General features: G+C 47.1%; 1 protein-coding gene, 1 long non-coding RNA gene and 2 pseudogenes across 2 annotated transcripts; 2 read left to right on the forward strand and 2 right to left on the reverse strand.

Annotated features, from left to right (window-relative positions):
* Window positions 1-6878: 6878 nt before the first annotated feature.
* SLC15A5 (solute carrier family 15 member 5) lies at window positions 6879-121413 on the forward strand. Its single transcript, XM_083179525.1, has 9 exons — window positions 6879-6897; window positions 7447-7669; window positions 30025-30194; window positions 39317-39537; window positions 51244-51430; window positions 60283-60471; window positions 86487-86618; window positions 90767-90875; window positions 121069-121413. The coding sequence occupies exons 1-9, from the start codon at window positions 6879-6881 to the stop codon at window positions 121211-121213; spliced, it is 1395 nt and encodes a 464-aa protein (XP_083035651.1). The 3' UTR covers window positions 121214-121413.
* Window positions 55302-55420, reverse strand: LOC146076161 (5S ribosomal RNA; annotated as a pseudogene).
* LOC146076175 (5S ribosomal RNA) lies at window positions 57441-57559 on the forward strand (annotated as a pseudogene).
* On the reverse strand, window positions 64199-65395 carry LOC146073537 (uncharacterized). The gene is made up of 2 exons (XR_014473284.1): window positions 65314-65395; window positions 64199-64376 (listed from the first exon to the last, which is right to left on the reverse strand). It is a non-coding gene; the product is annotated as an uncharacterized LOC146073537 (long non-coding RNA).
* Window positions 121414-121896: the final 483 nt, after the last annotated feature.

The raw sequence follows: 121896 nt of genomic DNA on the forward strand, positions 1-121896 counted from the left end.
CAAATGCTGGCAGTAACCGCCAGGGGTCGCAAATATTATTACCAGTTATTATATAGCGCGCACATATTCCGCAGCGCTGTACAGAGAATTTTATTACCAGTAATTATATAGCACACACATATTCCGCAGCGATGTACAGAGAATATTATTACCAGTTATTATATAGCGCACACATATTCCGCAGTGCTGTAGAGAGACTATTATTACCAGTTATTATATAGAGCACACATATTCCACAGCGCTGTACAGAGAATATTATTACCAGTTATTATATAGCGCACACATATTCCACAGCACTGTACAGAGACTATTATTACCAGTTATTATATAGCGCACACATATACAGCAGCGCTGTACAGAGATTATTATCACCAGTTATTATATAGCGCACACATATTCCGCAGTGCTGTACAGAGAATATTATTACCAGTTATTATATAGCACACACATATTCCGCAGCGCTGTACAGAGAATATTATTACCAGTTATTATATAGCGCACACATATTCCGCAGCGCTGTACAGAGAATATTATTACCAGTTATTATATAGTGCACACATATTCCGCAGCGCTGTACAGAGACTATTATTACCAGTTATTATATAGCGCACACATATCCCGCAGCGCTGTACAGAGACTATTATTACCAGTTATTATATAGCGCACACATATTCCACAGCGCTGTACAGAGACTATTATTACCAGTTATTATATAGTGCACACATATTCCACAGCGCTGTACAGAGAATATTATTACCAGTTATTTATATAGTGCACACATATTCCGCAGCGCTGTACAGAGACTATTACCAGTTATTATATAGCGCACACATATTCCGCAGCGCTGTACAGAGACTATTATTACCAGTTATTATATAGCACACACATATTCCACAGCGCTGTACAGAGACTATTATTACCAGTTATTATATAGCGCACACATATTCCGCAGCGCTGTACAGAGACTATTATTACCAGTTATTATATAGCGCACACATATTCCGCAGCGCTGTACAGAGACTATTATTACCAGTTATTATATAGCGCACACATATTCTGCAGCGCTGTACAGAGACTATTATTACCAGTTATTATATAGCGCATACATATTCCACAGCGCTGTACAGAGACTATTATCACCAGTTATTATATAGTGCACACATATTCCACAGCGCTGTACAGAGATTATTATTACCAGTTATTATATAGTGCATACATATTCCACAGCGCTGTACAGAGACTATTATCACCAGTTATTATATAGTGCACACATATTCCACAGCGCTGTACAGAGATTATTATTACCAGTTATTATATAGTGCACACATATTCCGCAGCGCTGTACAGAGACTATTATTACCAGTTATTATATAGCACACACATATTCCACAGCGCTGTACAGAGACTATTATTACCAGTTATTATATAGCGCACACATATTCCGCAGCGCTGTACAGAGACTATTATTACCAGTTATTATATAGCGCACACATATTCCGCAGCGCTGTACAGAGACTATTATTACCAGTTATTATATAGCGCACACATATTCCACAGCGCTGTACAGAGACTATTATTACCAGTTATTATATAGCGCACACATATTCTGCAGCGCTGTACAGAGACTATTATTCCCAGTTATTATATAGCGCACACATATTCTGCAGCGCTGTACAGAGACTATTATTACCAGTTATTATATAGCGCACACATATTCTGCAGCGCTGTACAGAGACTATTATTACCAGTTATTATATAGCGCATACATATTCCACAGCGCTGTACAGAGACTATTATCACCAGTTATTATATAGTGCACACATATTCCACAGCGCTGTACAGAGATTATTATTACCAGTTATTATATAGTGCACACATATTCCACATTACTGTACAGAGATTATTATTACCAGTTATTATATAGCGCACACATATTCCACAGCGCTGTACAGAGAATATTATTACCAGTTATTATATAGCGCACACATATTCCGCAGTGCTGTACAGAGGATATTATTACCAGTTATTATATAGCCCACACATATTCCACAGCGCTGTACAGAGAATATTATTACCAGTTATTATATAGCGCACACATATTCCGCAGCGCTGTACAGAGAATATTATTACCAGTTATTATATAGCGCACACATATCCCGCAGCGCTGTACAGAGAATATTATTACCAGTTATTATATAGCGTACACATATTCCGCAGCGCTGTACAGAGAATATTATTACCAGTTATTATATAGCGCACACATATCCCGCAGCGCTGTACAGAGAATATTATTACCAGTTATTATATAGCGTACACATATTCCGCAGCGCTGTACAGAGAATATTATTACCAGTTATTATATAGCGCACACATATTCCACAGCACTGTACAGAGAATATTATTACCAGTTATTATATAGCGCACACATATTCCACAACGATGTACAGATAATATTATTACTAGTTATTTATATAGCGCACACATATTCCGCAGCGCTGTACAGAGATTATTATTACCAGTTATTATATAGCGCACACATATTCCACAGCACTGTACAGAGAATATTATTACCAGTTATTATATAGCGCACACATATTTCGCAGCGCTGTACAGAGACTATTATTACCAGTTATTATATAGCGCACATATTCCGCAGCGCTGTACAGAGACTATTATTACCAGTTATTATATAGTGCACACATATTCCGCAGCGCTGTACAGATACTATTATTACCAGTTATTATATAGCGCACACATATTCCGCAGCGCTGTACAGATACTATTATTACCAGTTATTATATAGCGCACACATATTCCGCAGCGCTGTACAGAGACTATTATTACCAGTTATTATATAGTGCACACATATTCCGCAGCGCTGTACAGAGACTATTATTACCAGTTATTATATAGCGCACACATATTCCGCAGCGCTGTACAGAGATTATTATTACCAGTTATTATTTAGCACACACATATTCCGCAGCGCTGTACAGAGAATATTATTACCAGTTATTATATAGCGCACACATATTCCGCAGCGCTGTACAGAGACTATTATTACCAGTTATTATATAGCGCACACATATTCCGCAGTGCTGTACAGAGACTATTATTACCAGTTATTATATAGCGCACACATATTCCGCAGCGCTGTACAGAGACTATTATTACCAGTTATTATATAGTGCACACATATTCCGCAGCGCTGTACAGAGACTATTATTACCAGTTATTATATAGTGCACACATATTCCGCAGCGCTGTACAGAGACTATTATTACCAGTTATTATATAGCGCACACATATTCCGCAGCGCTGTACAGAGAATATTATTACCAGTTATTATATAGCGCACACATATTCCGCAGCGCTGTACAGAGACTATTATTACCAGTTATTATATAGTGCACACATATTCCGCAGCGCTGTACAGAGACTATTATTACCAGTTATTATATAGTGCACACATATTCCGCAGCGCTTTACAGAGAAAATTTGTCCATTCACATCAGCCCCTGCCCCAGTGGAGCTTACACTCTATATTCCCTTCCACATGTACACAAACACACAGGAAACTGGAGTACCCAGATGAAACCCATGCAAGTACAGGTAGAATATACAGACTCCACACAGTTAGGACCATGGTGGGAATCGAAATCATGAGGCAGTAATGCTAACCATTGCACCATCCGTACTACCCTATGATGGGATGTATGTGGAAGGGATAAGTATGCATGGCGTTGATGGGTATTTGTGGCAGTAATAGGTACATGTGGCAGTGATGGATATATGGCAGTAATGGGGTATATGTGGCAGTGATGGATATGTGGCAGTAATGGGGTACATGTGACTTTGATGGTACATGTGTCGGTGGTGGTGGATGTGGTATACATGACAGTTATGGGGTATATGTGGCAGTTATGGGTATACATGGCAGTGATAGTGTATATGTGGCAGGAATGTGGTATACATGGCAGAAATGTTGTATACATGGCAGTGATGGGTATACGTGGAAGTGATGGTGTATATGTGGCAGGGATTCGGCATGAAAAGCCGGCGGTCGGGATCCCGGCGTTCAAAATCCCCACGCCGGAATCCCGACAAGGAGGGGACGTGGATCGTCCCCCCTTGCGGGCTCGCTGCGCTCGCCACACAGCGGGTCCGGTGCCTCGCTGCGCTTGGCACACTAATTTATTCTTCCTCCGAGGGTGTCGTGGACACCCACGGGGGGAGAAAGTGTCGGGATTTCTGCGTTCGGGATTCCGGCGTCGGGATTTAAACTGCATCCCTGTGGCAGGAATGTGGTATACATGGCAGTGATGGTGTATATGTGGCAGGAATGTGGTATACATGGCAGTGATGTTGTATACATGGCAGTGATGGGTATACGTGGCAGCGATGGTGTATATGTGACAGGAATGTGGTATATATGGCTGTGATGGTGTATATATGGCAGTAATGGGGTACATGTGGCACTGATGGAGTGGCACTGATGGTGGATATGTGGCAGGAATGTGGTATACATGGCAGTAAATTTGTATACATGGCAGTGATGGGTATACGTGGCAGCGATGGTGTATATGTGACAGGAATGTGGTATATATGGCTGTGATGGTGTATATATGGCAGTAATGGGGTACATGTGGCACTGATGGAGTGGCACTGATGGTGGATATGTGGCAGGAATGTGGTATACATGGCAGTAATGTGGAATACATGGCAGTGATAATGTATACGTGGCAATGATGGTGGATATGTGGCAGGAATGTGGTATACATGGCAAAGATGGGTATACGTGGCAGCGATGGTGTATATGTGGCCGGAATGTGGTATACATGGAAGTAATGTTGTATATGTGGCACTGATGGTGGATATGTGGCAGTAATGTGGAATACATGGCAGTGATAAGGTATATGTGGCAATGATGGTGGATATGTGGCAGGAATGTGGTATACATGGCAGTGATGGGGTATACGTGGCAATGATAGTGGATATGGGGCAGTAATGGAGTATATTTGGCAGTGATGGTGGATATATGGTATATGTGACAGTGAAGGTGTATATGTGGCAGTGATGGTGGATATGTGTCAGTGATGGTGGATATGTGGCAGGAATGTGGTATACATGCCAGTGATGGGGTACATGTGGCACTAATGGAGTATATTTGGCAGTGATGGGGGATAAATGGTATATGTGACAGTGAAGGGGTATATGTGGCAGTCATGAGGGTTTATGTGGCAGTGGTTGTTATATGTGGCCGTGGTGAGTGTATGTGGCAGTGATGGTGGATATGTGGCAGTGATAGAGGATATGTGGCAGGAATGTTGTATATGTAGCAGTGATGTGGTATATGTGGCTTTGATGAGTACATGTGGCAATGATGGGTGTATTTGTGGCAGTGGCTGGTATACATGGCAGTGATGGGGTATGTGTGGCTGTGGTGGGTACATTGCAGTGGCTGGTATACATGGCAGTGATGGGGTATATGTGGCTGTGGTGGGTACATGGCAGTGGCTGGTATACATGGCAGTGATGTGGTATAAGTGGCTGTTGTGGGTACATGGCAGTGGCTGGTATACATGGCAGTGATGGGGGTATACGTGACAATGGTATTTATATGTGGCAGTGGCTGGTATACGTGGCAGTGATGCGGTATATGTGGCTGTGTTGGGTACATGGCAGTGGCTGGTATACGTGGTAATGGTGAGTATGTGTGGCAGTGGCTGGTATACATGGCAGTGATGGGGTATATGTGGCTGTGGTGGGTACATGGTAGTGGCTGGTATACGTGGCAATGGTGAGTATATGTGGCAGTGGCTGGTATACGATGCAGTGATGGGGTATACGTGGCTGTGGTGGGTACATGGTAGTGGCTGGTATATGTGGTAGTGATGGGTATACGTGGCAATTGTGAGTATATGTGGCAGTGGCTGGTATACGTGGCAGTGATGGGTATACGTGGCAATTGTGAGTATATGTGGCAGTGGCTGGTATACGTGGCAGTGATGGGGTATATGTGACTGTGGTGGGTACATGGCAGTGGCTGGTATACATGGCAATAGTGAGTATATGTGGCAGTGGCTGGTATACGATGCAGTGATGGGGTATACGTGGCTGTGGTGGGTACATGGCAGTTGCTTGTATACGTTGCTGTGGTGGGTACATGGCAGTGGCTGGTATATGTGGCAGTGATAGAGGATATGTGGCAGGAATGTTGTATATGTGGCAGTGATGTGGTATATGTGGCTTTGATGAGTACATGTGGCAATGATGGGTGTATTTGTGGCAGTGGCTGGTATACATGGCAGTGATGGGGTATGTGTGGCTGTGGTGGGTACATGGCAGTGGCTGGTATACGTGGCAGTGATGGGGGTATACATGGCAATGGTATTTATATGTGGCAGTGGCTGGTATACGTGGCAGTGATGCGGTATATGTGGCTATGTTGGGTACATGGCAGTGGCTGGTATACGTGGTAATGGTGAGTATGTGTGGCAGTGGCTGGTATACATGGCAGTGATGGGGTATATGTGGCTGTGGTGGGTACATGGCAGTAGCTGGTATACGTGGCAATGGTGAGTATATGTGTCAGTAGCTGGTATACGATGCAGTGATGGGGTATACGTGGCTGTGGTGGGTACAAGGTAGTGGCTGGTATATGTGGTAGTGATGGGTATACGTGGCAATGGTGAGTATATGTGGAAGTGGCTCGTATACGTGGCAGTGATGGGTATACGTGGCAATTGTGAGTATATGTGGCAGTGGCTGGTATACGATGCAGTGATGGGGTATACGTGGCTGTGGTGGGTACATGGCAGTGGCTTGTATACGTTGCTGTGGTGGGTACATGGCAGTGGCTGGTATATGTGGTAGTGATGGATATACGTGGCAATGGTGAGTATATGTGGCAGTGACTGGTATACGTGGCAGTGATGGGGTATATGTGGCTGTGGTGGGTACATGGCAGTGGCTGGTATACGTGACAGTGATGGGGGTATACTTGGCAATGGTGAGTATATGTGGCAGTGGCTGGTATACATGGCAGTGATGGGGTATATGTGGCTGTGGTGGGTACATGGCAGTGGCTGATATACGTGGCAGTGATGGGGTATATGTGGCTGTGGTGGGTACATGGCAGTGGCTGATATACGTGGCAGTGATGGGGTATATGTGGCTGTGGTGGGTACATGGCAGTGGCTGGTATACATGGCAGTGATGAGGTATACGTGGCAATGGTGAGTATATGTGGCTGGTATACATGGCAGTGATGGGGTATATGTGGCTGTGGTGGGTACATGGCAGTGGCTGATATACGTGGCAGTGATGGGGTATATGTGGCTGTGGTGGGTACATGGCAGTGGCTGATATACGTGGCAGTGATGGGGTATACGTGACAGCGTGGCTTTGTTACATTTTTTGTTTGTTTCTTCCTTTTGTCGGCAGGAACTGTGATGCTCCCAGTAGTTGCTTTTCCATTTGAAGACTTCTACATAGACACTCACCACATCAGCCACACGCTGGCACCGACCAAGCAAACGCTGCTGTTCTACGCAGGCTTATTAATGGCGTCCATCGGCACTGGAGGAATCCGAGCCATCGTCTGCCCACTCAGAGCATATGGGCTTCAGAGCTACAGACAGAAAGAGCTCATGTCCTTCTTCCACTGGTCAGTGCAAAAATGTTATTTCCATAATGGGGGGAGTCCTGGGTAAGGGTGAAGAATGAAGGAATCATCGCAATCATCGCACACCTGTAATACACATTTCCGCGAGGCCGTCCTGCGATGAAATCCTGCTACTTTTCCATACAAGCACACCATTTGCAAGGTGATTAATAGGAAGTAGGTGTCGGGAGTGCGAAGTGTGACGACACAGCCGACGTGTCGCACAGTGTTAGACGACTGCGGTTTCTTTCTTTCATAGCCCTGGTCCTCCTCATGGACTCCACTTAATTATAATATGTTATTAGTTATATTCTGTATAATATTATATGGTATAGCTATATTTTACCTGTTATATTTGGAATATGTACTTTATTTGATTATACTGTGCTTAATGCAATTGTTAATATGATTAAGTCTAGGCCAGAGGGCTATTTACTATAGGTTAAGTTGCCCATTGTTCTAAGTCCCCCGACTATCAGATGTGATTAACATAAGTAGGAACCAGGGCCGGTGCTAGGGTGTCCTCATACATTTTTGCGCCCTTTCACAGCTAGGCTGCGGGCGGCGTGCAGTGACAGTGAGGGCGCCAGTGGTGTAACTATAAATGTTTTGTTTGTTTGTTGTTGCCCCCCCCCCCCCCCCCCACCCCTTCCCAATGGCATTTTGGTAATTTTTATAAAGTGTTTGTGAATATAAACAATACATTAACTTTTTCACAGCTGGATAAAAGTTTGATTTAACCATCAAAGTTTCTGGTGTGCAGATCTCTATTTCCATTTATTTGGGAAACCCATGTGTTTCAGAAACAGTCCCAGTCCAACTGGAGTATATTCCTCCTCACTGAAAACACTTCGGCCGATTCCATGCCCAGCTGCTCTGTTCCCAATGTGCCTGAATCCAGCAGGTCAAAGGTACATCTAGAAAAAAGTCAGAACGGGCGTTCCATCGTGCGTAAATGTATTTACAATATAACGTTTTTTATTCAGCATAAAACAGAAGACAGATTTATTGAATCACGTACCGAGGTTGGCGGCTCAAATCACCGCAAGCATATAGCATGTGTCAACGACGTCCGTGTGACAAAACGCTTTTGGGGCGTGACTGGCGTCGTGACTGGCAAATGAGTGCCCGCGAGTACGGAGTGAAACCGGCTCCCAACGAGTAGGTCCTGTGCACCATTGGCACATGCTGTATGCTTGCGGTGATTTGAGCCGCCAACCTCGGTACGTGATTCAATCCACCTGTCCTCTGTTTTATGCTGAATAACATAAACATATACACACACACACACACAGACACATACACACAGACACATATACACACACACACATACACACACAGACACACACACACACACACACACAGACACATATACACACACACACAGACACATATACACACACACACAGACACATATACACACACACAGACACACATATACACACACACACACACACAGACACAGACACATACACACACACACAGACACACACACACACAGACACAGACACATACACACACACACACAGACACATATACACTCACACACACAGACACATACACACACACACAGACACACATACACACACACACACATACACACACACATACACATACACACACACACACACACACACATATATTTATTGGAAATATATTTCTTATACTGCTATTAAAAAAAACTCACCTGACCTCAGGCTCTAACAATATATATATATATATAATATATACGGACGTGGGGGCGGCGGCACTCGGAAATAAAACACAGCAGGCAATTTGTTCCTGACGTTTCGAGACCTCTAGGTCCCTTTATCAAAGGTGCATGTGAGAACAATACATACATAAAAAACACTTACTTATATACCCTGTGTCCGTGCGCATCCCGAGGTGACGTCATCCAATCAGCTGGGTGCAGCAAGGCACGCAGGGAATCACGTGATCCCACGTAACAGAGCACCGTAGTCATGACAACAAAGGCACACTGAATGACAACAACAAAAATATTCGTTAGTGCAAGTTAAAAAGCAGACCTGTTAGGCAACAGATAACACAAAGAATAACAACAAGGCATGGAGACAATCTGAGGCAATACTAATGTTTGAGACACCCTGGAGAGTAGGCTCATCCAACGGGTAATGGCACATAAAATAAACCATTGCCAACCTAGCAAAAACCAATGCATATAAGGGATGTAACTCAAACATTAGATAAATGACAAACGTGCAAAAATAAGGAAGTGACACCAAAACATACTGTTATAGAAAATGGGAAAGACCCAAATTTTCATTAAGACCGCGCGGAGATAGGGTGTCCAAATAAAAGATCCACCTACTCTCCGCACGTAGCAAGGCAGTGGACCTGTCACCCCCCCCTGGGCAGCGGGGGCACATGGTCGATGATTCGATAACGTAAAGACGTTAGTGGGTGTCTAGCCTCAATGAAGTGTCGGGCGACTGGAAAATCACTATGACCTGCTGCAAGTCCAATTTTTATGTTGGACCTATGGGCGGCCACGCGTTCTTTAAACGCCCGGTCCGTTTTGCCAATGTAATGGCGTCCACAGGGACAGCTAATCATGTAAACAACATATTTGGTATTGCAGCTGACCCTATGTCTGATTTTAAATTTCTTCCCTGAAAAGGGATGGAAGAAGGAATCCCCCGGCACCATGTAGCTGCAAGTGGTGCATCCACTACAGCGAAAGCAACCCACCTTCGGTATGCCCAGAAAAGTGGGGGGCTTGGGTGTGGGGAATCTTATATCATTTTTGACCAGATGGTCTTTTAGATTTTTGCCTCTTTTAAATGCATGCATGATGCGTTTGTTGTTAAGCGAGGGAAGTTGGGGATCTGTATTGACTATAGGCCAATGTTTCTTAGCAATCTGACACTGTTGTTTACTTTTGTCATGGAAAGCATTTACCCAGATGACTCTGTCACTTACATCATTGTTTTTAGCAGAGTTAAGAGCTTGCTCTCTACTCATAGTGAGAACTCTATTTTTAGCATGTAAGAGGTCTGAGCGGCAAAATCCTTTGGCTTCAAATTTGATGACCATCTGGTCAAGTGAAGTTTCCAGATCTGAGGTAGTGCTAGATATACGACGCACCCTCAGCATCTGGGAGAAGGGGAGGCCCTTCTTCAAAGGGATGGGGTGATGGCTGCTGGCATGCAATATGTTGTTCCTATCGGTAGACTTGGTATATAAAGATGTCTCAATCGCTCCATTAAGTAGTTTGATGTTAACATCCAAATAATGTACACATGTTTTGTCAATTTTAAACATAAATTTCACAGGAGAGTCTGTCATATTATGCATATTAATGAGACTCTCTAGTCCCTCTATTGCTCCCGCCCAGACCACCAGTAGGTCGTCTATGTACCGAAGATACAATAGAACTGACCCACTGATGGCCCGGTTTTCAATAAAAAGTAACTTGTCAATGGTGAGCATGAAGGCGTTGGCGAACGATGGGGCCACTGAGGACCCCATCGCACACCCCTTCAGCTGCAGGAAAAATTTACCATTGAAGGTAAAATAATTCCGCTTTAATGTGAGCGATAAATGCTGCATAAAAAATGGGATATCGGGACCTGTGTAACAGGGGTTGTCTGTAATAAGCCTCAATGTAGCCTCCAAACCAAGATCATGCGGAATGCATGTGTAAAGGCTACATACATCGATGGTGCCTAAGGCACAATCGGCAGGTAGTGTGCCCAAACAAGATAATTTTTGAATTAGCGCATTTGTATCCTTGAGATACGAGGGCATACCCTGTACACATGGTTGCATGAAAAAGTCAAGATACACAGACACAGAGTGATATAATGAGCCCCGGGCAGAGATGATAGGTCTGCCCGGGGGGTTATTCAAACTCTTGTGCACCTTCGGCAAAAGATACAGAAGGGGCACAATTGGGAAAGGAGTACGCAGAGAGTCACATGTGGATGCAGTAATTGTATTAGAGATAACAGCATTATCGAGAAGCTTGTCCAATTCGGTTTTGTAAGTCCCAGTAGGGTCACCCTGTAAAGGACTGTAAACTTCCAAGTCACTCAATTGGCGATTTGCCTCTTGCACATAATCAGATGTATTAAGGATGACAGTTGAGCCCCCTTTGTCCGCAGGGCGGATAGATATAGACGTGTCCTCACTCAGAGCTTTGAGAGCCCTCCATTCCAGGGGTGAAAAGTTGGAGAGGCTTCTCTGCTGGGTTGTATGGAGCGCAGCTGTTTCACTCTCTAACATGCGTCCAAACGTCTTGATGGATGGATTTAGGGAAAAAGGCTCAGTCTGGAGGGCACCTGATTTATTGCTGACTCCCTAGGTGGGAGAAGTACCGCTGCAACCGGTGTAGAGTGCCGTCCCAGGACAGTCTATATATATATATATATATATATATATATACACATATATATATAGGAGAAGCAGTGGTGGAAAGTGAAAAGGTGGATGGAGAAGGAAGGGATGCAGTGATGGAGGGGGGGAGTGATAAGTACAGAAAAGGGGGAGAGTGAGAAGGAAAGAGAGAGATGAGTGAGACCGGGAGAGAGAGAAGTGAGAAATAGTGAGAGAGGGGGGGGGGGGGGGGGTGAGAGGGTGGAGAGAGGGGGGGGGGTGAGAGGGTGGAGAGAGGGGGGTGAGAGGGTGGAGAGAGAGGGGGAAAAGGGTGGCGTTATGGACAGAGAGTAGGGGTAGTGTGAGAGCGGGGTAGAGGGCTGAGAGAGGGGAGTAAATGTGAGAGAGAGAGGGGGAGTGAGTGTGAGAGAGGGTGGTGGGAGGAGAGATTAGAGAGAGTAGAGAGGGATGAAAGAGAAAGGATGAGAGGGGGAGAGAGAGAGAGAGAAAGAAAGGGCTGAGAAAGAGGGGGTGGGTGTGAGAGAGGGAGAAGAGAGAGAGGCGAGAGAAAGGGGGAGAGTGTGAGAGAGCAGGAAGCAAGAGAGGGGTGAGAGGGGGGTGAGAAAATTTGTGAGAGAGGGAGAGTGAGTGAGAGGGGGAGAAGAGATACTGTGATTGGGTGAGAGGGAGAGAAGAGAGGAATGAGAGAGAGGGGGACTGAGTGTGATAAAGAGGGAGAGGAGAGAGAGATGTTGAGGGGGAAATGAGTGTAAAGGCCCATACACGTTGGGCAACTTTGAGCTGAAAGTCGCTCAAAACAGCCTGATTGAGCGGCTTTCAGCTCAAAGCCGCCCAGTGTGTATGGCCCGGCGATGAGCGCTGCCGCATCATCACCGGGAAAGCCGCACATCTGCTAGTAATACCAGCAGATGAGCGGCGTTGAGGAAGGCTTTGCATAGCGCTGCACTATGCAAAGCCGTCCTCCCCCCTCCGTCTGCGCCAGGCAGGGGGAACGGCGCTTAGTGTGTATGCACTGTATGTGGGCGTACCATAGCAGTCAGCCGGCAGGGTGACTATGGTCAGATACCGCAAACTGACTGTAGACGCTTTCCCCCGGCTTTATAGCAGTTTGCCGTATCTGTCCCTGCCGGCTGACTGTAGACGCTTTCCCCCGGCTTTATAGCAGTTTGCCGTATCTGTCCCTGCCGGCTGACTGTAGACGCTTTCCCCCGGCTTTATAGCAGTTTGCCGTATCTGTCCCTGCCGGCTGACTGTAGACGCTCTCTCTGAAATTAGAGGTGGGATACAGAAATGCTGGGAGGTTCTGCGCTCACCCTATCTAGTGTGCATATTGTATATATGATGGATAGGTATATCTGATAGATGGTGAGGCCGTGTATATGCTGAAATCAAGTTTAATGATCCTAAAGTGCAAATTAATTACAATACATAATGTGACATATACAGTGACATACACATGAATCACAGTCTGTGAATGCATGCAATACTACGAATGCTATGTATGGATCTGCCAATAAAGGTAGAGGTGATCCTAGTCATTAACTGAAAGTCCATATGATGTCTATATATATAGAGCCGGCAATTGTGAAACAGAGAGAACAGGGGCGCAGTTCTGTGGGTGGTCTGAGTGCCGCGTCCCGCTGCTTAGACAGATGTGAAGTCTTCAGGCACCTCTTTAGAGCATTGGAGGTCAGTGGTTTTCGGAGGAGAGGAGAAGGGTGCAAGTGGATGTGCCAGTGGCACTGAGATCCCACAGCAAAGAGCAGTGACCGCGGATGAGCGCTCATCCGCGGTCACTGCTTTCTGCACACTCGGATGCGGGACCATTTGTAGACAACAAGTAGATAGACAGCCATTAGGTCGACACCATTAGTTCGACAACTCAATAGGTCGACATGCTTTTAGGTCGACATACCATTAGGTCGACATGTCATTAGGTCGACATACCATAAGGTCGACATGTCATGAGGTCGACATGTCATTAGGTCGACTGCCATTAGGTCGACAGTGTCTAGGTCGACAGTCAAAAGGTTGACATGGTTTTTTTCACAGTTTTTTGTCCGAAATGTCGACACAGTCGACATGGACACAGTTTGAAGTGAACTGCAGCCCCTCGCATCGCTCGCTTCGCTCGCAATGCGTCGGGCACAGTGCCTCGCTACGCTCAGCACACTATTTTATTCTCCCACCACACCCTAGTGGATGGTAGGGCATGAAATACCGCCTGTCGGCACATGTCGCCTCAAAAAACAGTGAAAAGAACCATGTCGACCGTTTGACTGTCGACCTAGACACTGTCGACCTAATGGCAGTGTCGACCTAATGACATGTCGACCTAATGACATGTCGACCTAATGGTATGTCGACACAATGACATGTCGACCTAATGGTATGTCGACCTAAAAGCATGTCGACCTATTGAGTTGTTGAACTAATGGTGTCGACCTAATGGCTGTCTATCTACTTGTTGTCTACAAATAGTCCGGATACCTGCACACTCAGACCACCCGCTGGCACATCCACTTGCACCCTTCTCTTCTCCTCCGAAAACCACTGACCACCAATGCTCTAAAGAGGTGCCTGGAGACTTCACATCTGTCTGAGCAGCGGGACGCCGCACTCATGGGGAAGGGCACTGTGTGAGCTGGTATCCCAAGCCAGGAGACACAGAATTACTGCCAGCTTGTAATAGCAAGAGAACACAAGCATCGGTAATCATATACTACTGTGGGGACTTAGGGGTTTATTCTAGTTCATTCTTTCTGACAAAATCCTTCTTAGATGGACAAAACCATGTGCACTGCAGGGGGGGCAGATGTAACATGTGCAGAGAGAATTAGATTTGGTGAGTTATTTTGTTTCTGTGCAGGGAAAATACTGACTGCATGATTTTACACTGCAATATAGATCTCACTTTGAAGAAAAACCCCGCCCAAATCTAATTCTCTCTGCACAAGTTACATCTGCCCCACCTGCAGTGCACATGGTTTTGTCCATCTAAGAAGGATTTTGTCAGAAAGAATGAACTAGAATAACCCCCTTAGTAAGTAAGATCCCTTCCTGGCTGGTAATTGTGACTGTTGTAGTGCACTGTGTGTATATACTTACAATAAAGGGCTTTTGCCATGTTCCTAAACTGTTTACCTGAGTAATCAGAGAATCCATATCATCACAAATGGTGGCAAGCAGTGGGATCACTCAGGCCCAGTGTACCCTGGGTAAGGTTGTGAGAGGTGTCAGCGGAGGACACCTAAGAGCCTTGTAAACAGTTTGGCACACAGTAGCCAGGTATCTTGCTGAAAAGTCATTGTGAGGAATGTCACAGTACGTATGGACTGCCAGCAGTATGGAGGCAGGAACAGAAGCCTACAAAAGCCTGAACAAGCGTGCCCTACAGGTAATCTGCCGAGCAAGAGGCATTAAGCGGAAGGCAATAGATGTAAAGGATCCCTAATTGCAAAATTGGTGCTATGGGATCAAGAAGACCCCTATTATGATGATGAGGAGTCGGACGAGGAGGAATACATGACGGAATGGTTGAGACCTGCAACTGTCTAGAGGCGCTGCGAGATGATGCAACGCCTGATGATCGGATGCGGGTAATACAAGAGGTCCTGGGCTTACCAGACAACACTTACACAGTGCAAACTGCTGCACCAGCAGCTACCATTCTACAGACCCCCCTTGCCCATCGGAAGGTACCTCAGGGAAGGTGCCAGCAACGCAACATGGCATTTGGAGTTTCCTATGGAGGAGATTCGCAAGGCCAGCGACTGGGTCAGAGGATGGAGAGCTCGAGCAGTCGGTTGATGGAATCTACTCTAAGGTGTCATGAACAGACCATGAAGCGGGATGTGTTGGACCCCCACAGGAGACAGGGATGTCTGGGTCCTACAGTACAGATAAGTGCAGAGAATGCTTCCCTGCACTACCCTGTACAAGGAATATCTGAGGAGCAGACGAGTTGTGCATCTGCCATGCCCTTGGCTATACCGAATATAGTCACTGCCAGTGGGACCAGTGGACCAACTGGAGAGGACGAACTGGGAAGAGTTGGTTTCCGAGTGTGAGCTGCGAGGTATCGTTTGCCAACAGTTAGCACAGGATGAAATAATTCTTTACCTCATCCACAATCAAGAGAATCCCCTCCATGCTTTCAGTCAGTACAGGAGCTGGATGCTGCTCCAGGGATACCAGAGGGAGACACAGGAACAGCTGGAGTGTCTGGAGGAGTACTTTGGTCTTGCGTCGGAAGAAGCAATGGACCAGGGGGTGTTTGATACTCCAGAGTGGCTAGACCAGTGCTACCAGGTGAATGTGGAAATGCAACGCCTGAAGCAGCTTCTCCAACCTTTGCGGTTAGCAGCTGTCCAGTGGGCTTTACTGGGGGAGATTACTGAAACTGAGAAGACGGTGGGAGCTATCATTCAGACACCCCATGAGGATATGAACTACGCCTTCCCATTTGTAGATGTAGAAGATGAGGAAATGGTGAATGAATGCCAGTACCAAGAAGAGGTCAGTGCCATAGGTACCAAGGAGTCTGTAAGGGTTGGGGTCTTACCCCTGCAGGTGAAGTCTAGTCTACCAGTGACACTCCAATTAGCTGCCCAGTGTGCTATGCTGGTGGAGGTTGTCATTGATCAGGGGGATGTCCAAGGGCGCTGCCGGTGACCGCTTCTCATCCCAGTGGAAGAAGTAGCAGCACCGGAACACACTGAGGCTTTGAAAGATAATGGAGACTCACAAATCCAGGTGGGTGTCAGGAGGAGGAGGTTAGTTAGCTTTGGACCTGGGATGCTGAAAGGCTCCATACACATGTAAGAGGTCAGCCCAAAAACTACCAGACCCACAAGAGAATCCAGCTGGTCATTGTTATGACAGGGCTAAGACTGTTGGATTTAGGAGGGCACCACTGCTTTTAGCAAGCTTAATCTAATCAGGACACAGGGCTAGAAAGTAGGGAGAGAAATGTGAGGACACAGCCGGCACCTCGTGTCGCATAGTGGTAGTGTGGGGCGGTGGTAGGATAGAGTGTGTAGTGTGGGGGCAGTGGTAGGATAGAGTGTGAGGTGTGTAGTGTGGGGCAGTGGTAGAATAGAGCGTGAGATGTGTAGTGTGGGGTGGTGTTAGTATAGAGTGTGAGGTGGGTAGTGTGGGGCGGTGGTAGAATAGAGCGTGAAGGTGTGTAGTGTGGGGAGCGGTGGTAGGATAGAGCGTGAGGTGTGTAGGGGGGGCGGTGGTAGGATAGAGTGTGAGGTGTGTAGTGTGGGGTGGTGGTATGATAGAGTGTGAGGTGTGTAGTGTGGGGCGGTGGTAGGATAGAGCGTGAGGTGTGTAGTGTGGGGCAGTGGTATGATAGAGTGTAAGGTGTGTAGGGGGGGCAGTGGTAGGATAGAGCGTGAGGTGTGTAGTGTGAGGGCAGTGGTAGGATAGAGCGTGAGGTGTGTGGGGGGGGGGTGGTGGTATGATAGAGCGTGAGGTGTTTGGGGGGGGCAGTGGTAGGATAGAGCGTGAGGTGTGTAGTGTGGGGGCGGTGGTAGGATAGAGCGTGAGGTGTGTAGTGTGGGGGCAGTGGTAGGATAGAGCGTGAGGTGTGTAGTGTGGGGCAGTGGTAGGATAGAGCGTGAGGTGTGTAGGGGGGACGTGGTAGGATAGAGCGTGAGGTGTGTAGTGTGGGGCAGTGGTAGGATAGAGTGTGAGGTGTGTAGTGTGGGGCGGTGGTAGGATAGAGCGTGAGGTGTGTAGTGTGGGGGCAGTGGTAGGATAGAGCGTGAGGTGTGTAGTGTGGGGGCGGTGGTAGGATAGAGCGTGAGGTGTGTAGTGTAGGGGCAGTGGTAGGATAGAGCGTGAGGTGTGTAGTGTGGGGCAGTGGTAGGATAGAGCGTGAGGTGTGTAGGGGGGACGTGGTAGGATAGAGCGTGAGGTGTGTAGTGTGGGGGCAGTGGTAGGATAGTGTGTGAGGTGTGTAGTGTGGGGCGGTGGTAGGATAGAGCGTGAGGTGTGTAGTGTGGGGCAGTCGTAGGATAGAGCGTGAGGCATGTAGTGTGGGGCGGTGGTATGATAGAGTGTGAGGTGTGTAGTGTGAGGCGGTGGTAGGATAGAGTGTGAGGTGTGTAGTGTGAGGCGGTGGTAGGATAGAGTGTGAGGTGTGTAGTGTGGGGCAGTGGTATGATAGAGTGTAAGGTGTGTAGTGTGAGGCGGTGGTAGGATAGAGCATGAGGTGTGTGGTGTGGGGCAGTGGTAGGATAGAGTGTGAGGTGTGTAGTGTGGGGCAGTGGTAGGATAGAGCGTGAGGTGTGTAGTGTGGGGCAGTGGTAGGATAGTGTGTGAGGTGTGTAGTGTGGGGCAGTGGTAGGATAGTGTGTGAGGTGTGTAGGGGGGGCGGTGGTATTATAGAGTGTGAGGTGTGTAGTGTGGGGCAGTGGTAGGATAGAGCGTGAGGTGTGTAGTGTGGGGGCAGTGGTAGGATAGAGAGTGAGGTGTGTAGTGTGGGGCAGTGGTAGGATAGAGCGTGAGGTGTGTAGTGTGGGGCAGTGGTAGGATAGTGTGTGAGGTGTGTAGGGGGGGCGGTGGTATGATAGAGTGTGAGGTGTGTAGTGTGGGGCAGTGGTAGGATAGAGCGTGAGGTGTGTAGTGTGGGGCAGTGGTAGGATAGAGTGTGAGGTGTGTAGTGTGGGGCGGTGGTAGGATAGTGTGTGAGGTGTGTAGTGTGGGGGCAGTGGTAGGATAGAGTGTGAGGTGTGTAGTGTGGGGGCAGTGGTAGAATAGAGTGTGAGGTGTGTAAGGGGGGGCGGTGGTAGGATAGAGTGTGAGGTGTGTAGTGTGGGGGCAGTGGTAGGATAGAGCGTGAGGTGTGTAGTGTGGGGGCAGTGGTAGGATAGAGCGTGAGGTGTGTAGTGTGGGGCAGTGGTAGGATAGAGCGTGAGGTGTGTAGTGTGGGGCAGTGGTAGGATAGTGTGTGAGGTGTGTAGTGTGGGGCAGTGGTAGGATAGAGCGTGAGGTGTGTAGGGGGGGGCGGTGGTATGATAGAGTGTGAGGTGTGTAGTGTGGGGCAGTGGTAGGATAGAGCGTTAGGTGTGTAGTGTGGGGGCAGTGGTAGGATAGAGAGTGAGGTGTGTAGTGTAGGGGCAGTGGTAGAATAGAGCGTGAGGTGTGTAGTGTGGGGCAGTGGTAGGATAGAGCGTGAGGTGTGTAGGGGGGGGCGTAGTAGGATAGAGCGTGAGGTGTGTAGTGTGGGGGCAGTGGTAGGATAGTGTGTGTAGTGTGGGGTGGTGGTATGATAGTGTGAGGTGTGTAGTGTGGGGGCAGTGGTAGGATAGAGCGTGAGGCGTGTAGTGTGGGGCAGTGGTAGGATAGAGCGTGAGGTGTGTAGTGTGGGGCGGTGGTATGATAGAGCGTGAGGTGTGTAGTGTGGGGCTGTTGTGAATGATGGTGTAGTAGAATGTGTAGAGCATGAGGTGTGTAGTGTGGGGCAGTTGTGAATGATGGTGTAGTAGAGTGTGTAGAGAATAAGGTGTGCAGTATAAGGCAGTTGTGAATGATGGTGTAGTAGCATAGGCGTGCGCAGGGGGGGTGCCGGGGGTGCACAGGCACCTCCTAATGACAGGACCTTGCTGCACGATTGCAGCAAGGTCCTACATCACAGAATATCATTTTTTTTTCCTGGAGCCGGCTGCCTGTAGGGGGAGCTGAAGTGCACAGACAGCTGAAGCCGGCTGCCTGTAGGGGGAGCTGAAGTGCACAGACAGCTGAAGCCGGCTGCCTGTAGGGGGAGCTGAAGTGCACAGACAGCTGAAGCCGGCTGCCTGTAGGGGGAGCTGAAGCACACAGACAGCTCCTCTCAGGCCTTACTGAAACAGTGCTGGACGAGTGGCCGGGTGAGGAGTGAGGAGAGGACTTCCTGGTGTTTGAATGTGCTGCAGGTGAGCTGGAACAGGGGGATTGTATGTTATATGAGGCTATGACTTTGTTCTAGAGGGGAAGGGGGAAGGTATATTGGTCTTTAATAATGCTGGCTGCTTTTTTGTTATGTCATAAAGGTGTGTGTTTATCAGCTTGTTGTAAGTATACTGTGTGTGTGCATAGGGGGGCTGTGTATATGTGTACTACGTGTGTGGGAGGGGACTCTGTGTACTGCGTGTGTATGTGGGTGTGCAAAGGCTGTGCATATGTATACTATGTGTGGGGGGGCTCTGTATGTATGTATGTATGTGTGTATACTATGGGCCTTATTCAGATGCACTCGGCTGCATGGGGGGGGGGGGGGGGCGGAGATGGGCGGGGGGCGCCGGGCTGCCCCATTACCATATGGGAACGCTGGGCGTTCTCATGGTAATGAGGCAGTGACGCGGGTGTGTGGGCCGGGTAGTTGACATCACCGGATGTCAGCTGCCCGCCCAGATCCACGCCAGCGTGCACGCAAATGTAAGTGACTCAAAAGTCACATATATAGGCGTGCAGGCTAAACATCATTCGATGGTCGGTGACCATCGAATTATGTGGGCGGACACCCGAGCAATGCGAATGGATGTTTATGCAAAACATCCATTCGCTGCTGTGCGGGTGAAGCCGCACTTTGCTGGGGCGACGGGGGGGGGGGCGTTCGCCGGGCGGGGTTTGATGGACTCGCAAGGCTGCGAATTCGCAGCCTTGCGAATCAACCTGAATAACCCCCAGTGTGTGGGGGCGGGCATTTGCCCCTGGGTACTTGGGGTACAAGTGTGGTGCACCCTACTAATAAAACGGGCTACGCACGCCTATGTGTAGTAGTGTGTAGAGAATAAGGTGTGTAGTGTGGGGGCAGTGGTAGGATAGTGTGTGAGGTGTGTAGTGTGGGGGCGGTGGTATGATAGTGTGAGGTGTGTAGTGTGGGGGCAGTGGTAGGATAGTGTGTGAGGTGTGTAGTGTGGGGGCAGTGGTAGGATAGAGTGTGAGGTGTGTAGTGTGGGGGCAGTGGTAGAATAGAGTGTGAGGTGTGTAAGGGGGGGCGGTGGTAGGATAGAGTGTGAGGTGTGTAGTGTGGGGGCAGTGGTAGGATAGAGCGTGAGGTGTGTAGTGTGGGGGCAGTGGTAGGATAGAGTGTGAGGTGTGTAGTGTGGGGCAGTGGTAGGATAGAGCGTGAGGTGTGTAGTGTGGGGCAGTGGTAGGATAGAGTGTGAGGTGTGTAGTGTGGGGCAGTGGTAGGATAGTGTGTGAGGTGTGTAGTGTGGGGCAGTGGTAGGATAGAGCGTGAGGTGTGTAGGGGGGGGCGGTGGTATGATAGAGTGTGAGGTGTGTAGTGTGGGGCAGTGGTAGGATAGAGCGTTAGGTGTGTAGTGTGAGGCGGTGGTAGGATAGAGTGTGAGGTGTGTAGTGTGAGGCGGTGGTAGGATAGAGCGTGAGGTGTGTAGTGTGAGGCGGTGGTATGAAAGAGCGTGAGGTGTGTAGTGTGGGGGCAGTGGTAGGATAGAGTGTGAGGTGTGTAGTGTGGGGCAGTGGTAGGATAGAGTGTGAGGTGTGTAGTGTGGGGCAGTGGTAGAATAGAGCGTGAGGTGTGTAGTGTGGGGCAGTGGTATGATAGAGTGTGAGGTGTGTAGTGTGGGGCAGTGGTAGGATAGAGTGTGAGGTGTGTAGTGTGGGGCAGTGGTAGGATAGTGCGTGAGGTGTGTAGTGTGAGGCGGTGGTAGGATAGAGTGTGAGGTGTGTAGTGTGAGGCAGTGGTAGGATAGAGTGTGAGGTGTGTAGTGTGAGGCGGTGGTAGGATAGAGCGTGAGGTGTGTAGTGTGAGGCGGTGGTAGGATAGAGCGTGAGGTGTGTAGTGTGAGGCGGTGGTATGAAAGAGCGTGAGGTGTGTAGTGTGGGGGCAGTGGTAGGATAGAGTGTGAGGTGTGTAGTGTGGGGCAGTGGTAGGATAGAGTGTGAGGTGTGTAGTGTGGGGCAGTGGTAGAATAGAGCGTGAGGTGTGTAGTGTGGGGCAGTGGTATGATAGAGTGTGAGGTGTGTAGTGTGGGGCAGTGGTAGGATAGAGTGTGAGGTGTGTAGTGTGGGGCAGTGGTAGGATAGTGCGTGAGGTGTGTAGTGTGAGGCGGTGGTAGGATAGAGTGTGAGGTGTGTAGTGTGAGGCAGTGGTAGGATAGAGTGTGAGGTGTGTAGTGTGAGGCGGTGGTAGGATAGAGCGTGAGGTGTGTAGGGGGGGGCGGTGGTAGGATAGAGCATGAGGTGTGTAGTGTGAGGCGGTGGTAGGATAGAGTGTGAGGTGTGTAGTGTGGGGCAGTGGTAGGATAGAGCGTGAGGTGTGTAGTGTGGGGCAGTGGTAGGATAGTGTGTGAGGTGTGTAGGGGGGGCGGTGGTATGATAGAGTGTGAGGTGTGTAGTGTGGGGCAGTGGTAGGATAGAGCGTGAGGTGTGTAGTGTGAGGCAGTGGTAGGATAGAGTGTGAGGTGTGTAGTGTGAGGCGGTGGTAGGATAGAGTGTGAGGTGTGTAGTGTGGGGCGGTGGTAGGATAGAGCGTGAGGTGTGTAGTGTGGGGCGGTGGTAGGATAGAGCGTGAGGTGTGTAGTGTGGGGCAGTGGTAGGATAGAGCGTGAGGTGTGTAGTGTGGGGCAGTGGTAGGATAGAGCGTGAGGTGTGTAGTGTGGGGCAGTGGTAGGATAGAGCGTGAGGTGTGTAGTGTGGGGCAGTGGTAGGATAGAGTGTGAGGTGTGTAGTGTGAGGCGGTGGTAGGATAGAGCGTGAGGTGTGTAGGGGGGGGCGGTGGTAGGATAGAGCATGAGGTGTGTAGTGTGAGGCGGTGGTAGGATAGAGCGTGAGGTGTGTAGTGTGGGGCAGTGGTAGGATAGAGCGTGAGGTGTGTAGGGGGGGCGGTGGTATGATAGAGCGTGAGGTGTGTAGTGTGGGGCTTTTGTGAATGATGGTGTAGTAGAATGTGTAGAGAATGAGGTGTGTAGTGTGGGGCAGTTGTGAATGATGGTGTAGTAGAGTGTGTAGAGAATAAGGTGTGCAGTGTAAGGCAGTTGTGAATGATGGTGTAGTATGGGGTAGTTGTGTTTGATGTTGTAGTATGGGGTAGTTGTGTCTGATGGTGTAGTATGGGGTAGTTGTGTCTGATGGTGTAGTATGGGGTAGTTGTGTCTGATGGTGTAGTATGGGGTAGTTGTGAATGATGGTGTAGTGTGGGGTAGTTGTGTCTGATGGTGAAGTGTGGGGTAGCTGTGTCTGATGGTGTAGTGTGGGGTAGTTGTGTCTGATGGTGTAGTGTGGGGTAGTTGTGTCTGATGGTGTAGTATGGGGTAGTTGTGTCTGATGGTGTAGTATGGGGTAGTTGTGAATGATGGTGTAGTGTGGGGTAGTTGTGTCTGATGGTGTAGTATGGGGTAGTTGTGAATGATGGTGTAGTATGAGGTAGTTGTGTCTGATGGTGTAGTATGGGGTAGTTGTGTCTGATGGTGTAGTGTGGGGTAGTTGTGAATGATGGTGTAGTGTGGGGTAGTTGTGTCTGATGGTGTAGTATGGGGTAGTTGTGAATGATGGTGTAGTGTGGGGTAGTTGTGTCTGATGGTGTAGTATGGGGTAGTTGTGTCTGATGGTGTAGTATGGGGTAGTTGTGAATGATGGTGTAGTGTGGGGTAGTTGTGTCTGATGGTGTAGTATGGGGTAGTTGTGAATGATGGTGTAGTATGAGGTAGTTGTGTCTGATGGTGTAGTATGGGGTAGTTGTGTCTGATGGTGTAGTATGGGGTAGTTGTGAATGATGGTGTAGTATGGGGTAGTTGTGAATGATGGTGTAGTATGGGGTAGTTGTGTTTGATGGTGTAGTGTGGGGTAGTTGTGTCTGATGTTGTAGTGTGGGGAAGTTGTGTACATTATAATTGGTTCCTCATGATGCTGGTGATACAGATGGAGCGCCTCAGCCAGTGCCGGGGCACACGCTGGCACGTCCTAGTTACAGTGCGGGGTGGGACACAAAGCCTGCCCATCTCCGCTTCAGGGAGATGGGCAGAGTTAGGGGGGGAGCGGGACGGCATCGGGAACCAGCGACGAAGCGGCGGGGATCTGGGGGCACCTCCAATGAAGAGTATCCGGCGACAGCCCCTGCAAAGATAAAATGCGCTCTATCTGTATATTGGGGGAAACTTACTAAAATACATATGGCTATGAATGCCCGTATTCGTAGCCATTCGTACCCGTATACCGTAAATGTGTATTTCAGTATATGGGTATTGGTATTCTTTTCCCAGGTGTATTCTGGAATTACAATGCATACGCCATCGTAAGACTACCAATAGGAATCAGTCTTCATTTGAATGGTGAATACAAAATTACTAACTGGCCGTATTTAATATACGGCCAGTATGTGACCGTCACATTAGTCAGATCCGTCATAGCTGTCAGACCCGCCACATCAGTCAGATCCCTGTCAGATCCGTCACATCAGTCAGATCCGTCACATCAGTCAGACCCGTCACATCAGTCAGACCCATCATAGCTGTCAGACCCGTCACATCAGTCAGACCCATCACATCAGTCAGACCCGCCACATCTGTCAGACCCGCCACATCTGTCAGACCCGCCACATCTGTCAGACCCGTCACATCAGTCAGACCCGCCACATCAGTCAGATCCCTGTCAGATCCGTCACTTCTGTCAGACCCCTCACTTCTGTCAGACCCGTAATATCAGTCAGATCCGTCACATCAGTCAGATCTCTGTCAGACCCGTCACATTAGTCAGACCCGTCACATTAGTCAGACCCGTCACATTAGTCAGACCCGTCACATTAGTCAGACCCGGCACATTAGTCAGACCCGTCATAGCAGTCAGATCCGTCTGATCCGTCATATCAGTCAGACCCGCCACATCAGTCAGATTCGGCACATCTGTCAGACCCGGCACATCTGTCAGATCCATCAGTGGAACGCACTCCCTTGCTCCATTAGACTCTCCCCAACCTTGCAAAGCTTCAAACAGGCACTGAAAACTCACCTTTTCATCAAAGCGTACCCTTCCACTGCATAAACCAGCTGGTTCTCTGACCCCTTGCCTGTTTACATCCTGCTATCTAACCACCACCCCCTCGCTTGCACCTCTTGTAATCTGTCTGTCTCCCCTTTCTACTAGATTGTAAGCTCCTCCAAGCAGGGCCCTCTTCCCTCCTGTTGTCAAAGCCCACTTCTCTTCACATGTCACTCACAGCTCTCCTATACTCCAACACTCAGTGACCATCTTTGTCCGCATACTCATCTCCATCATTGGCCTCAAGCCTCTAGTTGTATGTTGATTGAGTCCTCACTACTTATATCCAAGCTGTAATGTGTATTGAACTGTGGCGCTCTTTATTTGTACTGTATTCTTGTTATTTGTTCAATGTTATGCCAAGCTTTGTCTCCCTGTATTGTTCCTTTGTACGGCGCTGCGAAACACTTGTGGCGCCTTATAAATAAAATTATAATAATAATAATCCATTACATCAGTGAGACCCTTCATATTAGTCAGATCCATCAGAATCCTGTCAGATCTGTCACATTAGTCAGACCCGTCACATCAGTCAGACCCTTCATATTAGTCAGATCCATCAGAATCCTGTCAGACCCGTCACATTAGTCAGACCCGTCACATTAGTCAGACCCGTCACATTAGTCAGACCCGTCACATTAGTCAGACCCGTCACATTAGTCAGACCCGTCACATTAGTCAGACCCGTCACATTAGTCAGACCCCTCACATTAGTCAGACCCCTCACATTAGTCAGACCCCTCACATTAGTCAGACCCGTCATATTAGTCAGATCCATCAGAATCCTGTCAGACCAGGCACATCAGTCGGACCCGGCACATCAGTCAGACCCTTCATATTAGTCAGATCTGTCAGATTCCTGTCAGATCGTCACATTAGTCAGATATCAGTCAGATCCGTCAGACCCGTCACATCAGTCAGACCCTTCATATTAGTCAGATCCGTCAGAATCCTGTCAGGCCCGTCCCATCAGTCAGACCCGTCACATCAGTCAGTCCCGTCACATCAGTCAGATCCGTCGCATCAGTCAGATCCGTCACATCAGTCAGATCCGTCACATCAGTCATACCCGTCGCATCAGTCATACCCGTCGCATCAGTCAGACCCGTCGCATCAGTCAGACCCGTCGCATCAGTCAGACCCGTCGCATCAGTCAGACCCGTCGCATCAGTCAGACCCGTCGCATCAGTCAGACCCGTCGCATCAGTCAGACCCGTCGCATCAGTCAGATCTGTCACATTAGTCAGACCCGTCACATTAGTCAGATCCCTGTCACATCAGTCAGATCCCTGTCACATCAGTCATATCCCTGTCACATCAGTCAGATCCCTGTCACATCAGTCAGATCCCTGTCACATCAGTCAGATCCCTGTCACATCAGTCAGACCCGTCACATCAGTCAGATCCCTCACATCAGTCAGACCCGTCATATTAGTCAGATCCGTCAGAATCCTGTCAGACCCGTCACATTAGTCAGACCCGTCACATTAGTCAGATCCGTCACATTAGTCAGACCCGTCACATCAGTCAGATCCCTGTCACATCAGTCAGATCCCTGTCACATCAGTCAGATCCCTGTCACATCAGTCAGATCCCTGTCACATCAGTCAGATCCCTGTCACATCAGTCAGACCCGTCATATCAGTCAGATCCCTCACATCAGTCAGACCCGTCATATTAGTCAGATCCGTCAGACCCGTCACATTAGTCAGACCCGTCACATTAGTCAGACCCGTCACATTAATCAGACCCGTCACATTAGTCAGACCCGTCACATCAGTCAGACCCGTCACATCAGTCAGACCCGTCACATTAGTCAGACCCGTCACATTAGTCAGACCCGTCACATTAGTCAGACCCGTCACATTAGTCAGACCCGTCACATTAGTCAGACCCCTCACATTAGTCAGACCCCTCACATTAGTCAGACCCGTCATATTAGTCAGATCCATCAGAATCCTGTCGGACCCGGCACATCAGTCAGACCCTTCATATTAGTCAGATCTGTCAGATTCCTGTCAGATCGTCACATTAGTCAGATATCAGTCAGATCCGTCAGACCCGTCACATCAGTCAGACCCTTCATATTAGTCAGATCCGTCAGAATCCTGTCAGGCCCGTCCCATCAGTCAGTCCCGTCACATCAGTCAGTCCCGTCACATCAGTCAGTCCCGTCACATCAGTCAGTCCAGTCACATCAGTCAGATCCGTCGCATCAGTCAGATCCGTCACATCAGTCAGATCCGTCGCATCAGTCAGACCCGTCGCATCAGTCAGACCCGTCGCATCAGTCAGACCCGTCGCATCAGTCAGACCCGTCGCATCAGTCAGACCCGTCGCATCAGTCAGACCCGTCGCATCAGTCAGACCCGTCGCATCAGTCAGACCCGTCGCATCAGTCAGATCTGTCAGAATCCTGTCAGATCTGTCACATTAGTCAGACCCCTGTCACATCAGTCAGATCCCTGTCACATCAGTCAGATCCCTGTCACATCAGTCAGATCCCTGTCACATCAGTCAGATCCCTGTCACATCAGTCAGATCCCTGTCACATCAGTCAGATCCCTGTCACATCAGTCAGATCAGTCAGATCCCTGTCACATCAGTCAGATCCCTGTCACATCAGTCAGATCCCTGTCACATCAGTCAGATCCCTGTCACATCAGTCAGATCCCTGTCACATCAGTCAGACCCGTCACATCAGTCAGATCCCTCACATCAGTCAGACCCGTCATATCTGTCAGACCCGTCACATTAGTCAGACCCGTCACATTAGTCAGATCCGTCACATTAGTCAGACCCGTCACATCAGTCAGATCCCTGTCACATCAGTCAGATCCCTGTCACATCAGTCAGATCCCTGTCACATCAGTCAGATCCCTGTCACATCAGTCAGATCCCTGTCACATCAGTCAGATCCCTGTCACATCAGTCAGATCCCTGTCACATCAGTCAGATCCCTGTCACATCAGTCAGACCCGTCACATCAGTCAGATCCCTCACATCAGTCAGACCCGTCATATTAGTCAGATCCGCCAGACCCGTCACATTAGTCAGACCCGTCACATTAGTCAGACCCGTCACATTAGTCAGACCCGTCACATTAATCAGACCCGTCACATTAGTCAGACCCGTCACATCAGTCAGACCCGTCATATTAGTCAGATCCATCAGAATCCTGTCAGACCAGGCACATCAGTCAGACCCGGCACATCAGTCAGACCCTTCATATTAGTCAGATCTGTCAGATTCCTGTCACATCAGTCAGTCCAGTCACATCAGTCAGACCCGCCACATCAGTCAGACCCGCCACATCAGTCAGACCCGCCACATCAGTCAGACCCGCCACATCAGTCAGACCCGTCACATCAGTCAGACCCGTCACATCAGTCAGACCCGTCACATCAGTCAGACCCGTCACATCAGTCAGACCCTTCACATCAGTCAGACCCGTCACATCAGTCAGACCCGTCACATCAGTCAGACCCGTCACATCAGTCAGATCCGTCATATCTGTCAGACCCGTCACATCAGTCAGACCTGTCCTATCAGTCAGACCCTTCATATTAGTCAGATCCATCAGATTCCTGTCAGATCTGTCACATTAATCAGTCCCGTCACATCAGTCAAAACCTTCATATTAGTCAGATCTGTCAGATCGTCACGTTAGTCAGCTATCAGTCAGATCCTTCATATCAGTCAGACCCGTCACATCAGTCAGACCCGTCACATCAGTCAGATATCAGTCAGATCCGTCATATCTGTCAGACCCGTCACATCAGTCAGACCCGCCAAATCAGTCAGATCCCTGTCAGATCAGTCAGACCCATCATATCAGTCAGATCTGTCACATCAGTCACATCCGTCAGACCCGTCAGATCTGTCAGACCCTTCACATCAGTCAGATCGTCATATCTGTCAGACCCGTCACATCAGTCCGATCCCTGTCAGATCCATCACATCAGTCAGATCTGTCACATCAGTCAGATCTGTCACATCAGTCAGATCTGTCACATCAGTCAGATCTGTCACATCAGTCACATCCATCAGACCCGTCACATCTGTCAGATACGTCACATCTATCAGACCCGTCATGTCTGTCAGATCCGTCACATCAGTCAGATCTGTCATTTCAGTCAGATCTGTCATATCTGTAAGATCCGTGCAGGACAGGCTTTATAGTCGTGGGAGGGGGACCCCATGCCTCATTTTTTTTTAATATGTGTTTTTGCATGTGTTTATTTTCTTTTTTTTTTTTCTTTTTACATGGGGCAGCATTGCATGGATCTGACTTATCCGTGTGATGCTGCCACTTTGTACATATTTGCATAGGCGTGCGCAGCCCATTTAATTAGGGGGTGCACCTTCAAAGGAGTGTGTCTAGCACCACCTATTGGGCGTGTCTAGCATTGCCCATTGGGTGTGTCTAACACTGCCAATCATGCATGTTTACCATCATCTATTGGTACTCGGTAAAATATAAAATGTCTCTCAGCCAGAACATAATTTCCAGCCTATTTCAGTTTTAATATTCTTATTACTCTGTGTAACAGTACATGCATATAAAGTAAAAAAAAAAAATATGGATGATGCAGGTATGTAGTGATATGACAACGGTCTAGTACAATTAACAATGCAAAACACACAATTGATTGATGGGCACTAACTTTAACGGAATACAGGTCTAAAAAGCAAAATACTTTGGTAAAAGGTATTGCTGGTATTGCTAGCGGCAGGGAGTTGTTCATAAGGGTGGGCACAGCATTTGGGGGTGCCTGTGCACCCCTAACACTCAATGTGCGCACGCCTATGCATATTTGGCGCATATACGAATGGATAAGATTGGCTACAACATTTGGTGAATATGGCAGGTTTGTAAATTTGCCTTATTTATGATTCGTATTTGCTCGCAAAATATGGCCGATGTTGGTCGTATCCATTCATACCCGGGATCGTCTGTATTTAGGAAGCTTAGTAAATTTCCCCCATCATTTCTTTCTCCTCAGGTTCTATTGGCTGGTTAATATGAACTGTCTGGTTGTGTTTGTGGGGATCTCCTACATACAACAGTCTGTGGCGAAGAACTTGGGGTTCCTGATTCCGTTTATGTCAGTAGTTCTGGCTCTGATTACCATTCACATGGTACGTAATGATCTACTCTACAACCCAGCCAGAGGTAAGATCTCATCGCAGTTACCCACCTTGTACCATAACCCTGTGCCCATACCCTGTTACCCTCAACTGTGCCCTGTGCTCGTACCCTGTTACCCTCAACTGTGCCCTGTACATACTAATGTGATGCCCAGCACAGTCCTCTCCCTCTGCCATACCCCATACCATGTTACTTTCTACCATGCCCTGTGCCCATACCGTTACCCTCAACTGTACCCTGTTACCTGCTACTGTGCCCTCTACATACTAATGTGATGCCCAGCACAGTCCTCTCCCTCTGCCATACCCCATACCATGTTACCTTTTACCATGCCCTGTGCCCATACCCTGTTACCCTCAACTGTGCCCTGTGCTCGTACCCTGTTACCCTCAACTGTGCCCTGTACATACTAATGTGATGCCCAGGACAGTCCTCTCCCTCTGCCATACCCCATACCATGTTACCTTTTACCATGCCCTGTGCCCATACCCTGTTACCCTCTACCTTGCCCTGTGCCCGTACCCTGTTACCCTCAACTGTGCCCTGTACATACTAATGTGATGCCCAGCACAGTCCTCCCCCTCTGCCATACCATGTTACCTTTTACCATGCCCTGTGCCCATACCCTGTTATCCTCAACTGTGCCCTGTGCTCGTACCCTGTTACCCTCAACTGTGCCCTGTACATACTAATGTGATGCCCAGGACAGTCCTCTCCCTCTGCCATACCCCATACCATGTTACCTTTTACCATGCCCTGTGCCCATACCCTGTTACCCTCTACCTTGCCCTGTGCCCGTACCCTTTTACCCTCAACTGTGCCCTGTACATACTAATGTGATGCCCAGCACAGTCCTCCCCCTCTGCCATACCCCATACCATGTTACGTTCTACCATGCCCTGTGCCCATACCCTGTTACCCTCAATTGTGCCATGTTCTCGTACCCTGTTACCTGCTACTGTGCCCTGTACATACTAATGTGATGCCCAGCACAGTCCTCCCCCTCTGCCATACCCCATACCATGTTACGTTCTACAATATCATGTGCCCATACCCTGTTATCCTCAACTGTGCCCTGTGCTCGTACCCTGTAACCTGCTACTGTGCCCTGTACATACTAATGTGATGCCCAGCACAGTCCTCTCCCTCTGCCATACCCCATACCATGTTACCTTCTACCATGCCATGTGCCCATACCCTGTTACCCTCAACTGTGCCCTGTGCTCGTACCCTGTTACCCTCAACTGTGCCCTGTACATACTAATGTGATGCCCAGCACAGTTCTCCCCCTCTGCCATACCCCATACCATGTTACCTTCTACCATGCCCTGTGCCCATACCCTGTTATCCTCAACTGTGCCCTGTGCTCGTACCCTGTAACCTGCTACTGTGCCCTCTACATACTAATGTGATGCCCAGCACAGTCCTCTGCTCTACCATACCCTGCGCCCATACCGCTACCCTGTACCATAACCTTTGCCCATACACTGTTACCCTCAACTGTGCCCTCTGCCCATACCCTGTTATCCTCAACTGTGCCATGTGCTCGTACCCTGTTACCTGCTACTGTGCCCTGTACATACTAATGTGATGCCCAGCACAGTCCTCTCCCTCTGCCATACCCCATACCATGTTACGTTCTACAATATCATGTGCCCATACCCTGTTACCCTCTACCTTGCCCTGTGCTCGTACCCTGTTACCCTCAACTGTGCCCTGTGCCTGTACCCTGTTACCTGCTACTGTGCCCTCTACATACTAATGTGATGCCCAGCACAGTCCTCTGCTCTACCATACCCTGCGCCCATACCGCTACCCTGTACCATAACCTTTGCCCATACACTGTTACCCTCAACTGTGCCCTGTGCTCGTACCCTGTTACCCTCAACTGTGCCCTGTGCCTGTACCCTGTTACCTGCTACTGTGCCCTCTACATACTAATGTGATGCCCAGCACAGTCCTCTGCTCTACCATACCCTGTGCCCATACCGCTACCCTGTACCATCACCTTTGCCCATACACTGTTACCCTCAACTGTGCCCTGTGCTCGTACCCTGTTACCCTGCTCCTGTGCCCTGTACTTACTAATGTGATGCCCAGCACAGTCCTCTCCCTCTGCCAAACCCCATACCATGTTACCTTCTACCATGCCCTGTGCCCATACCCTGTTACCCTCTACCGTTCCCTGTACATACTAATGTGATGCCCAGCACAGACCTCTGCTCTACCATACCCTGTGCCCATACCATTACCCTGTTACCCTCTACCATACCCTTTGCCCATACACTGTTACCCTCTACCATTGCCCTGTGCCCATACCCTGTTACCTGCTACTGTGTACATATTGATGTGATGCCCAGCACAGTCCTCTCCCTCTGCCATACTCCATACCATGTTACCCTCTACCATGCTCTGTGCCCATACCCTGTTACCCTCAACTGTGCCCTGTGCCTGTACCCTGTTACCTGCTACTGTGCCCTGTACATACTAATGTGATGCTCAGCACAGTCCTCTGCTCTACCATACCCTGTGCCCATACCGTTACCCTGTACCACAACCTTTGCCTATACACTGTTACCCTCTACCATTGCCCTGTGCCCATACCCTTAATGTGATGCCCAGCACAGTCCTCTACCTCTGCCATACTCCATACCATGTTACCTTCTACCATGCCCTCTGCCCATATCCTCTACTGTGCCCTGTACATACTGATGTGATACCAAGCACAGTTCTCTCCCTCTGCCATATATTGTTACCCTCTACCTGCAATATATGTGAAAAAATATATAAAGACTACCTTAATACAAAGTATTGAAGAAAAAACGGAGGCCCTTTGGGTGACCATAGAAACAGGGGAGAAGGCGATTCTTCGTATAGGGGTGATCTACAGACCACCAGGTCAGGAAGAGGAACTAGACAAGAGCTTATTGCAGGACATCAATAAAATGGCATTAAAAGTAGAGGTGATAATCATGGGAGACTTTAATCTACCTGATGTAAACTGGGAGCTGCCTGTTGCAAGTTTCACCAGAAGTAGGGACATGCTGAATTCCTTGCAAGGAGCATCCCTCCAGCAATTGGTGAGGGAGCCCACTCGTAAGGACGCAATATTAGACTTAATACTTACAAATGGTGACAGAATATCTGACATAAATGTGGGTGAAAATCTGGGATCCAGTGACCATCAAGCAGTATGGTTCAAAATAAAGACAGAGACTGACTCATCGCACACAAAAACAAAGGTGTTAGATTTTACGGAAGGCTGATTTTGTAGAGATGGGAAACTCTGTAAGGGATTCTTTGGCAGAGTGGAAGAACTTGGAAGGAGTGCAGGATAAGTGGGAAAAATTAAAAAGTGCAATTCTAAAAGCAACAGAACTTTGTGTCAAAAGAGTTAGGAAAAACACAAGAAAAAGAAAGCCATTGTGGTTTGCAAAAGAAGTAGCAAGTATTGTGAAAGCAAAAAAGTTGGCCTTTAAGAAATTTAAACAGACGCAGAAGAATGAGGACAAAGAGGTGTATCTTGTTAGACAGAAGGAGGCTAAGAAGGTAATCAGATGTGCAAAAGCACAGGCTGAAGAGAAAAGGGCCCTGTCAGTGGGTAAAGGAGGGGAAACTTTTTTTAGGTATATAAGTGAAAGGAGAAAAACAAAAAGTGGAATAATTAGACTGAAGACAGAGAGTGGAAGTTTTCTTGAGGGGGACAATGTAATAGCAGATAATATTAATAATTATTTCTGCTCAGTATTCACTGCTGAAAGAGAGGGGAAGGGGCCACAGTTAAGTTGCAAGTATAGTCAGAAAACTGAGGGAGAGACAAGTACATTTACAGAGGAGAAAGTCCTCACAGAACTCTCAAAACTGAAAGTGGATAAATCAATGGGGCCAGATGGGATACGTCCAAGGATACTAAAAGAGCTTAAAGGGGAGCTGGTAAAACCAATAACAGAATTATTCAACCAGTCACTAGCTACTGGAGTAATCCCAGAGGACTGGAAAACAGCGAATGTAGTCCCACTGCACAAAAGTGGAAGCACGGAAGAGGTAAGCAACTATCGGCCAGTGAGCCTTACATAAGTAGTAGGGAAATTGATGGAAACACTCTTAAAACAAAGAGTTGTAGAATATCTCAAAACCAGCAATTTACAGGATCCAAAACAGCATGGGTTTACTGGGGGAAGATCATGTCAAACAAATCTTATTGACTTTTTTGACTGGGTGACTAAAGTAATAGATCAAGGTGGGGCTGTAGATGTAGCTTATCTAGATTTTAGTAAAGCTTTTGACACTGTCCCACATCGCAGACTGTTAAATAAACTTGAAAGCTTGGGATTGGATTCTAAGATAGTTGAATGGATAAGAGCGTGGTTGCAGGACAGAAAACAGAGACTTGTAGTAAACGGAGTACAGTCAAAGGAGGGAAAGGTTACAAGTGGAGTACCCCAGGGATCTGTACTTGGACCTTTGCTTTTTAATATCTTTATTGGTGATATTGCAAATGGAATTGAGGGTAAAATGTGCCTTTTTGCAGATGACACAAAGGTATGCAACAGGGTAGACACACCAGGAGGGGTAAAACAAATGATTGAGGATCTAGGCAGATTAGAGAAATGGTCAAGAGAATGGCAACTACAGTTTAATGCCAAAAAATGCAAAATCATGCACTTGGGTCTCAGAAATCCAAAGACTCAATATAGTATAAATGGCACTATAATGGAAACTACTGAGGAAGAGAGGGATCTAGGTGTCACTATTTCAGGGGACTTAAAAGCAGGTAGACAATGTAACAAAGCAATGAAGAAGGCAAGTCAGATGCTTGGTTGCATAGGGAGAGGTATCAGCAGTAGAAAGAAAGAAGTAATAATGCCACTGTATAGGTCATTGGTACGACCTCACCTTGAGTATTGTGTGCAGTTCTGGAGGCCATATCTCCAGAAGGATATAAATACATTAGAGACTGTACAAAGAAGAGCAACTAAAATGGTGCATGGCCTACATCACAAAACGTACCAGGAAAGACTAAAAGATCTTAATATGTATACTTTAGAGCAGAGAAGGGAAAGGGGGGACATGATATAAACTTTCAAATATATCAAGGGCTTTAACAAGGTACAGGTGGGAGACATTCTTCACAGGAAGAGGAGCAACAGAACACGAGGACATGCACTGAAACTAGAGGGAGGAAGATTCAGTTGAAATGTGAGGAAGAATTTTTTCACAGAAAGAGTAGTAGATAAGTGGAATAGCCTCCCAACAGAGGTGGTAGACGCAAATACAGTAGTACAACTTAAACATGCTTGGGATAAGCATATTGATATCCTTACAAAAAAATAAGGATCAAATATGGGTTGAGGTAACATGTTTAAAAAAAGGGGCAGACTAGATGGGCCAAGTGGTTCTTATCTGCCGTCAAATTCTATGTTTCTATGTTTACCTTGCCCTGTGCCCATACCCTTTTACCCTCTTCCATGCCCTGTACATTGTGATGTCCTGCCCAGCAAGTCCTCTTGCTCTACCATACCCTGTTACCCTCTACCATACCCTGTGCCCGTACTGTTACACTGTACCATAACCTTCGCCCATACACTGTTACCCTCTACCAAAACTTGTGCCCGTACCCTGTTACCCTCTATCATACCCTGTGCCTGTACCCTGTTCAAAACCTTGTGCCCATACCCTGTACCATACTCTGTGCCCATATTCTGTTACCCTGTAATATATGCTGTTACCTTATACCCCACCCTGTACCCGTACCCTGCGACCCTCAACCATGCCCAGTACATAGTAAGCTCCTGCTTAGCACAGTCCACTTTCTCTACCATACCTTGTGCCCATAAATTGTTACAATGTGCCATACCTTGTGCCCATACCATGTTACCCGGTACCATCCCATGTTACCCTGTGCCCATCCCATGCTACCCTGTGTTCATACCCTGTACCATAGGGGAGAGAGATTTGGATGAAATCTGCACACAAGTTAGTAAACCCAAAGTGTTGGGGGTAGTACCGCTATATTCATTGGGTTTTAGCGGGGGTGCTATCCTATCAACTAGATTAATGTAGTCAAGGAAAAGAGAGAGAGTAGTTGCGGAGGATGCACACCAAAAGAAGAGAGAGAGGTTTTTTCTGGAGTTTACTCCAATTTTATTCAAAAGTGGGGAATCCTATTAATCTTTAATAATGAATGGATTCAGGATTGCCCACTGTAATTTGCGAAATCAGGGAGAGGTTAAAAATGCCGAACATACAACATACAAATACATGACATATGTGAGAAAAATTGTTAGGAAATATGTGCTAAATAGATTTAAAATGTAGGTAGAAGGGGCTGATGGAAATGGTGCTGATTCTAGACTTGGGATATGGTTCACCAGGATATATTGCAGGAGATATGATTTTACAACCAGGTAGTCTGTCTCAGATATCTATGTGTCATTGGCTATATTGCTTGACTTGATATCTGGTAGATAAGCTATGCAATCCTTGCCGGACCCTTATAAGCACTAGTTGGTACTCTGCTGGTGTGTGGAATTATTAAGCTACATATACAGTTAATTTAGTTATTATAGATGGTGGTACATCTTTTGTATCTGCAATTCATAAAGGAGGGTGGTACAATTAAAGCGGAGAAGGCCGCCTAAGTGATATTTATGCCACTATGTCGTATATGTGGGCATGTACATGTCACACAGTTTTTATTCATTTGAATAATTTTCTGGATGTAATTGGTGTACCACAGTTTATTTTGAGTTAAATATGTCGCTTAAATTCCAGTTTATTTTTATTTTATGTATACAGTGTCAACTGCATACTTGGCATAAAGCCTAAGCACACCACAGATGATTTTATAACACAAATAGAGTGATGTGGCTGTGTTTATTGATACTTTTGTGGTTTAATTCTGACCCCTAGTGGTAAGAGGAAAGAAATCCTGTAAGCCAGCTAGTCTTTGTCAGATACAGACTGCTGGTTCAGCATATATAGTACCAATCTTATAGGTGCGGGTATAAGCACAAGTCTAGTTTATTTACAATTGATAGTACATTAAACCGCACCCATTTACAGCCCTCTATCTAACACTACAGACATTGGAACACGTGTTTCGCATATACAGCTTCTTCAAGCCAACCAATAGACTGTCTCTCCGTTGGTTTATTTATTTAAATGGCCCGCCAATCAATATTGGAGTAATAATCACATGGTTCTCTGAGAACCAATGTTTAATCGTTGGTCCGGCTATTGTTGCGGGTGAATTTCGCCCTTACTGTGGCGTCCCCGACGGTGACGTCATCACGCCGATCACGTGATCGGCGTGTCGCGTCATACGTCGTGTCACGCGGTCCGTCTGGACCAATCCTGCGGTACATGTGTTAAATCCGGAAATAACCTCTTTGGTGTGTTAGCCCTGTATTGAGCATATATAATAACACTCGAGTTATTATTGCTCTTAGGTCCATAATATACAATGTCAGTTCATCGGGATTAATTGGTGAGACTGATCGGATGTTATTCTTTTGATATATCTATTGTTGGGCCTCAGAGCTATGGGGTTGAGTGTTTTATCATTAATGCTCATTAAGTTATGCTTTATCCCCAGAAGCGGGGGCCCTGTACTGTGTATAGGTGATACTGAGGATATTCAATCTGGATGCATGCTCCCCTGGAATCAAGCCCTGTATTGGGCATATGTGATATCATTATAGGTTTATGGTACCCTGTTGTCCACTAAGTGTGTTGTGATATTATGGTATTATTGGTTGGGGCTGATCTCTTGATGCCCTGTTCTCATATTTTAATACACTGTATCTATAAGGGTGGTAGTTTTATTTGACACTTTGTAATTGATTGGGAATATATTTCTATTAAGAAGAATACTAAAAATGTAATTTTTTTTTTTTATTGAATACATTTTTTTTTTATTTTTGACAAAAGAGTGGTGTTGTTATTTCACGTGCCCTGTAGTGTTAAAATAGTGAATGGGTGACCAAACAAAAAATAAAACTTAAGAAAATGATTAGTGATGAATACGATGGTATGGTATGCGACGCGATATCGTACGATAGTGCACGATGGCATACAATTTTCAAATTGTATGCCATTGTACATGGCATACAATGCCTTACGATGCGATGCGATTAAACATTGTATAAGCACCCTAATGGGTGCTTACAATGTTAAATGCACCCCCACGCCACCCCCCCACTATAAATGTGAACCCGAAGCGTGGCGAGCGCAGCGGTATGCGTCCTACGACCTTTTCATACCCCCACTATCCACGTCGGCGTGGAGTTGAGAATAGAATAGTGTGGCGAGCGCAGCGAGCCACCGAGCCCGAAGCGTGGCGAGCGCAGCGAGCCCCGCGGATACCTGTGAAGCCCGCGAAGGGACGCGTTTACCTGTGAAGGTATCCGCGTCCCCTCGCTGCGCTCGCCACGCTTCAGGCTCGGTGGCTTGCTGCGCTCGCCACACTATTCTTTTCTCAACTCCACGCCGACGTGGATAGTGGGGGTATGAAAAGGTTGTAGGACGCGTACCGCTGCGCTCGCCACGCTTCGGGTTCACGTTTATAGTGAGGGGGGGGGGTGGCGTGGGGGTGCATTTAACATTGTAAGCACCCATTAGGGTGCTCAAAAGCACCCTTTAGGGTGCTTATACGATTTATTTTATCGTATAGGGGGTCAAAATCGCATCGCATGCCATCGGGTACATGGCATGCGATACGTTCATCGTACGATGGACATCGGTGGTGCCGCCAAAATACACAAGTATCTTAAATCTATTTAGCACATATTTCCTAACAATTTTTCTCACATATGTCATGTATTTGTATGTTGTATGTTCGTCATTTTTAACCTCTCCCTGATTTCGCAAATTACAGTGGGCAATCCTGAATCCATTCATTATATCCAGAAAAAACCTGACAAAAAGCCTTTCTTTCTTCTTTTGGTGTGCATCCGCCGCAACTACTCTCTCTCTTTTCCTTGAATACCCTGTACCATACCCAGTGCCATACCATTACCCTGTGCCCATACCCTGTTACCCAGTGCCTCTACCCTGTTACCCAGTGCCCATACCCTGTACCATACCCAGTGTTTTACCCTATACCATTTATCATTGAGCATGTGACTGACGCTTAGTGATTGCAGGTGGCTCTGTGCGGACGACCATTGGTGTGTATGTGAATGCTGCACAGATGTGTTGTATTCACTATCGTCATGTTGGGGGACATGTTTCCACCTGGCTGGATCGCGCAAAGGAATACAATGGAGGCCGCTACAGCGAGTCCCACGTGGAGAACACTAAGGCGTTGACAAAGCTTCTCCCATTGTGTATCCTACAAGTTCTGTACAGAATTTGCGCCACGCAGGTGAGTGAGGGGGCAAAGGGCAGAAAATCCTGCCAGGATGTAGGGAAGCTACAGGTGTCCACACACGGCGCAATGGGCATCGTTAGAACAAAACGCACCATGGGGTCATTTACTAAGATGTGTATTCTACCTCACATGTGATGTTGCTACGGGCAACCAATCAGATCCTGTCTACTATCTTCTAGAGGGTGCTACATAAATAAGAAGTAGATTCTGATTGGTTGCCTATAGCAACATCACATGTGAAGTAGAATACACATGTAAAGGTGCGTACACATGGGGCGATATATTGCTCAATGTCTCCAGAGATGGTCACTGATGATAAGAAACCTCAGCCGGCGGTGCCGCAGAGGGAATCAGCTGGTCGCAGGAGGGATTATAACTGGGCTGAAAACGGGAGCGCGTATAAATCGCCGGGGCACATTCCCATCACTCGCCAGCGACCATATTGCCAGCTATATCAGCCCATATCGCTGCCGTGTGTACATGGCTTTAGTAAATTTCCCCCCATGTGTGTGCACCTTAAGTGTCACTGTAACTATTGCACACAGCGCACTGGTTACAGGATGAGAACTCTGCCATGGTTCTATTTAGTCATCTCTGACACAAATGTACCAGGTTGCGGTCGCTATATTGTTAGTTGGATGTTTTGTGAGGCTGCGGTCGCTGTACTGTTGCATGTGTTGTGAGGTTGATGTTGGTGTACTGTAAGTTGCATGTGTTGTAATGTTGTGGTCGCTGTACTGTTAGTTGCATGTGTTGTGAGGTTGCGGTCACTGTACTGTTAGTTGCATGTGTTGTGAGGTTACGGTCGCTGTATTGTTATTAGTTGCATGTGTTGTGAGGTTGCGATTGCTGTTCTGTTAGTTGCATGTGTTGTGAGGTTGCGGTCACTGTACTGTTAGTTGCATGTGTTGTGAGGTTACGGTCGCTGTATTGTTATTAGTTGCATGTGTTGTGAGGTTGCGATTGCTGTTCTGTTAGTTGCATGTGTTGTGAGGTTGCGGTCACTATACTGTTGCATGTGTTGTGAGGTTGATGTCGGTGTACTGTTAGTTGCATGTGTTGTAATGTTGTGGTCGCTGTACCGTTAGTTGCATGTGTTGCGAGGTTGAGGTCGCTGTACTGTTGCATGTGTTGTAAGGTTGCAGTCGCTGTATGGTCCGTTGCATGTGTTGTGAGGTTGCGGTCACTGTACTGTTAGTTGCATGTGTTGTGAGGTTGCGGTCGCTGTACTGTTAGTTGCATGTGTTGTGAGGTTGCGGTTGCTTTTACTGTTGTATGTGTTGTGAGGTTGTGATTGCTGTACTGTTAGTTGCATGTGTTGTGAGGTTGCAGTCACTGTATTGTTAGTTGCATGTGCAGTGAGGTTGCGGTTGCTGTACTGTTAGTTGCATGTGTTGTGAGGTTGCAGTCACTGTATTGTTAGTAGCATGTGCAGTGAGGTTGCGGTTGCTGTACTGTTGCATGTGTTGTGCGGTCGCTGTATTGTTACTTGCATGTGTTGTGAGGTTGCAGCCGCTGTACTGTTAGTTGCATGTGTTGTGAGGTTGAGGTCACTGTATTGTTATTTGCATGTGTTGTGAGGTTGCAGTCGCTGTATTGTTAGTTGCATGTGTTGTGAGGTTGAGGTCGCTGTACTGTTAGTAGCATTTGTTGTGAGGTTGCGGTCGCTGTACTGTTAGTAGCATTTGTTCTGAGGCTGCGGTCGCTGTATTGTTAGTTGCATGTTTTGTGAGGTTGCAGTCGCTGTAGTAGTAGTACGTTTATTTATAGTTGCATGAGTAGTGTTAGTTGCATGTGTAGTGAGGTTGCGATTGCTGTACTGTTAGTTGCATGTGTTGTGAGGTTGCGGTCATTGTACTGTTGCAGGTGTTGTGAGGTTGGGATCGCTGTACTGTTGTATGTGTTGTGAGTATGCAGTCACTGTATTGTTAGTTGCATGTGTATTGAGGTTGCGATCGCTGTATTGTTAATTGCATGTGTTGTACGGTTGCAGTTGCTGTATTGTTAGTAGCATGTGTTGTGATGGTTGCGGTCGCTGTACTGTTAGTAGCATTTGTTGTGAGGTTGCGGTCGCTGTACTGTTAGTAGCATTTGTTCTGAGGCTGCGGTCGCTGTATTGTTAGTTGCATGTTTTGTGAGGTTGCGGTCGCTGTAGTAGTAGTACGTTTATTTATAGTTGCATGAGTAGTGTTAGTTGCATGTGTTGTGAGGTTGCGGTCATTGTACTGTTGCAGGTGTTGTGAGGTTGGGATCGCTGTACTGTTGTATTGGTTGCGGTCGCTGTAGTAGTAGTACGTTTATTTATAGTTGCATGAGTAGTGTTAGTTGCATGTGTTGTGAGGATGCAGTCACTGTATTGTTAGTTGCATGTGTATTGAGGTTGCGATCGCTGTATTGTTAATTGCATGTGTTGTAAGGTTGCAGTTGCTGTACTGTTAGTAGCATGTGTTGTGAGGTTGTGATCGCTGTATTGTTAGTAGCATGTGTTGTGAGGTTGCAGTCGCTGTATTGTTAGCATGTGTTGTGAGATTGCGGTCGCTGTATTGTTAGTAGCATGTGTTGTCAGGTTGCGGTCGCTGTACTGTTAGTTGCATGTGTTGTGCGGCTGCAGTCGCGGTATTGTTAGTAGCATGTTTTGTGAGGTTGCGGTCACTGTATTGCTAGTAGCATGTGTTGTGAGATTGCAGTCACTGTATTGTTAGTAGCATGTGTTGTGAGGTTGCAGTTGCTGTATTGTTAGCATGTGTTGTGAGGTTGCGGTCGCTGTATTGTTAGTAGCATGTGTTGTGAGGTTGTGGTCGCTGTATTGTTAGTAGTATGTTTTGTGAGGTTGCGGTTGCTGTATTGTTAGTAACATGTTTTGTGAGGTTGCGGTCGCGGTATTGTTAGTAGCATGTTTTATGAGGTCGCGGTATTGTTAGTAGCATGTTTTGTGAGGTTGCAGTCGCTGTATTGTTAGCATGTGTTGTGAGGTTGCGGTCGCTGTATTGTAAGTAGCATGTGTTGTGAGGTTGCGGTCGCTGTATTGTTAGTAGCATGTGTTGTGAGGTTGCAGTATTGTTAGTAGCATGTGTTGTGAGGTTGCAGTATTGTTAGTAGCATGTGTTGTGAGGTTGCGGTATTGTTAGTAGCATGTGTTGTGAGGTTGCGGTCGCTGTATTGTTAGTAGCATATGTTGTGCAGTTGCAGTCGCTGTATTGTTAGTAGCATGGGTACTTATGTAGTAACTGGGCTGCCGATTTTGAAATCGGGTCCATCGCATCGCATCGCACCCGACCAAATCGCATGCGATGCGATGCGATGCGATGCGATGGACCCGATTTTTCCATAGGATTCAATGTTAAAATGGACTGAGTCCATTTTAACATGGAATTCAATGGGAAAAAGGGGTCCTTTTCATACCCCTACTATCCAAGTGGGCATGGAGTTGGATATAAACCTGTGGCGAGCGTAGCGAGCCACCGAGCCCGAAGCGTGGCGAGCGTAGCGAGCCCCGCGAGGGGACACAGAATACCGTCCCCTCGCGGGGCTCGCTTCGCTCGCCACGCTTCAGGTTTATATCCAACTCCATGCCCACTTGGATAGTAGGGGTATGAAAAGGACCCCTTTTTCCCATTGAATTTCATGTTAAAATGGACTCAGTCCATTTTAACATTGAATCCTATGGAAAAATCGGGTCATCGCATCGCATCGCATCTGATTGTATGCCTTAACTTAAGGCATACAATCAAAAAATCGGCAGCCCAGATACTACATAAGTACCGTAGCATGTGTTGTGAGGTTGCAGTATTGTTAGTAGCATGTGTTGTGAGGTTGCAGTATTGTTAGTAGCATGTGTTGTGAGGTTGCGGTATTGTTAGTAGCATGTGTTGTGAGGTTGCGGTCGCTGTATTGTTAGTAGCATATATTGTGAGGTTGCAGTCGCTGTATTGTTAGCATGTGTTGTGAGGTTGCGGTCGCTGTATTGTTAGTAGCATGTGTTGTGAGGTTGCAGTATTGTTAGTAGCATATGTTGTGCGGTTGCGGTCGCTGTATTGTTAGTAGCATGTGTTGTGAGGTTGCAGTATTGTTAGTAGCATGTGTTGTGAGGTTGCAGTATTGTTAGTAGCATGTGTTGTGAGGTTGCGGTATTGTTAGTAGCATGTGTTGTGAGGTTGCGGTCGCTGTATTGTTAGTAGCATATGTTGTGCGGTTGCAGTCGCTGTATTGTTAGTAGCATGTGTTGTGAGGTTGCAGTATTGTTAGTAGCATGTGTTGTGAGGTTGCAGTATTGTTAGTAGCATGTGTTGTGAGGTTGCAGTATTGTTAGTAGCATGTGTTGTGAGGTCGCGGTATTGTTAGTAGCATGTGTTGTGAGGTTGCGGTCGCTGTATTGTTAGTAGCATATGTTGTGCAGTTGCAGTCGCTGTATTGTTAGTAGCATGTGTTGTGAGGTTGCAGTATTGTTAGTAGCATGTGTTGTGAGGTTGCAGTATTGTTAGTAGCATGTGTTGTGAGGTTGCGGTATTGTTAGTAGCATGTGTTGTGAGGTTGCGGTCGCTGTATTGTTAGTAGCATATGTTGTGAGGTTGCAGTCGCTGTATTGTTAGTATGTGTTGTGAGGTTGCGGTCGCTGTATTGTTAGTAGCATGTGTTGTGAGGTTGCAGTATTGTTAGTAGCATATGTTGTGCGGTTGCGGTCGCTGTATTGTTAGTAGCATGTGTTGTGAGGTTGCAGTATTGTTAGTAGCATGTGTTGTGAGGTTGCAGTATTGTTAGTAGCATGTGTTGTGAGGTTGCAGTATTGTTAGTAGCATGTGTTGTGAGGTTGCAGTATTGTTAGTAGCATGTGTTGTGAGGTTGCGGTATTGTTAGTAGCATGTGTTGTGAGGTTGCGGTCGCTGTATTGTTAGTAGCATATGTTGTGCAGTTGCAGTCGCTGTATTGTTAGTAGCATGTGTTGTGAGGTTGCAGTATTGTTAGTAGCATGTGTTGTGAGGTTGCAGTATTGTTAGTAGCATGTGTTGTGAGGTTGCGGTATTGTTAGTAGCATGTGTTGAGAGGTTGCGGTCGCTGTATTGTTAGTAGCATATGTTGTGAGGTTGCAGTCGCTGTATTGTTAGCATGTGTTGTGAGGTTGCGGTCGCTGTATTGTTAGTAGCATGTGTTGTGAGGTTGCGGTCGCTGTATTGTTAGTAGCATGTGTTGTGAGGTTGCAGTCGCTGTATTGTTAGCATGTGTTGTGAGGTTGTGGTCGCTGTATTGTTAGTAGTATGTTTTGTGAGGTTGCGGTCGCTGTATTGTTAGTAGCATGTGTTGTGAGGTTGTGGTATTGTTAGTAGCATATGTTGTGCGGTTGCAGTCGCTGTATTGTTAGTAGCATGTGTTGTGAGGTTGCAGTATTGTTAGTAGCATGTGTTGTGAGGTTGCAGTATTGTTAGTAGCATGTGTTGTGAGGTTGCGGTCGCTGTGTTGTTAGTAGCATGTGTTGTGAGGTTGCAGTCGCTGTATTGTTAGTAGCATGTGTTGTGAGGTTGCGGTATTGTTAGTAGCATATGTTGTGCGGTTGCAGTCGCTGTATTGTTAGCTGCATGCAGGGGAGACTGACGTGGTCGGTAACTACATTTTTTTTTGTTCACACGATTCAGTTGAGTCCGGTTCCGGTGTGTAATGTGTGTACATATTGTGTTTATATGTACAGGTTGCATCTGGATACTTCATTCAATCTATGAACTCAAATTTGAGTGTAAATGGGGTTCTGCTGCCGATTGCGGTAATGAAGATTGTTAGTAGCATGTGTTGTGAGGTTGCAGTATTGTTAGTAGCATGTGTTGTGAGGTTGCATTATTGTTAGTAGCATGTGTTGTGAGGTTGCGGTATTGTTAGTAGCATGTGTTGTGAGGTTGCGGTCGCTGTATTGTTAGTAGCATATGTTGTGCAGTTGCAGTCGCTGTATTGTTAGTAGCATGTGTTGTGAGGTTGCAGTATTGTTAGTAGCATGTGTTGTGAGGTTGCAGTATTGTTAGTAGCATGTGTTGTGAGGTTGCGGTATTGTTAGTAGCATGTGTTGTGAGGTTGCGGTCGCTGTATTGTTAGTAGCATATGTTGTGCAGTTGCAGTCGCTGTATTGTTAGTAGCATGTGTTGTGAGGTTGCAGTATTGTTAGTAGCATGTGTTGTGAGGTTGCAGTATTGTTAGTAGCATGTGTTGTGAGGTTGCGGTATTGTTAGTAGCATGTGTTGTGAGGTTGCGGTATTGTTAGTAGCATGTGTTGTGAGGTTGCGGTCGCTGTATTGTTAGTAGCATATGTTGTGAGGTTACAGTCGCTGTATTGTTAGCATGTGTTGTGAGGTTGCGGTCGCTGTATTGTTAGTAGCATGTGTTGTGAGGTTGCAGTATTGTTAGTAGCATATGTTGTGCGGTTGCGGTCGCTGTATTGTTAGTAGCATGTGTTGTGAGGTTGCAGTATTGTTAGTAGCATGTGTTGTGAGGTTGCAGTATTGTTAGTAGCATGTGTTGTGAGGTTGCGGTCGCTGTGTTGTTAGTAGCATGTGTTGTGAGGTTGCAGTCGCTGTATTGTTAGTAGCATGTGTTGTGAGGTTGCAGTCGCTGTTAGCTGCATGCAGGGGAGACTGACGTGGTCGGTAACTACATTTTTTTTTGTTCACACGATTCAGTTGAGTCCGGTTCCGGTGTGTAATGTGTGTACATATTGTGTTTACATGTACAGGTTGTGGAGTCCGGTGTGTAATGTGTGTACATATTGTGTTTACATGTACAGGTTGTGGAGTCCGGTGTGTAATGTGTTGAGTCCGGTGTGTAATGTGTTGAGTCTGGTGTGTAATGTGTGTACATATTGTGTTTACATGTACAGGTTGTGGAGTCCGGTGTGTAATGTGTTGAGTCCGGTGTGTAATGTGTTGAGTCCGGTGTGTAATGTGTGGAGTCCGGTGTGTAATGTGTGTACATATTGTGTTTACATGTACAGGTTGTGGAGTCCGGTGTGTAATGTGTTGAGTCCGGTGTGTAATGTGTTGAGTCCGGTGTGTAATGTGTTGAGTCCGGTGTGTAATGTGTGTACATATTGTGTTTACATGTACAGGTTGTGGAGTCCGGTGTGTAATGTGTTGAGTCCGGTGTGTAATGTGTTGAGTCCGGTGTGTAATGTGTTGAGTCCGGTGTGTAATGTGTGTACATATTGTGTTTACATGTACAGGTTGTGGAGTCCGGTGTGTAATGTGTTGAGTCCGGTGTGTAATGTGTTGAGTCCGGTGTGTAATGTGTGGAGTCTGGTGTGTAATGTGTGTACATATTGTGTTTACATGTACAGGTTGTGGAGTCCGGTGTGTAATGTGTGGAGTCCGGTGTGTAATGTGTTGAGTCCGGTGTGTAATGTGTGTACATATTGTGTTACATGTACAGGTTGTGGAGTCCGGTGTGTAATGTGTTGAGTCCGGTGTGTAATGTGTTGAGTCCGGTGTGTAATGTGTTGAGTCCGGTGTGTAATGTGTGGAGTCCGGTGTGTAATGTGTGTACATATTGTGTTTACATGTACAGGTTGTGGAGTCCGGTGTGTAATGTGTTGAGTCCGGTGTGTAATGTGTTGAGTCCGGTGTGTAATGTGTGGAGTCCGGTGTGTAATGTGTGTACATATTGTGTTTACATGTACAGGTTGTGGAGTCCGGTGTGTAATGTGTGGAGTCCGGTGTGTAATGTGTGTACATATTGTGTTTACATGTACAGGTTGTGGAGTCCGGTGTGTAATGTGTTGAGTCCGGTGTGTAATGTGTGGAGTCCGGTGTATAATGTGTGTACATATTGTGTTTACATGTACAGGTTGTGGAGTCCGGTGTGTAATGTGTTGAGTCCGGTGTGTAATGTGTTGAGTCCGGTGTGTAATGTGTGTACATATTGTGTTTACATGTACAGGTTGTGGAGTCCGGTGTGTAATGTGTTGAGTCCGGTGTGTAATGTGTTGAGTCCGGTGTGTAATGTGTTGAGTCTGGTGTGTAATGTGTGTACATATTGTGTTTACATGTACAGGTTGTGGAGTCCGGTGTGTAATGTGTTGAGTCCGGTGTGTAATGTGTTGAGTCCGGTGTGTAATGTGTGTACATATTGTGTTTACATGTACAGGTTGTGGAGTCCGGTGTGTAATGTGTGGAGTCCGGTGTGTAATGTGTGTACATATTGTGTTTACATGTACAGGTTGTGGAGTCCGGTGTGTAATGTGTTGAGTCCGGTGTGTAATGTGTTGAGTCCGGTGTGTAATGTGTGTACATATTGTGTTTACATGTACAGGTTGTGGAGCCCGGTGTGTAATGTGTTGAGTCCGGTGTGTAATGTGTGTACATATTGTGTTTACATGTACAGGTTGTGGAGTCCGGTGTGTAATGTGTGTACATATTGTGTTTACATGTACAGGTTGTGGAGTCCGGTGTGTAATGTGTTGAGTCCGGTGTGTAATGTGTGGAGTCCGGTGTGTAATGTGTTGAGTCCGGTGTGTAATGTGTGTACATATTGTGTTTACATGTACAGGTTGTGGAGCCCGGTGTGTAATGTGTTGAGTCCGGTGTGTAATGTGTGTACATATTGTGTTTACATGTACAGGTTGTGGAGTCCGGTGTGTAATGTGTTGAGTCCGGTGTGTAATGTGTGGAGTCCGGTGTGTAATGTGTGTACATATTGTGTTTACATGTACAGGTTGTGGAGTCCGGTGTGTAATGTGTTGAGTCCGGTGTGTAATGTGTGGAGTCCGGTGTGTAATGTGTGTACATATTGTGTTTACATGTACAGGTTGTGGAGTCCGGTGTGTAATGTGTTGAGTCCGGTGTGTAATGTGTGGAGTCCGGTGTGTAATGTGTGTACATATTGTGTTTACATGTACAGGTTGTGGAGTCCGGTGTGTAATGTGTTGAGTCCGGTGTGTAATGTGTTGAGTCCGGTGTGTAATGTGTTGATTCCGGTGTGTAATGTGTTGAGTCCGGTGTGTAATGTGTGTACATATTGTGTTTACATGTACAGGTTGTGGAGCCCGGTGTGTAATGTGTTGAGTCCGGTGTGTAATGTGTGTACATATTGTGTTTACATGTACAGGTTGTGGAGTCCGGTGTGTAATGTGTGTACATATTGTGTTTACATGTACAGGTTGTGGAGTCCGGTGTGTAATGTGTTGAGTCCGGTGTGTAATGTGTGGAGTCCGGTGTGTAATGTGTTGAGTCCGGTGTGTAATGTGTGTACATATTGTGTTTACATGTACAGGTTGTGGAGCCCGGTGTGTAATGTGTTGAGTCCGGTGTGTAATGTGTGTACATATTGTGTTTACATGTACAGGTTGTGGAGTCCGGTGTGTAATGTGTGTACATATTGTGTTTACATGTACAGGTTGTGGAGTCCGGTGTGTAATGTGTTGAGTCCGGTGTGTAATGTGTTGAGTCCGGTGTGTAATGTGTGTACATATTGTGTTTACATGTACAGGTTGTGGAGTCCGGTGTGTAATGTGTTGAGTCCGGTGTGTAATGTGTTGAGTCCGGTGTGTAATGTGTTGAGTCCGGTGTGTAATGTGTGTACATATTGTGTTTACATGTACAGGTTGTGGAGCCCGGTGTGTAATGTGTTGAGTCCGGTGTGTAATGTGTGTACATATTGTGTTTACATGTACAGGTTGTGGAGTCCGGTGTGTAATGTGTGTACATATTGTGTTTACATGTACAGGTTGTGGAGTCCGGTGTGTAATGTGTTGAGTCCGGTGTGTAATGTGTTGAGTCCGGTGTGTAATGTGTGGAGTCTGGTGTGTAATGTGTGGAGTCCGGTGTGTAATGTGTGTACATATTGTGTTTACATGTACAGGTTGTGGAGTCCGGTGTGTAATGTGTTGAGTCCGGTGTGTAATGTGTTGAGTCCGGTGTGTAATGTGTTGAGTCTGGTGTGTACATATTGTGTTTACATGTACAGGTTGTGGAGTCCGGTGTGTAATGTGTTGAGTCCGGTGTGTAATGTGTGGAGTCTGGTGTGTAATGTGTTGAGTCCGGTGTGTAATGTGTGTACATATTGTGTTTACATGTACAGGTTGTGGAGTCTGGTGTGTAATGTGTTGAGTCCGGTGTGTAATGTGTTGAGTCTGGTGTGTAATGTGTGTACATATTGTGTTTACATGTACAGGTTGTGGAGTCCGGTGTGTAATGTGTTGAGTCCGGTGTGTAATGTGTTGAGTCCGGTGCGTAATGTGTTGAGTCCGGTGTGTATTGTGTGTACATATTGTGTTTACATGTACAGGTTGTGGAGTCCGGTGTGTAATGTGTTGAGTCCGGTGTGTAATGTGTGGAGTCCGGTGTGTAATGTGTGTACATATTGTGTTTACATGTACAGGTTGTGGAGTCCGGTGTGTAATGTGTTTAGTCCGGTGTGTAATGTGTGGAGTCCGGTGTGTAATGTGTGTACATATTGTGTTTACATGTACAGGTTGTGGAGTCCGGTGTGTAATGTGTTGAGTCCGGTGTGTAATGTGTTGAGTCCGGTGTGTAATGTGTGGAGTCCGGTGTGTAATGTGTGTACATATTGTGTTTACATGTACAGGTTGTGGAGTCCTGTGTGTAATGTGTTGAGTCCGGTGTGTAATGTGTTGAGTCCGGTGTGTAATGTGTGTACATATTGTGTTTACATGTACAGGTTGTGGAGCCCGGTGTGTAATGTGTTGAGTCCGGTGTGTAATGTGTGTACATATTGTGTTTACATGTACAGGTTGTGGAGTCCGGTGTGTAATGTGTGTACATATTGTGTTTACATGTACAGGTTGTGGAGTCCGGTGTGTAATGTGTTGAGTCCGGTGTGTAATGTGTTGAGTCCGGTGTGTAATGTGTGTACATATTGTGTTTACATGTACAGGTTGTGGAGCCCGGTGTGTAATGTGTTGAGTCCGGTGTGTAATGTGTTGAGTCCGGTGTGTAATGTGTTGAGTCCAGTGTGTAATGTGTTGAGTCCGGTGTGTAATGTGTTGAGTCTGGTGTGTAATGTGTGTACATATTGTGTTTACATGTACAGGTTGTGGAGTCCGGTGTGTAATGTGTTGAGTCCGGTGTGTAATGTGTTGAGTCCGGTGTGTAATGTGTTGAGTCCGGTGTGTAATGTGTGTACATATTGTGTTTACATGTACAGGTTGTGGAGTCCGGTGTGTAATGTGTTGAGTCCGGTGTGTAATGTGTTGAGTCCGGTGTGTAATGTGTGTACATATTGTGTTTACATGTACAGGTTGTGGAGTCCGGTGTGTAATGTGTGTACATATTGTGTTTACATGTACAGGTTGTGGAGTCCGGTGTGTAATGTGTTGAGTCCGGTGTGTAATGTGTGGAGTCCGGTGTGTAATGTGTGTACATATTGTGTTTACATGTACAGGTTGTGGAGTCCGGTGTGTAATGTGTTGAGTCCGGTGTGTAATGTGTGGAGTCCGGTGTGTAATGTGTGTACATATTGTGTTTACATGTACAGGTTGTGGAGTCCGGTGTGTAATGTGTTGAGTCCGGTGTGTAATGTGTTGAGTCCGGTGTGTAATGTGTGTACATATTGTGTTTACATGTACAGGTTGTGGAGTCCGGTGTGTAATGTGTGTACATATTGTGTTTACATGTACAGGTTGTGGAGTCCGGTGTGTAATGTGTTGAGTCCGGTGTGTAATGTGTTGAGTCCGGTGTGTAATGTGTGTACATATTGTGTTTACATGTACAGGTTGCATCTGGATACTTCATTCAATCTATGAACTCAAATTTGAGTGTAAATGGGGTTCTGCTGCCGATTGCGGTAATGAAGATTCTAAGCATAATCCCACTCCTAATTCTGGCCCCTTGTCTAGAGAGCATCAACTCATTTCTATTTTCCCGACGTGGATACGGACTACAGCCCGTAACATCGATAGGTATGGTATCCTTTATGTATTGTGGCCTCATTCATCAATGCAGACATGGCTGATAGAATTATGTCGTTGAGCGATTGTTGGCCAACTGCGCACCTATTAAATCAATGGCCGCAAATTCAGGATCACATCTTGGATTTTATTCATTGGCAGTTATTGATATATTTATAAGAGATAAAAAACTATTTGCGAAAATTTAAATAAAAATAAATGATAAAATGCAATACCAGTGGTTACAGCTTTTTTTAATTACTTTTAGGTTTTGAAGGTTTTGCAGAGATGAGGAGTTTGCACGCTTCCATTATATTTCCTTACTGAGAAGCTAACTGTCCCTAACTATTCTCGCGGGTCTCAGCAGACTTCCTCTCCAGCCCGCCGCAGCTATTACGCAGCTACTTCTTGTCGTGGCAGTTCGGGCAAGTTGGAGGCATTTCCCGTCTTCTTTTAACTGCGGCTCCGGCACCAGCAGCCCCTACGGCTGCTTCTGGACACGGCAGTACAGACTTCTGGTCTCTGCTTCCTTGGCCAACGCGTTTCATGCCTTGGGGCACTTGATTATGGATGTACTGTAGGTGCTAACGTCTCATCTCTATTTATTTAAAACATTCAAAAACTTTATTGTTCGTCGATTAAATCCAGAAATGGTTCTGATAATATAGTTAGGGACAGCTGGCTTCACACTACATTATGGCAATATCATTGGAGCACATAAAATTCATCTCTGAAAGAATTCTAGCACTGACCTTTGACACTAGCTGAGCTCTATATTACCCCTAGAAATAAATCCCACGGACACATCTTATCACTAAAACTAACAACAGGGCAACGGCTGCATAAGGTGAAAGGTCACGGGTATTTATTACCTGGTATGACCCTAATTGTAAAGGGATGGCTAGGAAAGAGCTTGGAGACCAGCCTCCGGTCAATGGGTGTTAATAATGGTGGTGACTAGAATGCCCCAACTTCTAACATGGGTGAGGAACGCCCCATCTATCTAAAGGTACGGCACTTGTGGACGATCTCATTGCGCTTTCTATTTCATGGCAAGGACACTTCCATAAAGTGCCCAACTTCCCCCCCACAGAGGCAGGACTCACCAGACATCCTGGCAAAGGGGGCAATATCGCAGAGCGACCATCTGTACCTCAACATGACCGCTGGTCGAGAGCACCTTCCCACCACAGCCAGGTTCTAAATGTACCGCTCCATGTAAACCACTGCAGAACCGCAGCTCGCCAACCCAAACCGATACAGTATAAACCTATGCTAATCTAACTAACTATCCTAAACAAGAAAATAAATCCTGCAGAAAAACTGGCATGCTATGGCGCCATGACAAAAGGAAATCCTTCCTGTAATAGCAGGGAGCATCACGCATTAGGGATGGGTGCCATACGGCAGTACCACCCGAAGATGTAACAACCTTGGAAACTGTGACATTAACCTTCCGCCTGGCCCTCTCCATGGCTAACAAATCACGAAAGCCCCTCCAGTAAAAATGAGGCACAATGTCGGACCCCACTACACACAGCCCAGGCCAACGGCAAAACTAACCTCGTCAAATCGGCTTCCACTCGCAAAATGGGACTAATCCCAGTCACCCGGCCCAAATCATTCCCACTAGGTGGATAAATAACACATCCAGGCGGCCCACCTAGTACAAAGCTAACTCCATAAACTGTCCCAGCTCCGGCCCCTGACACCGAACCAATGTACAGTCTGCACTGCTAACACAACAGGCACCCTAGTTGCTAACGGATGCTTTGAAGCCCAGATAAAAAGGGCATTGAGGGATGGGGGGGGGGGGTGGGGGTGGAGGGGGGCTAAAAAAGAGAACCCTAATCGGTTAACATCAGCAAAAACTTAAACTTTAACACAACCAAAAGTTAGTAACATGTCAGAAGGACCCAAGTGAAGAAGAAAACCTTCAAAAAACCTCCGGTGGACTTGAGGGGGAGCCAATTGTTATTAAATAACTCAGAAAAATAAAAAATGCTGGCCGTTCCAAAATTGAGTGTAAACAATCATTTCTGAGTCTGCACAACAGGTGCAAATTCCCCCTTTCTAAACGTACATAAGATTAAAATGCAGAGAACTTCCAACAACCCATTTCCTGAATGGCGGACGCTGGAAACCCAGCCGCTGCCGCACTGGTGGCAACACCAATATGACACGAATGAGTACCATAATCGATGGCCTGCAAGCCCAAAGCAGCCAAACACAGCCGTAAACTGAAAGCATATTAACGGCAGAGCATCAGCATGTGCCAAAAACTGCAAGGCTAGATCTGGCCTATGTGGCACATACGCCCCTGCCAGCAGCAATGGGCAGATGTCACTGGAAGCCTGAGCTCCCGAAGACACCCAGCGACCCTTGCCTAGCTGATTGGTCTTAGAACGGTGGATCTTGCACATCACCAGTCCGCCCTGGAAGACCATGTCTTTGAACAACAGACCCGAATCAGCAGACCTCTTATTGGCCACCACCAGTTTGCTAACCACTGGGGCAGGGACTTAATATTCGCCTTCAGAAAGTGAGAGATTTGGGAAGAAATCTCCATTTTTTTTAAAGCGGCAATCATGTATACTGCTAAACCAGTTTGCCGCTTTAAAAAAACTGGAGATTTCTTCCCAAATCTCTCACTTTCTGAATCTCTCACCCTATTACATTTCACCTGTGGTGTCTAAATAGCACAAGGTGAATATTAAGAAGCCCTTCAGCCAGCGGTAACACTCGGAGTTCTCCCCCAAGCTCGCTGCTTTCTTAGCATTGTTGAATTCCTTCTTCATGTCAGTTGTTAACATGAAGAGATCGTCAAACTTCCCCTTCTGCTCACCAATACCAGTCTGACACCCAGACTTCAGAGTCCCCCGCTCTTGAGATGTCCCGGCCACAGCCAAAGGCGCAGCCGTGGCGCCGGCAACACCGGAATCGATGACCACACCAGATAGAAGCTGCATCGACGGTCCGTTTAGTTGATGACGTACAATCCCTGTGAGATCCCACCAGAGTGACATCCAGTGGCGACGGCACCAACTGTGGCCCCGGCAGAAATGCATGCATGAGACATCAGAGCATCACCCTTGGAATCAACGACATCAACCGGGTGCGGGGACACCTCAACTGACTCACGGCCTTCAGGGGGGAGGAGGGCGTGTCGGGAAACTAGGGGAATATGCAGAGACCCTAGCCTCAGGGAAACCAGCCCCAGAAATTCCTGAGAACGCACCATGTCATAGGGAATATAGAGTGTAAGCAGCACTGGGGCAGGGGCTGATGTGACTGATACGCTCTCTGTAATGTGTGTGTACATGTGATAGGGAATATAGAGTGAAAAAAATGGTGGTCACGAGGATGACTACAAGAGAACCTACGTGAGGTTTTTTGGGGCACACTTTACAAAATAATTAAGGTGATATGGTATGATGGTAATAGGTTAAAAATTAAATTTTTATTAGATATGCGCTAAAAGAAGAAAGAAAGGTGAAATGGTCACTTGTGTTAATTAACAAATGAGCAGGTTGGTCACCTGATGATGAGAGTCCCGAACAATTTCACTATAGCCGGCGCAATGAAAGGATAAGTATATGGTCCACCTGTCAACCAAAATCACACATGTAACAGTATTGAAGATTCAATTAGTCTTAATAATACCTATGGTTCGACAAAGGTGGTCTGTTATTGACGCTTGACACAAAGATACAATTATTTTATATATAAAAAATATAGGTGTACGTGGCCTCCGTCTAACAAGCAAGCAAGGAGTACAGTGAAATCAATTGAAATAAGAGACTGCTATAGTAGAAAGGAGAAGTACAGAGTTGGTATGGGTTATAAGCTTGGGTCAGACACTGGGTGTTTCTGCTGTTCCGTAGTATTACTACACCGGATATTCCCAGTGGGTCCCCCCCACAAGTACTAAGCCGGCCAATCACTGCTTAGCTGCTGAAATCGGTACGGGATCAGGCGATCCAGTGATGTATGGTAGTAAGTTTACCAAGTGAGAGGGCACCTGTGTTGATACCCAAGGAAAGGTAGAATGCTTCTGCTTTCAGAGGTGCCACCAGGATGTCACCCTGTTACCTGCCTGTATTGCAGGGGGATTTGTGGTATGGCACGACTGATGAGAGAGCATGGAGCTAAATAGAGAATTAGGAGGTGGGTTGGTGTCTCTGGCGTGTCTCACCTTCTGCTGTCCACCATCTACTGATAGTATCCAATGGTGAATGAGAGAGGCGAATAACGTCCACCCCTTCCCTGAGGTATAAGATTTTTAGGTGTAAATGAGTTGGTGGAAGACAGAAGGGGAAGGGGGAGGAGAGGACAAAAGGGAGAAGAGGAGAGCAGTCTATTAATTTGAATGCCAATTGGTATAGGTACAGAAATTAACAATTTCTGGGATGAAACAATGGATGTGTCCTCTTTGCTGGTGCAAATGGTTGTCACCAGTATCAGTATAGTTTTACTGGGACCACTGTGACAGCCTGAGGAATTTGATCCTAAATTGCCTGGTCTGTACGATTTTAGGAGGATTTTTTGGGTGAATTGACATCTGTCATTCCCCTGACTAAGTCAAAATAGTCAACGTATGCTGTGTAGTACAGTAACACAATATTGAAGTAAACTGCAGAGAACGTGGTGGTAAATGTTGTTGCTATGCACACCAAATGTCGGTTTGACTAAGAATATATGTTGCACAAGACAGGGTATGGTAATTATAAGGCTTCATAAAAAATTTTTTTGAGTGAACATATGCCCTAGCAAAGACAAAGTAAATCAATGGTTAGGCAGTAATATTTTAAATTTACTTTTGCCTTATACCGTTCACAGTGAAAGCAAGCACTATACAATATATCAGTCAAAGAGTATAATACATTGTTACAGATAGTATGACCCATATACTTAACGCTAATGGTCTTTTGCACTGAGCTGAAGAAGCTCCAGCATGCGTTAGGTTAACCGTGCAGGTTCTCAATGCCGGACTGTGGACGCCGGGAGAAAGCGATTAACATGGGGGTACTTAGCTGAGATTGCGGTGCCCTTAGCCTGTGGAATGGGGAAAACCGCATGAGGTTCTTGAGGCAGCAGTGGAAGCGTGGTCTGCTGTTGGTCGGCGCCCGTCACCAGATTGACGGGGGCGCCGTGGGAAGTAAAGTGCCGGGATCGGCAATAGAGACGGAGGCTGGAGGTGTGTCAGAGGCGTCGTCCTGACACGTGTTTCGCGTCCTTTGACAAAGCCGCAGCAATCTCAGCTAAGTACCCCCATGTTAATCGCTTTCTCCCGGCGTCCACAGTCCGGCATTGAGAACCTGCACGGTTAACCTAACGCATGCTGGAGCTTCTTCAGCTCAGTGCAAAAGACCATTAGCGTTAAGTATATGGGTCATACTATCTGTAACAATGTATTATACTCTTTGACTGATATATTGTATAGTGCTTGCTTTCACTGTGAACGGTATAAGGCAAAAGTAAATTTAAAATATTACTGCCTAACCATTGATATACTTTGTCTTTGCTAGGGCATATGTTCACTCAAAAATTTTTTTTCTGAAGCCTTATAATTACCATACCCTGTCTTGTGCAACATATATTCTTAGTCAAACCGACATTTGGTGTGCATAGCAACAACATTTACCACCACGTTCTCTGCAGTTTACTTCAATATTGTGTTACTGTACTACACAGCATACGTTGACTATTTTGACTTAGTCAGGGGAATGACAGATGTCAATTCACCCAAAAAATCCTCCTAAAATCGTACAGACCAGGCAATTTAGGATCAAATTCCTCAGGCTGTCACAGTGGTCCCAGTAAAACTATACTGATACTTGTGACAACCATTTGCACCAGCAAAGAGGACACATCCATTGTTTCATCCCAGAAATTTCTGTACCTATACCAATTGGCATTCAAATTAACAGACTGCTCTCCTCTTCTCCCTTTTGTCCTCTCCTCCCCCTTCCCCATTCTACCTTTCCTTGGGTATCAACACAGGTGCCCTCTCACTTGGTAAACTTACTACCATACATCACTGGATCGCCTGATCCCGTACCGATTTCAGCAGCTAAGCAGTGATTGGCCGGCTTAGTACCTGTGGGGGGGACCCACTGGGAATATCCGGTGTAGTAATACTACGGAACAGCAGAAACACCCAGTGTCTGACCCAAGCTTATAACCCATACCAACTCTGTACTTCTCCTTTCTACTATAGCAGTCTCTTATTTCAATTGATTTCACTGTACTCCTTGCTTGCTTGTTAGACGGAGGCCACGTACACCTATATTTTTATATATAAAATAATTGTATCTTTGTGTCAAGCGTCAATAACAGACCACCTTTGTCGAACCATAGGTATTATTAAGACTAATTGAATCTTCAATACTGTTACATGTGTGATTTTGGTTGACAGGTGGACCATATACTTATCCTTTCATTGCGCCGGCTATAGTGAAATTGTTCGGGACTCTCATCATCAGGTGACCAACCTGCTCATTTGTTAATTAACACAAGTGACCATTTCACCTTTCTTTCTTCTTTTAGCGCATATCTAATAAAAATTGAATTTTTCACTTATTACCATCATACCATATCACCTTAATTATTTTGTATAGTGTACCCCAAAAAACCTCACGTAGGTTCTCTTGTAGTCATCCTCGTGACCACCATTTTTTTCAGTTTCATTGCTGAACATCCTTTGGGAGCACCACCAACCAGACATTTAGTTGCCGCAGTAAACATGTTGGTTTTTCATATGTACAGTTGAAACCCTGTAAATTATACCGTTACATTAGCCTGTGCCATTTCCCTCCCTTCATCCTTCAGGGAATATAAAGTGTAAGCAGCACTGGGGCAGGGGCTGATGTGACCGATACGCTCTCTGTAATGTGTGTGTACATGTGATAGGGAATATAGGGGCAGGGACTGATGTGACTGATACGCTCTCGGTAATGTGTGTGTACATGTGATAGGGAATATAGAGTGTAAGCACCACTGGGGCAGGGGCTGATGTGACTGATATGCTCTCTGTAATGTGTGTACATGTGATAGGGAATATAGAGTGTAAGCACCACTGGGGCAGGGGCTGATGTGACTGATACGCTCTCTGTAATGTGTGTGTACATGTGATAGGGAATATAGAGTGTAAGCAGCACTGGGGCAGGGACTGATGTGACTGATACGCTCTCTGTAATGTGTGTACATGTGATAGGGAAAATACAGTGTAAGCAGCACTGGGGCAGGGGCTGATGTGACTGATACGCTCTCTGTAATGTGTGTACATGTGATGGGGAATATAGAGTGTAAGCACCACTGGGGCAGGGACTGATGTGACTGATACGCTCTCTGTAATGTGTGTGTACATGTGATAGGGAATATAGAGTGTAAGCAGCACTGGGGCAGGGGCTGATGTGACTGATACGCTCTCTGTAATGTGTGTACATGTGATAGGGAAAATACAGTGTAAGCAGCACTGGGGCAGGGGCTGATGTGACTGATACGCTCTCTGTAATGTGTGTACATGTGATGGGGAATATAGAGTGTAAGCACCACTGGGGCAGGGACTGATGTGACTGATACGCTCTCTGTAATGTGTGTGTACATGTGATAGGGAATATAGAGTGTAAGCACCACTGGGGCAGGGACTGATGTGACTGGTACGCTCTCTGTAATGTGTGTGCATGTGATAGGGAATATACAGTGTAAGCAGCACTGGGGCAGGGACTGATGTGACTGATACGCTCTCTGTAATGTGTGTGTACATGTGATAGGGAATACAGAGTGTAAGCAGCACTGGGGCAGGGGCTGATGTGACTGATACGCTCTCTGTAATGTGTGTGTGTGGTAGTGAATATAGGGTGTAAGCAGCACTGGGGCAGGGGCTGATGTGACTGATACGCTCTCTGTAATGTGTGTACATGTGATAGGGAATATAGAGTGTAAGCACCACTGGGGCAGGGGCTGATGTGACTGATACGCTCTCTGTAATGTGTGTACATGTGACAGGGAATATACAGTGTAAGCAGCACTGGGGCAGGGGCTGATGTGACTGATACGCTCTCTGTAATGTGTGTACATGTGATAGGGAATATAGAGTGTAAGCAGCACTGGGGCAGGGGCTGATGTGACTGATACGCTCTCTGTAATGTGTGTACATGTGATAGGGAATATAGAGTGTAAGCAGCACTGGGGCAGGGACTGATGTGACTGATACGCTCTCTGTAATGTGTGTGTACATGTGATAGGGAATACAGAGTGTAAGCAGCACTGGGGCAGGGGCTGATGTGACTGATACGCTCTCTGTAATGTGTGTGTGTGGTAGTGAATATAGGGTGTAAGCAGCACTGGGGCAGGGGCTGATGTGACTGATACGCTCTCTGTAATGTGTGTACATGTGATAGGGGATATAGAGTGTAAGCAGCACTGGGGCAGGGGCTGATGCTCTCTGTATAGTGATAAATCTCATTGTGGATTGTATAACTGATGCGCCAGCCAATCATATCCTAGCTGCGTTGTATTTTTATAAATGTTAGTAGCTGATTGGTTGAAGCAAATGTTATCTTTCACAATATCCTTCATCACTCATTGATAAATGAGCCCCATTGTCTGTATAGTGCTGCAGAATATATGGGTACTGTATACATAATATTCCCCATTGTCTGTATAGTGGGTACTATATACATAATCTTCCCCATTGTCTGTATAGTGCTGCAGAATATATGGGTACTGTATATATAATCCTCCCCATTGTCTGTATAGTGGGTACTGTATATATAATCCTCCCCACTGATACTGCCAGTGCTAATAACCATCTGTTAGATGAACACTCTGATAACGTTAATGATTATTCTTGTCTCTAGTGTGTGGCCATGTTGGTGCGGCCTTCTCGCTGGTCGTAGCTGGAATCTATGAAATCTATCGCAAGCGGTTCCCTCTGGTGGAGCAGAGCCTATCAGGAAAGGTTTTATTAGTGTCCTCCATGTCCTGCCTCCACTTAGCGCCTCAGTATGCCTTGCTGGGGATTGCGGAAGCTCTGGTGGCTCCGGCTTGTAAGTGTAACGGAGAATCCATTCTAGTGATCTTTAGTGAGTCCGTGTCACACTGGGAGCGGAGGGGACACAAATGTCTGTGACACACGGGGGCGGAGGGGACACAAATGTCTGTGACACACGGGGAGCGGAAGGGACACTAATGTCTGTGTCACACAGGGAGCGGAGGGACACAAATGTCTGTGTCACACAGGGAGCGGAGGGACACAAATGTCTGTGTCACACAGGGAGCGGAGGGGACACAAATGTCTGTGTCACACAGGGAGCGGAGGGACACAAATGTCTGTGTCACACAGGGAGCGGAGGGGACACTAATGTCTGTGTCACACAGGGAGCGGAGGGGACACTAATGTCTGTGACACACTGGGAGCGGAGGGGACACAAATGTCTGTGACACACGGGGAGCGGAGGGGACACAAATGTCAGTGACACACAGGGAGCGGAGGGGACACAAATGTCTGTGTCACACAGGGAGCGGAGGGGACACAAATGTCTGTGACACACGGGGAGCGGAAGGGACACTAATGTCTGTGTCACACAGGGAGCGGAGGGGACACAAATGTCTGTGACACACGGGGGCGGAGGGGACACAAATGTCTGTGACACACGGGGAGCGGAAGGGACACTAATGTCTGTGTCACATAGGGAGCGGAGGGACACAAATGTCTGTGTCACACAGGGAGCGGAGGGGACACTAATGTCTGTGACACACTGGGAGCGGAGGGGACACAAATGTCTGTGACACACGGGGGCGGAGGGGACACAAATGTCAGTGACACACAGGGAGCGGAGGGGACACAAATGTCTGTGTCACACAGGGAGCGGAGGGGACACAAATGTCTGTGACACACGGGGAGCGGAAGGGACACTAATGTCTGTGTCACACAGGGAGCGGAGGGGACACAAATGTCTGTGACACACGGGGGCGGAGGGGACACAAATGTCTGTGACACACGGGGAGCGGAAGGGACACTAATGTCTGTGTCACATAGGGAGCGGAGGGACACAAATGTCTGTGTCACACAGGGAGCGGAGGGGACACTAATGTCTGTGACACACTGGGAGCGGAGGGGACACAAATGTCTGTGACACACGGGGGCGGAGGGGACACAAATGTCAGTGACACACAGGGAGCGGAGGGGACACAAATGTCTGTGTCACACAGGGAGCGGAGGGGACACAAATGTCTGTGACACACGGGGAGCGGAAGGGACACTAATGTCTGTGTCACACAGGGAGCGGAGGGGACACAAATGTCTGTGACACACGGGGGCGGAGGGGACACAAATGTCAGTGACACACAGGGAGCGGAGGGGACACTAATGTCTGTGACACACGGGGAGCGGAAGGGACACAAATGTCTGTGACACACGGGGGCGGAGGGGACACAAATGTCAGTGACACACAGGGAGCGGAGGGGACACAAATGTCTGTGTCACACGGGGAGCGGAGGGGACACAAATGTCTGTGTCACACGGGGAGCGGAGGGGACACAAATGTCTGTGTCACACAGGGAGCGGAGGGGACACTAATGTCTGTGACACACGGGGAGCGGAGGGGACACAAATGTCTGTGTCACACAGGGAGCGGAGGGGACACAAATGTCTGTGACACACGGGGAGCGGAGGGGACACTAATGTCTGTGACACACAGGGAGCGGAGGGGACACAAATGTCAGTGACACACGGGGGCGGAGGGGACACAAATGTCTGTGACACACAGGGAGCGGAGGGGACACAAATGTCTGTGACACACAGGGAGCGCAGGGGACACTAATGTCTGTGACACACGGGGGCGGAGGGGACACAAATGTCAGTGACACACAGGGAGCGGAGGGGACACTAATGTCTGTGACACACTGGGAGCGGAGGGGACACTAATGTCTGTGACACACGGGGAGCGGAGGGGACACTAATGTCTGTGACACACTGGGAGCGGAGGGGACACAAATGTCTGTGTCACACAGGGAGCGGAGGGGACACTAATGTCTGTGACACACGGGGAGCGGAGGGGACACTAATGTCTGTGTCACACGGGGAGCGGAGGGGACACAAATGTCTGTGTCACACAGGGAGCGGAGGGGACACAAATGTCTGTGACACACGGGGGGCGGAGGGGACACAAATGTCTGTGTCACACAGGGAGCGGAGGGGACACAAATGTCAGTGACACACAGGGAGCGGAGGGGACACTAATGACTGACATATGGGGAGCGGAGGGGACACTAATGTCTGTGACACACAGGGAGCGGAGGGGACACAAATGTCTGTGATACACGGGGAGCGGAGGGGACACAAATGTCTGTGATACACGGGGAGCGGAGGGGACACAAATGTCTGTGATACACGGGGAGCGGAGGGGACACAAATGTCTGTGATACACGGGGAGCGGAGGGGACACAAATGTCTGTGACACACGGGGAGCGGAGGGGACACTAATGTCTGTGACACACGGGGAGCGGAGGGGACACAAATGTCTGTGACACACGGGGAGCGGAGGGGACACAAATGTCTGTGACACACGGGGGGCGGAGGGGACACAAATGTCTGTGTCACACAGGGAGCGGAGGGGACACAAATGTCAGTGACACACAGGGAGCGGAGGGGACACTAATGACTTTGACATATGGGGAGCGGAGGGGACACTAATGTCTGTGACACACAGGGAGCGGAGGGGACACAAATGTCTGTGATACACGGGGAGCTCAGGGGACACAAATGTCTGTGATACACGGGGAGCGGAGGGGACACAAATGTCTGTGACACACGGGGAGCGGAGGGGACACTAATGTCTGTGACACACGGGGAGCGGAGGGGACACAAATGTCTGTGACACACGGGGAGCGGAGGGGACACAAATGTCTGTGACACACGGGGAGCGGAGGGGACACAAATGTCAGTGACACAGTATGCCCATGACATACTATATAACACTCCGCAATGCCCATGACATACTAAATAACACACCACAATGCCCATGACATTATATATAACACTCCGCAATGCCCATGACATACCATATAACACACTGCAATGCCCATGACATACTATATAACACACTGCAATGCCCATGACATACTATATAACACTCCGCAATGCCCATGACATACTATATAACACACTGCAATGCCCATGACATTATATATAACACTCCGCAATGCCCATTACATACTATGGCCCTTATTCTGATCGGTGCGGATATTCCCGCATTCTTACGGTGCGGTCCGCACGCCACGGTGTTTTGCCGCGTGCGGCCATCGTCCGTAGAAACGCCCACGTGTCCTCCGCATTCGGACGGACTCACTCTTTAAGAACAGGGCGTGTTTACGGACGACATACAAACCATGCGTGTGCGGGAGAAACACTCCGATTCTGCACGGTATTACTGAGTATTACAGAGTATGCTCGGAAATACCGCATCCGAACGGGAGCCAAGCGGTGCTACCGCCCGTAAGCGGAGTATTTACGCCAAACAACCCACTATTATGTCAATTCTGCAATACATCACATGACCCACTTATTCAATTACCTATCCTCATAAAAAACAGCTTATTTGGAATTGGAATCAATTAGATGCCAATATATCCTTACAAGCATGCCTAACACATCCATTGCACACATTAACCCTTACAGCAATGTAAGTGCAATGGTTTGTATTACACCCTGTGTAAAAGATTATAAACAATCTACACATATACTGTTTCAAGTGCAAATAAAACCAACAACTGTGAACTTGCATAAAGAATTTATTTTAAATCAACATTAACATAAAAAATAAAATATAAAATATAATAAATCAAAGCAGCAGATCGCGGATGTCCTGCAGGTCTGCTAGAAGGAGCCTTAAATGTTGCTCCGCTCGCAGGACGGCCCCACGCACCCCCTCATCTGCCGGTGTGGTGTCATCTGTGGGCATGTCAAAGGGGCAAAAATTAGTCATGTTATTCATGCATACATTTCACATACTGCGACATAAATTGCACAAATGCTAGGTGACATGTGTGTATATATATATATATCTATCTATGTAGAGAGATAGAGACACACATAGATAAATAGATATGACACATACATATATACATACATGCTAACTTATTTACTACATACTGTCTTTTTTGGCCTCTACCCTTTACTCTGCAGAAGACATAACAGTCATATTGTTTCTTCTCAGTCACAACCCACCCATGACTAACCAATGACAAGCATGTCATGGCCTCCGTCAATAAGAACTTGTCACAATCTGCTCAGTCTAAGTTCAGTGATGGTTCGTGGCATGGGAGTTATGCAAATGTCAGGAATGCACAGTACACATCCTCAAAATCATAATTCTGTCTAAACCAACCTACAATTCTGTGAGGGCAAAAAAACAATCTGAACTACAGGGGGTGTTTAGGTAGAGGAGGCTCCTGGGACACTGGCAACTTCTGACTCCATTCCAAGGTAGGCCGGCCCATACTCCATTTATAGCATACATCCTATAGTTTAGAAATAACATTCACCAACAATATAGATTCCACTATTTGATGGGTCATAATCAACACTTGCAGCAGGTGAATTTCATCCACAAATGATCCACTCATCCCTTTACTCCAGGATCCTGTTTAACTACTACGGTTATGTGGCAGTCAAAATGGAGCTCCAACCCATCCCACAAACCTGTGTAATTCAGAGGTGTCCTGGATGAAAGGGATGCCTTGGACACCCCATCTAACCCGTACCTGTATCTGTAGCTACCCACTTTGGGGTCTATATGAATAGTATGGGCCAAAAATTTGTTATCACCAGTGCTACATAACAAATACCAGTACAACTACTTCATTAATGATGCATTATGTTAACATACCGATCTGATGGTACTCCGGGGCCTGGCACGCCTCCTCCCCCTCGTCATCAGACTCCTCCGGGGCAACCGTGGCCTCCTCAGCCCCCTCCTCCGCCAGCTCCTCTGCCACAATAACCTCCTCCTCCAACTCCTCCTCCACCTCCTCCTCCTCCACCTCCTCCTCCTCCACCACCACCACCACCTCCTCCACCTCCTCCTCCGCCACCAACACCTCCTCCTCCGCAACCAACTCCGCTTCCACATCCTCCTCCACCACCTCCTCACGCACCTCCTCCTCCTCCACCACCATCTCCTCCTCCTCCACTTCCTCCTCCTCCACCCTTGCCGCCACCTCCTCCTCCGGGTCTTGGGCCTCCTCCTGGCCCAGGGCTGCCTCCGCCTCTTCACGGGCCTGTTGGGCTTGGGCTCGTGCTGTGTGGTAGAAAAAAAAATCATGGTCAATGTCGGGTCATTGGGGCACATGTATTAATCCATAACAAGACATACATGGAAGGGTGATAATGATGGCAAACGATGCAGGAAAGTAGCTCCTTACTGTTCATGGATTCCAAATTGTGACATGTAAATTATTATGTGATTGTTAGTAATTTGTTCACACATTACAACCCAGGCATTTATCAATGTGTAACACATATTAGATCTGGCACATTGTATGCATCAGAATCCTCAATGCTATGGCATTACATATAAAAGCCACATGACTGCATGTTAACCAGGAAGAAGCACACATAACAGTCTATGGACTTTTAAACCCATGGACACCCAGTTATCATGAGACACATTTTATTGTTTACATATGCTATGTTGTAAGTGCGAAATTTCATAGCTAAAATACTCACAATCAGCAATTTCGCTCCTGAGTTGCTGGAGCAGCTGGGGCTGGCGCCTGCGGAGGTCCGACCACCGCCTCTCAAGCTGCCCGAGGGACCTCCGCACCCGAGTGCGGGCGTAAATTCGGCGCCCTGCCGCAGCATAGGCCCTCCGCTTATGGCGGTTTGTGATAAACGGCCCCGCACGGCCCAGCCTTGTCTCCATGACGGAGACAAGAACCCTCAGCTCCGCATGTGTGAAGGGTTCTGCCCTTCGTGTCTCCGCCATGTTGACAATGGCATCTATCAACCAATCAGGTGGTGGCATTGGTTGATCACAGTTATTTGTGTTAATAACTTTATTGTTCATCTTTACATGAACAGCGTGTCTGCGCCAACACAAATGGTGACAAATTCGCATGCCTTCAAAACAGTAGTGTTGATGTATGGCAATGAACAAATCTGATATATATAAAACACAGTGTGTATGCACTTAGCAAATCCAATGACGCCTCGCTCCGCCAAGCAACGCGTGCTATAGCTTAGCAACGCCTAGCTGTACTTAGCATTATTTACTCTATGCATCTATGTGTATGCGTACATTTATGTGTAAAAGACACATACACACACTTGCAGGTATCCTGAGACCAGCATTATACACCAGCCCTGCCTGCCTGCCTGCCTGCCTGCCTGCCTGCCTGCCTGCCTGCCTGGCTGCCTGCTCCTTGAAATGTTGAAACATGTGAATAAATTCTAATAGCATATATATATATATATATATATATATATATCTGCAAACAAATCAGACATCAACACATGAAAAAATCCCAAACACATTACAGAATAAATCAATGTACTCACCAGTCATCAGGGATAGTATCAACTACAATAATGAAGATATAACAAACACATAAGATCCCTTGAACAAGGTATAATAATTAGCACCTATATTTAACTTCCCCCAAAACTAAGCACATATGATAAATATCTCCTATTTCTTTGCCATTAGGAGGGCAGGCTGGCTAATTTTCGTGTTGTAACACTGACAACTAACACACTGTACTTATTTGAAGGGGTGATTTTTACAATAATTGGTGTGTTCTGTCAACTCGATAACATGTACCTGAAGTATCTTTGCGCCACAGAGTCCCGCAGCTGGTATCCCCTCCGGCATTCAGGGGCGCGGGATGGGCGCATGGGCGGATCTTGCGGCTCAGATGGTACCTCCCACTCATCAAAGGGTATCTCACGCCGCACAGCAATGTTGTGGAAAAATATACACAGGCCCACGATCCTCGACACCATTTCAGGCGCATATTGTAAGTCACCACCAGTGGGCCCGGTGCTGGGTAGCTGTACGGCGTAAGTAGCCAGGGCGTACATGGGTAACCGGAGTCACCCAGAACCCACGCATCACGGCCTTCCAGCTCTTGGAGTCTTTGCCATATCCCGGTTTGTCGGATGACATGAGAGTCATGGGCACTTCCGGGAAACTTCGAGTTGAAGGCGAGAATCTCCATGGATGGGCCACATACCACCATCACGTTCAGTGAGTGGAACAATTTGCGGTTCCTATATATCTTCTCACTTCGAGATGGAGGCACAAATGGTACATGGGTGCCATCCACAGCCCCTATCACATTAGGGAAGCCAGCAATTTGATGGAAGGCCTGCTGGCTTCTGCGCAGGGTCTCGGTGGCAAATGTCATGGCCATGAAGTGCCCCTTGCGCCTGAACATGGCCGACGTCACACGCCTCAGGATTCGGCAGAAGGCCGGCTGAGATATTCCAGCAAGTACTGCCACTACTTGTTGGAATGATCCTGAGGCGCAGAAATGCAACACCGCCAGCAGCTGTGTGTGAGGCGGAATTGCTGTCGTGATCCCGTGTAGAGGTTCCAGATCGCTCTGAATTAAGGTGAGCAGATCCAGAATTACATGTGGCGGTAACCGGTACCTAGTAAGTACCTCATCATCGGGCATAGCAAACAGAGTCACCCGTGTGCGATAGATTCTAGCACGTCCTGGCCTCCTTGACCGACGAGTGGGGAGAGCCGCAAGTGCCCTTAGCCTCCTCTCCATGTAGCGCATAATAGCTTCAGCAACCTATAAAGAAATGAACATAAATACTGATGCACCTATGCACATAATGGCCATATCCCACTACAAATAGATTTGTAGCCTTCAATACGTACAATAGATGGCCGCCCCGTGAAATCCCGCAGATCCATTTGACTCTCTAATGATGACACAATAATATGAACTCAATACACACCGTCCAAAACACACAGATAAAGGTGTCAGCATTTTTTGCCGACATCATGTACTATGACACATTTCATCTATTGCTGGGACATGTTGTCCTGCAATAGATGAACCCACACAGGTTGAAGACCTGTGAGTGAAATAGTGAACATGTGACATGTTGCAATAATGATACACCACTTTGCTGGCCCAACAATCTGTAGTCAGTGAGGCAATGGTGCATACATTCATACACTTACATTGTTAATGGATATCATATCTACAAGGAGCATGGAAGAGCTTACCTTAGACCCTGACAAGTCCAGATCTGGAGACAAATGATTCTAGCAGGAAGTCACTATTTATAGGGCTCTCACATGTGTGGTCTATAACAGTAGAGATGAGTATTGCATGACTTGTGGGCTGGATTCTCTAAGGGATTGGGCTACTTTTAGCTTGCACTAAAACGCCACAATACCACAGTAGTCATGAATGAAATGTCATGTCATGCTAGCAAATAGCATGTGTATTGTGCAATAGTCACAGGTGTATCAGAAGATTCTATGCAATGTTAGCATTGGTGACCAGTATTTCATGTAGAACTTTCGCCAGGTTTTACACAATGAAATTTCCGCCACCGTATGCGGCGCGAAAAACCAGCGACGTACGCTCACGCACGGAACGCAGCTGCCGCTGATGTCCGCCAAACAGATTACACAAACAGTATATAAAGGTGTATTAGAAGGTGACAATGTTGTTGCTAACATGTCTGGATCCCAACCAGAGGTGGACCCAGTGCTGCAGCAACTATTTGACCAGATGGACTCCAGCACCACCTATGTGCCACTGCACATGCGGCCAGTGGGTAATGAGGAGGCTGCTGCCCCTTCTACAGCAGGGGAACCTGCACCTGACCATTCTACAGCAGGGCAACCTACACCTGGCCCTTCTGCAGCAGGCCAACCTGCAGCTGGCTCATATCCACCATCAGCAGAATTGTTTGGAACACAACAGGGGACTTCACAAGGTAGTACCATGGCCAGCACTTCAAGTGCAGCGACTGGTGCCAGGGGGCGTGGCCAGGGACGTGGCAAGGGGCGAGCCAGTGCAACAGCGGAACCACCCAAAAAAAATAAGGCATATGAAGCACAGGAGCTGGCCATCCTGGTTCCCCGAGCACGTGATTGGATAGAGTGTCCATCCGAGAAGCTGACACACACACGCAGATGGAAGATTTGGGAACAGATAACGGCAGAGATTAATGAAGTAGCGCCACAAGTTCGTGAGACGGACCATGTGAAGAAGAGGCAAGTTGTTTTGTGATACATGTGGCCAGTAATAGCCAAGTAATGATTGAATTGATGCTTAGATGCATTTAGCAAATGGGCCGTGAGGTTGTTACGATACACATACATTATTGCCATGTTATTTCGTTGAGAGTTAGAGTAGGGTGATTGTGAATGTGTATTGTAACGGTTGATATCATAGTTGCATGTAATATTATATATGGGACATTAATCACATGTTGTAATATGTAGCACAGAGCAATGGCTGCAACAGCTAACATTGGGAGTGACATGTATTAATATGTCAACTTACATTGCAGGTGGCAGGACTTCAAAACCAACCTGAAGAGGAAGATGACCAAGCGGTGGGAACACAGCCAGACATCTGGGGCCGGCCCCATGCCATCAGGGCTAGAGCTCACCCCCCTGGAGGTGATGGCCGAGAGCTGTATATCAGTTGAGGAGATCAGGGGGGTGAGCACGATGGATAGCGAGGCCCCAGCTGAAGTGTTTGCGTCTTTTCTGGAAGGTAAATATTGGTCATGCCATAAACTTGTGCAAGTAATTATCGTAGAATGTCTCCTAATTGTGTTTATCTTTTCCCACAGACACCCCACCGCTTGGTGACGACTCTGTTCAGGAGGTGGAGGAGTCCGTGCCACCTGGCCCCAGAGGTAGGCCTGTGCAGCAGCAGGCATCGGGCCAAGCCGATTTGGCCGCCTTGGCCGAGGTGCTTGGGGACATCAACCAGCAGGGAGACTTGGCATCAGAACGGGTGCGTAGGACCGAGGAGATCCTGGCGAGCTTGGTCAGCACCCAGCAGTCCATGGCTGCGAGCATGCAGGCCATGGCTGCAAGTGCTCAGGTGCTGGCCGAGCAAGCCACCCGCCAAAATGATCTCCTCCTCCACCATAATGAGCTTATGGTGGAGCTGGTTACCAGCAACAGGGTCCTAATGGCATCCGTTTCTGGTGCATTACCACCGGCAACACTCCCTGCTGGCAGGAGGGGTAGACCAGCCAACCCCTCCACATCATCTGCTCCACCTGCCCCAGCATCTGGCCGTCCCCGAAGAGCTGCTGCACAGGCCAAGGAGCCTACCAAGGCCAAACGTGGTCGGAAATGAACTTGTGGCTGCATTAATCTCCGCCGTTATGTGTTCCCAAATCTTCCATTGTGCTGTGTGTGTCAGCTTCTTGTGTCCAATCACGTGCTGAGGGTAACCAGCTGAGCCCTTGCTTCATATGTCCTTTGTGGTTCCCCTGTTGCCCTCTTTTGCCTGCCATTACTGTCAGCTGTACTTGAAGTGATGGCCATGGTACTATCTTGTGAAGTCCCCGGTTGTGTTCCAAATGATTCTGCTGATGGTGCATATGAGCCAGCTGCAGGTTGGCCTGCTGCAGAAGGGCCAGGTGTAGGGTGCCCTGCTGTTGAATGGTCAGGTGCAGCTTGCCCTGCTGTAGAAGGGCCAGCAGCCTCCTCATTTCCCACTGGCTGCATGTGCAGTGGCACATAGGAGGTGCTGGAGTCCATCTGTGTGCAATTATATTTGTTTTGTATTATTATTTATTTTGCTGCATTCCTGCCATGTTGTTTATTGTTTGTATGTATTATTTTATGGTCATTGCATCACACTGGCATTGACTGTGACATGAATATAAATAAATGTGTTTACTTTACCCAAAATGTGTGGTTTCATGAGTACATGTCAAATACACATGTGTATTGCTAGTATTAATATTCTGTCATGTCCATTGTTAGCAGTTTGAAAGTGTCTGACAAGTACAGCATATGTGGGGGACTAGTAAGGTTTCCTTGAAGCAGCAATGGTTTCAATTAAAGCACTGACAAGCGGCCTATTAGTGAGTAATGAGTAAAGGAGTAGATTCTATTGGGTTCAGGTGTTAATGGTTGTAGTCATTAGGCGTACGTTCGCCTACCGCATGAACGAGTGGTGTCCGCAAAGCAATAGTACACTTGTGGACACCGCACATTTCTGCCCTTTTTGATCGCGTGCATTCGGAGTGGTTTCCGAATGTACGCCCCCCAACATAAGTGTACTCCCCCGTGTCCGCCCATGTTTCCGCCCCGTTTTGCCCACTTTGAAACTACGCCCATGTGTCATTCCGCATGACGCCCATAATACGCCCCTATTTCCCGAATGATAGCGGTGAACAGTTCTGGACGGGATCTGGCCGAACTGGTACCGAGTCAAGGCGTGGCACATGCGCGTAGCGTTCTCCACGCATGCGCAGACGCCGTAAAGACGCGATCCGAAAGTATGCGGTAAAGTCCGCGTCAATCAGAATAAGGGCCTATATAACACTCCGCAATGCCCATGACATACTATATAACACACCGCAATGCCCTTGACATACTATATAACACTCCGCAATGCCCATGACATACTATATAACACTCCGCAATGCCCATGACATACCATATAACACACTGCAATGCCCATGACATACTATATAACACCCCGCAATGCCCATGACATACTATATAACACACTGTAATGCCCATGACATACTATATAACACTCCGCAATGCCCATGACATACTATATAACACTCCGCAATGCCCATGACATACTATATAACACCGTAATGCCCATTACATACCATATAACACACTGCAATGCCCATGACATACTATATAACACACTGCAATGCCCATGACATACTATATAACACACTGCAATGCCCATTACACATTTAACACATAAGTGCCACTTACCTACATGCTCAATGCCAGGGGCTTCATGCTCGATGCCAAGGGGGTCTGAATTTGCTTGTTGCCAAGGTGGACAGAACTGTGCAGCGGCCTGCTCCCGGCCGGTATTTTCACCGCCGGTGGTGTGCAGCAGGGAGGGAGGATGGGAGCGGTGGTGTGTGCAGCAGGGAGGGAGGGTGGGAGCGGTGGTGATGTGCAACAGGGAGGGAGGGTGGGAGCGGTGGTGGTGTGCAACAGAGAGGGAGGGTGGTAGCGGTTGTGGTGTGCAACAGGGAGGGAGGGTGGGAGCGGTAGTGTGCAGCATGGAGGGAGCGGTAGTGTGCAGCAGGGAGGGAGGGTGCAGCAGGGAGGGTGGGTTGCAGTCATGTGCAGCAGGGTGGGTTGCAGCAGGGTGGGTGGGTGCAGCAGGGTGGGTAAGGGGGTGGGTGCTGGGTGGGTGCAGCTTGGTGCAGGGTGGGTAGGTGGGTGCAGCTTGGAGCAGGGTAGGTGGGTGCAGCTTGGAGCAGGGTGGGTGGGTGCAGCAGGGTGGGTGGGTGCAGGGTGGGTAGGTGGGTGCATCAGGGTGGGTAGTGGGGTGGTTGCAGGGTGGGTAGGTGGATGTGTGCAGGGTGGGTAGGTGCAGCAGGGTGGGTAGGTGCAGGATGGATAGGTGGGTGGGTGCAGGGTGGGTAGGTGCAGCAGGGTGGGTAGGTGGATGGGTGCAGGGTGGGTAGGTGGGTGGGTGGAGCTTGGAGCAGGGTGGGTGGGTGCAGGGTGGGTGGGTGCAGCTTGGTGCAGGGTGGGTGGGTGCAGCAGGGTGGGTGGGTGCAGGGTGGGTAGGTGGGTGCAGCAGGGTGGGTGCAGGGTGGGTAGGTGGATGTGTGCAGGGTGGGTAGGTGCAGCAGGGTGGGTAGGTGCAGGGTGGATAGGTGGGTGGGTGCAGGGTGGGTAGGTGCAGCAGGGTGGGTAGGTGGATGGGTGCAGCTTGGAGCAGGGTGGGTGGGTGCAGCTTGGAGCAGGGTGGGTGGGTGCAGCTTGCAGCAGGGTGGGTGGGTGAGCCAGCCGCCGGTTAGCTGCTCACTTCACCTCTCCCCCTGCCTGTGTTCCATGCTGCGTGCTGGGCCCGGCCCCTGAGTCCCCCACTCCCCGCTGTGTCTGGGAAAGCTGGAGGCGGAGGTTGCGGGCAGTGAGACATGCTGCTGCTATGTAAAATTTACATCTCCCGCTGGACCGCTAGCCAATAGGCGCTCGCGGTCCAGCAGCCACCAGTTGATTGGCTGCTGGACCGCAAGCGCCCATTGGCTAGCGGTCCAGCGTGAGACGTGAATTTTACATGTCAGCAGCACGTCTCACTGCCCGCACCCTCCGCCTCCAGCTGCACGTCCCCCACCCTCCCCCTCCAGCTGCCTGCCCCGCCGCCGGGTAAGTCATCCGCTAGCTATTGACTACCCGGCGGCATATTATATGAAGCGTTAGGCCCCGCCCCACTGTAAAAGTGGGGCGGGGACTTAGATGACAGGGGCCCACCGGGGAATCCCCCGGTTCCCCCCCAGGCCAGTCCGAGCCTGTTGGGAACACGCTGTTGGAAGGGCTTTGGCTGCCCAGCCCTGCCTCTTAAATTTAACTAATTTCAGGCGATCAATGTTCAGCTTTGAATATATATATATATATATATATATATATATATATATATATATATAATATGCGTGTGTGTATATATGTATGTATATGTGTATATATATGTGTGTGTGTGTGTGTGTGTGTATGTGTATATATATATATATATATATATATATATATATATATATATATATATATATATATATAGCAATCCAAATCCTTATGGACAAATGGCACTCAGGAGACGATTTCATGCAAATAAAAGTTTTGTATTTGAATGGGGACGTTTCGGGGTATAAGCCCCTTCTTCAGCCCACTCCTACAGCAATGAGAACAAACATGAAACACATTTTTATACTTACAAAACCACGGAGCCTCACACGCTGCTGGATGCACGGAGTCGCCGCCCGGAAGTCATCACGCAGCACTTCCGTCTCAGGGCGCCTGGCTAACGTTGCTAAGCAACGTATAGCGTGCATTCCAGGAGCCAGGATGTAAACTGCCGCTTGAAGTTCGTGCTGGATCACTCCTTGTGGACCAGACAGAGCGGGCACCCGGGGCTGTGAAACAACAAAAAAACATTTAAGCAAAACAAAAACACCTGACAAAAAACGGCATATATATAAAAATGATAGTATGCAGCTGGTATGCAAATCTGTGATCGGATGAGGTCATGCTGACAGTGTGTCCGGCTGCATAGAGCATAGATGGTAATTTAGCTCATCTGCAGCCCCACCACACATCATGCAATTTTCCATACCGATTACCCCAGATCCGCATAGCTCCAGCAGCAAACTATGCTCCTTCATAAGCAAGTGATACATCAAAAAAAATCAAACATTAAAGCCCAGAGGAAAAATGGAAAAAACTTAGGTAAGAATGAAATTACATAAGACTGTTCCAATTGATCTTTTCATTCAAACCTTTGGGAGAGATGGTATTAAGGCGGAAAATCCATTCGGATTCTTTAATCAATAACTTTTTAGCTCTATTGCCACCTCTGAGTGAATCAGGGACACCATCAATGATAAAGTGTTTGAAATCACTGATGGTATGCCCCATGGCCTTAAAGTGGCGTGCCACCGGCTGGTCAATCACCTTCCCTCGTAGAGAGAGGTTAATTGCCGACCGGTGGAGCGCCATCCTGTCGCGGAAGGGACGTATAGTTTGGCCTATATAGAAAAGGCCACAAGGACAAACTATAGCATACACCACATGTGTGGTTTTACAAGTAAAGACGGATCTAATTTGGAACCTTTTTTCAAAGTGAGGATGTTTAAAGTCTTTACAACTAACCATGTGCTTACACGTCTCACAGGACCAACAGCTATAGCAGCCCGGAGGTTTAACATAGGTGTTGGGTGGCCTTTGAATGCCCATCCCCGTAACATCAGTTTTAACCAACCTGTCCCTAAGGTTGGGGCCTCTACGAAAGGCAGCCATTGGTCTGATGTTCCTTAAAGCGGGGAGATCAGGGTCGGTTTTCACAATGGGCCATAAGGCATTTGTAGCATGCCTAATGATGGGACTGGCTACTGAAAAGGTAGTGGACCATGGGAGTACCGATGTGGTGTCACGTGGTTTGGGTCTTAACAATTGAGATCTGGTCATTCCCATAACTTGCTGTTTTTGCTGAAGCAACACCGTAAGGTCATAGCCTCTGGCAATAAATTTCTCGATAAGGGCATCAAGACTTGCTTCAACTTTACTAGAGTCACTTATGATTCGTTTAACTCTGATCATTTGAGATAATGGCAGCCCTCTTTTGAGGGCGGGGGGATGATGGCTAGATGCCATCAAAAAAGTGTTACGCTCCACATCCTTAAGATAAACATCTGTATTGATGGTATTATTACAGATAGTTACATTCACATCTAAGAAATTGGCCGAAGTTGCACTCCAAGATGCTGTGTACTTGATTGGGGATTCACTAGCATTAATTTCAAGTAACAAAGCAGACAATAAATCTTCTCCACCCGTCCACAAGACAAAAATATCGTCTATGTAGCGGGTGTATAGATGCAAATGTCGACTAACATCTGGTTTATCAAAGAAAGTGATTTGCTCTTGGCTAAACATAAAAATATTAGCGAAGGATGGAGCCACAGCGGACCCCATGGCACATCCTCTCTGTTGTAAGTAGTATGCCCCATCGTACAAGAAATAATTGCGCTTCAAGGTCAGCACAATTAATTCCATGAATAAGTCATGGTCCAGCAAGGACGGATCCAGAAATTCAGTGATAAATGCCCTGACTGCCCCAACACCCCCATCATGTGGGATGGAGGTGTAGAGGCTGCAGACATCTAAGCACACCATAAGGGTCCCCTCAGGTAATGTACCAATACCCTCCAACAAATGAAGAAAACTGGTGGTATCTTTCAAAAATGTACTTTTCAAAGGTAACAAAGGCTGCAAAAGGAAGTCCAGCAGCTTGGCCACCGGCTGGTATAGGGAATCACGGGCAGCTATAATGGGTCGTCCGGGAGGGTGTAAAGCATTCTTGTGGACTTTGGGTAATGAGTATAGAACGGGGACAAGAGGCCACTCGTTGTACAGGGATTTGAATAATTTGGATGAAATTTTGCCATCCCCCATAGCGGTTTTCAAAATATCGTGTAGTTCCCGCTTATAAAGGGATGTCGGGTCATTGGGCAATTTTTTATATACCGCCGTCTCAGCCAGCTGACTGTACAATTCTTGACGATAGTCTGTCAGGTTCTGGACCACAATGGCCCCGCCTTTGTCGGCGGGCCGAATGACAATATCCTCGTATGTGCCCAGTTGGCTAAGGGCTTGAGATTCGGCTGGGGACAAATTTTTCTTAAATTTTGCAGGTGCCCCTGTATATTTAATGACAGAATCGTCCAATAATCTCCCAAAAGTACGCAGGGCCGCATTGTTTGATACAGGATCAAATGTAGATGTAGAATAACTCATCATAAATTTGTCCAAAGGACCCACAGGGATGGCATCAGGTTTAGTCTGAAAATGTTCTTTCAAGCGCAATTTGCGCATCAACTTGTGTTGGTCACACTTCCAACTAAAGGGATCGTGGAGGTTGGTAGGAACAAAAGTCAATCCTTTACTTAAAACATTCAATTCTGTGTCAGTCAACTTACGGTTAGACAGATTCATTATAGCGGTCTCTTGTCGACAGCTCTGGATGGATTTCGCCTTATTTCGTTTATTCTGGCGCCCCCTACGGGTGGGCGCCTTCTGTTGGTATTTCCAGATGTCCCGGAAGCCTGGCCTAAAGGGACATCTTGAGAACTGATGGCATCATCCGAGTCGGAAATCATAAAGTCGCTGTCATTATTCGCTGCCGCTGTGTCACGCTGTGACCGATTCTTTTGACCTTTTTTGGTCCAAGGGCGACGCCTCATTTCGTCTCATGGTTGGCGTTGGTTTGTGCCTGCTAGCCAACCATACACCCTATTTTCCTCATAATCGGCCTCAACAGTGCGCTGCTTATTATGTTTGAATTTGAGTAAATCGTTCTTGTAAGTGAGACATTGAAGTTCAAGCTTCTCAATCCATGCCGCATTTGCAGGATCACATAACATGGAATTATGTTCTTTTAGAAGGTCTCCGATTTTATTCTTGGTGACCTGTAACTCCCGGCCAGCCTCCTCGATCACTAAGACCATGAGGTCTAACGAGCAGTGATTAAGAATCCCGATCCATTTTTTGACAAAATCGGGATTGTGTCTCCCAATGGTCGGTGTATTGCGCACTCTGAATCCCCTCGGTATATGTTTACTCCTGAAATAATCGGACAATGATGTCCCATGTAGGAGAAAGTCTGTCTCACGTCTTCTCAGGCGGAACAGCTGATGATAAATCTCTTCCATGTTAAATGAAGGATTTGCTGTAGTGTCATCATGCGCAAACAGAATGTTTCCAATTTCAACTGTGGAAAACGTGAAGGTATCACATGCCGGAATATTAAGAATACGACAGCCAGCCATATCGCTTGTAACAGTTCCACTAGCATTCTCCATGATAATGGGGTAATGTAACGGCCAGTTCAACTTACGGCAGGTCGTATAAAAAAAGTCCAGTAGGTCTCAAAGCCAACAATGATGCAAATGTATCCAAATTTTAAATCAGGAGTGCCTTGCAACCGATGCTGGTCAAAACCAGCACAACAAATATATATATATATATATATCAAAACAAAAGAATGACCCCACGTGCGCCCTTAAGTTGTGAGCAGCTACTCTATGGCCCCCCCTGTTAGTGGGAGGCGATGTTTAGAAATAGAAAGAAAGGAGGTATAGAGAGCGCTTTTACACCACCAATAGTTTGTCAAAATACAAAAACAGTACAAATATTTTTAAAAAAACCAGTGTGCTTTTTATTAGATAATTTTCACATCTGGAAATGGTATCCTTTTCGGAAATACAAGCAACCCCTTGAAAACGTTCTTGTTTTTGTTGTCCTGCACCCTCACTACCCTGTTGGTCGACCTGAGGAAGGGGATCACTCCCCGAAACTGTTGACACTTATGACCTGATTTTTTGCACGTTTTACCTGTTATGCTTTGAATACAATTGATTTTGCACCAAATCCGGAGAGTGCCGCCTCGTGATTCCACAGTTGTGGATCCAAAGCTACTTTTATATCTACTCAGGAAGGCAACCCGGTGGTTGTTTTATTTCGTCCAGAGTGCCAGACCATTCGACTTCTTCTATATATATATATATATATATATATATATATATATATATATATATATATATATATATATATATACATGCTGACGAGGGGGCAGTGGCACTCAAACCAAGAAAGAGACAGCAGGCAGTGGTACTGACGTTTCGGGACACAGCAGTCCCTTTATCAAAGTGCTGGTGAGATGGTGAGACAAAGTCATATACAATTAAACATACCTTTATACCTGGGACCCGTCCACGTAGCCCGGCGTGGCGCCGGGAGGCGCAAAGTGATGACCTCATCCAACCCGGACGCATTGCAGGATCACATGGAGGAGATCACGTGGTCTAGAAAACACCAATACAGACAGGTTTAAAACGTTGCTAAGGCAACAACATGTAAACAAAACAGTGCGTGGAAATTTCAGTACTGTATATAAGAAATATGCATAATACCGTGACACCCTATTTAGAGCTAAGCACAGTAAAAATACATGAGATCCAGTTAACTTAGACACCATCTACAGGGACTAAAAATATTTGCAAAAACGAGTGTATTTATATAAACAGATAAGAACAGTAATACCAGGGCGTAATATACAGCACTATACATGCTGAAATATCGCTATGGCTAACCCAATAACTGTTAAATGAATAAGACTAATAGCACAGGCTGGCCCTATCCGTTACAAAAAGTGTGACAGACCCAGGTTTTCATTTAAGCCTCGGGGGGGGGGGGGGCTAATGTATCAAGGCAAAAGATCCACCTGCATTCCGCTCTTCTAAGGATCCCCGACCGATCACCACCCCGGAATAAGGGGGGACATGGTCAATGATCCTATAACGATCGGTTTTGCCTATATAATGGCGCCCGCAGGGGCAGCTAATCATATAGACAACTTAGCTGCCCCTGTGGGCGCCATTATATAGGCAAAACGGATCGTTATTTTAAGGAACGGGCAGCGGCGCATCGGTCCAACAATAAGATTGGACTTGCAGCCGGCCACAGTGAATTCCCCGTGGCCAGGCACTTCATTGAGGCTAGGCATCCACTGGCTACGCTACGCTATAGGATCATTGACCATGTCCCCCCCTTATTCCGGGGTGGTGATCGGTCGGGGATCCTTAGAAGAGCGGAATGCAGGTGGATCTTTTGCCTTGATACATTAGCCCCCCCGAGGTTTAAATGAAAACCTGGGTCTGTCACACTTTTTGTAACGGATAGGGCCAGCCTGTGCTATTAGTCTTATTCATTTAACAGTTATTGGGTTAGCCATAGCGATATTTCAGCATGTATAGTGCTGTATATTACGCCCTGGTATTACTGTTCTTATCTGTTTATATAAATACACTCGTTTTTGCAAATATTTTTAGTCCCTGTAGATGGTGTCTAAGTTAACTGGATCTCATGTATTTTTACTGTGCTTAGCTCTAAATAGGGTGTCACAGTATTATGCATATTTCTTATATACAGTACTGAAATTTCCACGCATTGTTTTGTTTACATGTTGTTGCCTTAGCAACGTTTTTAACCTGTCTGTATTGGTGATTTCTAGACCATGTGATCTCCTCAACGTGATCCTGCGATGCGTCCAGGTTGGATGAGGTCATCACTTTGCGCCTCCCGGCGCCACGCCGGGCTACGTGGACGGGTCCCAGGTATAAAGGTATGTTTAATTGTATATGACTTTGTCTCACCAGCACTTTGATAAAGGGATTGCTGTGTCCCGAAACGTCAGTACCACTGCCTGCTGTCTCTTTCTTGGTTTGAGTGCCGCCGCCCCCTCGTCAGCCTGTATTACTGGCAGCGTGCTGCTGTCCAGTTCGGATGGCACCACACTAATTGCTGTTCCCCCAGTGGGACATTGATATTGCACATTGGATATCTGGGAGTGCCGTCTCAGGTTGGATATATATATATATATATATATCTAATATACACCACGCCCACTTGTGAATAGACACGCGCGCATTAGGGTTCAAGGTGGGAATCTCCAGGAATCTAACAAGAGTGAGGTGACAACTCTAACTGTGACACATGGGGAGCGGAGGAGACACTAATGACTGCAACACACAAGTAGCTGAGGGGACACTAATGATTGTGACACCTGGAGAGAATCACCGACCCCTCACTATGATCACTGACCCCTCACCCTGATCACTGACCCCTCACCCTGATCACTGGCCCCTCACCCTGATCACTGGCCCCTCACCCTGATCACTGACCCCTCACTCCTATTACTGATCCCTCACACTGATTAGTGACTCCTCAACCTGATTACTCTACCCTTCTTCCCCTCAGTCCTATTACTGACCCCTCACCTCTCACCCTGATCACTGACCCCTTACTTCTATTCCTGACCTCTCACCCTGATCACTGACCCCTCATTCTGATCACTGACCCCTAACTCCTATTACCGACCCCTCACCTCTCACCCTGATCCTTGACCCCTTACTTCTATTCCTGACCTCTCACCCTGATCACTGACCCCTCATTCTGATCACTGACCCCTCACTCCTATTACCGACCCTTCACTCTGATCACTGACCCCTCACTCCTATATCCGACCCCCTCACCCTGATCACTGACCCCTCACCCTGATCACTGACCCCTCACCCTGATCACTGACCCCTCACCCTGATCACTGACCCCTCACTCCTATTACCGACCCTTCACTCTGATCACTGACCCCTCACTCCTATTACCGACCCTTCACTCTGATCACTGACCCCTCACTCCTATTACCGACCCCTCATCCTGATCACTGACCCCTCACCCTGATCACTGACCCCTCACTCTTATTACTGACCCCTCACTCTTATTACTGACCCCTCACCCTGATCACTGACCCCTCACCCTGATCACTGACCCCTCACCCTGATCACTGACCCCTCACTCTTATTACTGACCCCTCACCCTGATCACTGACCCCTCACCCTGATCACTGACCCCTTACTTCTATCACTGACCCCTCACCCTGATCACTGACCCCTCACCCTGATCACTGACCCTTCACTCTGATCACTGACCCCTCACTCTTATTACCGACCCTTCACTCTGATCACTGACCCCTCACTCCTATATCCGACCCCCTCACCCTGATCACTGACCCCTCACCCTGATCACTGACCCTATACCCTGATCACTGACCCCTCACCCTGATCACTGACCCCTCACTCTTATTACCGACCCTTCACTCTGATCACTGACCCCTCACTCCTATATCCGACCCCCTCACCCTGATCACTGACCCCTCACCCTGATCACTGACCCCATACCCTGATCACTGACCCCTCACTCTGATCACTGACCCCTCACTCCTATATCCGACCCCCTCACCCTGATCACTGACCCCTCACCCTGATCACTGACCCCATACCCTGATCACTGACCCCTCACCCTGATCACTGACCCCTCACTCCTATTACCGACCCTTCACCCTGATCACTGACCCCTCACCCTGATCACTGACCCTTCACTCTGATCACTGACCCCTCACTCCTATTAGCGACCCCTCACTCTGATCACTGACCCCTCACTCCTATTACCGACCCTTCACCCTGATCACTGACCCCTCACTCCTATTAGCGACCCCTCACTCTGATCACTGACCCCTCACTCCTATTAGCGACCCCTCACCCTGATCACTGACCCCTCACTCCTATTACCGACCCTCACCCTGATCACTGACCCCTCACCCTGATCACTGACCCCTCACCCTGATCACGTACCCCTTACTCTTATTACTGACCCCTCACCCTGATCACTGACCCCTCACTCTTATTACTGACCCCTCACTCTTATTACTGACCCCTCACTCTTATTACTGACCCCTCACCCTGATCACTGACCCTTCACCCTGATCACTGACCCCTCACTCCTATTACCAACCCCTCACCCTGATCACTGACCCCTTACTCTTATTACTGACCCCTCACCCTGATCACTGACCCCTCACCCTGATCACTGACCCCTCACTCCTATTACCGACCCCTCACCCTGATCACTGACCCCTCACTCCTATTACCGACCCCTCACCCTGATCACTGACCCCTCACTCTTATTACCGACCCTTCACTCTGATCACTGACCCCTCACTCTTATATCCGACCCCCTCACCCTGATCACTGACCCCACACCCTGATCACTGACCCCTCACCCTGATCACTGACCCCTCACCCTGATCACTGACCCCATACCCTGATCACTGACCCCTCACCCTGATCACTGACCCCTCACTCCTATTGCCGACCCTTCACTCTGATCACTGACCTCTTACTTCTATTACCGACCCTTCACCCTGATCACTGACCCCTCACCCTGATCACTGACCCTTCACTCTGATCACTGACCCTTCACTCTGATCACTGACCCCTCACCCTTATTACCGACCCTTCACCCTGATCACTGACCCCTCACCCTGATCACTGACCCTTCACTCTGATCACTGACCCCTCACTCATATTACCGACCCTTCACTCTGATCACTGACCCCTCACCCTGATCACTGACCCCATACCCTGATCACTGACCCTTCACTCTGATCATTGACCCCTCACTCCTATTACCGACCCCTCACTCTGATCACTGACCCCTCAATCCTATTACCGACCCTTCACTCTGATCACTGACCCCTTACTTCTATTACCGACCCCTCACCCTGATCACTGACCCCTCACCCTGATCACTGACCCCTCACCCTGATCACTGACCCTTCACTCTGATCACTGACCCCTCACTCCTATTAGCGACCCCTCACTCTGATCACTGACCCCTCACTCCTATTACCGACCCTTCACCCTGATCACTGACCCCTCACTCCTATTAGCGACCCCTCACTCTGATCACTGCCCCTCACTCTTATATCCGACCCCCTCACCCTGATCACTGACCCCACACCCTGATCACTGACCCCTCACCCTGATCACTGACCCCTCACCCTGATCACTGACCCCATACCCTGATCACTGACCCCTCACCCTGATCACTGACCCCTCACTCCTATTGCCGACCCTTCACTCTGATCACTGACCTCTTACTTCTATTACCGACCCTTCACCCTGATCACTGACCCCTCACCCTGATCACTGACCCTTCACTCTGATCACTGACCCTTCACTCTGATCACTGACCCTTCACTCTGATCACTGACCCCTCACTCCTATTACCGACCCTTCACCCTGATCACTAACCCCTCACCCTGATCACTGACCCTTCACTCTGATCACTGACCCCTCACCCTGATCACTGACCCCATACCCTGATCACTGACCCTTCACTCTGATCATTGACCCCTCACTCCTATTACCGACCCTTCACCCTGATCACTGAACCCTCACTCATATTACCGACCCTTCACTCTGATCACTGACCCCTCAATCCTATTACCGACCCCTCACTCTGATCACTGACCCCTCAATCCTATTACCGACCCTTCACTCTGATCACTGACCCCTTACTTCTATTACCGACCCCTCACCCTGATCACTGACCCCTCACCCTGATCACTGACCCCTCACCCTGATCACTGACCCTTCACTCTGATCACTGACCCCTCACTCCTATTACCGACCCCTCACTCTGATCACTGACCCCTCACTCCTATTACCGACCCTTCACCCTGATCACTGACCCCTCACTCCTATTAGCGACCCCTCACTCTGATCACTGACCCCTCACTCCTATTAGCGACCCCTCACTCTGATCACTGACCCCTCACTCCTATTACCGACCCTCACCCTGATCACTGACCCCTCACCCTGATCACTGACCCCTCACCCTGATCACGTACCCCTCACTCTTATTACTGACCCCTCACCCTGATCACTGACCCCTCACTCTTATTACTGACCCCTCACTCTTATTACTGACCCCTCACTCTTATTACTAACCCCTCACTCCTATTACCGACCCTTCACCCTGATCACTGACCCCTCACTCCTATTACCGACCCCTCACCCTGATCACTGACCCCTCACTCTTATTACTGACCCCTCACCCTGACCACTGACCCCTTACTTCTATCACTGACCCCTCACCCTGATCACTGACCCCTCACTCCTATTACCGACCCCTCACCCTGATCACTGACCCCTCACTCTTATTACCGACCCTTCACTCTGATCACTGACCCCTCACTCCTATATCTGACCCCCTCACCCTGATCACTGACCCCTCACCCTGATCACTGACCCCTCACCCTGATCACTGACCCCTCACCCTGATCACTGACCCCTCACTCCTATTACCGACCCTTCACTCTGATCACTGACCCCTCACTCCTATTACCGACCCTTCACTCTGATCACTGACCCCTCACTCCTATTACCGACCCCTCATCCTGATCACTGACCCCTCACCCTGATCACTGACCCCTCACTCTTATTACTGACCCCTCACTCTTATTACTGACCCCTCACCCTGATCACTGACCCCTCACCCTGATCACTGACCCCATACCCTGATCACTGACCCCTCACCCTGATCACTGACCCCTCACTCCTATTACCGACCCTTCACCCTGATCACTGACCCCTCACTCCTATTACTGACCCTTCACCCTGATCACTGACCCCTCACCCTGATCACTGACCCTTCACTCTGATCACTGACCCCTCACTCCTATTACTGACCCTTCACCCTGATCACTGACCCCTCACTCCTATTACCGACCCTTCACTCTGATCACTGACCCCTCACTCATATTACCGACCCTTCACTCTGATCACTGACCCCTCACCCTGATCACTGACCCCTCACCCTGATCACTGACCCCATACCCTGATCACTGACCCCTCACCCTGATCACTGACCCTTCACTCTGATCATTGACCCCTCACTCCTATTACCGACCCTTCACTCTGATCACTGACCCCTCACCCTGATCACTGACCCCTCACCCTGATCACTGACCCCATACCCTGATCACTGACCCCATACCCTGATCACTGACCCCTCACCCTGATCACTGACCCTTCACTCTGATCATTGACCCCTCACTCCTATTACCGACCCTTCACCCTGATCACTGACCCCTCACCCTGATCACTGACCCCTCACTCCTATTACTGACCCTTCACCCTGATCACTGACCCCTCACTCCTATTACCGACCCTTCACTCTGATCACTGACCCCTCACTCATATTACCGACCCCTCACCCTGATCACTGACCCCATACCCTGATCACTGACCCCTCACCCTGATCACTGACCCTTCACTCTGATCATTGACCCCTCACTCCTATTACCGACCCTTCACCCTGATCACTGACCCCTCAATCCTATTACCGACCCCTCACCCTGATCACTGAGCCCTCACCCCTATATCCGATACCCGTCACCCTGATCACTGACCCCTCACCCTGATCACTGACCCCTCACCCTGATCACTGACCCCTCACCCTGATCACTGACCCCTCACTCCTATTACTGACCCCTCACTCCTATTACCGACCCCTCACCCTGATCACTGACCCCTCACCCTGATCACTGACCCCTCACTCTTATTACTGACCCTTCACCCTGATCACTGACCCCTCACCCTGATCACGTACCCCTCACTCTTATTACTGACCCCTCACCCTGATCACTGACCCCTCACCCTGATCACTGACCCCTCACCCTGATCACGTACCCCTCACTCTTATTACTGACCCCTCACCCTGATCACTGACCCCTCACTCCTATTACCGACCCCTCACCCTGATCACTGACCCCTCACTCTTATTACTGACCCCTCACCCTGATCACTGATCCCTTACTTCTATTACTGACCCCTCACCCTGATCACTGACCCCTCACCCTGATCACTGACCCCTCACCACAATTTCTGTACCTCTAGGTTCCGTTATTATATTTCACCTGGCTCCGATTCAGAACCGAAGCATCTGCATGGCCATTATGACTCTCTTCCAGGCAATGGGCTGCCTTGTAGGAACACTTCTCATCAGCACAGTATTTGTATCATCAGGAGGTAAGTGTCCATGTGCATCTGTGCCCGGGTCTCGCTGACCTGTGCCCGGGTCTCACTGATCAGTGCCCGGGTAGGGATACGGTCATTGGGTCTACAGCTAAGTTGGTTAACAAGCATTTTGTCGACACCTTTAGGTTGATGTGGGGATAGGTCGACGTGGATGTAGGTTTACAGGTCATTATGTCGACTCAAGCATTAGGTCGACAGTGTCTAGGTTGACAGTCAAAATGCCGACGTGCCGACAGGCGGTATTTCATGCTCTACTATCCACTAATGTGTGGTGGGAGAATAAAATAGTGTGCCCAAAGTATCGCGAGCGATGCGAGGGGATGCAGTGCCTTGGAAACTGTGTCCATGTCGACTGTGTCAACATTCGGGTAAAAAAAAACCAGTGAAAAAAACCCATGTCGACTTATTGACTGTCGACCTAGACACCGTCGATCTATTGCTTGTGTCGACCTAAACCCATGTTGACCCCCCCCCCCCGGTCTCACTGACTCACTGATCTGTGCAGGGATCTGTCAGATTTTCCCGTCAGAACCTGGTCTATTGTGTTTGCGAATTTTGGTGATGTTTACAAAATCGCACCCTATTACATTTGTGAATGGGAAAACATCTGACAGGCCTGACAATATATAGATGAGCAAAAAGAGATACAGATTTACAGTACAGTACATGTAAATAAGGACAGTTACATCATAGTTACCTCCCCTCCTGCATTCTGCAGGAGACTCCCTGACATAGCAGCAATCTCCCTCTCTCCCTCATTAGTCTAACAATCTCCCTCATGTCACCTAGCCCACATTACACTGTTACATCATAGTTACCTCCCCTCCTGCATTCTGCAGGAGACTCCCTGACATAGCAGCAATCTCCCTCTCTCCCTTATTAGTCTAGCAATCTCCCTCATGTCACCTAGCCCACATTACACTGTTACATCATAGTTACCTCCACTCCTGCATTCTGCAGGAGACTCCCTGACATAGCAGCAATCTCCCTCTCTCCCTCATTAGTCTCACAAGCTCCCTCAAGTCACCTAGCCAACATTACACTGTTACATCATAGTTACTTCCCCTCCTGCATTATGCAGGAGACTCCCTGACATAGCAGCAATCTCCCTCTCTCCCTCATTAGTCTAGGAATCTCCCACATATCACCTAGCCCACATTGTACTGTTACATCATAGTTACCTCCCTCCTGCATTCTGCAGGAGACTCCCTGACATAGCAGCAATCTCCCTCTCTCCCTCATTAGTCTAGGAATCTCCCACATATCACCTAGCCCACATTGTACTGTTACACCATAATTACCTCCCCTCCTGCATTCTGCAGGAGACTCCCTGACATAGCAGCAATCTCCCTCTCTCCCTTATTAGTCTAGCAATCTCCCTCCTGTCACCTAGCCCACATTACACTGTTACATTTTTTTGAGAAAAAAGGAATGAGAGACAGATACATTTTATATTGAATCATCAGCACCATTTCCAGCATTGATTATAAAACACAATGATCCCCATGGCTACATGCATGTCTTGTGGCCATTTATGTGGAACCACATGTAGAAACAATAGACAAACAATCCCTGACCGTTATCAGTGACTTTTCTTTACCAAGTATAGTAGCTCTTACTAACTGCTGTGGGGTCATCTACATTTGTATATAAGTCATTTTACAAGATTCCTCTCAGATGTAGCAGTACACACCCAGGCTTCTAGGGGCCACGTTCACAATCTCTTTTCACAATATCTCCATATATGGAACTAGGCACGCCCTTTGGGTGGAGCATGACATGCCCCCTCAATGGGGCACTGTACAAAATTCTATTACCAACTATAATCTCCCTGAAACTAGTTTTCAAAAGCAGGCAAGTATGAAGTGAACTCACTCAATTGAGTCCTTAGGTTGTCAGAGTTGTGGTTGTTTTCTGCCCTTCTGTTTCACTTCAGTAGAACACTGATATAACGCTGTAGTTATGTTTAAATTTAAACTTTAAAATTTCTGTATGCCCTTCAAAAATATAATGCCCACAGCTAGACCATGCCTACATCCTGTGTAATGATCCTTAAATACCCACCCAGTCCCCAACCCCCTACTACAGTGACTAGGAATAAATACCCACCCAGTCCCCAACCCCCTACTACAATGACTAGTAATAAATACCCACCCAGTCCCCAACCCCCTACTACAATGACTAGTAATAAATACCCACCCAGTCCCCAACCCCCTACTACAGTGACTAGTAATAATACCCACCCAGTCCCCAACCCCCTACTACAGTGACTAGTAATAAATACCCACCCAGTCCCCAACCCCCTACTACAATGACTAGTAATAAATACCCACCCAGTCCCCAACCCCCTACTACAATGACTAGTAATAAATACCCACCCAGTCCCCAACCCCCTACTACAGTGACTAGTAATAATACCCACCCAGTCCCCAACCCCCTACTACAGTGACTAGTAATAATACCCACCCAGTCCCCAACCCCCTACTACAGTGACTAGTAATAAATACCCACCCAGTCCCCAACCCCCTACTACAGTGACTAGTAATAAATACCCACCCAGTCCCCAACCCCCTACTACAATGACTAGTAATAAATACCCACCCAGTCCCCAACCCCCTACTACAGTGACTAGTAATAAATACCCACCCAGTCCCCAACCCCCTACTACAATGACTAGTAATAATACCCACCCAGTCCCCAACCCCCTACTACAATGACTAGTAATAAATACCCACCCAGTCCCCAACCCCCTACTACAATGACTAGTAATAAATACCCACCCAGTCCCCAACCCCCTACTACAGTGACTAGTAATAAATACCCACCCAGTCCCCAACCCCCTACTACAGTGACTAGTAATAATACCCACCCAGTCCCCAACCCCCTACTACAGTGACTAGTAATAAATACCAACCCAGTCCCCAACCCCCTACTACAGTGACTAGTAATAAATACCCACCCAGTCCCCAACCCCCTACTACAATGACTAGTAATAAATACCCACCCAGTCCCCAACCCCCTACTACAGTGACTAGTAATAATACCCACCCAGTCCCCAACCCCCTACTACAGTGACTAGTAATAATACCCACCCAGTCCCCAACCCCCTAATACAGTGACTAGTAATAAATACCCACCCAGTCCCCAACCCCCTACTACAGTGACTAGTAATAAATACCCACCCAGTCCCCAACCCCCTACTACAATGACTAGTAATAAATACCCACCCAGTCCCCAACCCCCTACTACAGTGACTAGTAATAATACCCACCCAGTCCCCAACCCCCTACTACAGTGACTAGTAATAAATACCCACCCAGTCCCCAACCCCCTACTACAATGACTAGTAATAAATACCCACGCCGTCCAAGATGTATCATTAGGAGTCAGAAGATGTTCTTCCATTCACATCGGCAACTGAGACTTGCTGGTTACTTGCAGAATGAACAATGACCAGTACATGAGGTGGTATCATGGGAGCCCCTAGGCTGCAAGTCTCCCTATCCCTGCCTGTCAGACCTAGGGCCTTATTCTGGTTCACTCTCAGAGGCAAATTCCTTCTCAAATGGACAAAACCATGTACACTGCAAGTGAAGCAGATATAACGTGCAGAGAGAATTAGATTTGGGTGGGGTTTTTCTTCAAACTGAGATCTATATTGCAGTGTAGAAATAAAGCAGCCAGTATTTACCCTGCACAGAAACAAAATAACTCACCCAAATCTAACTCCCTCTGCACATGTTACATCTGCCCCCTGCATTGCAGCATGGTTTTGTCCATTTGAGAAGGAATTTGCCTCTGAGAGTGAACCAGAATAAGGCCCCGTAATGGGGTCAGTGAGGGGGATTCCAGCATTTCTCCTGTTACCAGCTGACAATGCTTTATAGGGTTATGGAACCACAGATATGGTTATGGTTTAAGGAACCACAGTGGTTTCGGGAGATGACTGCTGGCTTTGCCCTATAGTACTTACTGCACGCTAGTCAGACACAACAGTTCCGTAATCTCAGATGGTCCGCCATGTGCCCCTATGATGACAATACACACCATCCAGCTACCGATCAGAAGCTCAGACTCTCTATGTACAGAGCAGTGATCATGCAGATCCATGGGGATGACACATACACCTCTCTTCTCAGGAGACTGGTACCCGGACATCCTGTCATCCGGACATTTAGAGAGATTCTTCTTCATGTTGGCCTCAGCGATGCTCCTGAACTCACTGGCTTTCTGGCGAATCTCCCACAGGTAACCCTCATGTCAGTGTCCTGTCTGCTGGGCAGCAACTATATGGGGTGCTATGGGGCCCCCAGCTGGAAGGGCCCACCTCTCATGTCATTGCTCAGTATATAGGTGTCCTTAGAGAATCCTGCCATGGGGCCTACACTGTAATCTCTTATATATTTGGCTACATCTGTCAATCATCTGCGGCTGTAACGCTGGGCGGGATCACACACCACCCAGCCTGCAAGATCGTAGCCAAATATATAACAGAAGAAGAGAACCAGGGGTTAAAGTGGGCCGGGACGGGGCGGAAGTTCTTATTGAAGCTGGAACTCAGTTCCGCCTCCTTCCACCCATCATGTCTGGCCACAATTGCAGTTCCCCAAAAGCAGGCAGGCTGCCTTAGGCTGCATTAACCCCTTCCCGACATTTGACGTATATATACGTCATGGCCGGGATGTACTTCCCGACACATGACGTATATATACGTCATGACTTCAAAGTGCCACTGCGTCTAGAGACGCAGTGACAGAGGGACGATGTCTGCTGTCCCTGACTGCAGACATGTCCCTGCATGCCCAGGGGGGGGCGGCGATGCCGCCCCCCCGTCGGCGATCGCTGTGATTGGCTGTTCAATGTGAACAGCCATTCGCAGCGTTTTCCTGTGTTACCGGCGAATCAGACGCTCGGTAACACAGGTGTCAATCACCGCCGGGTGTGAGGGGGCATGAGGGGGTCATCGGTGACGACGACACCTCACCCCACCTGCCCCCAAGGCTGTGATTGGTCCGTCGGACCGACGGACCAATCACAGCCAAGGCGCGCCATTTAAACTAACGGTGACTGCGTTGCAGACGCCATTCCGGTCTGGAATTGCGTGCAGAGCGGTCACCGGCCACTCTGTCGTGATATACATACCTGAACCTTGCCTGATACTTACCTGATCACCGCTGATCACAGCTGGTAGCGTGCTGCCAGCAGTTGGATGCTTCCTGGATCTTGTGACTTCCTGTGTCCTGCTGCTGCAGTGTCATAGTCACAGATCGTGAGAGATAGTGACAGATAGTGACAGAGAGTGATAGAGAGTGATAGAGAGTGCTATATTTTGTGTCTGCTGCACCCCTTTTGTGCTAATTGGTTTTTTTTTTTTTATATATATACCTGTCAGTTGCACCAAAGGTTGTGCTGCCTGTGCAACTGACTGCTGCCCCCCCCCTTTTGTGCTGATCAGTTTAAATTAATTAACTGATCAGCAACTTTTTGGGGGTCCAGGGTTTTTTTTTTATATATACCCTAGCAGGTTGCACCCACAGTTGTCTGTCTGCTGCCCCTCACTGCTAATCAGTGTCGCATCACTGCATCACTGATCTGCAGTTTTTTTTTGGGGGGGGGGGGATTGCAGTGGGGTTTAGTTTTTACACCCACGTTGCTTTTGTGGGTGCTTTTGTGGGTGTCCTGTGGCCGCTGATCAGTGACGTACATCACTGAACAGCATTTTTGGCACAGGGTTGATATCATTTTTTTTCTGCAGTTTTTAAAAAAAAAAAATTTTTTTTAGAGAGTGCTGTGGTTTATTACACCCACGTTGCTTTTGTGGGTGTCCTGTGGCCGCTGATCAGTGACGTACATCACTGAACAGCATTTTTGGCACAGGGTTGATATCATTTTTTTTCTGCAGTTTTTTTAAATTGTTTTTTTTTTTGGAGAGTGCTGTGGTTTATTACACCCACGTTGCTTTTGTGGGTGTCCTGTGGCCGCTGATCAGTGACGTACATCACTGAACAGCATTTTTGGCACAGGGTTGATATCATTTTTTTTCTGCAGTTTTTTTAAATTGTTTTTTTTTTGGAGAGTGCTGTGGTATTTTTTTTTTTTTTATTGTTTTTACACCTGTTGCCTTTGAGCGCTGTTCAGTGACGGACGTTACTGACCAACATCTGTGCTCAATTTTTGGCGCAGGACCTTTTTTTTTTAACCCCTTCAATTTTTTTTTTTTTTTATTGGGATCAAATTCCTGTATAAAGTATTTTTTTTTCTGCACTACATACACACTACACACTACATACCCCCCGTGTTGAAATAAAGTTTGTACCCCCCCAACACTATACACGTGTTGAAACATTACACTTACAGAAACACAAAAATAAAAATGGCATCCCAAATGTCATCCCAAATGTCATCCCAGTCATCCAGAAGAATGTATTCAGCGGAGGAGGCATATGCCATGCTTGCCTCTGACTCTGACACAGCCAGTGATGCAAGCGGGGAATTTGAAGGATTCGTCTTAAGCTCCTCTTCCTCCTCTAGTGATGAGGGACCCCCTCAAAGACGCCCCCGTAGAGCAGCTGAGACCCCCCTAAATGATTGATCCCGTATGGACCCCACCACCAGACAATTTTGAGCCCCAGGTTCCTGAGTTTTTGGCCATCCCAGGAATCCAATTTGATTCAACAGGTCTCAGAGAAATTGACTTTTTCAAATTATTTTTCTCTGATGATTTTATAAATTTAATGGTGGACCAAAGTAATTTATATGCCCAGCAGTTTATTGCTCAAAACCCCACGTCATCATTTGCTAGGTGGACCCCTGTAGATGCAGTAGAGATGATGACGTTTTGGGGTCTGGTGTTACATATGGGCATAGTAAAAAAGCCAGAAATTAGGCAATATTGGAGTACAGATGTTCTGTACAGCACCCCACTTTACCGTATGGCCATGACTCAGACTCGTTTTGAGCTAATCCTTAAATTTTTACATTACACCGATAATGCACAGTGCCCACCCAGAGATGATCCCACCTTTGACCGGCTATTCAAAGTCAGGCCGGTCATTGATCATTTCAGTGCCAAATTTGCATAGATGTACATCCCTGAAAAATGTATTTGTATCGACGAGTCCCTTATACATTTTAAAGGAAGGGTTAAATTCCGCCAGTACCTTCCCAGTAAGAGGGCAAGGTATGGCATAAAAATGTGTAAACTGTGTGAAAGTACCTCAGGGTACACCCACAGGTTTAGGGTATATGAAGGGAAGGACACAAGAATTGAACCACCAGAATGCCCCCCCTCCCTCGTAGGTGTTAGTGGAAAAATTGTCTGGGATTTAGTGCACCCCTTCCTGGATAAAGGTTATCACCTCTATGTGGATAACTTTTACACTAGCATCCCCCTGTTTAAGGCCCTTGGTTCAAGAGGTACAGCAGCTTGCGGTACTGTGCGCAAGAACCAAAGAGGCCTCCCAAAAACGCACATTGCCCAAGTACTGAGAAGGGGTGAAAGCAGGGGAATATGCACCGAAAATATGTTGTTGGTCAAATATAAGGACAAGAGGGATGTCCTTATACTGACAACAATTCATGGAGACAGTACCACCTCCATCCCTGTACGAGGTACCAGTACCCACACCTCAAAAGATAATTGTATCCTAGATTACAATAAGTACATGGGCGGAGTGGATCTTTCAGATCAGGTACTGAAGCCGTACAGTCCCCTGCGGAAAACAAAAATCTGGTACAAGAAGCTGGCCGTGTATATCATCCAGATGGCACTGTATAACGCTTACGTGCTATTCCATTCTACCAGCCAGAGGGGGACATTTATGCACTTTCAAGAGGAAGTCATAAAGGGCCTAATATTTGGGAACCAGCAGGCAGAGGGCCCCAGTACTTCTAGTACTGGCCCCCGTATTGTACCAGGGCAGCATTTTCCTAACGAAATCCCCTCCACTGCAAGAAAGGGCAGGACACAAAAAAGGTGCAAAGTTTGCTATAAAAAGGGAATAAGAAAGGATACTATTTTCCACTGTGAAACTTGCCCCGACAAACCCGGCCTATGTATAAAGGAGTGTTTTAAAATATACCACACATCTATGGATTATTAGGTTCATCATTTCACCGTGCTTCGGGGGTCTTGCTAATGCCACATAGCACCCACCATTCATTCCACCAGAATCTGAGCTGCAAAATCCAAAAATCACTCCTTCCCTTCTGAGTCCTGCCATGCACCCAACTGGTATTTTTTGGTCACATATGAGGCATTGCCGTACTCGGGAGAAATTGGGGCACAGATTTTGGGGTGCTTTGTCTCCTTCATTCCTTGTGAAAATGAAAAATTTGGAGCCAGAACTGCATTTTTGTGTAAAAAATGTAATTTTTCATTTGCACAGCCCAGTTGTATCAAAATTGGTGAAACCCCTGGGGGTTTGAAATGTACACTATACCCCTAGATGAATTCCCTGAGGGGTGTAGTTTGCAAAATGGGGTCACTTGTGGGGGGGTTCCACTGTATTGGTGCTTCGGGGGTCTTGCTAATGCGACATAGCACCCACCAACATTCCACCAGAATCTGAGCTGCAAAATCCAAAAATCACTCCTTCCCTTCTGAGTCCTGCCATGCACCCAAATGGTATTTTTTGGTCACATGTGAGGCATTGCCGTACTCGGGAGAAATTGGGGCACAGATTTTGGGGTGCTTTGTCTCCTTCATTCCTTGTGAAAATGAAAAATTTTGAGCCAGAACTGCATTTTTGTGTAAAAAATGTAATTTTTCATTTGCATAGCCCAGTTGTATCAAAATTGGTGAAACCCCTGGGGGTTTGAAATGTACACTATACCACTAGATGAATTCCCTGAGGGGTGTAGTTTGCAAAATGGGGTCACTTGTGGGGGGGTTCCACTGTATTGGTGCTTCGGGGGTCTTGCTAATGCGACATAGCACCCACCAACATTCCACCAGAATCTGAGCTGCAAAATCCAAAAATCACTCCTTCCCTTCTGAGTCCTGCCATGCACCCAAATGGTATTTTTTGGTCACATGTGAGGCATTGCCGTACTCGGGAGAAATTGGGGCACAGATTTTGGGGTGCTTTGTCTCCTTCATTCCTTGTGAAAATGAAAAATTTGGAGCCAGAACTGCATTTTTGTGTAAAAAATGTAATTTTTCATTTGCACAGCCCAGTTGTATCAAAATTGGTGAAACCCCTGGGGGTTTGAAACGTACACTATACCCCTAGATGAATTCCCTGAGGGGTGTAGTTTGCAAAATGGGGTCACTTGTGGGGGGGTTCCACTGTATTGGTGCTTCGGGGGTCTTGATAATGCGACATGGCACCCACCAACATTCCACCAGAATCTGAGCTGCAAAATCCAAAAATCACTCCTTCCCTTCTGAGTCCTGCCATGCACCCAAATGGTATTTTTTGGTCACATGTGAGGCATTGCCGTACTCGGGAGAAATTGGGGCACAGATTTTGGGGTGCTTTGTCTCCTTCATTCCTTGTGAAAATGAAAAATTTTGAGCCAGAACTGCATTTTTGTGTAAAAAATATAATTTTTCATTTGCATAGCCCAGTTGTATCAAAATTGGTGAAACCCCTGGGGGTTTGAAATGTACACTATACCCCTAGATGAATTCCCTGAGGGGTGTAGTTTACAAAATGGGGTCACTTGTGGGGGGGTTCCACTGTATTGGTGCTTCGGGGGTCTTGCTAATGCGACATAGCACCCACCAACATTCCACCAGAATCTGAGCTGCAAAATCCAAAAATCACTCCTTCCCTTCTGAGTCCTGCCATGCACCCAAATGGTATTTTTTGGTCACATGTGAGGCATTGCCGTACTCGGGAGAAATTGGGGCACAGATTTTGGGGTGCTTTGTCTCCTTCATTCCTTGTGAAAATGAAAAATTTGGAGCCAGAACTGCATTTTTGTGTAAAAAATGTAATTTTTCATTTGCACAGCCCAGTTGTATCAAAATTGGTGAAACCCCTGGGGGTTTGAAATGTACACTATACCCCTAGATGAATTCCCTGAGGGGTGTAGTTTGCAAAATGGGGTCACTTGTGGGGAGGTTCCACTGTATTGGTGCTTCGGGGGTCTTGCTAATGCGACATAGCACCCACCAACATTCCACCAGAATCTGAGCTGCAAAATCCAAAAATCACTCCTTCCCTTCTGAGTCCTGCCATGCACCCAAATGGTATTTTTTGGTCACATGTGAGGCATTGTCGTACTCCGGAGAAATTGGGGCACAGATTTTGGGGTGCTTTGTCTCCTTCATTCCTTGTGAAAATGAAAAATTTGGAGCCAGAACTGCATTTTTGTGTAAAAAATGTAATTTTTCATTTGCACAGCCCAGTTGTATCAAAATTGGTGAAATCCCTGGGGGTTTGAAATGTACACTATACCCCTAGATGAATTCCCTGAGGGGTGTAGTTTGCAAAATGGGGTCACTTGTGGGGGGGTTCCACTGTATTGGTGCTTCGGGGGTCTTGCTAATGCGACATAGCACCCACCAACATTCCACCAGAATCTGAGCTGCAAAATCCAAAAATCACTCCTTCCCTTCTGAGTCCTGCCATGCACCCAAATGGTATTTTTTGGTCACATGTGAGGCATTGTCGTACTCGGGAGAAATTGGGGCACAGATTTTGGGGTGCTTTGTCTCCTTCATTCCTTGTGAAAATGAAAAATTTGGAGCCAGAACTGCATTTTTGTGTAAAAAATGTAATTTTTCATTTGCACAGCCCAGTTGTATCAAAATTGGTGAAACCCCTGGGGGTTTGAAATGTACACTATACCCCTAGATGAATTCCCTGAGGGGTGTAGTTTGCAAAATGGGGTCACTTGTGGGGGGGTTCCACTGTATTGGTGCTTCGGGGGTCTTGCTAATGCGACATAGCACCCACCAACATTCCACCAGAATCTGAGCTGCAAAATCCAAAAATCACTCCTTCCCTTCTGAGTCCTGCCATGCACCCAAATGGTATTTTTTGGTCACATGTGAGGCATTGCCGTACTCGGGAGAAATTGGGGCACAGATTTTGGGGTGCTTTGTCTCCTTCATTCCTTGTGAAAATGAAAAATTTGGAGCCAGAACTGCATTTTTGTGTAAAAAAAATAATTTTTCATTTTCACTGCCCAGTTGTACCACAATTGGTGAAACCCCTGGGGGTTTGAAATGTACACTATACCCCTAGATGAATTCCCTGAGGGGTGTAGTTTGCAAAATGGGGTCACTTGTGGGGGGGTTCCTAACTTTTAGCATCTTATGGTGCCTAGAAACCTACATGGTGCCTAAAAAATAATCTCATAAAAAGGAGGCTCCAAAATCAAGTAGGTGCTCCTTCTATTATGAAGCCTGTGGTTTGGTCAACGTGCACACTAGGGCCACATATAGGATATTTATGAAAACAAAAGAATTGGGGGAATCAATTTTTAGTCACATTTCTCTAGTAAAATCTACTGTGTTCCTTAGAAAAATGTATTAAAATTGCAGATCTGCAAAAAAAATGAAATTTTGAAATTTCACCTACACTTTGTTTAATTCCTGTGAAACACCTAAAGGGTTAACAAACTTCCAAAATGCTGTTTTGAATACTGTGAGGGGTGCAGTTTTTGAAATGGCATCATTTATGGGGGTGTCTCACATACAAGTCCCTCAAAGTCACATCAGAACTGAACTGGTCCCTAAAAAAATCAGTGTTTCAAATTTTCTTGAAAATTTGAGAATTTGCTATTCATACTTTAAGCCTCCTAGTGTCCAAAAAAATTAAAAGGATGTTGAAATAATGATGGAAACATAAAGTAGACATATGGTCTATGTTAGTTATTAACTATTTTGAGTGGTATGATTATTTGTCTCACAAGCAGAAAATTTAACATTTTGAAAATTGCTAAATTTTCCATTTTTTTACGACATTTTGGTATTTTTCACAAAAAAACACAGACTGTATCGACCCAAATTTACCACTAACTTGAAGTACAATGTGTCACGAGAAAACAATCTCAAAATCACTGGGATAAGTAAAAGCAAAAAAAAGTTATCCCCACTTAAGTGATACCTGTCAGATTTGAAAAAAAGGGCTCTGTCAGGAAGGCAAAAACAGGCTGCGGCGGGAAGGGGTTAAGCACTGCAGCCAGCTTTTACGTCTTGCGTACGGGCACCTTAATGTCTGGCCTGCGCAGCCTCAGGAGTCAGGACACTCAGCTCAGCCTAACAAGCGTTGTGCCGCCGCCAAAGCCACCTGCCCCGATAACAACACCCCCACCGCAGTGTAGTGGTAAATGCGTTAATTACCTCCAGGCTCCGGCTGTCAGCAAGGGGGTTTCAAGCAGCAGTGGACCGGAGCTTTGCGCTATGCCATCCCCCTGCCGAGTGAGACAACCCCGAGGGTGTGACTCCTCTCACCCTCAGGATTGTCTCACTCGGCAGGGGGATGGAATAGCGTGGAGCTGCTTGAATCCCGCTTGCTGACAGCCGGAGCCTGGAGGCATTTAAAGCATTTGATGCAGGGTGCACTAGATCTTAAGAATACAACTTAACAGGCAGCGTGCGCCGGCGGCTGCCCTGCCCGCCGCCTGCCTCTTGCCCTGCTCACCCGGTCCAAACGTCACGGACCAGACGGTGAGGCCGGGCGGCTAATTCACTGCTCTCTGCTGCTGCTGCTGCTGCTCGGGCCGGCTTCCGGGCAGTGCAGCGCAGCATAACTCCTCTTACAGTCACCCACCTGCCCATGCTACCCTCCTCCCTGGCTACAACAGCGTTATCAGCCATCCCAAGCGCTGGCTGTAGCCTGGAGGAGAAGGTGTTCTGCTGCTGCCCGTGCTGTTCCCCTGGACCTGCTGCAATCATTGATCCTTATCTACAAGGTGAAGGTGGATTTTTTTTTATATGGCTAATTAATGATGTTATAAACTTGGGGTTTGGGAGATTGGTGGAGCCGGGGGAGGGGCGGGGATGCTGTATTTATTTACAGCATCTTATATAGCGCAGCAGATTCCGTTACAGCGTCTTATATAGCGTAGCAGATTCCGTTAGTGTCTTATATAGCGCAGCAGATTCCGTTACAGTGTCTTATATAGCGCAGCAGATTCCGTTACAGTGTATTATATAGCGCAGCAGATTCCGTTACAGTGTCTTATATAGCGCAGCAGATTCCGTTACAGTGTCTTATATAGCGCTGCAGATTCCGTGACAGTGTCTTATATAGCGCAGCAGATTCCGTTACAGTGTCTTATATAGCGCAGCAGATTCCGTGACAGTGTCTTATATATCGCAGCAGATTCCGTTACAGTGTCTTATATAGCGCAGCAGATTCCATTAGTGTCTTATATAGCGCAGCAGATTCCGTTACAGTGTCTTATATAGCGCTGCAGATTCTGTGACAGTGTCTTATATAGCGCAGCAGATTACGTTACAGTGTCTTATATAGCGTAGCAGATTCCGTGACAGTGTCTTATATAGCGCAGCAGATTCCGTTACAGTGTCTTATATAGCGCAGCAGATTCCGTCACAGTGTCTTATATAGCGCAGCAGATTCCTTCAGTGTCTTATATAGCGCAGCAGATTCAGTCAGTGTCTTATATAGCGCAGCAGATTACGTTACAGTGTCTTATATAGCGCAGCAGATTCCGTGACAGTGTCTTATATAGCGCAGCAGATTCCGTTACAGCGTCTTATATAGCTCAGCAGATTCCGTTACAGCGTCTTATATAGCGCAGCAGATTCCGTTACAACGTCTTATATAGCGCAGCAGATTCCGTTACAGCGTCTTATATAACGCAGCAGATTCCGTTACAGTGTCTTATATAGCGCAGCAGATTCCGTTACAGCGTCTTATATAGTGCAGCAGATTCCGTTACAGTGTATTATACAGCGCAGCAGATTCCGTTACAGCGTCTTATATAGAAACATAGAATTTGACGGCAGATAAGAACCACTTGGCCCATCTAGTCTGCCCCTTTTTTAAACATGTTACCTCAAACCATATTTGATCCTTATTTTTTTGTAAGGATATCAATATGCCTATCCCAAGCATGTTTAAATTGTACTACTGTATTTGCGTCTACCACCTCTGTTGGGAGGCTATTCCACTTATCTTCTACTCTTTCTGTGAAAAAATTCTTCCTCACATTTCCCCTGAATCTTCCTCCCTCTAGTTTCAGTGCATGTCCTCGTGTTCTGTTGCTCCTCTTCCTGTGAAGAATGTCTCCCACCTGTACCTTGTTAAAACCCTTGATATATTTGAAAGTTTCTATCATGTCCCCCCTTTCCCTTCTCTGCTCTAAACTATACATATTAAGATCTTTTAGTCTTTCCTGGTACGTTTTGTGATGTAGGCCATGCACCATTTTAGTTGCTCTTCTTTGTACAGTCTCTAATGTATTTATATCCTTCTGGAGATATGGCCTCCAGAACTGAACACAATACTCTAGGTGAGGTCGTACCAATGACCTATACAGTGGCATTATTACTTCTTTCTTTCTACTGCTGATACCTCTCCCTATGCAACCAAGCATCTGACTTGCCTTCTTCATTGCTTTGTTACATTGCCTACCTGCTTTTAAGTCCCCTGAAATAGTGACACCTAGATCCCTCTCTTCCTCAGTAGTTTCCATTATAGTGCCATTTATACTATATTGAGTCTTTGGATTTCTGAGACCCAAGTGCATGATTTTGCATTTTTTGGCATTAAACTGTAGTTGCCATTCTCTTGACCATTTCTCTAATCTGCCTAGATCCTCAATCATTTGTTTTACCCCTCCTGGTGTGTCTACCCTGTTGCATACCTTTGTGTAATCTGCAAAAAGGCACATTTTACCCTCAATTCCATTTGCAATATCACCAATAAAGATATTAAAAAGCACCGGTCCAAGTACAGATCCCTGGGGTACTCCACTTGTAACCTTTCCCTCCTTTGACTGTACTCCGTTTACTACAACTCTCTGTTTTCTGTCCTGCAACCATGCTCTTATCCATTCAACTATCTTAGTATCCAATCCCAAGCTTTCAAGTTTATTTAACCCCTTCATGACAGAGCCAGTTTGTGCCTTCATGACAGAGCCCTTTTTTTCAAATCTGACATGTCTCACTTAAGTGGGGATAACTTTTTTTTGCTTTTACTTATCCCAGTGATTTTGAGATTGTTTTCTCGTGACACATTGTACTTCAAGTAAGTGGTAAATTTTGGTCGATACAGTCTGTGTTTTTTTGTGAAAAATACCAAAATATCGTGAAAAAATGGAAAATTTAGCAATATGCAAAATGTTAAATTTTCTGCTTGTGAGACAAATAATCATACCACTCAAAATAGTTAATAACTAACATAGACCATATGTCTACTTTATGTTGCCATCATTATTTCAACCCCCTTTTCATTTTTTTGGACACTAGGAGGCTTCAAATATGACTAGCAAATTCTCAAATTTTCAAGAAAATTTCAAACACTGATTTTTTTAGGGACCAGTTCAGTTCTGATGTGACTTTGAGGGACTTGTATGTGAGACACCCCCATAAATGATGCCATTTCAAAAACTGCACCCCTCACAGTATTCAAAACAGCATTTTGGAAGTTTGTTAACCCTTTAGGTGTTTCACAGGAATTAAAACAAAGTGTAGGTGAAATTTCAAAATTTCTTTTTTTTTGCAGAGTTTCAATTTTAATACATTTTTCTAACAAATACAGTAGATTTTACTAGAGAAATGTGACTAAAAATTGATTCCCCCAATTCTTTTGTTTTCAAAAATATCCTATATGTGGCCCTAGTGTGCACGTTGACCAAACCACAGGCTTCATAATAGAAGGAGCACCTACTTGATTTTGGAGCCTCCTTTTTATGAGATTTTTTTTTAGGCACCATGTAGGTTTCTAGGCACCATAAGTGCTAAAAGTTAGGAACCTCCCCCACAAGTCACCCCATTTTGCAATCTACACCCCTCAGGGAATTCATCTAGGGGTATAGTGTACATTTCAAACCCCCAGGGGTTTCACCAATTTTGGTACAACTGGGATGTGAAAATGAAAAATTACATTTTTTTACACAAACATGCAGTTCTGGCTCAAAATTTTTCATTTTCACAAGGAATGAAGGAGACAAAGCACCCCAAAATCTGTGCCCCAATTTCTCCCGAGTACGGCAATGCCTCACATGTGACCAAAAAATACCAGTTGGGTGCATGGCAGAACTCAGAAGGGAAGGAGTGATTTTTGGATTTTGCAGCAAAGATTTTGGTGGAATGAATGGTGGGTACTATGATGCATTAGCAAGACTCCCAAAGCACCAATACAGTGGAACCCCCCCACAAGTCACCCCATTTTGCAAAGTACACCCCTCAGGGAATTCATCTAGGGGTATAGTGTACATTTCAAACCCCCAGGGGTTTCACCAATTTTGGTACAACTGGGATGTGAAAATGAAAAATTAAATTTTTTTACACAAACATGCAGTTCTGGCTCAAAATTTTTCATTTTCACAAGGAATGAAGGAGACAAAGCACCCCAAAATCTGTGCCCCAATTTCTCCCGAGTACGGCAATGCCTCACATGTGACCAAAAAATACCAGTTGGGTGCATGGCAGGACTCAGAAGGGAAGGAGTGATTTTTGGATTTTGCAGCAAAGATTTTGGTGGAATGAATGGTGGGTACTATGATGCATTAGCAAGACTCCCAAAGCACCAATACAGTGGAACCCCCCCACAAGTCACCCCATTTTGCAAAGTACACCCCTCAGGGAATTCATCTAGGGGTATAGTGTACATTTCAAACCCCCAGGGGTTTCACCAATTTTGATACAACTGGGCAGTGAAAATGAAAAATTACATTTTTTTACACAAAAATGCAGTTCTGGCTCAAAATTTTTCATTTTCACAAGGAATGAAGGAGACAAAGCACCCCAAAATCTGTGCCCCAATTTCTCCCGAGTACGGCAATGCCTCACATGTGACCAAAAAATACCAGTTGGGCGCATGGCAGGACTCAGAAGGGAAGGAGTGATTTTTGGATTTTGCAGCACAGATTTTGGTGGAATAAATGGTGGGTGCTATGTTGCACCAATACAGTGGAACCCCCCCACAAGTCACCCCATTTTGCAAAGTACACCCCTCAGGGAATTCATCTAGGGGTATAGTGTACATTTCAAACCCCCAGGGGTTTCACCAATTTTGGTACAACTGGGCTGTGAAAATGAAAAATTAAATTTTTTTACACAAACATGCAGTTCTGGCTCAAAATTTTTCATTTTCACAAGGAATGAAGGAGACAAAGCACCCCAAAATCTGTGCCTCAATTTCTCCCGAGTACGGCAATGCCTCACATGTGACCAAAAAATACCAGTTGGGTGCATGGCAGGACTCAGAAGGGAAGGAGTGATTTTTGGATTTTGGAGCACAGATTTTGGTGGAATGAATGGTGGGTGCTATGTTGCATTACCAATACAGTGGAACCCCCCCACAAGTGACCCCATTTTGCAAACTACACCCCTCAGGGAATTCATCTAGGGGTATAGTGTACATTTCAAACCCCCAGGGGTTTCATCAATTTTGGTACAACTGGGCAGTGAAAATGAAAAAAATACATTTTTTTACACAAAAATGTACTTCTGGCTCAAAATTTTTCATTTTCACAAGGAATGAAGGAGACAAAGCACCCCAAAATCTGTGCCCCCATTTCTCCAGAGTACGGCAATGCCTCACATGTGACCAAAAAATACCAGTTGGGTGCATGGCAGGACTCAGAAGGGAAGGAGTGATTTTTGGATTTTGGAGCACAGATTTTGGTGGAATGAATGGTGGGTGCTATGTTGCATTACCAATACAGTGGAACCCCCCCACAAGTGACCCCATTTTGCAAAATACACCCCTCAGGGAATTCATCTAGGGGTATAGTGTACATTTCAAACCCCCAGGGGATGCATCAATTTTGGTACAACTGGGCAGTGAAAATGAAAAAAATACATTTTTTTACACAAAAATGTACTTCTGGCTCAAAATTTTTCATTTTCACAAGGAATGAAGGAGACAAAGCACCCCAAAATCTGTGCCCCCATTTCTCCAGAGTACGGCAATGCCTCACATGTGACCAAAAAATACCAGTTGGGTGCATGGCAGGACTCAGAAGGGAAAGAGTGATTTTTGGATTTTGCAGCTCAGATTCTGGTGGAATGAATGGTGGGTGGTATGTGGCATTAGCAAGACCCCCGAAGCACGGTGAAATGATGAACCTAATAATCCATAGATGTGTGGTATATTTTGAAACACTCCTTTATACATAGGCCGAGTTTGTCGGGGCAAGTTTCACAGTGGAAAATAGTATCCTTTCTTATTCCCTTTTTATAGCAAACTTTGCACCTTTTTTGTGTCCTGCCCTTTCTTGCAGTGGAGGGGATTTCGTTGGGAAAATGCTGCCCTGGTACAATACGGGGGCCAGTACTAGAAGTACTGGGGCCCTCTGCCTGCTGATTCCCAAATATTAGGCTCTTTATGACTTCCTCTTGAAAGTGCATAAATGTCCCCCTCTGGCCGGTAGAACGGAATAGCACGTAAGCGTTATACAGTGCCATCTGGATGATATACACGGCCAGCTTCTTGTACCAGATTTTTGTTTTCCGCAGGGCACTGTACGGATTCAGTACCTGATCTGAAAGATCCACTACGCCCATGTACTTATTGTAATCTAGGATACAATTTGGTTTTGAGGTGTGGGTACTGGTACCTCGTACAGGGATGGAGGTGGTACTGTCTCCATGAATTGTTGTCAGTATAAGGACATCCCTCTTGTCCTTATATTTGACCAACAACATATTTTCGGTGCATATTCCCCTGCTTTCACCCCTTCTCATTACTTGGGCAATGTGCGTTTTGGGGAGGCCTCTTTGGTTCTTGCGCACAGTACCGCAAGCTGCTGTACCTCTTGAACCAAGGGCCTTAAACAGGGGGATGCTGGTGTAAAAGTTATCCACATAGAGGTGATAACCCTTATCCAGGAAGGGGTTCATTAAATCCCAGACAATTTTTCCACTAACACCTACGAGGGAGGGGGGGCATTCTGGTGGTTCAATTCTTGAATCCTTCCCTTCATATACCCTAAACTTGTGGGTGTACCCTGTGGTGCTTTCACACAGCTTATACATTTTTATGCCATACCTTGCCCTCTTACTGGGAAGGTACTGGCGGAATTTAACCCTTCCTTTAAAATGTATAAGGGACTCGTCGATACTAATACATTTATCAGGGATGTATAGCTCTGCAAATTTGGCACTGAAATGATCAATGACCGGCCTGACTTTGAATAGCCTGTCAAAGGTGGGATCATCTCTGGGTGGGCACTGTGCATTATCGGTGTAATGTATAAATTTATGGATTGCCTCAAAACGAGCCCGGGGCATGGCCATACGGTGAAATGGGGTGCTGTACAGAACATCTGTACTCCAATATTGCCTAATTTGTGGCTTTTTTACTATGCCCATGTGTAACACCAGACCCCAAAACGTCATCATCTCTACTGCATCTACAGGGGTCCACCTAGCAAATGATGACGTGGGGTTTTGAGCAATAAACTGCTGGGCATATAAATTAGTTTGGTCCACCATTAAATTTATAAAATCATCAGAGAAAAATAATTTGAAAAAGTCAATTTCTCTGAGACCTGTTGAATCAAATTGGATTCCTGGGATGGCCAAAAACTCAGGAACCTGGGGCTCAAAATTGTCTGGTGGTGGGGTCCATACGAGATCAATTATTGGGGGGGGTCTCAGCTGCTCTACGGGGGCGTCTTTGAGGGGGTCCCTCATCACCAGAGGAGGAAGAAGAGCTTAAGACGAATCCTTCAAATTCCCCGCTTGCCTCACTGGCTGTGTCAGAGTCAGAGGCAAGCATGGCATATGCCTCCTCCACTGAATACATTCTCCTGGATGACTGGGATGACATTTGGGATGACATTTGGGATGCCATTTATATTTTTGTGTTACTGGTAGTGAAATGTTTCAACACGTGTATAGTGTAGGGGGGGTACAAACTTTATTTCAACCCGGGGGGTATGTAGTGTGTGGTGTGTATGTAGTGCAGAAAAAAAAAATACAAAAAAAAAAAATTGAAGGGTTAAAAAAAAAAAAAAATGGAAGGGGTTAAAAAAAAAAATGGAAGGGGTTAAAAAAAAAAAAAATGGAAGGGGTTAAAAAAAAAAAAAAGGTCCTGCGCCAAAAATTGAGCACAGATGTTGGTCAGTAACGTCCGTCACTGAACAGCGCTCAAAGGCAACAGGAATTTGATCAAAAAAAAAAAATATAGATCAACCCTGTGCCGAAAAAGCTGATCAGTGATGTACGTCACTGATCAGCGCACAGTGGCCACAGGACACACACAAAATCACAGTGTGTGTAAAAAATTTTTTTTAAAAAGACCCCACAGCACTCACAAAAAATAAAAAAAGGTGATCAGTGATGCGACACTGATTACCAGTGAGGGGCAGCAGGTGCACAACCTTTGGTGCAACTGACAGTGCAACTGGCAGCAACTGACAGGTATATATAAAAAAAAAAACCTCTGTACCCCCAAAAAGTTGCTGATCACCTCAGATATAGTGATCAGCACAAAAGGCGGGGGCAGCAGACACAAAATTTAGCACTCTCTATCACTCTCTGTCACTATCTCTCTCTATCTCTCTATCTCTCTATCACTCACTATCTATCACTCTATGACACTGCAGCAGCAGCACTGACAGGTATATCTATATATAAAAAAAAACCTGCGCCCCCAAAAAGTTGCTGATCAGTTAATTTATACTGATCAGCACAAAAGGGGGGGCAGCAGTCAGTTATATAAAAAATATATAGCACAATCTGTCACTATCTCTCTCTATCTCTCTCTCTATCTCTCTCTATCTATCTATAGCTCTATCACACTGCAGCAGCACAAAATATAGCACTAGGCCTCTCTATCTCTCTCTATCTCTCTCTATCTCTTTCAGTTATATAAAAAATATATAGCACAATCTGGCACTATCTGTCACTATCTCTCTCTCTCTATCTCTCTCTCTCTATCTCTCTCTATCTCTCTATCTATAGCTCTATCACACTGCAGCAGCACAAAATATAGCACTAGGCCTCTCTATCTCTCTCTATCTCTCTCTATCTCTCTCTCTATCTAATAACTATCTAATAACTCGCAGCAGCACAAGATGTCACAGGATGTCACAAGATGTCACAAGAATAAGCAAGGCAGTGATCAGGTAAGTATTTGGATGGGTTCTGGTCAGTATTGGCGGCAGCTGGGCACGGTGACCGCACTGCACGCTATTCCAGACCGGAATGGCGTCTGCAGTGCAGTCACCGTTAGTTTAAACCCCCCTCCTTGGCTGTGATTGGTCCGTCGGTCCGACGGACCAATCACGGCCTTTGGGGGCGGGCGGGGTGAGGTGGGGTGACACCAGTGTCACCCTTACACCCCGCGGTGATTGGTGCTGTACTTTACAGCACCAATCACCTCCGATCCCGTGTCACCGGCGAACGTTATTCGCCGGTGACACAGAAAACGCTGTGAATGGCTGTTCACACTGAACAGCCAATCACAGCGATCGCCGACGGGGGGGCGGCATCGCAGCCCCCCCTGGGCATGCACGGACATGTCTGCTGTCAGGGACAGCAGACATCGTCCCTCTGTCACTGCGTCTCTAGACGCAGTGACAGTTTTAAGCCATGACGTATATATACGTCAACGGTCGGGAAGTACTTCCCGGCCATGACGTATATATACGTCAAATGTCGTGAAGGGGTTAACAGTCTGCGATGTGGGACAGTGTCAAAAGCTTTACTAAAGTCTAGATAAGCTACATCTACAGCCCCACCTTGATCTATTACTTTAGTCACCCAGTCAAAAAAGTCAATAAGATTTGTTTGACATGATCTTCCCCCAGTAAACCCATGCTGTTTTGGATCCTGTAAATTGCTGGTTTTGAGATATTCTACAACTCTTTGTTTTAAGAGTGTTTCCATCAATTTCCCTACTACTGATGTAAGGCTCACTGGTCGATAGTTGCTTACCTCTTCCTTGCTTCCACTTTTGTGCAGTGGGACTACATTCGCTGTTTTCCAGTCCTCTGGGATTACTCCAGTAGCTAGTGACTGGTTGAATAATTCTGTTATTGGTTTTACCAGCTCCCCTTTAAGCTCTTTTAGTATCCTTGGATGTATCCCATCTGGCCCCATTGATTTATCCACTTTCAGTTTTGAGAGTTCTGTGAGGACTTTCTCCTCTGTAAATGTACATGTCTCTCCCTCAGTTTTCTGACTATACTTGCAACTTAACTGTGGCCCCTTTCCCTCTCTTTCAGCAGTGAATACTGAGCAGAAATAATTATTAATATTATCTGCTATTACATTGTCCCTCTCAAGAAAACTTCCACTCTCTGTCTTCAGTCTAATTATTCCACTTTTTGTTTTTCTCCTTTCACTTATATACCTAAAATAAAGTTTTCCCCCCTTTACCCACTGACTGGGCCATTTTCTCTTCAGCCTGTGCTTTTGCACATCTGATTACCTTCTTAGCCTCCTTCTGTCTAACAAGATACACCTCTTTGTCCTCATTCTTCTGCGTCTACTTAAATTTCTTAAAGGCCAACTTTTTTGCTTTCACAATACTTGCTACTTCTTTTGCAAACCACAATGGCTTTCTTTTTCTTGTGTTTTTCCTAACTCTTTTGACACAAAGTTCTGTTGCTTTTAGAATTGCATTTTTTAATTTTTCCCACTTATCCTGCACTCCTTCCAAGTTCTTCCACTCTGCCAAAGAATCCCTTACAGAGTTTCCCATCTCTACAAAATCAGCCTTCCTAAAATCTAACACCTTTGTTTTTGTGTGCGATGAGTCAGTCTCTGTCTTTATTTTGAACCATACTGCTTGATGGTCACTGGATCCCAGATTTTCACCCACATTTATGTCAGATATTCTGTCACCATTTGTAAGTATTAAGTCTAATATTGCATCCTTACGAGTGGGCTCCCTCACCAATTGCTGGAGGGATGCTCCTTGCAAGGAATTCAGCATGTCCCTACTTCTGGTGGAACTTGCAACAGGCAGCTCCCAGTTTACATCAGGTAGATTAAAGTCTCCCATGATTATCACCTCTCCTTTTAATGCCATTTTATTGATGTCCTGCAATAAGCTCTTGTCTAGTTCCTCTTCCTGACCTGGTGGTCTGTAAATCACCCCTATACGAAGAATCGCCTTTTCCCCTGTTTCTATGGTCACCCAAAGGGCCTTCGTTTTTTCTTCAATACTTTGTATTAAGGTAGTCTTTATATATTTTTTCACATATATTGCAACCCCTCCTCCAATTTTTCCCATTCTGTCCTTATAGAGCAGCAGATTCCGTTACAGTGTCTTATATAGCGCAGCAGATTCCGTTACAGTGTCTTATATAGCGCAGCAGATTCCGTTACAGCGTCTTATATAGCGCAGCAGATTCCGTTACAGTGTCTTATATAGCGCAGCAGATTCCGTTACAGTGTCTTATATAGCGCAGCAGATTACGTTACAGTGTCTTATATAGCGCAGCAGATTCCGTGACAGTGTCTTATATAGCGCAGCAGATTCCGTCAGTGTCATTTTAATGGGGCGCAGCCCCCTACGACGGTGTGAAGAGCGCCCGTACGGCGCGATGAATCACCTAGTATAATAATAATATCTGTAATATAATGATTTAATATCTGACATGTTCTTGTCAGACGAATATCTCTGGGAAATGTACAAATATTCACAAAGAAGTCCCATGCTAAATGGCCATAACAAATAGTGCAAAGTACAGTGTGAGTAGGGTTACTATGAGGGCACAGCAGAATGGGGTGCATGGCGTTACATGGGCACATAGTATTACTGCGCTCTGGGGTGTGCCACAAGCACTGTATTGGTATATTCTGGTTGGGTACAGGCCAGATTTGTGCTGGCGGAGTCTATACCTGTAATGGTAGAGGATGATCCAATGAATGTGACTTGTACAAAGTGAGGTTTGTACAGAGGAGGGGCCTGCAGACCCGTCACACACCGGCTGTATAACGCAGGAGGCTGTGTAGCACAGGAGGCTGTATAACGCAGGAGGCTGTATAACGCAGGAGGCTGTATAACGCAGGAGGCTGTATAACGCAGGAGGCTGTGTAGCGCAGGAGGCTGTATAACGCAGGAGGCTGTGTAACGCAGGAGGCTGTATAATTCTGGAGCATAGTTACCTACCCTACTGCATTCTGAAGAAGACTCCCTGACATAGCAGCAATCTCCCTCTCTCCATCATTACTCTAGCAATCTCCCTCATGTCACCTAGCCCACATTACACTGTTACATCATAGTTACCTCCCCTCATGCATTCTGCAGGAGACTCCCTGATATAGCAGCAATCTCCCTCTCTCCCTCATTAGTCTAGCAATCTCCCTCATGTCACCTAGCCTACATTACACTGATACATCATAGTTATCTCCCCCTGCATTCTGCAGGAGACTCCCTGACATAGCAGCAATCTCCCTCTCTCCCTCATTAGTCTAGCAATCTCCCTTATGTCACCTAGCCCACATTACACTGTTACATCATAGTTACCTCCCCTCCTGCATTCTGCAGGAGACTCCCTGACATAGCAGCAATCTCCCTCTCTCCCTCATTAGTCTAGCAATCTCCCTCATGTCACCTAGCCCACATTACACTGTTACATCATAGTTACCTCCCCTCCTGCATTCTGCAGGAGACTCCCTGACATAGCAGCAATCTCCCTCTCTCCCTCATTAGTCTAGCAATCTCCCCCATGTCACCTAGCCCACATTACACTGTTACATCATAGTTACCTACCCTCCTGCATTCTGCAGGAGACTCCCTGACATAGCAGCAATCTCCCTCTCTCCCTCATTAGTCTAGCAATCTCCCTCATGTCACCTAGCCCACATTACACTGTTACATCATAGTTACCTCCCCTCCTGCATTCAGCAGGAGACTCCCTGACATAGCAGCAATCTCCCTCTCTCCCTCATTAGTCTAGCAATCTCCCTCATGTCACCTAGAACACATTACACTGTTACATCATAGTTATCTCCCCTCCTGCATTCAGCAGGAGACTCCCTGACATAGCTGCAATCTCCCTCTCTCCCTCATTAGTCTAGCAATCTCCCTCATGTCACCTGGCCCACATTACACTGTTACATCATAGTTACCTCCCCTCCTGCATTCTGCAGGACACTCCCTAACATAGCAACAATCTCCCTCTCTCCCTCATTAGTCTAGCAATCTCCCTCATGTCACCTAGCCCACATTACACTGTTACATCATAGTTACCTCCCCTCCTGCATTCTGCAGGAGACTCCCTGACATAGCAGCAATCTCCCTCTCTCCCTCATTAGTCTAGCAATCTCCCTCATGTCACCTAGCCCACATTACACTGTTACATCATAGTTACCTCCCCTCCTGCATTCTGCAGGAGACTCCCTGACATAGCTGCAATCTCCCTCTCTCCCTCATTAGTCTAGCAATCTCCCTCATGTCACCTAGCCCACATTACACTGTTACATCATAGTTACCTCCCCTCCTGCATTCTGCAGGAGACTCCCTGACATAGCAGCAATCTCCCTCTCTCCCTCATTAGTCTAGCAATCTCCCTCATGTCACCTAGCCCACATTACACTGTTACATCATAGTTACCTCCCCTCCTGCATTCTGCAGGAGACTCCCTGACATAGCAGCAATCTCCCTCTCTCCCTCATTAGTCTAGCAATCTCCCTCATGTCACCTAGCCCACATTGCACTGTTACATCATAGTTACCTCTCCTCCTGCATTCAGCAGGAGACTCTCTGACATAGCAGCAATCTCCCTCTCTCCCTCATTAGTCTAGCAATCTCCCTTATGTCACCTAGCCCACATTACACTGTTACATCATTGTTACCTCCCTCCTGCATTCTGCAGGGGACTCCCTGACATAGCTGCAATCTCCCTCTCTCCCTCATTAGTCTAGCAATCTCCCTCATGTCACCTAGCCCACATTACACTGTTACATCATAGTTACCTCCCCTCCTGCACTCTGCAGGAGACTCCCTGACATAGCAGAAATCTCCCTCTCTCCCTCATTAGTCTAGCAATCTTCCTCATCTCACCTAGCCCACATTACACTGTTACATCATAGTTACCTCCCCTCCTGCATTCTGCAGGAGACTCCCTGATATAGCAGCAATCTCCCTCTCTCCCTCATTAGTCTAGCAATCTCCCTCATGTTACCTAGCCCACATTACACTGTTACATCATAGTTACCTCCCCTCCTGCATTCTGCAGGAGACTCCCTGACATAGCAGCAATCTCCCTCTCTCCCTCATTACTCTAGCAATCTCCCTTATGTCACCTAGCCCACATTACACTGTTACATCACAGTTACCTCCCCTCCTGCATTCTGCAGGAGACTCCCTGACATAGCAGCAATCTCCCTCTCTCCCTCATTAGTCTAGCAATCTCCCTCATGTCACCTAGCCCACATTACACTGTTACATCATAGTTACCTCCCCTCCTGCATTCTGCAGGAGACTCCCTGACATAGCAGCAATCTCCCTCTCTCCCTCATTAGTCTAGCAATCTCCCTTATGTCACCTAGCCCACATTACACTGTTACATCATTGTTACCTCCCCTCCTGCACTCTGCAGGAGACTCCCTGACATAGCAGAAATCTCCCTCTCTCCCTCATTAGTCTAGCAATCTCCCTCATCTCACCTAGCCCACATTACACTGTTACATCATAGTTACCTCCCCTCTTGCATTCTGCAGGAGACTCCCTGACATAGCAGCAATCTCCCTCTCTCCCTCATTACTCTAGCAATCTCCCTTATGTCACCTAGCCCACATTACACTGTTACATCACAGTTACCTCCCCTCCTGCATTCTGCAGGAGACTCCCTGACATAGCAGCAATCTCCCTCTCTCCCTCATTAGTCTAGCAATCTCCCTCATGTCACCTAGCCCACATGACACTGTTACATCATAGTTACCTCCCCTCCTGCATTCTGCAGGAGACTCCCTGACATAGCAGCAATCTCCCTCTCTCCCTCATTAGTCTAGCAATCTCCCTCATGTCACCTAGCCCACATTACACTGTTACATCATAGTTACCTCCCCTCCTGCATTCTGCAGGAGACTCCCTGACATAGCAGCAATTTCCCTCTCTCCCTCATTAGTCTAGCAATCTCCCTCATGTCACCTAGCCCACATTACACTGTTACATCATAGTTACCTCCCCTCCTGCATTCTGCAGGAGACTCCCTGACATAGCTGCAATCTCCCTCTCTCCCTCATTAGTCTAGCAATCTCCCTCATGTCACCTAGCCCACATTACACTGTTACATCATAGTTACCTCCCCTCCTGCATTCTGCAGGAGACTCCCTGAAATAGCAGCAATCTCCCTCTCTCCCTCATTAGTCTAGCAATCTTCCTCATCTCACCTAGCCTACATTACACTGTTACATCATAGTAACCTCCCCTCCTGCATTCTGCAGGAGACTCCCTGACATAGCAACAATCTCCCTCTCTCCCTCATTAGTCTAGCAATCTCCCTCATGTCACCTAGCCCTCATTACACTGTTACATCATAGTTACCTCCCCTCATGTATTCTGCAGGAGACTCCCTGACATAGCAGCAATCTCCCTCTCTCCCTCATTAGTCTAGCAATCTTCCTCATCTCACCTAGCCTACATTACACTGTTACATCATAGTAACCTCCCCTCCTGCATTCTGCAGGAGACTCCCTGACATAACAGAAATCTCCCTCTCTCCCTCATAAGTTCAGCAATCTCCCTCATGTCACCTAGCCCACATTACACCGTTACATCATAGTTACCTCCCCTCCTGCATTCTGCAGGAGACTCCCTGACGTAGCAGCAATCTCCCTCTCTCCCTCATTAGTCTAGCAATCTCCCTCACATAGCAGCAATATAATATACAGTATTACGCTATATAAATGTAACAGCTAATACCGATATACATATACATAAGGACTGGGGGTCACAAGACAAACATAAAAGAGTCCAATGTAAATCAAGTGCAGCTTAAACAGCTGTCAGAAAAAGTATTTTAGGATAGTTGGAGTGGTTTGAAGCAAATGAGTACCTGTTTCCAGGGTACAGGGGGTCTGCCGGCAGACTTACCCATCAGTGCCGTATTGCGCAAACGGCGTTGGCGGGATCTCCACAAACATCGACTAGTTTTGCCAGCAAGGCTTCCTCAGGATGTTGTGGGTTCATAACACAGGAGGCTGTGTAGCGCAGGAGACTGTGTAGCGCACGAGGCTGTGTAGTGCACAAAGCTGTGTAGCGCAGGAGGCTGTATAGTGTGTGACGATCCTTCGGGTGCCCGACCCCAGATCATCAGTGGGTAGTCCCCCCAAAGCCCTACAAGCTTGCACCCCAACACAGGGGGGTGGACACCCACCTATTTCTAAACAGCGCCCAGTGACCACAGGCATTTTCAGGCCTGAGAATGCCATGCCGGATGCAGGGCTGTGCTATGTCGCTTAGGGTATATGAGACCAGCAAGAAATGCAGACAGCTGACATCCACCTATCTCAAACCCCACCACACACACACACACACACACAAACCGGAAACATCAGCGAGCTGAATAGGCTGTGGCCTCACAACCCACAACAAGGGTCTGTTGTGACTACCCAGCTGGTCCACCCCCTTATCAGCACAATTACCTGGCTTTTGTTCTCCCTGGGCTTGTTATAGACTGCCAGGCACCAGCCCAGCAGGGAGCCAAAGAACTCCAGGGACCTTGTCTATTTCCAGGTTTCGAGCAGCATCCAATCCCTACACAGAACTCAGGGGACATTTACATCTCAGTATCCAAGATACAACCAATCCTGACGCAAAACTCAAGGATAAAATGGGCTGAAAACAGCAGCTCCGGGTAGAACATTTTGCATCTATTCAAGATTCCTGACCTTGAGTTGAGAGGCAGGGGCAGATGGAAGGAGAATAAGGTCCCTCAAGACCTCACAAGAACATCAGCATCACCATCCCGGCCAACAGCCAGGCAGTGGGATCACACAGTCCTGTAGACCAGGCAGACCCAAGGGACTGTGTCGTTATACGGCCAGGTTCTGTTGGCGCAATAGCCCATAACCAGTAGTATAGAACCACACAGAGGTGAGCTCCTGTAACCTTAGCAGGGATGCCAGGGAGAAGAAAAAGGATCATGTGTGAGGGCAGTAAGCGAGGGAAGAATTCCGCTTAAAGTGCCGGCTTGTCCAGGGCGACATTTCCTGCAGGCGAGGGATCGGTGGAGTGTGCCGTGGCCAGGGAATGGAAGCTAAAGTGAGGGGGTCCAGCAAGTGACAATGACCAAGCTCTACTAGTGTAGCCCTTTGGAGAATGGCGCCAGGATAAAGAGAGAAGCGCTCGAGGAGAGGCAAGCAGTGCCCCAAGTCTCCTAGAGCAGTGAAGCTCAGGGATGAGGACTCATCATGGAGGTGGCAGGCTGAAGAATGTGACCTGAGGAGTCCATCCACAAAGATACAGCCCTTCTGGGAGCACTGGGAGGCAGCATGCCTGTAGACTAACTTGTGGACCGGAGCTACCATAGGGGAGAAGATTGGCTATCTAATAGATGAATTTGTGCAGTGTAAAAATGATGTTATGGAAGTAACTCCATGTTGCAGATAATGCAGAGAAGATGGATAGCTGAGGCCAGCGTGCCAGCACTGGGTGATCTAGTTCCTGGGAAGGAGCCAGTGAAGAGAACCCAGGGAGGAGAAGCTGAGGGTGCCACCTGGGTGGACGAAGCAGGGCCAGTATACAGTGCAGGGGCTGCCCCAGAGAATAGCCGCAGAGCTCAGAGACTGGGACTGTGATGGCTGAGTCCTCACCACAGGAGGTACAAAGAGGTGGTCAGCCACTGCTCCAAGCAGCTGACCAGTGTACTAAGCTGGGGAAGGTTGCTAGCCAAAGCATGGGGGTGCACACAAACCCGACACCCAAGGAGGAGTTGGAGTATTTGAAACCAGTGGCCAGGGGTTCTACAATGATTGGGTCCCAGCCGAGGAGGCAGCAGTGGGGCAGTACTTCTCCCCTACCCGACCACATGCAGTCCAGTGAAAGAGGGCATCTTGCCCCAGCATATCCAGCATATTCAGCAGGGGGAGATGGAAGGAGAGGTGGCCGGTGTGTGCTCTGCCATCCTACCACCCCTGGAAGATTATCCAGCACTGTTCCCATTTAGCAATTGGAGCCCTGAGGTTTCAAAGTCAGAAAGCAGATACGGGACCAGGGTACCAGGGCCTGTGATTGTCAGATCAGTCCAGGGAGTATATGCAGGGGTGCAGTACTACTGTTAGTCCCCGGCAAGAGTGACTGACTGTAATTATGTGCCCGGGAAGCCAATGCAGCAAAGAGGCCGCCAAACAAGCACACATGGAGTGAATGGTCAGAGGCATGGCTCATCATCCTCCAGTGCCTTGTATGAAGACCCCTCACCACCCAGCATGACACAAGCAAGAGAATGTGAGTATGCACCTGGGGCTGTGAGGGAGATGCCAGCAGTGCCGGCCAGGCTGGGGAAGCAGTGCGCACTGAGGAAGATGGAAGGTCGCCAGATGAGGCCCAGCAGTTGTTGTTTAAAGGGCTGGGGGATGTGTTCACTCCAAGTGAGGGGTTTGTGGGGGCTTTTGATGGGGGAGCATGGAGAGAACTGCAGATACTTCCTGCTCCTCTGCAGCAATTGTGTTAAGGAGAATCCCCCAGACCGCTGCCTACTGCTGAGGGCAGGTGGGTGCAGGTTGTGCTCAGGCCCTGGGATTTTGCAAGGTGCTCCTATCATCAGGGAGGGGTGCCGAAGAGGTTATAGAACTGGGGGGGATGCTTTTATGGGGGGGGCTCGAGGAGGATTGTGGATATTCCCTGCTCCTCTGCAGCAATTGTGTGAAGGAGAATCCCCCAGACCCCTGCCTACTGCTAAGGGCCCAAGTGAGGTGGCGGTCAAGGCTTTTGAGGGGGGAGCATTGTCGTTACCCACTGCTCCCCTGCAGCCAACGTCAGCACTGTTAAGAGCGGAATCCACAGCTAGGTTCCCAGATTCTGGTCTGCATGTGAAAGATCGGGCCCCTCCCAGTTGCACCAGAGGCGGATAGAGGGGGAACAACCAAAAAGGAAAGAGAGGAGGAAAGATTCCCACAGGACAGGGGAAAACCCTGTACCGGGGATACTGGAGGTTGTGTTACAAATGATGAACTGCTGAGCTCAGACCCAGAACTGGAGCCTGTCATCTCAAAGGGTAACGTAAGCCCACCTTGGTGTGACCCGGGCTGGCGAGGGGTGATTTCGGCACAGGCCAAAGGGGTAGTGGTTATCCCTCAACCACAGCCCCTGGAACGAGTCCCCAGACCCAAGAGGGAAAAGGACCACACTAATGATGGTGGGTTGTCCTGACAAGAGGAGCCGGATCCAGCTCCCAGGAAACCACTGGGTCCGATCCTCCGAACTGGCCCCGACCCAGAAGCCAGCCCCTCCGACCAGATTTAGAAAGGGGGATGTATGTGACGATCCTTTGGGTGCCCCACCCCAGATCGTCAGTGGGTAGTCCCCCTCAAAGCCCTACAAGCTTGCACTCACGGACACCCACCTATTCCTAAACAGTGCCCAGTGACCACCAGGCATTTTCAGGCCTGGGAATGCCATGCCAGATGCAGGGCTGTGCTATGTCGCTAAGGGTGTATGAGACAAGCAAGAAACACAGGAAGCTGACATCCACCTATCTCATTCCCCCTCACAGGAAACATCCGCAAGCTAAATGGGCTGTGACCTCACAATGACAACAAGGGTCTGTTTAGACTACCCAGCTGGTCCACCCCCTTATCAGCACAATTACATGGCTTTTTGTCCTACTTGCTTACATACTCTTAGGCACCAGAGAACAGGGGTTTTGGGGATTCTGCACACAGATTGAATTGATGCCCTTCAATGTACAGGCAGTGAACCGCTTACTATTTGTGTTTTAATATTAGCGGGGTGCTATCCTGATCAACTTAGTCAATGATCAAAAAAAGGGGAGAGGGGAAGGAAAATAAGTTGTTAACGGATGCACTAGTTTTGGACATTTTATATATGTCAGTGAAGGGAAACGTTTTATTGCGTTTTATCTAAAAACGTGGGAGCTCTTATTATCTTTATTGGTACACTCCGAATAAAGAGACACCCACTTATCGTAGCGAAATGAGAATTAAAAATTAAAACATTCACATACAAATATGGGGACACAAGGAAAGTAAAGAGTGTGTTTTTAAAGATTAAAATATAGGCAGATGTGGCTGGAAGATGTGGCGAATTGTGGGCTGAATCCCAACAGGAAAGATAAATTAGTGTGTTAACACAAGTGATTTAAGCTGTATTATGTCTTGTTCTTAAGGGCGCCTTACACTTGTGAGATTTTGTGAGATGTGACCCAATTCAGGTGGATTGAGTCAATTTATCTGACAAAATCTGATGTGCCTGATGTGTAGGACTCAATGCTCAATCCTGTGTCATTGCGTATAACCAAGAGATTGTAAGAGATTGACCCTCCCGCACAGAGGATAAATCTCAGGTCAATCAGGTCCAATTTGTTGAACAATAAGCTGAACAAGTGTAATGGAGGCCACACACGCACCGATGCGGGCGGTGCGATGCTGTACGATGGGGTGCGCGCTCCCGCGGCACCTCATCGTACAGTACAAAAAGTATGTGATGCACATACTTTTTGTACTAGCTTTTTCTAGCATAGCATCGCATCGCATGCACATCGTATGCACAAGGCATACGATGCGATGCTATGTGTACTAATTAAGCCCACAACGCACGCCGGGATCGGTGCGTGTGTGGGCTCCATATTTGCCTTCCGATATGTAGCAATAGCCTTAATTGGCTTTATATTATGTTGCACCAAGGATTTTCTCTCCGCATATGGCTCTGTGCTGATTTGGATACAAATGTATTTATTTATATTGGTTTCAGCTTCCTGGCATGAAGCCCAGGCTTTACACAGAGTAATACAGTAACCACTGAGGAATGGGTTGGCTTGTGTCTCCTGAGGGCAAGAGTGGCCTCTACTGGTGTATCACAAGTAAAGCGATGTGCAGTGAATTGCACTATATCTGCTTAATGCTGTGGTTAATTTGGAGTGCCTCTCTACTAAGTCTTTTATAAGAGCTTGCGTCATCAGGACATAACCTATTTACTGACTATGTCAGTCTAATACGGAGACAGAAATTCTATGGTTCTATCAGCAATTCAAACAAAACATTTCCTGTAGCCTACATCACAGCATACAATCTGTCCTATCAGAGATTAGGACACGTGTTTCGCTCTAGCTTCTAGCTAACCAGGTTAGCTAGAAGAAGCTAGAGCGAAACACGAGTGATAGGCGACCTTGAGTGCATACATGAACACGGGATCCTCACATAGTGCACAAGGCTGTGTAGCGCAGGAGGCTTTATAACTCAGAAGGGTTAATAACACAGGAGTCTGTATAACTTAGGATGGTTCATAACACAGGAGGCTGTATAATTTAGGATGGTTCATAGCGCAGGAGGCTGTATAGCGCAGGAGGGTTCATAACACAGGAGGCTGTATAGCGCAGGAGGCTGTATAGCGCAGGAGGCTGTATAACACAGGAGGCTGTATAACACAGGAGGCTGTGTAGCGCAGGAGGGTTCATAACACAGGAGGCTGAATAGTGCATGAGGCTGTGTAACGCAGGAGGCTTTGTAGCACAGGAGGGTTTAAAACACAGGAGGTTGTAAAGCGCAGGAGGCTGTAGAGCACAGTAGTGTTATGTAGAAGTGTTATATAGCCAATAGCATAATAAATAAGTGTTGTAGCCAATATTTTTATTTAGACAATAGTGGACGGTGTAATGGTTAGCATTACTGCCTCACAGCACTGAGGTCATGGGTTCTATTCCCACCATGTGTTATATATACGGGGCAGTACGGACGGTGTAATGGTTACATTACTGCCTCACAGCACTGAGGTCATGGGTTCTATCCCCACCATGTGTTCTATATACAGGGCAATACAGATGGTGTAAAGCACTGAGGTCATGGGTTCTATTCCCACCATGGCCCTAACTGTGCAGAGTTTGTATATTCTCCCTGTACTTATGTGGGTTTACTCCGGGTACTCCGGTTTCCTCTTACTGTACATGCGTAAGTCTGCGCATTTTGGATTGTAACACAACATTGGTCACCTTGCGAATGGACCTTAATAAGGTCCATAGAGTGTAAGCTCACTGGGGCAGGGACTGATGTGAATGTTTAAGTATACTCAGTAAAGCACTGCAGAATATGTGTGCGCTACAGTATATAAGAAACTGTTAATAAATAAATAATACTGTATTTAGCCAGTAGTAGTATATAGCTGGGATATATACATGTGTTATACACTGACTGCCGGCTCTGTAACAGGTACAATCTGGATGAACAGAACGACCAGAGATTTAAGCAGAGACTCTTAGAGGAGAAATTGCTGCTTCATGAGCGGTCCCTGAAGTTCTACGACTCTGTCCTGGAATGGCCCTCACCTTATTCCCCTGTGGAGACAAGACTGTGATGTGCCTCATGTAATGCCACCACTGCCTCCTCACAAGATGAACACTGGGAAACCTTGGATGTGACTGCAGGGGGCGCTATAGTGGTCTGATGGACACAGTGTTATATATAGTGCTCTGATGGACACAGTGTTATATATGGTGGTCAGATGGACACAGTGTTATATATAGTGCTCTGATGGACACAATGTTATATATGGTGGTCAGATGGACACAGTGTTATATATAGTGTTCTGATGGACACAGTGTTATATATAGTGTTCTGATGGACACAGTGTTATATATAGTGTTCTGATGGACACAATGTTAAATATAGTGCTCTGATGGACACAATGTTATATATAGTGGTCTGATGGACACAGGGGTATATATAGTGCTCTGATGGACACAATGTTATATATAGTGCTCTGATGGACACAATGTTATATATGGTGGTCTGATGGACACAATGTTATATATGGTGGTCTGATGGACACAATGTTATATATAGTGCTCTGATGGACACAGTGGTATATATAGTGGTCTGATGGACACAATGTTAAATATGGTGGTCTGATGGACAAGTTTTCACATTTTTTGGTGTCTAGCGACCTCAATGTCAACTATTGGAATGCCGACCTAGTGACTATCGACATAGACATGTGTGGCCCAGGGACCGCATACCATAATACTCAGGGCTATCCAA

This window comes from Crinia signifera, chromosome 4, assembly GCF_055691185.1.
Source record: "Crinia signifera chromosome 4, ASM5569118v1, whole genome shotgun sequence".
NCBI lineage: Eukaryota > Metazoa > Chordata > Amphibia > Anura > Myobatrachidae > Crinia > Crinia signifera.

Coding starts and splice junctions, on each gene's coding strand:
- SLC15A5 (XM_083179525.1), top strand. Junction 51,431..60,282: donor ACAGCCCGTAACATCGATAG/GTATGGTATCCT, acceptor TCTTGTCTCTAG/TGTGTGGCCATGTTGGTGCG. Junction 86,619..90,766: donor AGTATTTGTATCATCAGGAG/GTAAGTGTCCAT, acceptor CTCTCTTCTCAG/GAGACTGGTACCCGGACATC.